Source organism: Parambassis ranga, chromosome 3 (genome assembly GCF_900634625.1).
Source record: "Parambassis ranga chromosome 3, fParRan2.1, whole genome shotgun sequence".
Taxonomy (NCBI): Eukaryota; Metazoa; Chordata; class Actinopteri; family Ambassidae; genus Parambassis; species Parambassis ranga.
The window spans coordinates 9,476,557-9,620,735 of record NC_041024.1 but is presented as its reverse complement, the minus strand read 5'-3'; the positions used below and the strand labels follow the sequence as shown (position 1 = coordinate 9,620,735).

At 38.7% G+C, this 144,179-nt stretch overlaps 1 protein-coding gene across 1 annotated transcript; it reads left to right on the top strand.

Moving 5' to 3' along the window:
- The first annotated feature begins 39,728 nt into the window (after positions 1–39,728).
- Positions 39,729–138,219, top strand: LOC114433560 (glypican-6-like). The gene is made up of 9 exons (XM_028402206.1): positions 39,729–40,181; positions 64,009–64,167; positions 92,910–93,301; positions 103,590–103,755; positions 116,512–116,642; positions 118,040–118,183; positions 132,382–132,512; positions 133,917–134,092; positions 135,830–138,219. Exons 1-9 carry the CDS (start codon positions 40,022–40,024, stop codon positions 136,048–136,050), a joined length of 1,680 nt encoding a protein of 559 aa, XP_028258007.1. The 5' UTR covers positions 39,729–40,021; the 3' UTR covers positions 136,051–138,219.
- Positions 138,220–144,179: the final 5,960 nt, after the last annotated feature.

Genomic DNA, 144,179 nt, shown 5'->3' with positions numbered 1-144,179 from the left:
CCCCTCCACACAGCCATAATGAGTGAGTATTCCTCTGAGCTCTCTCTTTTCTTTCTCTCACACTCTCTTTCTTCTGTTCTCATCACACCCACACACACATACACACAGATAGCGATGAACACTCGAGCAAAGCTTGGCTAAATGTGGCTCTCCATCACATCTGCCACCATGCGGGTCCCAGGTTTCGGTTGCTGGCACAGTGTCCACCCCTAGAGTCCACTAAGAGGTCCTCACAGAATCAACAGTGTCAACAGACAGCCATACTGAGCCCGCACACTTTCACAACAATTACTGCAGCAGAAGTTACATTATTCCTTCTTGAGAGAGAACTGGTGCATGAAGCTGTGTGTTGAATCTGAGGCAACTGGTCAAAGAAAGTGCACGCATTAATAATAAAGATAGAAGGAAAAAAGATAAATATGAATGCTGCCATTAACCCTCATTAACTCCATGTACCACGCCAGAAGATTACTTTTTCCCTCAACTTTTGTTTATTAGTCAGAGCTTGGTTAGTGTTAGGCATCAAAGCTGCCTGGTGAGGTTTGGAAAGCCCCTCTGATGACATGGTCAAAAAATAAATAAATCATGGCCACGCATTATGTATAACGTGCACATGAAATACTTGTTCCTTTTCACGAAATACTAGTTGGTTTTCACGAAATACTAATTTGTTCGCACGAATTTGTATTGTTATTGACAGGGCGCACAGGAGCGGGCTACACAGGGAGGGCGCGTCCTGACTTGGTACCCTGCTCCCCTGCTCTCTTGCAACTGCCCAGTGCTCCAGCACATTTCTCAGAGAGGGACGCTCATTGTACCTGCTGCACGGGAAGGGTGCTCCCTGGCTGGGCAGCCAACACCCATGTGCCCCGTCATAAATAATACTAATTTCGTGGGCACGATTTATTTATTTTATGAACATGTCATCAGAGATACATCCCTTTGACAATATATGACTTAACTCCTCCCATCTGCAACTAACTTCTCTAGCATTTTCTTGGCTACTGTACTGAGAGATCTCGCCCTAAAAAAAGCAATTTACACAATGCAGCAGGTTGCAAATCTGCAAAAACACTATTGCATCGATTGAAATTCACCCACCACTCTCACTCTCATTTTCTGAGTTAGGGCATATTACTTTATTTGTAACATCCTGTATTCACTCAATGAAAACTACTTACATAGTCACACATGATGCATTGCATTGCTGCAAATGTAATTAATTTTACAAAATGACTGACAATGCTAAATGATTTTCTGTTCTTAACACCACTTAAATATAAGCTCATTTTAGAAATTAAATGAAACCATCATTTTATGTCCATAAAATGTATGGTTTGTGTATGCTCAGGGCAGTTAGTAGAATAATAGGTGTAAAAATGACTTTTAATGATGAAGTCATTTAGGTTTATCTTTAAAAAAACCTGTAGCAGTGGAAAATAAGACTTGTGTTTATGCAATTATTCTTATTTTTTCTTTACCACATTCTTAATAACCTGGAGGCAGGCACGAGGTTTTCTCAGAGATGAGCTTGGTGAACTTGATATGAGCACAGCCTTCCATAATGTCAACTACTCAAATGAATGATACCTGAGGGGGGAAAAGCAGCAGAGGTACAATCACTCTGCAGAGGCCATGTACTTAATGAGCGAGGCATTTGTTTAGGCTCTCATCCAGTAATCAAGCAGGCCTTCAGAGACGAGCTATCAGAAATCAGCTGAGCAGATGACGGTGATTGATCGATCACATCCTGATTGGCAGCAGGGTATTTAATCACAACGCAGTTTTTCAAAGTCTCCTTTAAAATTAAATTTTTTCCAGGTGAGAAATATTGTACTCATGATTCAGTAGTCTTTAGTAGTAGTAGTTAAATGTATAAAGTACAGTCACATTTAGCTTCCAGGTAATAATGTCTCAAAGTCAGATAAACAATACTTTAGGTTAGGTGCACATTGAACCAACCTTGTACTCACAATACACACACCCTGACTTCTGCCACGGACATTTTTTTGGCACACCTTTCCCCTAGTGTGCAGTTTATACTCTGACCTGATCTTAATTTAGTTTGTATTTAGCCCTCTCTTATTGTTGTCTGCAGTGAAGGATGTTATTCCTCTCTACTTTCCTTGATGTTCACTTTCTTCATATTATGTTTTAAATTACCCCAACAACTATCTTAATGTGCCATTCTCTAGCCCATGCTATTTGTTGTCCCAGCCTTGTCTCGCTAATTCCATTCACACAGATCATGGAATTTGAATCCAGGTGGGAAATTTGGGGGAATTACTTCAGCAGTGCATTTTTTTTTACCGCTACCCAGGGATGCTGCAGAAGCATATGGCGGGTTTGCTGCTCATGTACACATGCCAGCATATATTATCAGCACTTATTCTGCTCCTCAGTCAGGGCCAGGATCATAGCTAAAAATGAGCAGTGTGTGTGTTCATGCGCATTGCTTCCAGACCGACTCATCATAACTTAAGACCAGCCCTGTAACACAGCCATGCACGTGATGTGGATTATTATACTTACATACTTTTGATCACGTTTCCACTGGTGGTGTGAAAATTTATTTGTGTGTGTGTATGGGTATGCGGGGATCATAAAAACACATGCGGTAGCTCTAAATGAGTATGGCTTAGGCTCAAACAGGCATGATGTTTAGTGGATTTTTTTTTTCCACCACAAATTCCAGAAATAAACAAACAATGAAAGCAGAAAAGTAGATATAGAGCAGCTTTTAACCAAAGAGGTTGTGAACAAGGTGATCAACAAACTGGCAGCTAGCAGCTTGTAGCTTATCACTGAGCTGCAGAACTAGGTGATGATTCTCAGTAGTTGTCATACTGGCCTTGTAATTTCCACTTGGCTGTTCAAGGAGTATTAGCAACACAAAAATTTTAAACAACACTAAACTTATAAAAATGATGTATAAATTACTTGCACTTTAACTAACTACAGCTACAAAATGCTTCTTACCTGTTAATCCACACACATATTATGATTGAGATCCAGAAATGGACAGCAAAGGGTGCAATGCATCCCACAATAATAATAATAATCAAAACAAACAAACAAAAACAAATATGACACAAGGTTACATTTATCTAATGCAACATATGGATGTGCTTCCCCACATATACATTGTTATGTTTATGCTAACAGAGCATATACCAGACGTCATCAAAGGACTGATACAGCTGCAAAAGTCCTTATCAGGGGCAGGGTGGCAATGGTAGGGCTTTATGCAACATTTCTAAACTACAAAAATATCAGTAAATAGTTTGATTTTTATTTCATTAATGACAACAAATATCAGCTAAATGAAGCTTTAAAGCTTCCCATTTACACAATGGGTCATACAAAACTCATCAGAGCTCATATTATGCTATATGTGGCGTTGCAGTGTTGGCAGTCATTTAAAATCCATTACGCCGATAACTTTCTTTAACACATTTTAACAGTTCCATGAATAAATCTCCTGAAAACTAATTGGAAGTCACACTCCATGTCCCTGTTCGAAACCCCTTTGGCTAAATGACAAGCAAAGGTGTGTCGGTGGTGGAACACTCTGGCAGGCTACCCAGTCTGTGGTGGCAATGATGCATACACTCCATTATAGTACATCAACACTGTATAGATTGTGTTCATTGTGTAGAGATACAATTGGTCTTGTTTTACATGGTAGATGTGGAAGTGTACATGTTTGCATGACAGCAGGCAGAATGAGGTTAGGAATTAAAGATAAAATGAAGGCGCCTGTTTAATTTACGAGGGCTGATCAACATAAAACAACATTAACATCAACTGAGAGTGTCTTTTGTGTTTTTTTGTTTTTTTTTTGTAATGACCATGAAGATGAGAAAGCCATGTTCCAATGGATGCCACCTTCTGCGTTTTGTTCAGGGATAGTACAAGTTTGCTAATGTAATTAGTTTCTGTTCATCCACCTCAGCGTTTGGTAGAGCACCTTCCTTGAACTTACCGCAGTGTAAGATTATTTTCTGCTTCAATGGGGTCCATCAGCTAAGTCATTATTTCCTATTAGCATCACAAGTTTTGATTGATTTCTTGAGTTAATGTGAAAATGAAGCTTCATTACTTCAGCTTGTGTAGCGTGTTTTTTAACTGTGGTAATCAGTTTGATTACAATTCCTTAAGGCTTTAGAGAAATGATTTTGTCTGTGTTCCTTTCAAAAAAGAAAGAAAAAATAACATTTGGTAGGAGATTTGATTCCCTCTTTGAAGTCTGTAGGTTCTAAGCTGCATGTCTAATGTCACCTTCCACATCTCTTTCACTTCAACTGTTGTATGATGTTTGAGAATCGAGGAATAAGAGATAAAGCAGCTGTGTAGGCTAGCTGTTTTTTTCCGCCCTTAGCTAAAAACAATATTTTCATTAGTCTTATTAAAACCTCTGCTGCACCAGTAATGACAACTGTTTCAAAACCCTTTAGGGTAAATGGATTGTCTTCCACACACGAAAATATAATTCATAAAGTTAAACTTTTTTTTTCTCTTAATAAAGCCTTTCCGCTGTTGTCAGGGTGCAATTTATCTTTTTATGACTTATTTAAAACTCGCCCGTCTGCTTCTAATGGCAGGAAAACACTGTGATAAATTGCCCATCCATCACAGATCTGTTTTAGTCATGCACTGATGGAATTGAAGTGGATTTTTGGAGTAATCATTTACCTGAAAAGTCCTGCAAATAACATGGAGTCGGCCTGTGCCGGTCACATTTATATATGTCACCATAGACTGTATACAAAGCACAAAATGTTTTCTTCTTTTCCTGCAAATCTCAAGATAGACTCCACTCAAAGCTTAAAATGAGTGGAGATTGGCTCAGAAGATGCCTGGAAAAAAACTCTTTATAACAACCTGATGGGGATAATGTTTAGACCATTTCGCAGAAAAACTTGTTGGCTTTCCTCTAAAGCCGAGAGTCAAACCGCTTGGCCTACAGGAGCCTCTGATCGGGGCACACTCTCCTCTTTGCTCCATTAATACACACTACAAAGTGGTTTATTTTTTTGTCTGAGTGCTTCGGTTTGGACACACGAAGCAGTTGTTGGCAGGGTGTAAATGTATCTAAATACATAGAAACTGCCTTTAAAAAGTTGTGAACAGACTTGAAGATAGTTTCAAGGTCACTTACACAGGCAGGCGTCACCATGGTGACAGGGTGACACAGACCGTTCAGCTACTTTTTTGTCTATCAATACACATGATATCAGCCATATTCATCATTATAAAGCTGTTTGCTACATATCCACATTAAAATCATTCACAGTCATAGTCTCTCTAAGCCTCAGCTATTATTCCAAGCTCAGATAATTCATATTGTTTATTATCATCTGCTATTCAAAGCAATTATTCAGACTAATTCAGCTCGTGTTTTTATGAATTACATTGAGATTTAATATTCAACACTTCAAAGCCATCATTCAAAGCAGGGCTTCAGCAATCAAACTCACATTTTGTTCAGAAAATGCATTTCTAGTGTGGTCCCTGTGCTCACCAGAAGGAATTTCAGGTATGTACCACTCACCTGGTTTATTTTATCAGAGGAGTGCAAATCTCGGCAGGGCTCACTTTGTGTTTTTTCACCCCCTGCTTGTGTTGTCCTGCAGACTGTCATGGATGAAATGTTATACTACAGTATAATGTAAAGAAACAAAAGATACTGGGAAGCCCTTGATATATACAGTGTATATAAAACCAGAGGCAGTGTTGGAATTACATTGTATAATTAACAACATGACAACATATTCATATTTAACAGATCAACAGACGTTAATCAACACTAACAAATTTAGCGTTATGTTGAATGCAAAAAAAACTACTTCACCTCCCATATTATCACATGTCGTTAATCAGAGTAAAATGTTGCCAGTGAATGTGTTATCTGTGGGCAGGTTTCATTTTCTCAAAGTAAATATGTTGCATTTAAAGAGAATTTTTCGGAGAAAGATATGAACCTCTCACCGACACAAACAATCCTACAGTCCTTATCTGCTCTGTTTTTCTCCCTTTGACCTCTATTTGTGAGTTTTTCAAGGGTGTAGAACAGAGATAATAAACAATTTTACTTATTTTCAAGCAATTTTTAAAAAAATTGTATGCACACAGTGCAACATTATTTTGTGTGTTCTCTCCATCCACAATGGGAAGAGGAGTCGCATCTGTCAAAACAGAGTTTGCTCATTAGTAGGTAGACCAGCAGATAAAAGGTTTTCATTTAAATGTAAATCAGAAGGGTAACAAATCCATTATAGTCATTTGGACAGGGGCTGCTCTCTTTGCCTTCCATGCCATATCTTCGACTCTTATTCCCAGTCGGGGTGTTTTTTTTTTTTTTAAACCACTTCTCTTTCTGGCAAAGGCGATACCAGTGTCTAAAAGCTTCAGTGACAACAAATTACAGCTGGACGCCGGTGGACAGTGCTTTGAAGACATTCATTTAAAATTCATATTTTAATAAGCATCTCTCTGGAGGGTGGCAAGCCTGTTATTAATCAGTTGTGGCCCAACAGCTCTGTTCCTTTAAAATGTCAATCTATGTGAAATCCATTAGTTGGCTCCGCTGCACATCTCAATTTTCTTACACATGGCTTCGGCAAGCTTGCACTTTGGGGTGTTTGCAGTTTTTATAGAGGCATCGTCTCTCGCATCTGACCCATATGGATGCAGTGGCTTGTTATTTTAATTAAATATTCATTTTTTATAGTCGAATTGTTGTTGATGGTATTGCCTATAAAATGTGTATACAACTTTTCATTGCAGTGTGATGTTTAAATCACTTTCTTTGTCTTGTAGTTGAAATATGTAAAAACTATTGATTAATACTATGTCACTACTCACTTATCATGGGAGAAGAGACATTCTGTTTAAATGAAGAATTTTATTGAATGCAAAGTTAATATATTTTTATAGACATTTTCGGGCCAGACACAATAGCTGAATGATATGGATGCTGTGTAACCTAATTACACACCGTGTGGTTAGCATGTATAGTAATGTGTTGATTTGACTTTTTAAGAATTTTCAATGACTACAATGCAAAATGCACAGAGTGGCATATGACTCTAATACAATTAAGGAGCGACTTGGGTGCCTGAATGGGAGTACATATAGTGATACAAAGAATTGGAATGTGCTTTGGTGGTTTAGACCCTGACGCGATGACCACGTCAGGAGGAGAGGCCGCTAGAATCAGATGTCCACCTAGGTCTAGACCTGGTGGCGGTGGAGAAGACTGGAGAGCAGGAGACCTTGAACTGGCATGAAGCTGGTGGTGCCTGGGGTGGAGGAGGGTTGCCAGAATCTGAAAAGCAGCTGGAGGACAGACTGACAGAGGACAAAACACTTTTTTACATTTTTTTTCCTAAGCTGTGATTGGGTAGGTGAGGGACGGACCGGCAGCTGATTGGGGAGCGAGGTGCTCTCTATTAATCACCTGGCCAGAAAGGGAGGTTAAAGAGAGGGAGAGCAAGGGGACGAGAGAGAGAGTGGGAGAGAATGTGGAGAGTGAGATATCGGGGATGCAGATAGAGAGAAGATTTCTGAATGGCGTGGTGTAATCAATGATGAAGAGATCGGAGTCTTCCTGATTTAACTTGCGCTAAGAGCTTCATTACAATAATGAAGGAATTTGTTTGGAAATGTTCTAGGGACAGGCTCATACAGTGCTTCAGTTCCTCTGTCATGACAGCAACATACAAACATGTGTTTTTACTAGTTTTCCACACAAAGTCATACATGTTGACATACAAACACACAGTAAAGTGGGCACATTTGTCCATTTGAATTTCCCTGACTGGACCCCTTAAGAAGAGCCCCCTGAAGGTAGATGAAAAGCATGTTTCCTTTGCTTGTGTTAATGGGGTTATTGATCATTCTGGCAAGTGCAACATTTTTATAACCCAAATGAAAGTCTTGGTCAAAGTGTGCTTTGTCAGAGCAGAAATGCATTTAGATTACTTCATTTCACAGCATCTCCTCTGATGTAGCTATCTCCTGCATTCACATTCCCCTACACAGGATATCTGATACTAGAATGTTTGAGATCCAATGTTTTAAAGAAAAGCTGTATTAAATTGGAGTGCTGCTGCTTTTTGTCAGGATTGGCTCGGTCCCCTCAGACCTGCTCTGTATAGTATAGTGCTATTAAAAAATATACTCATAATAGTATAATTGTTCACTGAGGAGAGGCAGTGGGAAAGGATAATAGCACAAAAATATCTAGTGTAACGTGTTTATCGTAATAGTCACATTTAATAAGTGCAGGCATTAAAAAAATTCTGTGTTTTTATCTACTGCGTGTTTTTCAGGAACAATTTGACAACAGCACGTTGCATCTTCTGTCGTGCAGTAGAAGTAAAAAACAAGGGTTGTAAAAATGTTTTAACCTTTAACTGTTTCCCATTTCAGCAAACCAAACGCTAGAAAAATAATTTGCACATACAGAGGTGGATTTGTTTAGATGCTTCCATTTTTTATTTCTGCAATGTAATGTGGCTCATTAATTGCAAATGAAAACATGCATGCCATATAACCAGCCCTTTTATAAAATGTTGCTTTTGCCAGAATTCAATCAAAGATTGACAGAATTTATCACTCTTTCCCTGTACAAAATAAGGCGGTGGTGCTGAACTACAAATATGCAGCAGCCTCTAAACCTCCCACTGTGCATGACTTGTGCCTGTTGTCAAAGTTATTGTCCAAACACTGCTGTTGTCAAAACCAATTATACCACAGTCATATTTCTGATGTCACATTTTATGTGTCGTCTCAACCCATTTATATTCATTTTTATATTCAAACGTGTAATGGTGGCAAATTGGTTTGTTATGTACAGTAGGAACCTATAGTGTTAAATGTTGTTACACCATCTATTGTCTTGACTCACTTTTTTAAACCAGGTTTAAACCAGGAACCTCGAGACGTGTTTCTTTAAATGTACAGTAATATAATAGTGTCCACAAGATAAATCCATTTAGTCAGACTCTGCCTCAATCCATTTAACAGTCAGCAAAAGTCAATAACTAAAGTCAGTGTTGGCGGGGCATCCATTAAAACCTGTCCACCAGGCCGTCTCCAGTCACTTCAAAGACTAAAGCCACTGCTGCTGCGTCCCTCAGCTGCATGTGCTCTGATTCACTCTCTGTTCGTTAGAATCGACAGGTATCATGTCGACAAGAATCAACAGATTGTTCATGTTTAGCACAACCTGTCCCTCAAAAGTAGAAAGCAACCTGGGATGGGGACTGTGGACTTTTGGTTGTTTGGAAAAATGAATAATAATCCTTTTTGTGTTGTTTGAGAGGACATGTTGGTTTAACAGCTATAATTTGTCATTCTTGAAGCTGCAATGAAGTTAATTTACTGTGTCAGTAAATAAAGGCAATGCTCATTTTTATGGTATCAATACAGTATTCCTTAAACCACCCCAGCTAATTAGTTTAAGTTATGCACAGTATTGAGTTTGTTTGTGAAGCCTTTAGAGTTCTCAGACCCCAGCTGTTTTTCTCTCCTGCCTTTATAGACCTGACGACAAACGGAACCTAACATCAGTGTTTTTATCTTAGCTTTGTTTTGAAAAACATTTACTGACGTCTTTATGACACCTGTGCTCACAATAACACATTTTAGTTGATGTCCGCTGAAATTCAATGAAATAGATTGAAAAGGTGAAGTACACGGTGCACACACACTGTATTGACGCTCGTCTCTGCAGGGTGTGCTCTTTGTAGTCAGTGGCTTGGAGCGGGAGCAGCACAATTTATTCAAACTGCTCTCAAGTCTGCTGGTGAAAGTAATTTGTTGCTCCTTTGTGTTGTGCTGGTAGGAAAATGTGTGACATTTCTCTACACTCTCTGATTAGTGTGTCACCTCCAGCTGTAATGATGCATTCATTGCATTGGTGCATTAATTATTAACAGTGCATCTGCACATCCATTGATCTGCCAGAGGAAATAATTACAATTAAAAGCTCTTTAGTCATAACGAGTATAAACAGCCACAGTCTACACAGTCATGCTTTTATTTGTATGAATATGGCAAGTTTTTGCAGGTGTCATGTTTTAAAGTTTATTATTATTATAATTGAAAGCTGTCAAGTAGTGGTCAAGCTGTGTTGATCTTGTTTTCTAGTAAATCTTAGTTTCCTAGTTCTTAGTTTTCATAGTTTGTTTTCATTTCTGTTCTTGGGTTCCTCTTGTAGTTGTGTTTCTTGTTTCCTGTGTTTTGGTCGTGTTTCCTGTTTTTATTTTGAAAGTCTCGTTTTCCATGTGTTTTACTTCCTCCTGTGTTTCCCACCTTTTGTGATTACCTGCTCCACCCTCCTTGTGTTTATCTGTGTCCTCTTACCCTTATCTATTTAAGTCTTGTGCTCCTCTTTGTCTTTGTCAGTTCGTCTGTTTTTACCTCCGTGTCTTTCCTGCGTTTTCCAGTGTGTGTGCGTGTTCTTGTTTCCCGACCTCTTGTGGATTACCCTGCCTTAGTTTGCGTTGGTTCTGTTTTTTTTAACTTTTGGGTTTATTCTTGGCTTATTTAAGCTCACCTTGAGTGGAACATCCCACCTTTTGTGTCTGCGTTTAGTTAAAAGATTCATTGTTTTTTCACTGTAGTGTGAAACTTGCAGTTGATTATTTGCAAGAAGAAAATTGAGTACTGTATCTAGCACATATCATTTGACTGTCAAACGTGAACTTGCCACCTATGCATTGGTTTGCAAGTCCAGCAGGAAGCAGAGACCATGAATGAAATGTGATCCTCAGCTCTGAAGGTGTCATCTGGCTCTGCATGGTTCAGCGGCAGACACAAAGACTGCTCATGGCGTGAGGGTTGTACAGTAAAAGATGTCCGCCAGACACATTGGCAGCAGGAGAGACACAAATCGATTTCCTGCAAGAAAGCACAGAGCGCCTAAGTGGAGGACGGCCTCTTTAGCAAAGCTCTTATTAATTAATAGTGTCTCAGGAGGGGATTGCATGATCTGATTCCTGCTTCTTCATCACAGCACAGCAGCTAATGATATCTGAGGGAGCTCTCCTGTGCAACACTCCTCCATCCGACATCGTAGATGATCATTACCGTGTGGCGTGCAACACTAGTAGAGCTTCCTCTCTACCTTTCCATGAGTATCATATGATGAGCCCTCTGTTTCTATTCATACTGAGAACTGAGACATTGAATACAGCAGTGAGCCAGTTTTGGCTGTCCGTGTTGTATTGACAGTTTTCAGCACTGATGATCACAACTCTCTGCATCTCATGAGCATCTGCCAGAGGGAGGGGATGCCATAAACAGAGTGAGGAAAAGCAGAAGTGTTGAAGAGGCCAATGTTAGATCATAAACAAACTCTGGCCCATCTGTTCTCTTTCTTTCTCAGTTATTGACCTGTTCATCAAATTGACTGACAAGACGTTAAAATATAGACTGTTTTATAGGACAATGCTGGGTTTTCTCATGAGGGCAGACAACATATTACATCCACTCACTATCCCATCTTGTGGTGAAAGGTGGCATTACATAGTAGAGAAGTCCAAAGCTAAAGTATATAATAAATGTAATGTTATTTAGTTATAGCCATTGTAGAGCAGAGCAGGAGTCTCTTTCTCCTTTTGCTGCCATTTTTAATATGATATTTAATATCATATTTAAAGTCCAAGATGACAACAAAGCTGTAGAGGCGTCTGTGTGATGTCTTTCTTCTGACCTCTTTTACAAAGTAAATTTTGTAAACACATATAACAACATTAGCATTGAGCGTTTTTAAGGCTGACTGCGTGAGTCACCCTCAAAATATAAAAAAAGCAATGTAGCCATTGTTAACTTAATGATTTTCCTGCTTTATTATAATATCCTTCGTAAGAAACGGAGAAAAAAAAAATAAAAAAATATATTTAAACTGTTCAATATGGTCCAACAGACAATACATGCATACAGTAAGCACACAAAATAACTGCAAGTGTCCAATGAAAAGCCATGTATAGTTTTTATTGCACTGAAATCTCCTCTAACCCATTGTGTTAACCTTCTTTCTCTGAGGCTCTTGAATTCAACAAACTATACGCTGATGTAAATGTTCTTACAGTGTGGTCATAATGAGTAACACATTGTTATTTCCTCTTCGTGCTTCTCTACATATTTCACAGGCAGACTAAATGAGCTGTAGCCTGCACACAGCCGAACACATCAGCAATAATAAGCTATGAAAAGGTCAATTACACGTCATTCTATGAATTGTTGTGACCGTTTATAATCAGGCTTGTGTCAGATACAGTTAAATCCCCTCACCAAAAGAATCCTTACATCATTATCAGCTGAACAAAGTCCATTTCCTTCAGTCACCCTCCTCTTTATTCTGTCAACATCAGTGACTTTTGTTCGCGATGTACCTGACACTGATTATCACATAGAGAGATTGATTTAGCCCTGCCATAGAACATATGCACACATCCTGTGTTGTTCACACAGCCCTCTGAACCCTCAGTTGTTTCTGTTCGTGTCATATTTTACTCGCTGCCGGCTATTTTTATTACTTGGATCAGATCTACCCCTCGTTTCCCTCCAGCTTGACCCTCTTATCCAAAAATGGTCATCTCCACCTCCACAAAGAAAACAGACCACAGACCACAGTCTTCATCCAACCTGCTGTTTGGTGCTGGTCACTTTTTTCAGATTTTTCTTGTTTTTTTTGCAAACTGCTTGAATCTTGATCATTTCTTTATCTAACATAAAGTTAGTAGATCTCTGGGAGCATTTATAGTATAAATACAGATTTAACTAAGAATGACATTTAACATTTACAAACAATATTAATTTGTAATATATTACATTATTATATAAAATAATATATTATAATATAAAGTAATATTTAGTTTTTACTGTCAGAAATGTATTTGCAAATATCAAAAACACTTTGAAGCATCACAGTTTAATTTGATACGTGGAAAAGTGACAAAACATATCTCCTAAAATCAGTTTCATCTGTTGCTGGGTAATAAAACGTGCATCTCGGACTATTTATCCAAAATACAGTAATGGAGGAATCCTCTATGGTTGTAATCAGATCTGCCTCTTCTTGGAATCAGACCCCCTACCTGCCTCATCACAGAAACTCGTGACCGCAGGTAACCTCCTACCAAAGCTTAAAAAATGAGCATAAACACACTTCCCATGCACACACCATGCATGTAAGTCATACTAATTCTCTCAGGCAGACATGCCAGATCAGAGAAGACAGTGATCCTGGACCTCAGTCACATTTGCTGGGTTGACAAATACTGTTATCAGGGCAAATGAGGACAGCCATTTATAGCTGAAGAGGCCTTTCAAACAGACGTGATGCCCCAGAGAGCACTTCATTACATCAGTATTTAGTTCTGCTGGGCTCTGACAGAATGTTTGGCAACTTGAATACTTTTGCTTTCACTTACAGTGTCGCGCTCTGCCTGATCAGCTCTGCTTAATGTCTGCTCATCCTGTTTAACAGCAAGAATCATACACTGAATTTTAAACAGCAATGACTTTGTGATGCCTCATTTTCTGTTGTTTTTTTGTAGAAGTATTGAATTCAAAGCTGCTAAAATCTATTTTCTTAAGGATTAAAATAATGTGTGCACGTGTGAAAGGGGGCACTGGTAGTGTCCACAGATATGACACCTGCAGCAAACATGACTTGATATTTTAATATTGCTTCAGGTTGGCAATTGTTTGCCAACCTGTTTTGATAAAGTAAATCAATTTAAGACTATTCGATCTTTGCTCTTTAGTGGTTATTTAACCAAATTCAGCCATTGTTAATTTATTGTTTATTTTACTGACTACCTCTTCATCAACATTGTTGACAACAAGAGATTAGAATTATAGACTTTAATAGTTCTTCTTCCTCACTGTCCCATCTAGCAGTATAAGTGATAGTTGGTATGCTAAAGCCAGCAGATGCCTCTGCAACTCAACACACAACTATATCTTTTATTTATCTTTATAAATGTTCTAAAATAACAGTCTTACAGATTGTGACTTTCAGGTCTGATCTCTTTTGGTTAAACATTTGTAGGGTACCCACTTGATAAAGTTACTGACTAGAGATGCTTTATTATGTCTCAGCGTAAAAACCATTAAGATTACATATGTGAACTTCAAAGAAGCTGACTGACATTCATTGCCCTCTACGTCTTGATGAGGAACAAAATGTAAATAATCCACCCAAAGCACAGTCGTCATGTTTTATGTGCATAATACTTACAGGTTTCTGTACATAGTGTTTGTTCAAAAGGTGACTGAATTCAACAGAGTTCCAGTTTACCAATGAACACCTGTCAGTGTCTGTGATTGAGAGCAGCTATTATAAACAGCTCAATACATCTTGTATGGCTGTCCATTAGCATTTTTCAATGCAGATCATTCAGCTGACTGATCGTTTAATTCATCATTTGTCTTCAGGCAGGGCCGTGTGTTGTTAGAAGGGTCAATGAAGTATTTTCCTGGGTGCGATGCGATATACCTTCACAATATGATTTGCCCACTGATCAATCATGATTACAACATCTTCATCGGGGATCTGTAAAACCTTTGATCCACCAGCTCATCATCTTAAATGGAAACAGGTAATTATCCAATTGCACACAATCGAGTGCCTCATTCAGGAAATGTGAGTGTTACTGAAAATTAATCATCATTGATTAGGGACCTTGTGATTTGAATCTGTCCCTTCTCCAGATTAGTAGCCATTGATCTGTGACAGCAATTTCACGCTTGCGATCAACCAATCGACCCGGTCATAATGTGCGGCCTCTGCCGGGCTTTTTGGTGACCTCCTCGTTTATCAAAGTGCCACCTGCAGTGGCATTTACCCTCTCTGTGGATGTAGAGGATGAAGAAATTGAATGCATCTTCCTCTGTATTAGAACTGTTTTCTTTTAAAACATATCAAAAAATGTGGCTTTCAAGCTAAAATGTACCTGTATGGTGCCTGCCAGCCTATGTCAGTGTCGGTATTTCAAAGATCCATTTTTGTAAAAGAAATGTGTAGACCTTTTGTTTTATATCTGCTAAATATTAAACAGTCCAGCTGTGTTGGGCATCTTGTCAGAGATTTATTGGTCAGATGGACAATGATGTGAAAGATAGATCACTTTGCTACTGATTGGGTAGGCCAGATTATCTCCTCTGTATGCAAACATGCAGCTTATTTCAGTAGAAATACTTTTAGACCATCATGTCAAACAGAATGTATCTGATAGCGTTCCACCACGTACCAGGCTCTTATCTTCATAAATTTAAAGGCATTATAGTAATATCCTATGTTTCTCTTGAGGACTGTACAGAAAATATCAAAAGTTGCCACAGTCTTTAGTGTGTGTGTATATGTTCACAGTAGGAGGATGACATGTAGCGATACAACTTTAACAACATGCATGCTTGTTATGGAAGGCCTGATCTACAGGCATGGATTGGCCATATAGATAAGACATGGATCAAGGGAAAACTCATCTCACTCCAAAACCATGGCTTCCACATAAAAGCACTGATAATTTCTGAGAAGATTTGATACATAAATGTATAATGCTCAATTTGTGGCGCAAAGCCTTATACTAGTTTATAATAGACAGTGAAAATCTAACTTTCTATACAAAAGTCACAGAATTCATTCTTTTAGTTTTATTTTGAATTAAGGTCTCATTTTCTGCAGTCTCAATAGTCTTCACCCTTTTCTCCACCTGTAATAAAGCTTGTTTCTTGGTGGGCAACACATGCCCATTTAAAAAAAATAAATAAATAATTTGGTTGATAACACACCTGCCAGATATGGCTCATGACTATGTTCCTGCTGGTGCAAGCTGTAGTATATCTGAATGCAGACTTATAAGGTGGAGCACTTATGGCAGGTCATCATACTGGATGTGATAGCAGTGTTGGCTTTTCATGTGGTTGAAAAAGTTTTCAGGTTGCCTGTAAAGTGCTGTTTATTCTCATCACTGATGTTGTATAGAAAATCTCTCCATAATTTCCTCATCTTGTGCAGGTATCTGCCTCTCCACACTGCCACTTTATGTGTGTGTTTTGTTGTGCCTAAATGGATGATTGCTCAGATTACGGCTGACTGAAATGCAGACAGACATTGTTATAATCAGAGAGACTTTTTTGTGATTGTCATTGTTGGATGTGGTGTCTGAGAGGTTCCCTGAACTTTTCGTACTTGGCGTATAGTGTTTACTTAGTGAGGCTCTCAGTATCCTACTTCCTGTTTGTATCATGATCAAGTCACATATGTTGTCAAATTGTGATACAAAATAAAGGCATTGTTCTCCATTTATTTTCATGGACTCACATATTAACCTCTGATTGCATTATAGTCACGTGTGTGATATATATATATATATATATATATATATATATATATATATATATATATATTTTTTTTTTTTTTTTTTTTTTTCCTGTTTGCCATGAGCAGCAGCTTCCATTAAATAGACTGGCCTCCATGTGGTTATTTGTCAGTCTTTGTTTATATCATCTCTGGCTAATGCTCCATCAGCAGGCTGTTCATCAACCCAATGATGTAATTAATGTGTGGCACTGACAGGACAGCAGCAAGGTCCCTGATCTTTGTTCTGCCACGTTGGGGCTCTCTGCACAACAAAGCTACTGTTAACTACATATTCAGAAATAAGGTTTATACAATGCCTCTGCCGACATGAATAGAGTCCATGTCTGTGTTGTTCAAGAAAAATCCTAGAAATGAGCTTTGGCATCCTGCTTACTTTGCATTAAATTAAACATCACCAAACTCAGAAACTCATTTCATGCCACATTCCCACTTCTACTGGGTCAATATGGAAGATTTCTCTGTATTGCCGCTCTCAGTCCTCCAGCTTGCTCACCATTCATCATCCATACTTGACCTCACGCTTTGCTCAAGAAGACCAAAGCACATCTCACTGTGACCTTAATATGGAAACAGTATATCCATCCGTCTATCCATCTATCCATCTATCTATCTATGTGAAATTCTAGTGATTTTATCACTACTTGTTTTACCAAATCTGCTGAATCTACTGCAATATTATTATTTAGTGTCAGTTTTCACACTTTCACCTCTTCAGCAGGGGTGAAATTTACATTCACCAAGAAGCTCCTCATGAATATTAACTTGCACATTGGAATTACATGTCAGTTTTATTTTTCTCACGCCAATTTTTGGAATGTAATTCAGACTTAGAAGGTGGAAGGTATATCATTTTTGTCCAGTTGACAAAAGATCACACACACACATGCTGTATAGTTACAAATAGACACAGATTATATACATATGACATGATCTTGGATTCAGTGCAAATGAACACAAGTGGCACTTTACTCTGAATATTTTTCAAGTCTTGTAATCCTGTAAATACATACAATACAGCAGCTGCACACCCATTTGTGTGTTTTTGCTAATTTGTTCATTTAAATATTTAAATTAAAATGTTTGTTATAATTGTCACCAGCAGTGAGCAAAGATATTAGCAGTTATGTTGCTAAATGCATAAGAAATGTTAAAGTAAAGGGTTTAAAATGATGGATCAGAGGACCCATACTATAAATATAGAAGATGGTATGTTGCATTATTCTGCACTTATGTGGTGTTGAGATTTGACCTAGAACTATAAGTGAAGCTTCAGCTGTCATTACTGTGACATATATGCACTTTTAATGTTTATTAGGTGTTGCTCTCTCAGTAAGTGGTACCCACCTCTGCGTCTGGGCAGAGTCATTGGATAAAAGCAGCAGCTTTTAATAGATGCCTTTGTTTCTGTGCCTGATCCAGCCAACCAGAGATGTGAAGTATGCATATAATGATTTTTTTTTTACTATAGATTTATCTCTCGCGCGTAAAAAAAAACACTAAGTAATCTCTTTGGGGAAAAATAACACATTAAATTGATAAAGCTTATCACACTTCTGACAGCAATTCATGAGTTAAATTGATAGAGCTCAGTCTTGATTTTTGTTGTGAGATTACTTAGAGGATATTACAGAAAGGCTGTTTTCCATCCCAGAGAAGACGCAGACTCTCCTAAGCAGATGGAATTTTTAATTAACACAATGCCACAGACTGTGTTAAAACACTATGGGAGCAATCACAAAGTTGAGCTGCTGATACTCTGTTATACAACTTACAATATGAGCTAAAAAAAAAAAATACCAAAAATTTGTTTATAGTTTATAGTAAACAGGGATTTTTGTAACAAATTTCTTCTCCTACATTATAACCATTAATGCGTTTTATTCAAAGTCAGCAATGCTCACAGAACACATGAAAAGAGGGTAAGACGGACACACTGGCTTTTTAAAATAGGGCCTGTTGTGCAGTCTGGACATCAGCCGTAGAGACTGAAGACTTAGTGGAGGGACAGAATGTGCTGACCTGGGAAATTAATGCCATAAAATTGCTGCTAGCTGCTGTGTTGATGCCAGTTGATGGTGGGATGATGATCTATTCTCTATAAATCTGTGATGGTGCAGGTCATTAGAATTAGTAGGGCTTAACGAACAACGTGGACACAAAAATCAAAACATGTGGGTGTTAAACTCTAGTTACTATACAAAGCAGACTGAAGCCATATGACTGGGATTTGGTTGGGCAGAAATGAGAGGATGTTTAAATGATTTGCTGAGAGAGCCTGGCATTGTCAGATAATTAGACCCCGTACACATTTGGGAAATCAATCTGGCTAGAGCGGGATTCGGGCCGTATCCGAATATATCCGGATAGTTTTTTTCTAAATCTGAACAACGTGAATCCGGAAATATCTGGATAGATCTTTATCCACCTCTCGGAGGTGGATCTAGCCGGATTGGCTTACATCTGGCTCAGGTCTGAACGCAAATCAGGCTAGCGAATCCCACTAGCGGCATGATACTTCTGGTTCACAGGGACAGTGTCCGGTCGCGTACAAAAGCCGTATGTAAACAACCGTCGAACTACGACAGCTTTGCCCTGAGTTTAATTTCGACAGGGCTACAAAGGAAAAAACTCTTTTTTGAACCGAAAAAAACAAAAGAAAAAGAACGACCTTAGGCACGCGACTAATGCAAATAGAGTTCCAATGGGTGTTATCAAGTGCTTTTGGTCACACCTAGATAGATCCACAACCAATAAGAGCAACAAAACACGTGATTTAGGATTTGTGCACTAATAGTGTCCATAGTTTGAAGAAGACATATTCTGGTGTAAAGCATGAAAATTATTGGGGAAATGTGATAAGCTGTGTATTTATAGTAAAGATGTGTCATTTTGTGTCCACTCATGCACTTTGATTTAGCATGATTACAAGTAGCAGTTTTATCACTGAAGATAATAAGATGGGGTCATAGGTCATTATGGTGAGTAAGAAGAATGTGTGTCTCAATGCTCTGTACAGTTATTTCAATTCACATACCTCCTGTCCTGTCCTCTAATAGAGGCCATTATAAAAGTTTATGACATAAAATACTTTGTATATATTTTAACCAGCCATTAGTGAACCATTTTTTTCCAAAGAAGAACCCTTTGTAAAGCTTTTTCATGCAATTAGTGTCTCGGAGCTAAAAGGAAAAAAAGAATGAATGTAAGAGTTTACGCATCACGACTCTTCACATGTTCTGTGTTCTCTGACAGTTTGGCAGGATAATCACAATGTGCATGAGTTCATGTCAGCCTGATTTACCCCCTTTTTAACCGGGATGGAAGTGGGTTTACAACATATCTGCTTTTTTGTCCTCTGTTGCATTCACCAACTATAATCTACAGCATGCATAGATAAAATGCTTAATGTGATAATAGCTCTGATACAAACTGGTCTGTTGTTTCTACGGACAGTGCGTCACATCCTTTTTATGTAAAGACAGGCTTACTGATCTGAACGTAAACTGGCCGTGTGGCCCATGCTGCACTTATCTCAAGTGGGTAAATTCAATCACCAACAAAGTCCACACATTATCAGGTAATACACTTTGAGGATAAAAAACCAGCCAAACATGTAATGTTTTGTGTAGGTGTGTATGAGGGGTATTTAAAAAAGAGCATGCATGCTCAATAAACACTTAACAGGCAATAAAGCTTAAAAATCCTTTTCTATTTGTTTTTATGAGATAATACATGCAGTCTGAATGCAGGGTCTCCTCTCCTGTTCCAACAGAGCGTTTCCTGGATGTGAGCCTGAGCCTCTCATTCACAGATGCTCTGCACGGGAGAGAGCTCAACAGAGAGCTCCCAGCACAGAGGTAAACTGGGGGCAATTGCTCAGTGTGAACGCTGTAAAGTAACTCATCAGCAAAACAGCAGCCTACCACCCCAGGACAGCAGCCTGGTGTGCTCAGGTCATGCTTTTCAGGAAAATTACAATGGAGGAGGGTGCAATCTGTGAGGAATCTGTGGAGCGTAATTCTGTTCATCAAACTGAGCATCCCTGAGAACAAACTGGCTCTTCCTTTGGGAGTGCAATGGTGTCAACCAATAGCTAACTGCTGACAATGTATCAAACACATCTGCATAAACACTACAATAATTCATAGATTACTCGCAAAAAAACAGATAATTAGGAGGTAGGTTGCGATCCAGAGTTTCATTGTATTCTCTAAACATGAGTCAGATCACATGCAAGTGCTTCTTATTCTCAGAATACACTACCTCTCCTCTAGTCAACACTTGTTTTTTTCTTTTCATTGCAGCAAGTAAGAAAACTTGAGGGTAATGTCTAAGCTCTTGTACACTCACAGCAAGTGATTATGCCGCTCTTTGTGTTCTCTCTGCTGAGAAAACTGAGCGTGGTAGCAGGATGCAAACAACCTCCCAGCGGAGTAGCTTTAGATTCAGGAGGGACAGTCTTTTTTGCTTTGAGGCTTAAAGGCTTATAAAATAAAAGACACAGCCAGATTGACACAGTCTAACTAGAAAATATTTCTAGTTGACCCTTAAAGGTATAAAAAAACGTTTTCTAATATGAAAACAATTACTGTCTGATTTCAGTCTCTGCGGGCTTCATGGCCTTACAGCCTCCATTTTATTTGCATGTCAAACAAACTGGAAAACTTCTGAAACTGATGCGACTTGAACTCTGGAGCCTTTCAGTCACCAAAGCAGCTTGCCAGCTTTTTACCAAGGGAGCACAGCCTGGTGCTGTGAGACTCACACTGCTCACAGGGTCTGTACTTCTTGCAGAGGGAACACATTTCTCTTACCAGCTTGGCTGAAATTGGACCACCAGATGGCATCTCTGCATCTCTCCAGACACTTGATTAAGATCCTGATGCCTGTGGTCTATCCTCTTCAGAATCACAGCTCTCATGTGGAGTGGAATCAATATTTGATTTCCTCTTTTAAGTTGTGTTCTCTTAAATATTTTTTCTCTCCATAAAGATCTCTGAGGCAGATACAAGCTAAGAGTTACACAGACATCAGAAAAGGGAAGGAAAAGACTAGATCTACCTTAAAACAGGTGTGCCTGAAGTGCACTTTGAGACAGATGGGAAACTATTTGTGAAATTTACACCTCTGCTACGTTAGCTAGCTTGTTTTGCATTAAAAGTAGACATTTTTCCAATTTTCACATGGAAATAGGAAACACGTTTCACAGGATGATCAAAACCATTTAAAAAAGGTGTCTGTATCACATTATGCAGTACATTTTAAGAAATCTATTATAATATCTCATGCTGTTCTGGCATTTTTTTTTCTTGTACGCTGACCTTTAGTTATCAAATCCAACATTACAAGTGTCAAATAATTACAGCATGTTCACCTTTTCAGCAGCTAGCTTCACGGATGTGCAGGAGACTAAAACTAGTCGAGGCAGCCGATCAGAATGGCCACCCTGTGACCAAGATAAAGTTTTGTTTAGGCACAAATCACTTGACTAACAATAGGTGGATACTGGGGTATACATTTAGAATTCAGTCTGGTTTTTTTTTTTAATCTGTTTGTGTGATTTCACAGCAGCCCGTAAAGCTGAGATGTTTCACTTTATTTCTTTTAACATAATTAATACACAGTACTCTGCATTGCATCGAGATAATGCAGTGAAATAAACTCATCACTATTTTTATCCTTGACTATTTGGCTCCAGCCACAGTTTGCAGTATGCTGTGTGTCAACATTATACCTGGAATTGCATATAAATAGCACACCACTTCAAACACATTGCATGTCGTGTCAGTTCATTTTAAGTGTGTCATTTTTAAATGATATGCAAGAGCAAGGTTAGAGTAGGTGGTCTTTTATTTAAATGACAGTGTTAAGTGATGCATAAAAAAAATGTTATAACATGTAGCATGTGTTTATGTTTGTGACATCCGAGCAACATTTCCTGAAGTGTTGTTGTTGAGCTGCAGCATTGTTGTCATACTTCCCTGGAACTGGCATAGCTTTATAAGTAAGACTAGTGACGTGACCCTGAAACCTGTGTTTTTTTTATTTGTTGTTGGAAATCAATAATGTTTACCAATTTGACCAGGATAATGGGTGATGAGACATCTGTGCTTTCAACATAACATGTGGATAGTCATCAAGCAGGTGGACCGTGTTGCCATACTGCTCCTGCTAATCTGAGACTGACTGGAGGTCACAACATATCATTGGCCAATTTTAAGATGTAACAGTGAAAACAGGAAATAGGATCAAGGAAATGCACTCCCTTTGCTTTTAATTTCTGTTTACTGCAAGTCCAGCGGCGCTGCAGTAAATTGAAAATTGTGAAAACCACACTTTTTGTGTCATTTCTTGAAGGCCAAATATGTGTGATGGCTGCCGCTGTAGACAGAGGTCAATGCATTTTGTAGGTAGGTCAGTGGAGCTGATGTGCAGTCCACTCTCCTGTAGGGTTTATTAAGGTGGATACCCCAGGACAGGCCAGTTACTCATATGTCTGGACATTTTTGCACTTTGAGGTGTGAAGTTATTACTGTGACAAGTCATGCCAACTAATATAAAACACACCCTGTTGCACTGGCTTTTACTGATATTGCTCAGGTGTGTGTGTGGACAAGGGGCAATGTCAGAGTTTAGTATAAACTTGCACTGATTCAAACATCTCATGTAACCAGGAGTCTTTCATTTTATTCACAAGCACACACCAGATATGTTCAATCATCTAAAATCTTGGCCGCACTTGGTGTGATTTCTGCCCTCCATGCCCATTCAGCACTTAAAGTAGAGATGAAATTTATTTTTAGAATGAGCATCATAAGCATTTTTATGAAGCCTTGTTAATTCAGCAGCATCTACTTCTAATCTCCTGATTTTTCAGCTGCTCACTTTAACAGCTTTTCTTATCCCCCAAAAAAGGTGGATAGTTCAAGCCACATGTCACATCACTGAATATCCCTGAGTCTACCGTTCCAAAAGATTATCTCAACATGCATGGAGCAAATTTATAGTTTTCCAATCACTGCTGCTCAGTTTGGCCTGTGGGAATTAAACAGGAGCTCTCAAAAGAATCAAATCTACACGGCAGAATATGCAAATACTACACAGAGAAAACCAAGGCCAACATTTAAATACAGTACTTCCCTATTTTATATTACAATTCTAACCACTTGGTCTGCATGCCATCCCACTCAGTGTACACATCGGCATCACACAGCTGTTGTTATCTAAACATGATTTGTTTTAGTGTTTTCAGAGTACAATGTGAATTGTCATTAGCAGTTAGCTCTTCACAGGACTGTTGCTGAGTTGTTACTAAAGTTTTTTACTAAAGCCCTTTTTATAGAAACGAAAATGTACTCTGGACTTCAACTGCATGTGTCAATGTAAATGTCCGACTCAGCTGCACTGGTCTTTAACCTGCTGTCTCCCTAGTTCTAAATCTGATGTAATGTCTGACTAAGTCAATGTGTAAGATGGTGTGCTGATGGTAATGATAGTCAAATGTGTAGTATCACACTCTGGCATGTCTATAGCTTCCAGCGTGCATACCTAGCACAGACAGCAACTGTGACACACCTTACAGTTTCCAGACATGATTCTGTAGACTTTGATCAGAGTTTGTGTGCACAAAGTGCTAAACTTAAGTTCTTTTACATCAGCTATGGTACAGGTGTCAAATGGAGAGCAAAATGTTCATTTTAATAATTGTAATGTACATGAAATGACATAAGAAAATTGTGTCAGATCACTACTGTACAGATAAACACATCACTACAGTACATACATCAATAATCGGGTAAAAAAAAATGGGGGCATCTTTTCTCATGGCCAACATTAATTTTAAAAGCCTCTTTAGACCTGAGTTTTGTGTTGGGTATACATGGTGGTTTCTATCATTATCCCAGCCACCAAAATCCTGCCTAAAAGATGACATAAATACAATGGAAACAAAGAATGTGTTGCACTCATAACACTGATGAATTTCCATTAAGTCGTAACCAGTTAAAGCTTAAGATCACATTGGAATAATTGCAGGGCTGAATGAAAATTGTTAAAGTTGTTTGATGTCATGCAGTTGGTAAGATATTGGCTCTGATGTCGCCTCAGGGTTCTGAGTAGAATCCACAGTTTAGTATGTCTCTGGAAAAAGCTTGAGGAAAGGCTTATTTAGGCACCATGACACAGAGAGTGAAGTAGGAGGCAGAGGATAAAGAAGCTAATCTTGTCAGCCTAAAGCCTGCTCCTCTTTCTGAATAACATTGCAGTTTGGTATTCTTTGTCCTGGCATTTAAATGGAAATATTATGAGACTGGGGCCTGTTGAGGAACATTTCACAGCTGTCTCTGCCCTGAGAGAAAGCAGACAATTTAGCATTAAGCATTCTGCAAATACACTGCATGTGTTTATCTGTTCTAATGACCTTAAGAGTATGGGTATTACCAGCATACTAATCACCTGTGCGCGCTGCACTGCTGTTTAGCATTCAAAAAGCTCAGTCACAACATACATGGAGGCGATACCATTTGTTTTTATTTCTCCCCCCCTCTCACTTTCCACCTTTATCTGTCTGAATGAAATTTAATACAGCAAGTGTGCAAGGCCCTGGCACAATGGTCGAGGCAATAAAAAAATGTTCTGTGCTCAATCTCCTGTCATCACAAGAAAGAGGTTGCAATTAGGTTGATCAGTGCCAATGAAAGCGTCATATAAGCTTGCTTTTCAGTCAAATGTTGTGGGTGAGAAAATATGACTCACGGAGCGTATGGCATTCAGGAACCTACAGACTTGTTGGCTGTCACTTGCGTGTTTGTACTGAAGCTGAAGAACACTGGCTGTGGATAGACTTATTCACAATGGTTTAAGGGTATAAAACATTGATTAAAGGGACTTTTTGCTCAAAAGTAACTGTCATTTTCTGTACAAATGTAGTTCCACGTTCATAATTGAGTTGGGGTAACACATTTGCTAATCACTTTTATACAGTAAATAAAGAAAGAAATGAATAAATTACTTTCAGAAAGTTGTCAGTGATGCCTTGTGAATCTCACTATATCTGTTCACTTTGGTGCAAATGTAACTACTCCAACTTCCACTATACAGCCACTAACAAAAGGGGCCGACCGCAAAAAAAGGCAAACCACAGATCCGTAAAAATATCACTATAAAAGTAGCACCAGCAAAATATTAACCTCAAAGGTGTATACAGTAGCTAATGATACATGGGCTCATTCTAGACAGTGCAACATAACCTTTGCCGTGCATGTATTATTCATAACATTTTAGCAGCACAATAAGCAGTTTGTAGATTTCAGCCTGCCAATCATTGGCATTCTTTAAGTGGTCTGTCTGCTCATTGAGTGGGAGATACAAGAGGGTGGGGTGCTCCATCACTCTTCTCCTCTTCCACTAAAATGCTCTGACATATCTCCCTGGAGACCTACAGCCAGCTTGGTGCTCTCTGTACACAACTTAATGGCTGCTGTCACTGCACAACTCATCCATGATAGCACTCTCAGCAGCAACCCAATTACTAGTTTTTGGAGACAGTTTTGATATACATGTTACATTGTAGTCTTGTTACACAATGATTGTCACCTTGTTCTCAATCGTGTTCAAAGCGGGGAAACCAAAATAGAGCAGATGTATTACATGACGTGGACGTCTAGAAATTATGAGAATTACAGAACTCTAATGTCGGCCTGAGGAAGGTGGTATCATTGCCTCCAGACGTAAAGGAATACGATTAAATACGAGTAAATATGATGACATCATAGATTGTTCCAACATCTTTATAGAGATTGTGGTTGGGAGGTGTGAGCAAAAGCAAGATGGGAAAAAAATACCATTAAAATGGCCATGCAAATTTAATGTAATGTGATCACTACATTTAGCCTGAGAAGCGTAATTCTGTTTTTTATGGTAGGACAGTGAACAGACAGAAACAAAATGACCTTCAGTTTTAATAGGTCTAAAGTCTTTGGTTTGATGTAAGTGGCTGAAACTGTATATGTGTTTAGTGACAGATTGGCAAATTTGGCAAATGTGTTTCTCATCAGTAGAATGTTTATAAAATACATTTTAATTTCTTTAAAGCAAAGGTAGTCTTACAACTAAGCTAGGTTTTTCGTTTGTAATCTAAAACATGCAAAGAAAGGAAGGCCAGCCAGAAAACATACAAATGTCAATATACTCTGTCTATATATAAGGGCTTTGCGGATGCAGTCAAAATGTTTGTTTGCACCATTGATGCAAACATGTTGATGTTGAGTATGTTTTTTTTTAGCCTATGCCAAACCTTAAAAACATTAATCACAACTTGTAAGTGAACAGGAAACTTGGTGTTCCTCAAGTATTTATACAGTAACATAATATCAAGTTGACAGGGCTGACAGCATAATCGCAGTAGCTGTGTTGTTCGATGTCATTGTTGTGTTGTAGGTGGCTTTCTAACTAAACAGAAATCCCGGGCTCTGAGGCAAATGAAGACACACTAAGTCTCTGGTCTGAATTCAGACCAATGTGCTGTCGAACTATCTCTGCCCGTACCTTCGAATAGCTGTCTTGGGGACTGCTCTGCACTAAATCAATATCCAGTTAATTTCAGGCCACACTCTGATCCTTCAGCAGTGGCTCATACATGCGGGCCTGCTCTCTGGAGGAAAACTGTCAATGCGCAGAACACTTGCTGAAGCCGGGGGAACAGACCCGGACTCAGGACAAACCTGATGCTGGTTTATACATTAATGGGCAGGGTATAGTCTCTTTTCTTTCATTAACTTATTACTTTGATTTATTGATTATTTGACATTAAACATACTGGAATAATAACAGCTAGTTACCCAATGACTGTGTTATGTGTCTATTGTCTTGTAGAGGTTAATCCAGAGACGGGAGAACTAGATCTAGCACAGACGGAGGTCAGATTAAAGTTTAAAAAAAAGTGTCAAATGTTTCCTTCAGTAGACCCAAATGATGTAAGACTTGCAGTACATTGTAGAGACAACCTGTACCTACTGCATCTTTTATCATTTGATTCAATATGTGACTGTAATAATAATAAAGATCCAGACTTCTTTGAAAAGCCTTCTCTGGAATAAAGCACTTAGACTTAAATATCCTTCACCACAATTAATCACATTACTGTACTTCTGTCTTCACTGTGTGACACAAAGACACAAGACAATGCAATAAGTGCTCTCCATAAGCCTGAGGAATTTCAATATGCACTCCTAAAATGTACTTTCTTTTCTTAAAGAACAAGTCGACATAGCAAACTGAGTTAGGTGGTTGTTGCTGATGCTGAAACATGCAGTCTTTTTAAATAATACATTTCTTCAATCTTATGATGTCATTTTTCAGTACCTCTAAACGATTTTTTAAAGGATTACAACAAACAAGAGGTAGTATGTGTCATAAAACTCAAGTGGGTATCTGGAAAAATAATTATTATTTGTATTTAGAGACAACATTACATTAAATCCTCTGTAATTTAACCAAAATGTTGAATGATTCAAATCAAAATGCTGTCACCCCACAAAACCTGCAGATTACTTGTGTGATTAAAACTGCTCACATAGACCTCCCTGCAGTTTCAATAAAGTCTAACTTCAATGTAACTTGACAAAAGATTCCTTCCTCTTGGGCATGGATGACATTAGTGTGACACAAATCTGTGGAGTTTCCTCTCCAGTCCTCACAGATTATGTTATCTCCCTTGCTTATTGTTGGAGGGATTTCATACTTCTACTTTAAAATATCCTGGAGCTGGTCCAGTCGAGGGGACACGCTTGACCTGGTCATAGAGTTGTTTTCCTTCTTTAATAACTCTTCCTCTCTCCTGCCTGTCTTAAGGCTGGGAGCCATCTTTCCATTCAGTAATTGGGTACAAACTTGCCTTTCACATGTCTTTATCTATAAATGACATCTCCACCAACACCTTTTATAGTCATGTGGGCAAATATCTGCACACTTCCACCTCCATGTTTGACAGTCTGCAAACATGCTGCTTCCCATCAGATCCAAACACATTTATTTTCATTTCATCTCACTAAAAGGCTGTGCTGCTAGCTTTCTGAAGAATTCTTTAAAATATTCTTTCTGTGTTTAATTTTGCTGTTTGAAGCTCATGCAATGTCCTTTTAATTCCATGAGCACCTTGCCTAACCCTAACCCTAACCCTAACCCACAGTCACAGGTGATCCTTAAGAACATGTTAATTATTGTAAGATGATTGCAAAGGTATTTTCTTGTGCACCAAACCCAATACAAATATATGAAATATAAGAAAATAACAGTTGAATTGATAATGTTGTCTTCTGTTCCCTGAAAGAGAGATCAGTATAGATGTTTAAAATGTCACAATAACAGATGATGTTTGCAGTTTTCCATCATCATACTAGAAAAATATCGCAGCCTTCTATTGGAGAAAGATTTTTTGATTGATAATCCTTGAACTAAATGCATGGTGCGACAGAGGCTAATGGGGGGAAGCGGGAAAACAGCGGGATAGGGAGAAACAAGGAGCAATAGAAAAATGATGAATCTAGCCCAGCTGTTTGCCAAGGCGGGAGGTTTCTGGAACTATTGTTGATATGGAGTCAGCTTGGATGTCTTCCAGTGGAGCTGAGTGTTATTTATGACAACAGCGGGAATCACTCGCTCATCATCAGGTGGAGAAGAGTCTCTGAGAGGCAACAGCAGAATTAAATGAGGGAAAAGAAGTTGGGTGGATGCAGAAGCCAACTCCATTATGCATGCTTGTATTGTCAAAGACAGTGTGTCCACAATGGTGTGGCCGTGTCCCATTGTCTCGTGAATGCCTGTGTGCCCATGCAGTTTATAACAAATATTCATACTGTTAAACTTTTAATGCAATTCAAACACTGCATTTCTGCTAGCCTGGATGAGTAGACACAAAAAGACAAAATGAAAGAAACACCTTTGATAATTAGGGACTTTGCTGTAACATAACTGCTGGGCCTCACATATGAACTCTTGTAAAGTGTTAGCTTGCTCATGTGCAGCTACTGGTCCATGCAAAACTCTATAGGCATGCAAGCATTTATTTGATCATGAGTGAATATGAAAATATTTTTGTAATCATTTGTCAGTGTTAAGATTTCTTTCAATTAAAGGGCAAAACTGTCAGATATCCAGATTTACTAAAACAGAAACACATGAGCTCAGCGCGGGCACCTCAAACATGGCAAGAACACGTCTGCTATTCTGTAAAACAAAATGTTTTTAAAGTTACAAATCCGAAAAACCAAAAGGTGTTTGAATCATCGTGTGTTTTTTATGAATTCATGTTCTCTTCATCTTCATCTCTCTTCATCTTTATCCATAGCATACTAGTCCAGTGCAGAATATATTTATGTAAAGCCTTTATCTACAGAAAATATCTGCACAGCTTAGCATCAGTTATACAGGTTGTATAAGTCTTATGTACAGAACATGGTATTTAATTTTGCTGCTATAAATATCAGTGCACAGGTTGTGGTTCTGGCTCTCTGTCAGCAGGTCCACATACATAAACAACACATCAGGTGAACAGGTATATTACATGAGGCAGTATAAAGCCCAACAACAGAGAAGAAGCCTTCAACTGAAGGAAGCAATAGCTCTTTATATTATATTTTATATTATATTTCCCTTGAATTGTTAGGGATAGGGAAAGAGCACAATGGAATATTTTTTATGTTTTTATTTTTATTTTAGATACTTTAGTAATCCCAGAGGGAAATTTGTTGCGGCTGCTGCCAAGCAGTGTCATGACTAGCAAGGCGCGCCACAGGCTAGGGTGAAGTGTCTTGCTCAAGAGTCACACAACAGTGACTAGGGAGGAGTTGGGATCGAACCACCAACCTTCCGGTTATTGGACAGCCCTGCTTATTGTCAACCTGGTAAGCCAAATTTTCGTGAGAATCCAGTTGCCTTGCACGCTTCTTAGAGTCACATAATAAACAAAAGTATTTAAGGATTCGATTGATTAAGGAATAGACAGCAGTGCCGATGTGTAGTGTGCAGCAAGTCTATATGAGAGCCATGAGTAAAAGTCTTTTGCAAACACAATGCTGCAACCATCTGCAATCTTTATACAAGTAGTGCTTATGGTATTGGAACCCACACAGTGTTAGACTAACACCCTTGTGTTTGCAGCACTGTTTATGTTTCTTCACTCAAAGCCGGGTTGATGGTGTCCTGATGAGCACCAGAGAAACTGGATTAGCTGGCTCATGAGTGATGGTTCTATAGATTCATGGTCCTGATGACCACTGTGATGGTACTGTAAGACAATCCTGAGTTATTACACATATACTCTTAGGAGTATTTCCAGCAAGCTGTGTCTTATTTGGTGCCATTAGTTTCAGCTGGTGAAGGAAATAATTGTCTTGGCAGGGAGGAGATACATGTAATTCACGTCCCCAGTTTTCAATCATGTTCACACTTCTTCTTCAATCGCAGGGATGTTTTGCTGCAGGACTGACATAATTTCTGTATTTTCAGCAGCATGTTTATCATTCAGATGTACAAGGTTTTCAAAAATCTATTGTGAATGGTATTTAATAGATCAGCTTTTTAAATTTTAGGTTACTTATAATGCCACTATGGATCTTCTTTGCAGCGCTGCAAAGCTCTTATCTGTCCTTTTTTTTTTTTTAGGTTATTCTAATTGCTTGCAGCAGCATCCTTAGCATTAACAGCCATAGCATAATCTTGTCCTTAAGCTTACCATAGCTTCTTCAGCAGAAGTTGCCTTGTATTTCCCAACACAGATTCCCTGAAACTGCACTGTTGATCCATAATAATACAGCTTAGACCAAAATTCCCTGAGAGCAGGCAATTTATTATGCTCCTTGTTATACTTTCACTATTACACAACTAGCAGGCAATCACACCTTCTCTTACATCTTTCTTCATAGTGTGCTTCACTGTGAAAGGCTGGAGGGTTTCAAACGGCGTAGGACAGCATGCTGGGTAGCGCCTATAGCTGTTTTTGGATGTTTTCTTTATTAAGTTGCCACAGATTTGATATCACTGCCTCAGCGGGGTTTATTGTTTTTTTTCCCATATCTGGTAGTTTTGTTTTTCACTTTACAATAGACAAAGTTTTCATGTTTTTCTGCTGTTTAGCAACAAAGAACTGCGACTAATGTTTTGACGTCTGTACTGAAAACATCTTGTCTTTACAAAGGGTGGACATAACAACACTCTGTTACATGTAACTGAACCGATTCTGCTGACAAGTTATCGTTAACTGTCCAAGAGCTCAAAATAATGTGTTTGAAGTTCAAGGCAGGGTTCTTGTTTCCACCGTTGCGGCTGTAAAGGTCAGTGAAATGTTGGGCTTCCTGGAGTTCATGCAATGCATTTATTTATTTATTTATTTTTATTCTAAGCTTCACAGAGCAGGAAAGGCCAACCTTGTCTTTGGAAAGGATATGCATTAATAAACCCTTTCAGGTAGGACTAACTAAAGGCCCGGAAACAGGGCTGATACTTGATCACTATCCTGTACTTATCCCCATTGACACACTGTGGGTTTATGGTTGTTCTGTGATGTATTAATGAATGAGTTTTTGATGCATCATGAAAAATACCTTTATACTGACATTAGACCAAAAAAATCTTTACTTTCTATATTCAGTTTGTTTAAAACAAAAGTTGGTACCTGTTAAAAACAAACAAAAATGTAATTCTCATTGTTTGTATTTTCAGGTCAGGGCCAAAGAAGAGTGAGCCGAGCAGACAGCAGAGTATTAAAAGATAGATAGAAACACAAACCAGACAGTGATGATAAAGTAAAACTTCTTCGGTGGATGCCCTGAAGAGTTTTCTTTCTACTAGTTTGAAGGAGAGGGTGACAGTGTCTAAAAGAGAAGAAAAGTGAAGTCTGACTGAATGGATAAAAAAAAGAAAAGAAAAAAGCCCTGCTTGTCACATCTTGACAGCTGAAACATTTACACTGTCGTCATCAATATTCATATGCTGTAGAGAAATTCTCTTAAAAAGTAAAAAAAAAAAGTTATGACTTCAGCATGAAAAAAATAATCTCCAAACATCTAAGGCAGGAAATACAGCAGTGACATTTAGTCTAATGATGCATGTAAAATTAAAAAAAAATGGCCTAATAACCCAATGCAGAAATGTTAAACTGATTTCTTAGCAAAACATTTACCAAGATAGCCTATGCGGAGGAGGAACGTCTTATATGCACCCTTTAAATACTGCAGAATAATACGGTACACTGATGATGTAAAGCTGCTTTAGAACATGCATTTTTTTCATAATATTAAATAACAATAACTTGATTAAATATGTGTCATTTGATACTCATAAACTCATTTTGTATCCAGTTATATCAGGTGAAAATTAGAAAAAGCTCAAAAAGTCAAATGGAAGGCTGAATTACATGAAGGTTTTGGCTTTGCTTCAGTCTCACATCCCATGAGATTTGACCAGAGTGGAGTAAAAACTGTGACATTCTGTAAGAGTAATCAAATGCCAAACCATCAACTGAACCCACCACATTCTGCTGGTCTTACAGAGAACCTTGCAGACAGCGACTGCATCGATGTTGGGAGATGTTTTAAAAAGGGCATGATTAGGATAAGGTGTTACCGGAGGTTGCCTCAGACCTTCCCAAACTGTACACCTTCACACTAAAGCTCTGTTTGAAGATTATCGAACAGACTCTGCTTTTGCCAACACCGTTGCATGCTCTAAGACAAGCAGCCCCCTCGGGCACCTTCAGTCCTGATTATGCAAAGTGTCCCCCAAAAAGACACCTTTGCACCTGAGTCATCCATTTCAGGAGAGATATAGTTTGGAGGGAGATCACTTCATTCTGACTGTGTAACTTTGATCAGTGTCACCCCAGGCATGTTGTTAATAAGTGGAGACAGAGTCATCTTATTCATCACCTCATGTGTTGAAGTGATAAATAAGAACAGGAGGAGGCTGTGCATCCTCTGCTGCAAACCTAAGGTCAGAGCTTAACTCACTTTCAATAAAACCCAAAGTATACACACTGCAGCTTAAAGCTTTGGTACCAAGCACTATATTTCAGTCTGACATCTTTTTTCCTTTATCCATTATTAAAACACACAAATAAATGCACAGACAGAAAATCATTTTATGATGAATGGACTGTTGTAAAGCTCTCTCGTCAGGTACATTTATACTGCATAAGGAAACACCTACACTGAGTCCATAAAACCTGCCATTTTAGTGTGGATTAATCTGTCTTTATGACAAGTTAACAGGAACAAATGACCTTATTTTTGTGCATGTTGTGGTACATTCTGTTTTGAGTGTGCACGGGTAGTACCTGGCCAAAGTTGCTGCAAGGAAAATGTTTCTGGAAGAATGAAGTGACCTGACTTTTTTGGGTGTCATAAAAACAAAGGTTTTTGGACACTAAAAGTAAAGCCTTACTGTAGCTCTCTATAAGTGCAGTGCAACAGAAAGAAGCTAAATAAATGAATATTTGAATAGGCACTAATCTTTCCTTGTTTTTTGCAGACGTGAGGAGTAAAATCTTGATGTGTGAAATCTGTGGTGCGGCTGATCTTTCAGCTTTACCACATCGTAAAATGATGCACATTATAGACTGAAAAGTAAGATTTGATCAACAGGTCCTGTAAAGTAGCAGACACACAACACCACAGCTTATTTTTAAAGTAACTAATTTTGATGTGAGGATAGTTATTTTTCGTCCTCTGCAACTTTTCCTGTAAGTTTTAAGGTTATATTTACAATAAGTTTTAGATCCTTAATTACCAAGCCTCAGGACAGCATTAATGAACTCAAAACAATTTCCATCCCATGAAAACAACCACCTGAAACTATTCTGAATTATGCATGATACACAAAAAACGACTCATGCTGCAATAATTTGAATACATAAACAACAGGACATGTAGCGTTCTGTTAAAGGATGTTCCTTCAATTACATCTCCTCAACTATTTAATACACATTTTTACATTTTTTTTTTATAAATATTGACATTTTTTGTGGCTCCTTATGCACTGAAGTTGATGCGTCTTGCTCTCTCGACCTGATACAAAACAAAGAAATTTGTTGAAATAATAGGTCAAGGTCCGCCTGTTTAGTCTAATTAGTGCCTGTCAACAGTGCATTGATGCTGCTCTGACATGACCTTTTCCATGTTGTGTGAAAATGATTAAGGACCAGGCATACTGTGATTTAACATTTAAGCCAGCATGCAGTTTATTGATTGTGTCTTCACATCTGAAATCATTAGTTGGTGCATACGGCGTGGAACATACCTAGCTGATTCTATTATAAGATCATTTCAGATTCTGGAGTCCACATTGCTTTGTATGTGCCAGCGGTCATAGTTGGACATTTTTAGATTATTATAGCCATTTTTTTTCAGTGCAGATACTGCTGTGATCCTCTAACATGCACCCACAAACTAATGAGTTATAAATGTATACATTTTAGTTTGTTATTTACTTGCTGCCTTTCAAAACTTGCAGGAAGCATCAATCAATGTATCACGCCTACATTGTTTTTTTTTTTTCCTTTTAAAGCCATAGTGGGGGATTTCAGTGCAAACGAATATATGTTGTAATCTGTTGCAACACTTTTTTTGTGGCATGGAAACTGTCCATGAGCAACAAGGCGGCATTTGTGTCTACACCCAGTCACTTCTCTTCTTTCATCACTCTCCAAGAGGAAAGGCCACTCCAGTGGTAATTAGGTTAGCAAGCCAGCTAGCATCCTTCATCATTCCGAGAAAATGTGTTGTCTCTCAAAGTACTCAAAAACACGAACTCTGAGATATGAGCTGGTGCATGATCAAAGTAGACTGACATACTGTGCTCTCCTAGGTCCCAGCTGGGTTAGCCACAGACACTCCTGTTGTCACACCGTGTTTTCTGATCCATCAGAGGTCACCTCTACTTGTGTGTGATACACAATTACTCTCACTGTTGGAAAGGAAAGGAAAAAATTTTACTGTGTTACTGTTTTTGTATTATTACTAATGTTAAAAACTTTGTTTCTTTCCTTTTGAATAGGATCTTACAAACACAACACACACAAACAAACTTTAGGGTACATTGTTGTATTTTCTGTATGTTTTGTGTCTGTCCCATCATGTTATGTTTCACATTCTTCAATCATCATGTAAGTTACACACAATCTGGTTGCTTGCAGTGTACAATTAGACATGTTGCTATACTAAAATCCATGATATGTTCCATTCAGTGTGGCTTTACAGCTGTAGTAGTGGCTGAAAAGATAAAACAGTCCTATCATGCTTTGACTGGACTGAGTCTGAAGTGATGCTCCATCAGCTGAAAAAGAATTACGATGATTCTAAAGATCTGGATGTCTAAATGACTCCTCCAATTAGCGATTTTCTACCAAGGTCATGCAGAATGACCCGACTGTGTAAAGCCTGGGCTACTCTGTTTCGTTTTCTCCCCTAAAATCATGCTCTTGCACAAGTGATGGTGATGGACGGTTTCTTTTTTAATGATATCAAGATTTAAAATGGTGTTAGACACTGTTTTTTTCCCTAATGACAAAAAAACATGTTTGCTCCCTTTGTTTGTGTGGATATTTGTTTTGTGAGCATGAAAATATTTCAGTCTTCTTAATAAAAAAAAGGAGTTTTACCTGTTTAGAGTAATTGCACATATTTGTCTTTAACATCCATGAATTATAAATATGTGATTAATTATTCATCTGCTTTCTTGCTGTGCTAATGTGAACAAAGTGACCTTATTCTTCATCTGCTTACAGTGTACCTCATATACCAGCAGTGACATTGCATGCCACACTGTTCAAAGCAAGCGTTGACGTAAAACCTCTAAAGTTAAAATGAATTATAACAGCAGACACTGTCAGGCTCCTGATGCTTCTTTCCTTGAATACAGAGCCTTGTACTTTTATATGTCCATGTTTACATCACCATCTCTTGCCTTTAAGGATTATCTAAATGATCAAATGGGAGATCTGTGGAGATGAGTGAAATGTCCATCTATTCACCCACAATGGTTAAGTAATGGTGTCAGTCAGCTGGTCAGTAGATCCTCTATTTATTGATTCTGATTGATTGGCCATTCTATCTTTAGGTCCATCTATCTTTGTGACTGCCTTCCAAATTGAAAGGAAAACTTTTGTACATTCATATGTTGAGTGAAATTCTTCAACAGTATCTTATGTAAAGGTGAAATCAGATGTCTGACAGTTAACACTGTATTGTGAAGCAGCAGGCCTGCATGGTGAAAGCTCAGTTTTCCCTCTGGTGCACTGAGTATGAGTCATGATGAACCCTGCGCTGACTGCTCGTGGTGAGCTATCGATCCACTACCGGGATCACCTTCTGGCCGTCATCTCTAGGCCTCATTAGCAAGGGCTTATTAGCTGAGTACGGCTATTACTGTGCTGTGGAGATGAAACCAATGGTGAACGAAGGAGAACACATTTGATTGTAGATTTCCATGCCTGGCTGGCACTGCCTTCCTAAATAGAACAGATAATGGAATACAGCCCAAAGACAGAGATAATTCAGTATGGATCAATCTGTCCTGATCATCAGTTAAAAACTGACAGATTTGAAGCCTTAAATGCTCCAGATGTTTTCAATCTGTCCCACATAGTAGAGATGCCCTCCTGTGGCCATGTGAATATAGGATATACTAAATGTGTCTGGGAGATGTTTGTTAATTAAAATATGTTTAATGCTTTGAAAATGTCTGTTTACTAACAGGCTGTGATTAAAGATGGACAGACCTTCTATGGCCCTAACTCTCAGTTAGTCCTAAAAGGTGCAGATAGGTGAAGCTGGAACTTTTATATAACAGGCATCAAACATTTCCAATAAACCAATGAAAAGAGAAAAGCAAGCTCTTGAGCCTTTTCTAAATAATGACCACACATATCATTTTCTGTAACTGTTACTCCTCACAATCCCCCTAAGACAAAAACTGATAGCCCTCTTAATCTTATTAAACAGGCCTTGTATAGAAATAATAATATGGAGCAAAATTAATTTAATTTTCCATTTCATTTAGATCACACAAACGACCGACTCTGTCTTCCTCAGCAGTGCCAAGATAAAGTCCAGATCCGATAAAGAGGAGTAATATCTTCTCCCTGATTTAGGAGATGTTTTGTTCTTGGAAAAATATCTCACGTTGTAAAATGAAGGTATGAAGGATCTTTTTTTTTTTTTTTACATTTGATTTGTCATGAGATGAATTCAATACATGCTGATGAGGTCTAGCTCAGAATAAGCCCTTCATATGTCTTTGTGTGCAGCAAGTCCTCTTGAGAATCCTGCACATTATTAACTCAGAACAGACAAAGAGAACACTGGAGACATAAACATTTCATATTTTATGTGGAAGTATTGGCCACCATAAGTCCTTCTACACACTTGAAATTAAAGTTAGGCTTAACATCATCACTAAATGCCTTTAAAACTACAAACGTACTTAATTTAAGGTTAGGAAAAGGTGAAGGTCTGTTGCACCACCAACAGCACACAGTCTCAAAAATGCAAAGATCTGCATGATGTGAAGTTGCACAGGACTGCACTAAAGAGATGCTGTGTACGTTCTGTTACAGCAGAACACTTGTCTTTAAACAATCCTGTGAGTAAAATCAAACCACAGACTTAAAGAAAAGGAGAAGCTGTCTGTCCGCAGAGGTGTAGATGCACTGTGTGCCCAGGGCAGGCTGAGGCTATACAGTATCAACAGCTACCCGCCTGTGCATGCGGTGTCTGCAGTGGTCCGTTTGTACATACGCAAGGGAACATAATCTGCACCTAAAACCAGCTGGAAACTAAACTATTTATGAAAGCATACGGTTTGAATTCACATGAAAAGCTGCTGGTCTCCTATAGAAACATGCTCTGGTCTCTCAGCAGTTCACAGTTAGATTGTTACTAAAGTTTAAAAATGTCTTTCCTTACATCCCAGAGCAGTAATCTGTGCCTCTCTGTTTGTATAGTCCAATCTGAGACTGATTGTCTCTATATATTGTCGCCCCAGGAAAATGGCTAATGGCCCTTTTGCAGTGCATTTTAAACTTCATTTTAATAAGCCACCTTCCAAAAAACCACAAGAAGACACACAGTGGGATTGTTTATACAGAATATTATGAGATGCAGCCTACATATATTCTCTCCAGAAGAAATATTTTATGTGATAGTAGGATTCTTTTGTTTTTATTTTCTTTTATATTATAAAATGTGAAATCATGGGGCAGCAGCAGTTGCTGTGGTTAGCACTGCTGCCTCACAGCAAGAAGCCTGTTGATTTAAATCTGGTTGGGGCCTTTCTGTCTGGAATTTGCATTTTCTCTTCATGATGGGTTTTCTCTGGGTACCCCACCTTCCTCTCATGGACCATAGACATGCAAGTTGGGCTAGGTAGACTCTAAACTGGCTGTAGGAGTGTTGCCCTGAGTGGTTGTTCGTCTCTCTATGTTAGTCCTGCGATAGACTACGTAGATAGATTAGTAACCAGGTAGAAACCTGCCCCCAGTGGCGGTTTTAGGCAATGGGTGAACCGGGCAGTCGCCCGGCACACACTGTCCTCTGCCTCTGTGCATCTTTGGTCTCGCCCGGGGAGATATTCAATGTAGAACCGCCACTGCCTGCCCCCCATGACCTTGCAGAAGAGGACAAAGAGGGTTCATAAAATAGAATAACGTAAATTACTTTGTTACTTTAGTTACAATTGATCAACAATTTTCTTGCTGGTATTTTTGATCACTTTGTGTTTGTGGTAGTGGATAAGTTATTTTAACCACCATAGAGTTGACTTAAATTATTGAAATTATAGGTTCAAAAAGGACAGCCTATACTGTCATATACAGGGCGCGGGGCAGTCTGCGTTGATGTATGCTCCACTTTATGTGATGTTGGAACATGTTTTTAAGCAATACCAGTAACTTGGATAATGTAGTTTTGACGCAGTGATTGGGGTTTTAGGAACAGTTAGAGGATGCATCCTGTTTTCCATGTGTGAGCAAGTTTGTGGACTAACTACTGTGTGGTGACAGAATAGCCTGACATGTGTGACCAAAGTGTAACTCAACTCCGCCTACACTACTTTACCTCCGGCTTCCCGTGCCTCTAACACGCGTCTCTACGTTAATGTGCCATGGTGTGCATTTCCAAGGATGCACAGAGGCAGAGGACAGTGCGCGCCCCTGGATGCGAGCTGCTGAAGTCGCAGCCACTCCACTCCATGTTTTGCCCTGCCCTTGTGCGCTCTGCTCGCCGTGCAGCGTGCTTCTCCTGCATTCCGCCTTCCTCACACTGACATTAACACAGGGCAGCTGTGTGTGCGGGAGAAGTTGGCACACTGAGCACCAGGTAGCTTCTTCTTCACAAGGATTTCTTCAAGCTTGGGGCTACGCTGGAGTCGTTGGGCTCTTTTTTTCTCTTATCGAAGGGGAAGATGAAGTGGACGCACCAGTACCTAAAGTGAGGATTTTTTTTCTCTCAGTGAACACCTAACATCACGCTCACTGGAGAAACCTTTAAATCAGCTCCTTTTGGATTTCCTTTTTATTCTGACGGAGCTCGCATTTTTCCTGTGAAATATCACATAAGGATTTCACTGATGTGTGCGATGTGGAGACTGCAAGTCGCCTTATGTACTCTGTCGGTGCTGTCCCTGTCATCCGGTGGTGAAAGCAAAGCGCGGAGCTGTAGCGAGGTTAGACAAGCTTATAGCGCAAAAGGATTCAGCCTCGTCAATGTACCTCATCAGGAAATATCAGGTAGGTAACGCCGACTAATCAATGCTGCGTCCCCCCTCTTCTTCACCACGTGTCGTGTCTTTCCCTCCTCAGATTCAATCGATAATCAAGAGATCCTCCTCAGGGGGCATTAATTGATCCTCACATTCTGCTGTATCTCTATTTTATTTTAATATTTTAAGTAGAAGAGATAAAAGTATTTGAGCACATTACTTCAACATGTCCCGTTCAGTGCAGGCAGACTTTAGTAAAGGCATCTATATAAACAACATATGTAGGAGTCTGTATTCTATTAGCCTTACTGTAAAGTGTGATTTCAATGCATGCTACTGGGGGAGAGAAATCTATGAAAATTATTATTATTGCAAGTAATTCCCTCCATTTTCACAATGAGTCACAGCAGCTGAATTAAGATATATCAGTCAGAATGTAAAGTGCTTCACATGTGACAATTTATCATACTGCTCTTTATGAACAGAAAAAAATAAAAAGAGATTATATTAAGGTGTTTTTGCTGATACAAATTTTATTCTAACCAAAGCTGTTAAATTCCACTTTTTAATGTGGAATGTGTTGTTATGCTGTCTGCCCTTAAAGCAAAGAGAAGTGACAGTAAGAGGAGTCATGCTCACAGGAACTCATAGTCACGTCCCATTTTAAAAGGGAGCTTCTTGCAACAGTTGCATCAGAAGACACGTTTCAAAAACTGCCTGCACAGCCTACCTGTTGCTCACATTCAACAGAACATCATGAAGCTTGTTGTGTTTGATTTGGCTAAATAGTGCATAGTGTTTACCAGTAGGGGGCTGTATGCACCTAACATGAAATACTCCTGTTAGGTATATATTCCTCAAGGCTACAGCTTAGGTTTTTAATTCATGCTCTTTGGTATAGCAGAGATATGAGGTTTCATTATCTCTTGTGTTGGTAATCACATTTATGGTCAAAGCAAGAAAAGAGATTAAGTCAGTAAACATAGTCTGCTTCATGAGGGGGAAGAGGACAAGCAGAGCAGCCTCAACTTAATCCCTCTATTGCCTCTTACAGACAAAATGAAGATAGTGTATTGGTGTCAGGCAGTAATGATCATAGAGCCTCCTTATTTTGGTTTTAACATGCTTTTGGCATGATGGGGATGTGATAGTTTTGTCAGTCTGGGTAAGTGTGTGCCAGAGTGTGTCTCTGTCTGTCTTGCGTGCGTGGGATTCTGTGCATCATTTTCTACAAGTTATAACTCAATCTGAAGATGTGAAATTATAATATAACACGTTCAGGAGATAAAGAGAGGAGTTTACACTTGGAGCAAGAAGGAAATGATCAACTCCTGTTTAGTTTATAAAATCAACGTAGCCGACAACCTGAAACCAAACGTGCTAAATGATTTTTCTCACTTACGTGATACGCTTTTTATTCATTTCATTGTTGGATGATTACATTGTACAGGAAGCTGTGTTTTGTCACCGGGGCTGTGAAGTTATGAGTTGTGACTGATCTTGTACAAAGAATCCAAAGATGTAAAAAAAAAATAAAAATGTTTTGATTATTGGCTTGAATATTATTGCGCAAAGAAAACTAACGTCATTGTCCATCATATCAAAGCGGAACATATTTTGATTGGGTGGGACATGTTTGTAGTATTGATTCAAGCTAATTAGATTACTATAATGTATTCTGGATCAGAATGTTGTGCAGATGGTTTTATTTTGTTTGACAGATCTTGAAGGATTGAACCTCTGTCGTTTTCCCAGTATTTGACCACAGAGTTTTTGTTGGCCTCCGTCTCTGCTCTGGATGAATTCCATTTATCACAAGAGGAGTTCAGATTGTGTCAGATAGCATCTTACATATAAATGATCTGGAACATTTGGGCATGCATTTATTTGATTATATGGAGTTTTCAGTATTATTTTATGTCACGCCACATTCCTTATGAGCTGGGAGTTTCAGCATGTTTAACTCAAACACAGAGACCTGTTGGCTGCTTTACAGTTCAAGATGTTTTTGGGACGTTTTGATCAAATCCATGTACAGTGCATACACTGCGTGTAATTGGATTTTGTTTTTCCAAATAACCTTTGCATAAATACAACAGAGGTTAGGTATGCGCCTCAGGAGATGGGCCAGTAAAAAGCACTCAATTATGCGTAATTAGCTATGCTAATACAGACGTGTGGTAAGCTGCATGAGAAGTGTTAGCACTCATCCCTCCATCACTTGCTTTGTCATGGCTACCGCTATGCCTCTAGATACAAAACACACAGGTTTAATAATTGTGCAGAGGTGGCTGCCTCAGATTGTAAGCGCTCATTTGCATAAGCTAATTATTTTGACAGCGCCTCTCTCACTGACCATCTGATCTACATTATTTAACAGCTCACAAACAAATGTGTTTTGTGTTTGTTATAAATCTGAACATGTTGATTATTGTATGTACACTTAGGTGTAATTTAAAAATAAAGCTAGAACTGTTTAACTTAATCAAATTAGCAGAATAGTCTTGAAAAAGTTTGCTGATTTGTTTGTTTGAAGGTTTCTTCTGCCAGCTCATCCGTCTGAACTTGTCTGATCAGCTCCTGGGTCGTTAAACTTCCTCAGAATGTACAAAGCCTGGCTAAACTGTTACAGCACAAACCTGAAATGCATGTCTCAGCGATCACACCAGGCTTTTGTCATCATCTAAGCCTCCAAATTTGTTTGAAAATGGTTGTCATTCAATGTGTAACTACCCAATTTGTTTTTTTCTTTTTTTATTTCATTTGTGGACTGGTTCGGTCAATAATGATGATTTACACAAATTTTAAGCAGAAGCAGTTGGACGGATGGACGGTATCCCGCTGCCTCTGAGAGAGCCAGATTTATGTGTGTGGCTTTGCCCTGAAGAGATGTTCTACACGCTCAGCAGTATAACACTTCAGTCATACTCACTGCTGCGCCTGGCAATTTGCCATCGCACATAGTTTTATTCTGGGATTGAAATAACTGTTTGGCACTGATGCAGACATTAGGTAAATTGGCTTGAGTTAGCTGACTTGGATAGAGGTCAACCATACTATCCACTTCATTGATTGGAGAAGTGATACTTTCTCTTTTTTGCTTAAGGACTCTGAAGGGCTTCGGCTGCCTTACAGAGCAGGAGTGGTGGGAGGTAGAGGCCAGTAAAAAATCTTAGCAGCTTTAGTTTTCATACAATAAGGTCTCTTGGAAGGGAGCCAGGACTCTGTGCTTAGAGCAGGTGGATAGGATAGAGCAGTGGTGCTGAAATACACTGAATGTGAAAAATGTCTAAAACTGGCTGGTGGACAGCTTCATTAAACTCCACTAGACTGAGGCTGTAATTCCTCCGCTCTCGTGTCCATGCTGTTGAGGTACCATGCAGTCTGCATGTGAGGTTCACCCTTGCGCTCGTGTGTCAGATGTTGGTTATAGTGTCATGCACACAAAGCTGCCTGTTTGTCAGCTCTTTGTTCATAAAACCCAGCTGCTCCTGAATGCTTCAGTCAGGCACTGCCATAGTGCTCCTGCTCTGAGGCTTCGCTGTTAATATCAACATCTACTCACATAGAGCAGTCGGGATCCTCATGGGTGGACGCCGAGTCTTCGCTATACAGCTTTCAAACAAGATCACTTGATGTGCTGCGGTTCCTATTAGTGCACTGCCCGACTCTTACATTTTCCTTTCTCAAGAATAACAATTACCTCTGGGGTTCCTTCAGAACAACTTTTAAAGAATATCATTTTATTTCTTTTAACAGAGCAGTTATTAGCTGTTATGAAATACAGCATAATTTTTCCTCATGTGAATTCCTGGTGCTGCATCTCTCTGTGTTTATCGCTCTGATCTTCTCTTGGTTGGTTGCAGGTTGTGGATGAGTGCAGTTCCCCAATTCCCTTAAACACAACCACAATATCAGAGAGCTTTGTTTTGTGTACTTAAATGAATGCTGGGATCCTTGTGCTTCAGTATACAGCACAGTTACTATTGTTAACACTTGGGCTTTCTCAATATTGACATCTCTGCTCCATATTAACCACATTGCAACACATTTTATAAGTTTGTACATGTTAATAGGAAAAACAGCCTCATGTGAATCTTATATTTTACTGTGGAAGGTGGTTAATTAGTTTGTGGTCTACCGCAGATATATTTTTGCAGTTCTCGTCACATGAATGGTTCGGCTCTACTGATTATGCAGAGCATTTTCTGTTTCAAGTAACTGAAGTTTGTCATGACTGCCTATAGGTCCTCAAGTCAACAATAACAATGGCAGCCATCCAAGTGGTGTCCTCAATCTACTGCCTCCTCCCCAAGATGACAAAGAATGACTAGATTATAAGATATTGCTTTGTTGCGTAGCTACTAGAGAGCTGCATCGTCGGAAAGTGTTATTAATAAACAAGCCATGTTGAAACCCTATCACCAACAGGACAGTATGTATATGGCCAGCGCCCTCGCTTTGCACTGAAACGCAGAAACTGGTATGAATCTGTCACAAGACAAATTTTTTAGGCCACGAATCTACCCTCATATGGTACAACATATACTTTAATTCAGGTTCAAGACAACATACCAGGCCGTCAAATTTAATCTGTTGAAAATGCAAATGATTTAAGGAGATAGGACCATTCTTCTAAAATGAAGGTGTGAATGAAATATATCAGTATGGCATTGCAAGAATCAGCATTTTAGGTTTGAAGCTTTACACTGCACCAGCACACACTGTCTGTCTCATCACTTCTGTCAGGAATTTAAAATGACACACTATATAACACATAAATTGTGGTGACACTCTGTGGTTAATCTTCTGTCACACTTTTCAGGATGTTCTCACAAACCTATGTAATTAGCAGTATATGTGTTGCGCTGATGCACATTTAAGTGACTTTACTTGTAGATAAGCCGCATGATACATTTTGGGGTGAGTTTAGATGTTTTCATGCTTCTAATTACTAAATTATAGATTGGCATCAGACCTGTTGGGAAAGTGTGGGAATACCTCTGGAAAAGCGCTTGCCCAGCAAATATCCATATAAAAATTCTGCTGGGCATTTTTTTCCAAAGCCCATTAAGATGCTCTTGGCTCTGCCAAATTGGAAATAAGTCTCTCGCCAGCCTGTATACATCTTCAGAGAGAACAGTTAATGAGATGTGAGGGAGATTAGGTTGTGTGTGTGTGCATGTAAGTGTGTGTTGCACTTCAGCATCATTTTGTGAGTCTTTCTTTGGCTTTGCATCTCTATTGTGGTAGAAAATGACAAAAGTGTTTTGTCTTCCATTGAAGACAGATTGTGTGCACAACATCCAAATGAGTCTGATTGTGAATCCTGTTCTCTGGTAGTTGAGAATATCTGACAGTTGTTCTGACCTAAAGAATCCATCAACCCTCTCTAGGCATTCATGCCTGAAATGCACATAGTCTGCAAGCTTCCTGGAACCTTCCACAGCACCATGTATGGTATTTTCTGAGTAGTGTGAAAAGCCTCCGGCTAGCGTAGGAGACTGCTATAGCACTTTTTCCAGTTTTCAATCAACTGCTGGCCTAAATCAGTAATGGAAGGGGGGGATTAAGAATCTCTACTCTCACAAGCCTTGAGAGGAAGATGTGAAGTCAAAGGAAGAATGTGATTGTATGTTTAGGGATCAGAAGAGAGAGCAAAGAAAATAAGCAAGGGAATGAACAAACTTTCTTAGAAGTAGTGAGCATATAGGCATGGTACGGATCCTTGCCTAGCCATGTGTGACGACGTAGCCGTGTGAGGTGAGATGATACAGGGAGTCGGGTAGAATATAATCCATATGAACTCAAGGGATTAGCGATCTACCTTGGTATTTGTTGGTATTGCTACATGCTGTCTTTTATCCTGGACTCTAGATGAAAGAAAAAACTCATTGAATGATGCTGCTAATATTTCACTGTAAGAAAAGCAATCTCATGGCAGAAAACAGAAGGAAAAGTCACATGTGGCATTTCTACACCAGGGACAGTGTTTCCCTGGTGTATTTATCTGTCACTGGGTGCTGGAGGAATGCTGTTGAGGGACCTAAGGGGGGTCACACTGTCACGTAATTGTTGACATGGGGAAATAGTGGGTGGTTTTTCACAATTATAGGTCTTCCCTCCTGTCAATGTCTGTATGCGGGCAAGGCCCTTTGGGTTTGACCTGAAGCTGTAACAAACATTGTTCATTGCAAAGACAACTACATCACTAATCACTGCTATTTTCACCCTCTGGCAAAGCTGGTGTTTGTGGCTTTCCTATTTATTATGTATGTTAGAAAGCCAATACATTCTGTTGTGTTTACTGCTATGCTCTTTGCCCACAGAGCCTTATTGCCTCTGGAGAGTACTCTCTGAATAGAAGTCCCAAGCTTGACACCAGTGATAGGGTTCGGTGAGAGATGAGAGCTGCGCAGTGCTCTGGGGAAACCCACATGGGTACATCATATAAGTGTCAAGGATGCAAATACACCTCACACCAGGGACATTTTATTTTGTTTTTCAGACACAGATAAGTACACATGGCTGAGGTGATTTGCTAAATACGTCTTCCCCACGGAGATATGGGAGTAAACAACCATTAAGTACAAACAAACATGTGCCAAAAATTGTCATGGAAACATCAGATTCTATCAACACCGATGGTGTCATTGGTGTCACAGTCATAACAATGACACTATTGTTGTGCTTCTACCCCTGGAAGGGCTTCACTGGAGCTTTCACTGCAGTGAAACCACGGGTGGGTTTTGATGTATCAAACTCAATAGTGCAGATGCTTCAACATCCAGACATTTTTGTTTGTACAAGGTAAAACTACAGTGGAACATCAATGGCTCACTTTTAGTTTTGTGAACAACATCTAGGACTCTAAATATAGCAGACTCTTTTATCACAGCAGGAAAATGAATATTTGTATACTGTAACTTGTTTTATTTATCAATTAAATAAAAATAAGGAAAGGTAATTTGAAAATTTTGTGTCAGGTCTACTGGACAAGTAGGAATATCTTTAAATAAGTCATAAGCCAGAAGTTTGTTGAATATTACTGTCAACACAGGTTACATTCAGAAACTTTACACAAAGATGTGTAAATAGTGTGTAAAGTTTTGATGTCAGATTTAGTTCCCATGATCTCCTCCTTTTTTGTTTCCTCACGGGCTGATTGTTGCTAGGATACAAATCCTGCCTTCTAGTATCTTTGCATTCTATCGCCATGAATGTCAGATCTCTGTAATTTACTTTAGAAAGGTTAGTTAAAATGATGGAAAAGTTGCCACTGGCAGCTCAAGATGAGTGCATGCACAAGATAAAGCATGCAATAAATACTTATTGTCATCTAATGTCATTGCTATTGATGAGAGTGTTGATATCATAAAACCCACATATTCCAGAAGTAAAGCTGCTTTTGACTGGATGCGTTATAGGGGGGGAGAAATAGCTGAAAGCTGAGGACATTTTTGTGCTGAGGACATGCTGTCAACACCAAACTTCACATGATTTGTACAGAAAACAGATGCTGTCTTTACACATGCAGCTGCCTGTGGACATAGACAATGACTTCTCAAGAACCAAAATGACTCAATTAAACAACTCCCACATTCGTAGAAAAGACACAACATTTTGAGTGCAAAAGGGGTTTTCAGAATGTTTTCCCCCTCTAAGAATGAATCATTTGTACATGTGGAGGATAAGAATTTCTGGCTACACAGACAACACCTGTTACTGGTCAGGGAGCTGTCATAGTGTCTTTAGTATTTTGTTATGTATGTTAGATAGACATGATATGAATTCTTTTAAAGAAAATAATTGCGTTCCGAATTTGATTCCAGTCCCAGATTCTGGTCTGGCTATCATTTTTTTTAGTCTTCCAAACCAAAAAAAAAATGAATCTATTATCAGACAGTTTCAATCACTCCTGCAGCATCTGGCTCTTCTGTTAAGACGTACTGACTCTGATGGGACACTTTGGTGCATATTTTCCAGCCTAAAGAGACAATTGCAAGGAGAATACAGACTGCATGTGACAGTTTGGGTTCTAAAGATTAGTGGGTGTCTTTCAGAGGTTCAGCTTAGGACAAGACCATTTCAGGAAAGCATGTTGTTCCAGTTATAAATTAGGAAATTTATACCGATTACACAAGTTCATGACCCAGTTTAGTGTGATTTCTTTTGCGGCTTTGAGGTGGAGAGACTAATTGGAGATCATTATTATTTTTATGTTAATGTGAAAAAGTTGAGAGGGCTGATCTTAACCCTGGGTCACATTTGTGGGCTTTAATTATAACATTAAATAATAGGCTTTGCAGTGAAATGCCTTAGGGGATATAATGACACTGTTGTGTGTGAGAGAGATCTGCTCTGTGTTCCTTCACTCTGTGTGTGTGCCTTATTTTCCTTTTTACTACACTGCATACCTTCCATTTAATAAACCGAGAGCCAAAATTGCATTGATGTTAATGGGTTTTATTAGAAATTAATGCAAAATAAAAAATTAATATCACAAATAAAAGATACAGAAGAAAAAGTAGATTATGTAGATTACTGTATTTAGATTATACACAATGTCTGTGTATAACTGGATGTATCTTATAAGTATGATGGTGCTGCATATTGTATTTTTTTTTTATAAAATTGGCCTGTAATGAGGCATGCTGGATGTACAACTTGCGAAGTGCTAAAGTATGACATCGGAATTCATCTGGAACTAAAGAAGTACAGCAGGGGTGAACCAACAGATCATTTGAATCACCTATCCTTGTAGCTGATGAGAATGTAGAGCAGTCTTGCAGGAAAAGATATCCGGGCTCACTATGCTCACACCACTGACTTGAATGGGAGCCACATAGTGCTCTTCTCTCCAGGGAGCCTTGCCATCATGACAAATGTGACAAGCTCATATAACCTTAATGTCAGGAGAGGACTAGTTTGAAGTCTTTTCGTTCAAAGAATAGCAATGATAGTTTCGGTTTTATTAATTCAAGGCCAGCTGGAAAGGAGCTGCAGGCATTTTGGAAAGTGTTATTTAGATTGATAGGTCAGTGCCTAATGTATAGTGTTTACATCTTTTGGGGCCTTGGATTTCTTCATGTGTAAAATGAAACATGTGCTATTGTGATGCTTCTTGGCAAAGCCTGATACTCTGGCTGCTGCAGGGTGCTTCGAATCTGAAAAGAAGCCAGCGTCATTTCTTGCTCCCGGAACCCTGCTGCTTCCCGTCCCCTGTGTAAGCTGCTGGTAAATGAGTGGGCTGGTCATCTCGCACCCTGGGGCTCTACCTCAGGCTCTTCAGACCACCAGCTGCTGTGTTTAGGACTGAGTCATGCACCAGTTAGCATGATGAATCCAGAGCAAGAGGGCAGGGCTTTAACCTCACCGTATGTCCCTTCCTCTTCGGTCCTTACAGATCAAATTAAGCAAGCGCATTGAACTGCGCAGAAATATTTACACAACATGCCAAATGTCTTATTGTCAAGTAGTCGTCAAAAATCAATGACAAAAATATTTGCCACCAAATTAAATAATTCTTTCTTAATTGATAACATGCACATATTTTCCAGGTCTGAAGCTGTATACTAAATGCGTGGAGCTGAACTAAACACTGGTTTTCCAGATAGTGACAAATATAACACAGGTGAGGGTACATTTCGTGTTTGATGAGCAAATATGTTCTGTTCCTGCTGCTTCTGCTCTGTGAGTTTGACACCCAGTGTTACTTTCTCCTCCTGTGAGACACCTCTGCTTTGCCTCCGAGGAGCAGAAGGACTGCTGCAGAGAGAGAGAGGAGGCTGAAAAGGAGTTATTAATGTTCATTAACAGTTTTTCCTGATTTAAATCTGAGGTGTAGCATCTGAACGCTTTTATCACAGTGCCAGAGACACTACAGGAAAAGTGACGCTGATGTTCTTACCTAGTGTCATATCATGCTGTGTCCCTTATTGGGGTAACAAAGCAGAGATCATTACTGTAAATGTAAAGAAAAAGGTTGCAAGTAAAAAGACTTAGGACTTGATGAAAGAAGCTTTCTGTATGTACCTAGTTAGCTGAGTTTTTCACATTAAAGAGTGACAGCGGATCTAACAGTAACCTGCAGGAGTGAGCAGCAGCAGTATTTACATGTTAGAAATATATAGACATTTTACTTTTGTTTACAGATATGAAAAACTAAATTAACTTCTGCTAAATTAAACTAACATAAGAAATTAAACAATTCTTAAAGTCTACAAAGTGTTTTTTTTAAACTTTTGTAATTATATTAGACTTAAGTGCAGCAAAGTTTGAGTTGAATAAATAACAACTTATGATTGAATTCTTCTTTATTGTCAACATTATCTAACAAAATATGTTAATAGCCAAATAAGACCCATAAAATAATTGAGTGGTTTATAATTGATTGTTTCAGTAATCAGTATATCAAAATATTTGTCTAGAAGTATACTTTTTGAACCGATCACGTTATGAACGGCTGGAATTAATCATCTTTAAGAACCATGTGTTTCATAAGCAATCCTGCCCTCACACTCTTTCACTGATTTGGATTGACTGGGGGTCAGGCTCTGCTAAGATGGTTATGCCTGGAGACTCCACAATGAGTTTCCTTTCCGTGTGGCTGACATCCTGGTTTGGTATTATTGTTTAAGGTTGTGCATGCTTCCATATTGCTGGCATTTGTTAAGGTGACTGCTTCTGTCAATATTGGATTCTGATTGTTAGGCGGTGCATGTTTCCTGGAAGCAGTAATGTAGCTCCAACACACGCCTATTGAATGTCATCAAACAAACATATGTATTTTTTTCGTTAGATTTTGACATTATTTGTAACACTGCAGGTACACCACACAATTAAAGCTGATGTTAACCTATTAGTAAGACACTTTCTGTGACAAATCCTCTTTTCCATTGCAGCCTGTCAAATAATTAGTTTTACACATTTTTATTAAACTGAACTTAACATCTGTTTTGACCTTACATCTTTATGTAGTGTATTTTCTTCAATTATTATTATGATACAGTTTTTAGTAGCTAGAATGAATTGAAGAAGGGGAAAAAAAGAGATTGAGTTAGTTTTATGAGTTTATTCATAGATACTAATACCTTATTTATGCCTTGTCATGTTAAATGAATCTTTAATTCAGGAAATGTGTGTTAAGTCAATCATTAAATACCTCAGGAGTCAGTAATAATTCCCACTTCTGTGAAATAATTATGAATCAAGTTGGTCAGATATATTTTTCTTGCTACATTTGTATGTAACTGTGATACACACATCTTTATGAACTTTTTAAACTAAGGGCAGAAATAAGCTCTCACCATCAAGGGGCTGGTATAATTCAGGAACACCTTATGAGGCTGTGTGCAGCACCTCCTCCCATGGGTGTAATTTTTAAATTCATATGCTATTATGATCTTATTACCTCATGCAGCGTTCGCTCCACACTCGGCTGTAAATTTTGTTTGGAAAATTGGTCACAGACATTACACATGACAGAGGCGTGTAGCTGTACGGTATATTGTAGGTATGCTGTAATGGAGTGAATGCATGAGTGAAGCTAGTGGCCATACGCTCCACTCAAGTGTTTGGCTTATACTGTGCTTTACCTTTGACATTTACCACAGCAGTCTCCCAATCCATATTGGTCCCAGTTACACTACAGGAGGTGTATGACCAGGGAACTGGAGAAATGTTCAGGCAATAGGTGTTAATGCATAAGAAAGATAGCTCTGCACCTTGACTTATTTTAAGGTGTGAATGATGATAAAATTCTCAACGTGTGTACTCATCCTTTTAAATTATTTTTGTTGTTGTTTTTATAGAATTTAATTTAATTTAATATATATATTAACAAAAAGTAGCAGTTTATGTTAATTTAACAAAAGTAAGTATAAGTGTGCTGTTAATTTCCTCTGTGACGTATACAGCTGTACAACTGTCAACCTGAATATGAAACAAATAATAGGTTGTTTAATTATTTCTTTCATCTGGTTAATGTGATTACTGCTCCTGAACTTCACTGCACAGCATATTGTATCTATATCAGGGCTGTAAGACACGCAGGGCTCCAAATGCATACTTTTTCATGTTCATATACGTGTCGGAATATCAGTCCATGTATCGAATACAAGTTTGTCGGTGTCGCACACAGGATGCGACTGCAATGCATATTTTGGCCAAATAAACATTTTATTCAAATAAACAAGTTTCATTCTAATGTCACAAGAGTCCCTCAATCTCCAAAAAAATAGTATTACAATGAAAAAAATACATGAATAAAATAAAATACATTTAAATTAAATTTAAATAATAAATATAATTATTTATTCACATTATTTTGAGCTTGCACTCTCTTAGCCAAGGGAGCCGCAGCAGAGGCTCAGGAGCCGCAGGTGGCCGACCTCTGGGTTAAAAGAATGGATGGATGAATGTGGAATAAAAAGTCACAACATTTGATTTACATCATGTTGATATGCTGCACTTTAATGCTTTTAGTGACCTGGTAATATCATGGTAAAATGGTAAAAAAGAGTAGAAGTTGAGTAGAAGTTTGTTGGATATTAGTGGAGTCTGCAGTCTAAACAACACTACCACACTACACACAACTAAATGACACACTGTACATAATCACCCAAAAATGACACATGGTTACCTAGGTGTTAGTCTGTGGCAGTGTGACTGATGCACTTTCACATAGAAGGTTGGATGTGTGGATGTCATGTGATTAACTCTTCTGTTTGCCTATTTAAGTTGCTATCAGGAGAAGTGTTCAGAGAAAACTGTCGACTGTCTTTTTATATGAAAGGTGGTGTATGTATTAACACCTACACTGCTGTTACATGTCAAGCACATAACTGTTTTATCTGGCTAAAAGGGGAACAGAGTTGTCATTGCAGTGATGTTGGTGCCATAAAATGACAAAGCTGAAGAAGCATCATGGCGTGCTGCTTCACACCACACTGTGAACCTTCATTTATAGATTACTGTCACACTGTTTTCCCAACTTTCCCAGGAAAGTTATTGGAAAGTTAGAAATTCTTGCAGCAGTCTCTTAGTATAGTAACATATGGTTGGAGCAATTGTGGGAATTATCTGTGTCATCTTGTTTGGACATATTCAATTTGGGTCTCAAGCCCCAGTGGAAATAGTTGAAAGTGGGTGATTTGGGTGATGGAGAGGAGATCCAGATGGCAGAGCAGCAGTAAGATCAATCGAGCTTGATGCGTTTTTCCCACTTCAACATGCAGACAGATGTGATTTAACACAGTAATTGGGTTTACTTCCAGTTCGCAGATTTCTGTTGACAAGTAATAACACCTCAGAAAGGATGTGCATCTTGCTTGTAAAACTCTTAAGCATACATTATTTTACAGTTTATCTCACTAGATTTGGTAGTAAAAAGAACCAGCTTATGATTCTGAGTTAATGTTATTAACAAAGATGTATCGACCGGGGCTCTACTTTAAACTAAGAAGAAAATCTCTGCACGAAACATGACCATGAGGTAGTAATTTAATAAACGTTAAGGAGCATTGGCACATTCCAGCTGGTGCATGTGCATGCTTTTGTGTAGTTTTAGATTTAGAATGCACCTAATGTTCTCAATAATTCTTCTTTTATTTCTATCAACATGAAATTGGTGAATACCCTGATTCAATATGTCTTTGACTGCTTTTTTTGTTCATTTTAATTTTGCAAACTAGACCTCTTACACACAAGCATGGGCAGCTGAGGACCTTCAAGGATCCACAGTTGTTGATATTAGAGTAAAATATACTACTTAAGTCCACTTGAAGGAGGCATCCCATGCATGCACAGAAGATCTGAATTCAAATTCTTTTTCTGCACATTACCTTTAATAGATACAGGCAGGCCGGTAGCTCTTAATACATCCTGTCTAAAGTCAGCTGCTTTGGTTCTACCACATATGAAGTTCATGCCTTTGTAGCTCCTGGTTGCACAACAGATTGATGGCTACGTGGGTGTGTAGCCCCCTTGCCCAGATGACAAACTTTATGTGTCATGGACCGCCAGAGAACCCTGCATGTTCACAGATGTGGAAAATATAATTCCAATCCTGGTGACATGTAACAGTGGCATGTGCTGATGTTCAGTGCATCATGTCTACAAGCAGCTCCAACCTATAGAGGCTAAAATTTTATATCACATTGATAGACCTTTTCTTATCCAGATAATATCATGTGGATTGTTAACTTATTTTACTCTAAGCTGTTTTTTTATCCTTTCATATACATTAGTTTTTGAAAAGAGTATTCTCAGAGAAGCCTTCCATCATTCAGCAACCTTTAATTCCTTTTGCGAGTGTGATTGAGCTCCGTTTTGCCCTCTAATCTAGGTCGAGTCAGCCGAATAAAGGGCCCTTTAAATGTGCCGCAGCCCAAATAAAGAAAGGACAGTCATGGCCCAGATGTGAGAGGAGGCCTAAGCTGTACCTGAGTCAATAGATCTCAAAGATAGAGGTGTCAACCTTTCACAGGGAGCCGAGGCTCAGACAGCCTTTTAGCTATTACTGCCCACTGTGCTGAACTTGACTTGAGCCATTTAGTCTAAAGAGGATGGTGAGTGGGGGATAAAAGAAGAAAGACAATGACCAGCACTGTCATTTAGAGAAAAGACTCTGCCAGTGCAGTTTGTCTGGGAGAATGAACTGAACGTTTCAAGAAATGCCTACAATTAGGATTTTTCTATTGTATTCTATTCATTTTCAAATTTACTGTTGTACTGGTGTGCATTTTATATATATATAGATAATATTTATATACAGTGTTTTGTATTTATACACCTAGAAGACAGAAACGGTCACATTTTGTCACATTTTTTTTTAAATAACAGAGTTATTTGTTGGATTTGAGTATTTTCACACATGAACAACATTTTAAAGCTCAGGCGGTATGACAGAAATGAGACAGCACGCCAGGAGGTGAACAACTATTGTAATGAATTTTAAACATTCACAGATCAAGCATACAGAGCAGCCTCAGTGTTATTGTTGTGCTGAAAGAAACCGGTGGCTTTCTGGGTTTTATTTATCCTGTGTATGGACAGGACAGCAAAACTGCACAGTAAAGACAATGATGTATTTTGAATGGAATCAGTGCTAAAAATCCTGAGACTAAGCTCAAAATAAATTGAATTATGGCTACTATAGGAGACCTGGCTCAAGTCATACTCAGCTGGTGAATTTAAATGTCAATGACATGGACTGTTTCTGTGGGCCTGTGCCCTTATTTGAAGGCAATGAGTCTGTGCGGTGCACATTGGTGCTTTGTGGCAGCCGGCAATAAGAGCAGTGAAGAGGCAATATTCCAGAGGTAGTTCTGTATGAGATGGGAGCGGGAATGTGGTGGTAGCTGAATGATAATAAATGTGATTCATTCAAGATGGTGCTTCCCGGTTAATAAGCGTGGATCTGCTGTGGTGTGGAAAGCCCATATACAAGCAGCAGGAAGATATTCTGGAAGCAGATAAAAACAAATCCTGGTTTCAGTCTAATGTAGACTACTTGCATAATACTTACCTTAGGGAGTACACTTAGACTCCTTCTAGTAAATTGTTTTAAGGAGAATAAATCCCACCCGCTCAGAGTACAGTATAGTAGATGTTGCGGTAATTAATTGCATTAACTGCACCACTACTTCTTTTTATGAATTTTCAGCATGGATAAATAACATTTTTTTCTCTCTCTTGACTTCATGATCTGTTACTGTGTTTGGCATAGAGTTCTGGCAAGAATGTCCTCACTTTATAAATGCTGGCAAGTGTGGTCAAGAGATGTACCAGATGGCACAGCCCATATGCAGTTTGCCCTTTGGCCAGGTAGACTAATGAATCCTTTTGGGAGTTAGTCTGGCATTGGACCCTCCATGGGTATAGATCCCACTCTTTTCCCACAGCTGCCCTGAAATATTCTGGGGCTTTCACATTTTCCTGTAACATATGTTTATTCTTACGGGGATGAAAATGGAAAAAGGTCTCTTTAGCGTTTTTAAATCACTCAAGCAGAAGGGTATGAGTAGCCTTGCCAGAGTGTATCTTCTGGTTGTGGATCCTTCCGGATATGTTCTTGACCTGAGCTGTGGTGATATTATTGAACTGCAGATTTACCTGAGGCAACTTTTAACCATACTGCTACAGGGAATTCTATTTCCCCATGTTTTCCAGCAGCTGATAAATGTGCTGTGCTCTCATGCACCATCTCTATTATTGTGGCAGCACAGTTGAACTGAACACATTTATACTGTGGAACACAGGCTTGTATGGCTTTGGTCGGACCTCCACAGACTGGATGTAAAACTGAAGTGTGACAAAGTAGATACAGCCCACCAGGAATAACTTTGACAGGTCTGTGACACTGCATGTTGTAATTAGCAATTGAATACCTTTAAAGTTCTGCCAGGGAAAATAGTACCAAAGTAGACTATTATTTACTCTCACCATGAAAATATTTTCTGTACATGTTTGTAACATTTACTGGCTTTAGAAGATCATTGGGCAGATTTCTTTTATAAACTACCTACAACGTGTTTTGCATCAGATTTTCCTTTGAAGGCTTATCACAGGTTGGCAAAATGACTGAAACAAATCAGACTTCAGCATGGTGCTCTATGACTATTGTGTCCCACACCTTGTAGCACAAGAAAACAGAGTAAACAGACCCACCCACTTGTAGCCATTTAGCAGAGGACCCAGTAGATCGATTTTTAAGTAAACTACAGTTGGTGTTGCATCTCCAAAACTGTCTCTGCGCCATTGTATTAGTATTTGCTCTTGCACTGAGCCATTTGAAACACATTTTCTTTCATTTTCTCCTATTGTTTTTTTTTCTTGCTGTTTGTCACCACTGTTTACACTCTTTCTATAATAAAAGTAGAAAACATTTCAGCCATGCGGTTCCAAGTTTGGTAAACATGCCAGCGTGGCTTCCAACCCCTGCTGCAATACAATACATACAAATGCATGAGATTTTTCCAGTGAAAAAATAACACTTTTTTTTCTCAGTAAAGCAAAAATATTTTATAGAAGTCATCTTCAAGTTCTTTTCTCCATTATGGAACTGCTGTGTGAAAAGAGAAGACTCATGGTGAACCTCCTCATCTTTCTGTAGCAAATAAAGCTGAAACCTTCAGTGTATTCTTCACATCATCAAATTAAATGTCATTGATATAGACCTTGATATTACCACAGGGGTTACATTCACACACCTCCAAATCTATTCAAGAGTTGTGTGTGTTTTATTAAAGGAGAGAATGGGGTTTTATTAAAGGAGAGAATGGGGTTTTGGAATGCAGTTTAAATGCACCATGCAATTAGAGCCACCACTATGCTTGATTTGATAGGCCTATTCCTAAGCCTAAAAAACCTGTGGCATCACTAATGCAAACTCAGGACCACAGAGCCTTCTATTAATAACCACATCAAAGACTGGGACAGTGCATCAATACAGTATGCACTGATGAATTAAGCCTCACTTACAGCAATCAGTTGAAATGTGTTTTTATTTTGGAATAAGGTCTTGGATAGACGTGATGATGCCGTACTTACGTCAGTGCTGGATTACATAAAAACTGTTATTGATGGATCCTTACAATGTTTGGACTTACCGTGAAACACTGAGATCTGTTTTTAAGCCCCTACTCACTATTTTTATTTATAAGGCTTGTTTGGCTAGGTTAATTAGACCTACACATCTAAATCCTTCATAAATAAATGAACCACAGTGGAGTGGATGTTGGGCTTATTTCCTGCACCATTTGTCCTCATAGTGCGCACTCACTTGTGCGCTGAATTGAGGAAAACATGTTTTTTTATGCTCCTTTTGCTTGAATTCAGTGGTCGTTGCAGTGCTTGCTAATTGAGTTCAATTATATTGATGGTGACAATTTCTGGAATGTTTTATAACTCATTCCTTTTTTGAATCTCTGATTGTGATTTTACTATTTTGTACTTTTGTAAGTTTTCTAATTGTGTTTCTATTCTGGTAAAAGAGCCGCTGTGCTCGTCAAAATATGAAGGAGTCCATACTGATGTCAGGATTCTGTTCTCTCTAATGAAGAAAAATGTTGTGGGTAGTGTAGTGTTAAGATTAATCTTTGTATTTGTTATGTGAGGAATGGTCATCTTGCACATTCAGATTAGAAAGCCTCACTGGCAGTCCTCCCCTTTTAGTGCATCAGAGGCCGGGGAACGTGCTTCAGTTTTAACATCACGTGGTTGCCTAACACACTGTAGACTTTGCTGCCAATTTTAATGAAGCACTGTTAAAGATAATAAGGATACGAAATGTGCCATCCTTTTTGTGCCTGGCCATTAGACATGATTGCAGCATCTGCCTGCATGGATCCTCGAACAGTTTGGAGTACATGCTTCTTTAACATCAAGAGATGTGAAGCCAAAGGGAACTTAGGCCAAATGCAAGGCAACTGAGGAATAAAGCAAAACCACATGATGTTAGTTCTTTAATCTCTGCATGATCATACCTCCAGGAACCAGCCGCTTCTTCTCAATGACCTATATAGTCCTGACTTTATTCGCAGACGAGAATATGTGGCTGGTTAAACACACTTATCACATGTAATAATCTGAAAGAAGCATTATAATGGGTTCAGGGTACTTTGAATTATGTGCCTGTGTGGCTGATTGTATGTGTCAAATGGATATCTCTCAACATCTCGGCCATTCATCAGCACTAAGCCAGCCTATTCTTTGAAACCAGTCGGCAATCTCACCTAATTACAAAGCCATGCTTCAGTCATGTTTTTGAGCTCATGGAGATAGTGATCCAGAGGAGCCAAACACATCTGTGCATCAAAGACTCTGAACAAAACAACTAATGTGTGATTGCATTTGCAAGCCAAACAATATTTCTTTTGCCTCACTTGCTTTTGATTAAAAAACATGGGCGCTAATGCCAGAACATTTCACTGTAAAATCCCCCAAGAAGATTAGCATTTGTCCTTAATTATCTTGCCTTCTGTAATTACATACATTTAAATCTCTGATCAGCTCGCTTCGTAAGATGTGCTGCAGCGTCTTCTGACATCTGCGCTCGAGGCAGCTGCAGGGACAGAGCGGAACATTAGCGAGCTGGACAAGGTTAAACAAAATGACTGACAGCCTTTAGCAGGGCCTTGTTTGGCAGCGATTACATTAGTATTTGTTCATAAGTCATACATAAAACCTGTGAGTAAATAATGTATTATTTATGTGTGTATGTTGGTGTGTGCTGAACCATGAATTCATGACGTTAGGCGTGTAATGAATCATGAATGTGGGCGTTTGTGCAAGACCTGAAGCTCATGATTGAAGCTGTGTTTTACATCTAGAAGGAAGCAGGCCTCTATCAATATGAAAATTCCGACTTAACATGCATGTCCTTTTATTATATATATATTATATTAGCACTTCTGTCAGTGTTGTCACCCCAGGCTTACATACAGTATGTGCTTCTCTGCTGCTCACTCACTGAAGTCAAACTGTACACTTTTCATCTTTTTCCTGTCAGATGAAACACATTACCAAATGAAGTGCAGACCCACTTTTAGTTTTTAATAAATGTTCAGAAGTTTCAGCTGCAGTCAGTGATTTGGTTGCAGTATTCAGTTGGCAGGTCTTGTGAACAGATGTCATGGATATGCGCTGGGATTGTTCCCAACTTCCCACTCTGTCCCTTTTAACATTACTCTGATGGCTGCAGGTAAATGACAAAAATAGTTTTTCCCCCCCTTACAGTGATCCTCTCTGGTATATAACAAAACGATCCAATAACTTAATGCTATTTAAGTAAACTGGACTGACACATCTAGACATCTGATCTGTAAAAATAAAGATGAAGTGATGTAATGTCTAAAGCTTTGTATAGGGTCTGAGATAACTCCTACATATCACGTCATATCACATCAGGGTCACCCTTAATAATGCATAACTTAATAAATTATATTTAATAATTTAAAAATGTGAATCATGTAAAATTCACTATGTGCAGTTGTCATAACAGTTTAATGTATAGAGATCAGATTTTTTTAGCATGTTTGCTCTTATGTTTATTATCTATGCTGTTAAGTTGCATATGGATGGACAAATGTAGCTACAATTGTGGCTGACATAAGGTGAATCAGTAGTCAGTGGTATGGATGGGATTTGGTCAATAACCCCAAAGAATCCTACTTTAACAAATATGGTTTATATTTATTGTTTTGCAACACATTTCCAATCTAATATTCTGTAAGAATTTCAGTTTTGTATACAGTCATCTTTGAGCTAATAGCTGCTAAATAGGCACATTGATTTATTTTTATTTCATACTTTATTTAAATAGCTTTACTGTTAAGACATTGATTTCCTGAAAATGTGCTTATTGATTTTAAAATGCATATTCATAACAACAACCTTTGTGCTTTAAGCAGCTGTTGTTGGTTGTTGTGTCTAGACTCATATGTCTCCTGCTTAGTTCTGTTTGCATTGTTTCTCACAAGTTTATCTCAGCCTGGCGGAGTCTGTGCACAAATGATCCCACAAGTGTCCAGAATATTGACAGCATGGCTTCAAATACCACCTTTAGTGGAAAGCAACCAACTAGAACAGGACCTCTATGCTCTAGTAATCCCATCTGGATTTGGGGATGATTAGTTCCTAAGTTTATGAAGGCAGGCCTTTGTTTTGTTCTTTTGAAACCAAGCTCACATTTTTCAAGACCATAGTAGAAAATGTTTGGCAAGTTTTTTGTTTTTGTTTTTGTTTTATTGTTCTTTCTGTCATATTATTTTGGTATTACTTCTATTTTTATGATGCTGTTTATTTTAGCGTCTGTATTATGGAAAACAGTCAGAAAAGCATGGAAGGATAACAAACTCAAAGTCACAACACCTTAGACATGCAGGTCACACTCGCTGCTCTCAGTCTTATTCATGTCAGTTTATGCAACAGCAGCATCACCGTTTTTCCAAATGAGAAACTTTCTGCATATTTAAAATGATGTGTTCCTATAAAAACAGAGCAGATGAATTGAGTAGTGCACAACCTATAAAATCTAAAATGATCCTAGATTATTCCTTTCAGCTGTCATTCACACCCAAGACAGCACCGCCTTTTAATTGATTGTTTTTTTTTCTTTCATTGCCAACCATTAGTGGTCAGAATTCCACCTACAGCTATGATCACTTCAGTCAATTTATTACATAAACAGAAACTTCAAAGTCAAAATGGCTTACTTTATAGTTGCAAGGCCTCTAAATGCAGAAAAGTCCACGTCTTTGACTTGAACATTGTTATGGCTGTAAATCTTAAAACTTGTTCCAAGCTCTTTACTTGGCTACGGCTTCACATCATGTGGATTTACATGCAGGAAAATGCAGTCCAAAGCTGACATGAGGTGTTTTCTTTGGCGTTTGCCAGCCAGCTGATATGTGCCAGTTGAACTCAGTGTAAACACGTTTGTCTAAAAACAAACCGTGCTGTACAGCACTGATACTTTAATGAACTTTGTGTTTTCTGTGATGTACAAAACAATGGACATAGACTGTGGATAAACATGTTTAGAGTAAAAATAAAGAAATAATAAGCTAAAAATGTTGAAATCGTACCAGAATGCATGATTTAAAATGATTGGGAGAGGGATTTTCACACTTTGATGCTCCTCTTTAATGAAAATAATTTGTGTCTTGTGTATAATTGATATAATAACTTAAAAAAAATGCCTAAAAAAGGCAACACATAGAAATCAACTGGTGCACAACAGGCCTATTTTGTGTTGTAGAGTGTGGTATGTGTGGCCAGGAGGCCAGTGCTTTACTCTGGAGAAATAGGTTTGTGTTGAACTGTTGATGGTGCACCTCATTACTGTAGCTTGGTGCCTCTCTAAGGACTGATTAAGGATTAAGCCCATTTGAGAGTGCCAGCACGTCTGTACTGTATCTTCCTTGTTTCATTATCCAGGCACAGCTCCTTCATCTATAGCTTACTGCATGTGCATGCAGAGCACCAGCATGCCTGCAATGTAGTAGGATCCCTCAGTAAAAAAGTCCCACAGCCTAAGACTGTTCTGCACCGATTCCCCACTGGTGCAGCGACACCCGTTTTATCTTTCTCTTTCTCAAATGTAAATAGGTAGAACTGGGAAAAAGAAAAATCTTTCATGCCACTGCTGGCCGGACTGATTTTAACATCTTTGATAATGATGCCTGATGCTGTCAGTGGCAGAGCAGATATAATATGCAGAAAATGTGTCACACATAAAGTTGCTATATTTGTGTAGTGTGTGTGATAAGTCAAAGATTTACCATTATTTCTGTCAAGAGTTTGCACAGGTGCTGCCTACTATAGCAGCGGCTTTGGCTGCGTGGAAGACAGGTGAAAATACACATCCTGTGTACTTTCAGTGTGTGACAGCCACCACAACACTGAGCTTTTGTGTTTGTCTTTGTGAGTTTTTTTGTCTTCTGATGATGAAATCCAACCAAGTACTTCTTGTGAGCTCCCTCTGCTCAGTGCTCTGCCTTTGATTTATTGCAGAAGGTTGCTCACTTTCATGTTCTATTAATGGTCATGTGATGGTGCACATTTGAAACTTGGTTAACTGTTGATTATTTTATGGCTGTATTAGTAAATTCAGGCTAACAGAGATAGTCAAGGGTCGTTCTTGTGCACTAGCGACAATGTAAGGGTTTAATGGGAGGTAAAGTTCAGTATGAGATGTGTAAGCAGGATTACCTGTTTTACACCGAAATCTGTGTACATATTTTTTAATATTTTACATTTACAAACAAAAGCTCCTTTCCTAACTGCATTTATTCATATATTTAGACACATCAGTTGTCATTCTGTCATGTAAACAGAAGAAACCGCATGGGGAAAAAAACCTGCTGTGACTAGTTGAGCGTAAGAATGCTCAGAGCAAGTCATTGCAGTTGAATTTTGGCCTTTACATTACCGGGGACATTCACTGACTTTTAACCCTTTTAGCCCATTTGTTTAAATTTATGTAGTCTTCAGCTGTGAGTCGTACTCTTTGATGTCTTGTGACTGCCAGGCCCTGCTCTTAGCTATGTGACGCTGCCGTCACAATGCTCAGAAAGAGAAATTGCATCATCTGCAGTGGCAAGTAAAACCAGGTATCTGACAGTCTGTGCTATGCAGTGTGATTGTCACACAGAAAATGTTGAATGCGATACTTCTTTTTAACAGAAGCAACACTGCACTGAACCACATACACCATGGTATCAAACATTATTCAGAAATATTAAATTCTTGCTTAGTATTGCAGTAATATGTTTGTATTGAACTTTTAATTTGAGAGCAGAACAGCATTTTCCCCGTATGAGGCAACTCTGAACAACACTGTTGTGACCGTTTCTGCAATGCTTCAACCTCAGCAGGGTTTTTTTAATTTTATGTTTTGTTTTGTTTTTGCTATACAGAAATTGACTTAAATCAGGCACTAATATTTAACTGCCTGATGCCGTCACTGGGGCTTCATTAAATTGGTAAAACTTGCTTTCTACAAACTGATATAATAGTTTCTGAATTGTCTACTTTCCAATTGATGGTTTAAAAATAAGCACATCTTTCATGATTGTGCTGTGCTGCACTGTGATATAAGGAAACTCCTCCATGAGACACAGGCACTGCTGTATCAAAGTTAAGTCTGTCTCTAGCAGGTGACCGACAGATATTATCCCTTCCCATTTGTGACAGTCTGTCCTCTTTGATAGCCTCAGTGATGAGAATCCCAAAATCACAGGAGATTTCTGATCAAAGACTCAGCTCAGCCATTTTTTTTAAAAAAAAAATCTCAATCCGGTGGCAGTGATGTGTGTAAAAACAATGCTCTGTGTCTCTGTCTTCTTCAGGTGAGCACCTGCGTGTCTGTCCTCAGGGATACACCTGCTGCACGTCTGAGATGGAGGACAAACTTAACCAGCAGAGCAAACTTGAGTTTGAGAAATTGGTGGAGGAGAGCAGTCACAATATGAGGACAACATTTGTCTCCAGGCATAAAAAGTTTGACGGTAAGTTCCAGTGGATTCGCTTCGTTCACTCTATAAATGTGATAGCTAGAATGGCTCTCACTCTTACAGTTGACCGTGCTCTGATGAGTGCTGTCAAATTTGTAAATGCAGACTACTAATGTCATGTTTAATAATTAGTATGGCTTTCATTAATAAGACATGGGCAGATTTGTGGATGACTTCCCCACAGAGCTTTTTTTTAGATCTTCTGTATCCACACGGCTGTCGAGGTAGCTGTCATTTTTGTCTTGTACACGGCATATGACTTTCTGATTGACTGACAAATCAGTTTGCTTTGTACTGCTGGTAGCTGTTGTGAACTTTCCCCCATTACAACTGTACAGGATGGCACTGATGTAGCTTTAAAACATATTGTTGTCAATCTTTACTGTTAGGAGTGCACAGCAAAATCTGAAAATGGTGTTTGACAGCACATACTGTCAAACAGTGTTTCTAGTATTTGTCTCTCTTCCCATTTTGAATCAGGTCTGTTAGGTTTGTATCGCCAAATGCCTGGTTTTGATCAGGGTAGATGTTGGCATTTACAGTAAATAGTAAGTTTGTTGTACAAGCTGTTTAGAAAAGGTTTAGTGAATTACAGCATTGACCCTTTGTAACTGACAAATCTATGAACCAGATGTCTGCAGTTCTGTGATATGTGTGTGCAGGTGGTAGAGGGAACACAGGTCCTTCAATGCTAAAAATGTGACGCACAAACGAAAATCTGCACTAAGTGCTGAAATGAATGCAGCTGGACTTGCTTGAATTTTCTTGAAAAGGTTTCACTTTAAAAGACCCTTTTCAGTTGTAATTGACAGCTGGTATTCCAGGCATTTAACCTTCTTAACTTAAAGAGGGAGAAGTGGAACTCTTCCAGTCCAGTTTCCTGACAGAGAATCTCCACAGATGACAAGAGGACACTTATGTAGTAACCAGATTCCTTTTCCTTGCCTCATCTCACTCAAACTGTGGTCCAGGATAAGATGATATAAGGAAGCTCCGTGTTTCTTTAGGCTTAAAAAATAGGACTAGCCATTATCTTAGGTGTACATTGGTCAAAGTAAGGAAGTGAGTGCAATGCATAAGTGTTTCACTCAGGAGTCTGAGGTTAGAGCCCCCCTGACACCACAAGCTGTTTTTTTTCACCTGCTGTTAGGTTTTGTTTCATTCATAACATAAAACAAATGTTGAGCGGCCTCAAGAAGCTGCTATTGATTCTATGAAATAAAAGCTAACGAATAAAAAAATATTATCTTTAGATGTGCAGGAAATTTAGAAGCTATAAAGCTTTCTGAGGAATGGATGTAATACAAAAGAAGGCAGAAGAACCAATAATTACAACATAAAAAAAAGATTCAGCTCTTCTTCTGCTAAAACTTAATTGGTAGCCATACATTTCACAAGCTTTGCTAGACTGTTTAAGATGTGCAGTCAAATACTGTGAGGCTGGAGCGTATTTCTACGTTAATAGCACCATTTTAGGACCTCCAGAATAATGTTCATATTGTATATCTGCACATTTATATAGTGCCACTGGTGACAGAATCAATTCCATCTACACATGCCCATATGGCCAGGCCACTCAACATCACATCCCTTCCCATTGCGTTAAGCTCCATCCACCTCGTGGGGTTTGAATCATCCCTCATCAATTTTACATGCCCTCATTTCTGTCCCCAGTTATTTATAGGGCCCTATTATGAAAACCTTAACTTACTTTTTGATTACTGACTGCTTCCCCTGGAGGCCTGTGGGTTTTGATGCATTATTGAGCAATCCTGAAGCCATAAATGACTGTTGCACACTAGAATTAAGGTTCGGGTGTTCTGAATGTCCAATCATCTGGCCAAGGACTCCTTTTACCCTAACTTTAAGTATGTCTTGTGTTCTCCCAGAGAGACCTGGGAGATTGTGGTCATATTCTAGTCTGACAGATCCACAGCATAGAGGAAGAAACACACAGCTGACTTTACAGGGCTGCACTGCTGCATCTTTTCAGTTTATACACACTCTTGCATAGATGTTTTTGTTGCTGCCTTGGTGCTCTAAGGTAAACTGAATTGAGATTATATTTGCTGCATTTATACGTGTGCATTTTAGGGACACACATAGAGATACCCGATGTTTGAAACAGGAAGGAGGTTGGTTGCATCACATCTGTTAAACATTAATTGCAGTGGATGAACCATGATAAAAGGGGTCTCATGCTCAGTCATTTGATTTGAGACTGAAACCGCTGTGCAGGGTGGCCACGGACGTCTTTGATATTTGGCCTCATGTCATACAGTATATTTAAAATGTCACAACACGACATGATTTACTCAGTCAACCAGTCTATGATGTTGTAAGTTATTTTACCAGTAAGGTATAAGAATTGTTGCAAAAAAAATAAAAAATCATGACAGAAGAATATGAAGCAGCTATAGCATTATACATTATACAGTTACAATCCTCCTGTGCACAAAAACACAAGGCTCCACAAAAACATTATCTGCAGGCGAGTCAAGGAGTCATTAGAACATATAAAAATTGCCCTAAATGTAAATAAATAAATGTTTTAGCATGCATCATTACTCTTTTTTTGCTCATCCTCACACTGAGAACATAAAAAGAGGTCGATATTTCAGGGCCTATAGTATGACCGACATATGAGTGTGACAGAGAGAGAGAGAGAGAGAGAGAGAGAGAGAGAGATGTAACCTTGTAAAGTGTGTTTAATATTACAAAAGTAGGTTTTTTTTGCCTAAAACTAACCACAAGGGAAAGGTGTACCATAGGAGACCGAGCCCCAGCTTCCAGTGAGAGCCTGTAGTAATGTTAAACCCAGCATCCACTCCTCTGCCTCTCTCTGAGCAACAGAAATTCCCCATTTAAAAAAAATCTCACTCCCTCAACAAATTGATATGTATGATGTGATCAAGTCTGACTTAATGTTCTAAAGAGATGTCGAGCCCATTTAATCTCTCTATCACTTTGCTTGAAGCTGCAAAATTTCAACCTTTATTGTAAAGTATGCTTTTGTTTTATAGATGTAACATTACCTTGTCAGCATTTTGACGTTTGTTGGTACTTCTTTGGAAGTGGTTAAAAAAGAAGTTTGACTCGTGTATCTCTTGTTTTACCTTTCTGTTTGACATTTTCTCTGATTGTACGGTAGATGCTCATTAGATTCAGTTTGGCTGATGCCTTTCTCTTTTCTCAAAAGACCTCGACGAGCGATTACTGTGTGTGTGTGTGTGTGGTTGGTTGACTAAAGTCTGCGTTGAGCAGCAGCCTTGGTTGACTGAGTTCTTTGATCCTGCCTCAGTAGAGCTTCGCTGCTCCACGTTGAGAGCTGCAGTATCCCTCATTCACTTCAACAATCCCTCTTTCACACCCAGCCTAAACCAAGACTGACTCAAACACAACACCCCATTCTCTCTAATCTGTCCTCTCTTCAGATTCACAAGCTCCAACTAAGCTGGCAAACACAGAAAAAGCTGCACTGTGGTTATTGTATTGCACAGATTTATTCTTTTATCAGTAACATTTTATTTCCAGGTGAAGAGGCTCTTATATCTAACATTTTTTTGACAGTTGGCAGCCTTTTTCTGGGCTTGGTATTAATTGATATGCTTTTACATTAATCCTTCTGTTTTTACACCACAGAAGTCTAATGATTTAGAGAACAAATGTCAGCTAAAATCATTGACTCTTCATCACGTTGTGCATGATACTGTGGCCTCTTTTGTGCAATGGGAAAAGACAACGCTTTGATGGGAAACCAGAGAGAATGATGAGTCACAGTCAACAGTGCACTTCACAATCGACCTCATTAAAAAAACAACAGAAACGTGTTGTAGCTTATTAAATCAGCTCTCTTATCATGTGAATCTATGGACAATAGACACCCTTCAACTTAAACACATTTTCCCCTCATTAAGCTAAAACTAGAATAATTGCAAGCAAGAATTAGCAACTTGTCAGCTGTTTGATCCTCATTATCCAATCAAGTGCTCTTTGCAGCTCTACTGTAGGTGCCCACCCCCACCACCACCACCTTTTTAATCCTTTTGACACCCATGATTAAAATATATATTAAGATGTCAACTATTAACTGCAAATTAGTCATATAGCAAATAATTCGTCAATGGTTTTCAAATGTTTTCAAAGTGCTCGAATTGAAAATTAATCCATGCTGTGCAAAATCCACAGTCTATTTTGATATAGTTTTAGTTGCCTCCATAGTGAGGGGGGGCTGGTTTAAATGATTGACACAGTGATGAACCATTACTTGTATCATAGAGGGAGACTATTGGTGGCGTCACTGCAGTGTTATTTTTTTGTATATTTGATTGTTTGTTTAAGAAACACAGCGTTTATAATCTGTTTTCATTTAATGCACTATGTTGGCAGTTCTGCATTTTCCCACAATGTTTATTAAACTCAAACATAATATCTCACCTGCTGACAGGAAATAAACACAACATTGTAAATATTCCAAATTCAGATTTATTGAATTAAATAGTGCATCCAAGACCACTTATATTCTGGTACTATATGTAGATATATAAAACCTCTGGTAATCTACAAACTTTCCCAGACATCACACACTCAGATGCTTTACATTTATAATTCATGTTTGACAGTCATTGAAGTACTTACCAACTGAAATTTTGAAAATGCCCACAATTCATAGCTGACATCAAATGGTTACATCAAAACTTGATCTCAAAGGTCCTCATTATGCTACACTCAGCCCACTTCAGCTCTGGAGTAAAGAACCAGAATTATAATCACTAGTTTTGTCATTGCAAGCATCACGATCCTTTAAAAAAGTCAATGATGAGTTCCCTGCTATAGTTCATCCTTAATACTCCTCAGTTTGACACATTATTGGCTACGTCTTTTTTTTTCTTTTTTTTCCAAACTTGAATGATGGTTTGAACACATTTAATTACTTCACACTCACTGTTCTGGACTGAGTACTTGAGTTTGTGGGCTGGTTTGTAATTCCTATTATCCTTTGTGCATAATATAATAGCCAGCATTATTAATTTATACCATGAATAAATTGAATAAGAGGACTGCACTTGATTCACAGTGCAAGATTCTGACAAAATTTGGCCCCATTTGGATGTTAAACCTCTGAAAGCTTGGCTGCTATGGTCAGCTGGAGGCAAACTGTGAGAATTCATTGAGCTAAACCAAAATGTACAAAATCTCCTGGTAAATAACAGAACTTTTAATATGTGTACAAGTGTAAAGCTTGTTCTGATCCCCACAGGGTCATCATTGTTTGTCTTATCCAGTAGCTAAAAATAAAATATATAAAGCAGTAACTATATAAAAAAAGTCTAGTATTGAGGGTTGTTGCAGTTTCCTTCATCTTAAAGGCAAAGATTGTAAGATTGTTATGCATTGTGTCTCCTTCCAAAAGGACCAACTAATCAGGCACACAAAGAAAAACGACTTTTCCAATGTGAGAGGTTAAAACTTTCAGGCAGTTGAATGTCATTTTAAAGTGTAAATATTAGCATATATATACTAAAATGTTGGAAAACTACAAAACAAATTGCAGAGCTTTGTTGTCTTTATTAAAATATAAAATGGCACAAATATGCCTCTAGGGCTTTACTTGCACCATATGATACCCTAGATCTACAAAAACTGCCCTAAAAAACTTAATGGGTAAAAAATAGAAGAAACCATGACACTGACACCATGACTCTAAACCCTACTCCTCCCATTACACAGGACATAAAACAAATGTTAGGACACAAAGGACACCACAGGACTTGGTTACCATTGGATGGCACAAGACCTTTATTACACAGGAGATGACACTAAATTACACACTGGGCAGGACACTGGTGAGGACAGGGCATGCATTGATTTAACCCCAACAGTTGAAACCTCTGTGACAGTTGCATGTCCATTTCTAATGAAATCTAAAACCATGTGGACAAGCCAGTTCCTGGAAGTGTTCATAAATAAATAACCTCTGTTTTGGTGTCCCTGCGTTATAAGTGAATGTCAGGAAGACTGTAAATCTCAGAGGACTGAGGGAATGGGGTCTGTCCGGCAGTGCTTTAGCCGAGAGTTGGTGGCAGCCTCCATCATCTGGCACGGGCTGCAGCCCGGTGTCACTTTTGTACTTCAGGATGGATGGCTCTGTGTGGCCCGGACACTGTTAACTCCGTCCCACTGGTGAGCTTCAAGGAGAGGCTACGAGAGGTGTGCCTGTTCACAAGCTGCTGCAAAAGGAGGAAATCCACAACGCTGCTGCAGTCTTCTTTTCAATATATTTATTACATTTAAACTTTGTGTCAGATATTGAAACACATACACTGTGAAAACTCACTTATAAAAAAAATCCTATCCTCTGGATATTGAGTTTGCTCAGGCTACAGCTGGGATCATGGCGTCTACTGGGACAGATGAAAAATGTTACCCTCCTGCTGTAAAGGTGCTGATGTGCTTCCCTGTGTAAGATCCCCACTGTTTCAGCTCCTCTTGATTTCCATGCATCATTTAAGATTGACTGAATGTGGTGACCGAGAGGTTGGCATAATTCTAGTTTAGTATTCACTTGAGATTTGACAGTGAATAATTGGCATGTCTTATTTCACCTATAAATTGCAGCAGGGCCGATTTGACATCACGGGTGCTAAAAAGGGAACGTAGTGATTGTTTTTACGTTGCTTATCAGACATGTTTATAAATCTTCTGCTGCAGTGTTATCTATTCTGTTGGTCTGTCATGATTTTTACAGTACAGTGGTGACTTTACAAAAGCTGACATTACAAAGGATGCAAAAGATGCTTCTTTAGGTACAGTTGAACACTGTTTTTCTTAAAATCAATTATTTATATAGCTGCTACAGCCTCTTCACTAAATAAACATCTTCAGAAAATTATGCTATTTGTTGCCTTGATTTCAAACTCTTGGGTATAACATGACTTGGATGAATGAGAGTGCTGACATCCATCTACTGCTGGGCAGTAATAAGTTGTAGGCACCTGTTTGTTGGTATCAACAAACAGATATATTAGTGCAATATAGTGAAATTCAATGTCATTTTTATTAGGTACTGGAGTTCTATGAAGCAAACTAGGAATAATATATAAATAATATGTGCATATCCACGCACATTTAACTTGACTTGTCCTGTTTTTGAGCAGGCAGCAGATATGGTTGCGTTTCAGTTGTAGACATTTTCAGAAAGGTTACCTGTGTGTGTGTGTGTGTGTGTGTGTGTGTGTGTGTGTGTGTGTGAAACAAAACAGTAATATCTCTTACTTCCACCTAATGGAAGAAAACAGTACAGTAATTCAGTATGTTAGGCCATTTTTCATTGTTAAACAGTAATTTTCAAAATCGAGAATACAATATCTCTATATACCCATATGTGCGTGCATGCAAAGCCCATGTGTATTTTGTGGCTTCATCATAATGCCTATTCAAAACAAAAAGACATTCAACTTAAGTAATATTGTAATATAATATTTTCAAAAAAACCAAGGTCAGTTTGAATGGATATTTAGCACTGCAGCATCCCATGCCATAAAAAATAAAAATAATAAAAAAACTGACCAGTGGTTGACATTTTCAAAGCATCTTTTCAAGATCTAAACAGGAATCCCATGTGTAAACTTGATGTTGTTTTTCTCCTTCCTCTGAAACATTTGTACATTTGTTCGGATGTTGCCTCATTCCCACATCACAGAGAAACCTCACTCATGCACCCTATTGGCCCAGAGGCCTTGGCAGATTTGCTCTCAATCATATGATAGATACAAATGTAAGGTAGACTGAATATTGCAAGTCCAATATTCTCATTCAACATCCACCTAACATCCCTGAGTGTATGAACGAGTGAACACATCTGTGTAGTATTTGTGCCATCTGACCAATAGTGTAGTGCTGCTCGTGCCTTTGACAAAATGTTAACCTTCACTTAGGAATAACAAGGACAGAGAATCAACAATACGCTGTTTTTTTCCCTCCTTGTCTGAACCTCGGTATCTTCAGTCAGGCACAGGTAACACTCTGCAGGATGGATTAGCCTGACAAAGCTCTGCATGGAAGCTTTCATAGGGAGAGGCACTCCACCAGTCAGGTTGAGACAAAGCTGCTTATCCACAGGGTCACAGTAATGTAATGGTGTGTGCAGCCAATTTGCTCCTTGCTATTCAACGGGTGTGAATATCATCCATGGGAGAAAATCACTTTGATTTTCTGAGCCCTGTTAATTGACTTCTCCACTGCTTCTCCACACTGAAGTGTGTCAGATCTTGGAAGACACAGAGATGCCCTCAGCAAAGGTGGCTTTTGTCAATATAATTAACCGAACAGACAAGAAGAACAGTGGCTTTGCCCTCGAGTTTTGGTACTGAGCCAAGTCTGACAGTGGTTAAGTTGGTAACTTTGTATATTACTACTCAGAATTAATTATGTCTCGGCTATGTGTTAGAATAATGGTTCATACTGTGCCATTAGACAGGAAGGCCCATACATTTTTCCCTTGGCAACACATACTATTGAGGTAATATTGCAATATTCATTGTATTCATTTAGGGAAAAGTGTGGCAAGAATACTGTTAGTATTTCAAAGATTCCGTGCTTAAATTTTATGATGGAGGTCCTACATAAATACATTTTTGATAATCAGGCTTTGAAGCTCACATAAGAGAGTCTTACAGTGTTATCAGGCAAAGTAGAAAGAAATTTAAATTACTACACGGCAGCAGGATGAAAGATAGAAAACATTGGTGCTTACATCAATACACTGCAACCCCACTGCTGCCAGTTCAGACTGTGGTTTGTGTGTGGGATACTAGGAGCAGCCTTTGGAGCCTCAAAATGTTAGCATAGATCAGTGCTGAGGAGCGGCTACATAAGTAGCATCATTTCTTTCTGTCAGCACACCTACTAGTTTTTTTGTTTTTTGATAATTTATAATTTTTTTTTCTTCAAATCCGAAATCTTAAATATCTTAAGATATTTAGTCTTGCCCAGCTCTGTCCAGAGCCACATTGTTTTAGCATAATGTAAGCTTTTAAATTGGATATATTCTGTGCTTACCTATGAAGACCAGTTAAATAAGTTTCATTTGAAGCATTCATTCAGATTTTTGAAAAGCCTTGAAACCTCAATATGCTTAGTATGGTCTATTATATAGGGCCATCAAATACACAGTTCAAGTGACTCGTTAGAAACCACTTGTGCATGCACAACATTGGACACTGAGCTTATACTGTTTGACAGCACTCAACAGTGATTTTTATCTTGTGCTAACACAGAGCTCTGAGCAGTGTGAGCACAGAACAGTAATTGCCATGCAGGTATCATCCTTGAAATGGGACTCCTTTTTTTGCACAGACTGATTATTTTATGATGTTACTCACACACAGTTTTGTTCTGTGGCCCACAGACCTCATTGTGTTGCAGTTAGGTAAAAGTTAAGCTATACATTTATATTTACACCTTGATCCCACTTTGTTTTTGATCATACATGACAGGTTCTAACTTTGAAAGCTTGAGGGTGTGCCCTAGTTCTATCCTTCAAATTGACAGATTACATGGGAGTGTTTAATATGTATTACACCAGTGTTTAGCACGTTTTAATATTACATTTGCAAAAAATCACAAACACCAGTGTAATCAAGGCGTGTTGGATAATAATCAGTTTTCTATTTTGTGAGGCATTTTCTGCTGGATGAAGCCAGTGGGTGATGATGGGATTACAATTATGCAATTGATTATAACGCTAACTCAAACTGAAGCACAGTCCCGTAAGATTACTCTTCAAACACTGTTAGTCGGTGTGCACTAGACACTGGGTGGAGGACACTGGCAATGTTTGCACGCTGCAGTTCTTCCAACACCCTCAATATTTAGGCGGCTCTTGTGGGAGTTTGCATTGTTGTGTTTTTGTTTGTCTCATAATGTAGGTGTGGTAAGATTATATCATAAACAAATCAGCCTGCACGAAACTTAGTATGCTACGAGTTCATTGCAATGAAGTAACAGTAATTACATTCCAGTCTCTTCCTTGCAAAATAACAAACAGCTGTATTTCATCTCATGGTGCTGACAGCCTGCTCTCAGCTCCGGGACGTTGCCTAGAAGAGAAATTCAACTAAGTATTCAGCAGAGAAACAAAGCAAGGTCTTAAACCCATAACTCTGCAGGTGTGTCAGTCTGCTTCAGAACATTTATCTTTTGGTTTCTCTGCAAGCCTGGCTCTCTCATTTGGCTTCCAGAAATGCACACACACACACACACACACACACACACACACGATGTGAAAGCTTCTGTTACAGGCTTTAACAAAACTTCTCTTGATCCTGTCTTTTGTACCTTTCAGATTCCAGGGTTAGTCATACAGTGAGCTGGAGTTGTCTTTGATCCATGCAGGATTTTTTTTTTACCTTGTTTTGTTACTTTTGTCACAAATCCGACATTTGGAATAAAAGCATGCAATGTTATTCAAGCAACCACAGTGCTACAAGGCAAGTCAGTACACAGGAAAATCAGTAAACACAGGACCGTTAATCAAGCTAGTACAAAAAAGCGACAAGCAAATGTTTGAGTGCTGTGAGTCTCAGTTCTTGGAAGAGACTCGGTGGAGGTCAGCAGCAAAGACAACGCTAAAAGGGATGCTGTTTTTTTTTTAATGCTGACTAACAGGAAGAGTCTGTCAGTTGACAGACTGGAGTGATGGGCTGAAAAATGGTCTAAAGGAAGTAGCGTGCTGTGATGGGTTACTGGGGTCAGTGTTATACTCCCTTTTGGACACGGACAGCTGCAGATACCACAGACACATAGTTGTTCCTGTTATACTACTTCCTTGTCTGCTTCGAGGAGGTGTTTAAAACATGTAGAGTAGATCATCTCCTGCATGCTGTCACATAGTTTCTTTCCAAAGTTTGAGTAATTTGCCTGCATATGGGTTTAAATTCAAATTGTACATATAGTTGTGTGTATGTGTAGTTGGTGTCCTCAGTAGTGAAAAGAACAAGCCTTGGCTGCACGTTCTGATGAAAAAATTCATAAGAAGGGGCCTAGCATGCCCTCAAGTACTACTTCCAGACACAAAACGCCCACCTAAGAGACGGTTTGTCCACTGTGAACAAGATAATATTTCACTCTACTGGTCAGTGTTGCTCTTAGCCTGGACTCACTAGGAGGATACAAAAAGTCTCTTATGTGTAGGGTTGAGTTGCATTAAATTATTATAGGGATGTTATTGTATCCACTCTCTCGGAGTGCTGGCGTACATTGTGTGTGTACACCACAGCAAGTACTGCATGCTGCAAAAATCCCCTCCTCAGTGGACTGTGCATACAGAGGACTGAAAACAGTAAATTCTGTTGGTTTTACAAAGCCAGAGAACTCATTTAAAAAAATAGAAAGTGGGATATGTTTATCATACTGTTTGATTTTCCTTCCTTGATTTTTTTTTCATACAGTTTTCTGCATCTTCTTTCCATTTAGCCCACAGAGGGTCGGGGAGTATCTCAACATTGAACTGGATGTGGGGAACACCCTTTATTAATATTAAATGTAGATCTTAAATTTCTCTTGGCTTCAAGTTTCTGCCTTACAGCATCTATTCCAATACCCAAATATGCATGCTGTGTCTCATTAAATCTGAAGTACGACCTTGTGTGGAAGGAGAACAATGTCCGTTCCTCACTGTGAAAGTGAGGTGTGAGAATGCGCTCTACTTTTCTCATTTCTAAAACTCTTCAAGCCTCATTAACTATGAAAACAAGCCAACTAGCTGCTGTGAATGTTTTGTAGCATTTGCTTGAGCCAAGAACGAGCTCTGTCCCGCACAGAGGGAAACGGTCTCTGGCGGAGCGGGCGATCGCTGAGGCAGACGAAAAATGGAAAAAAAGTTTTAGGGTTTTTTTGTGGTATCTCGTGCTGAGTGGAAAGGTTTATAGTTCACTGCAGTGTGGGCAGTCAAAGTATATGATGTGTGCGCTGTTAGATCTGAGCCAAAGATTTTTAAATACAAAGATTAAAAAAAAAAAAAAAAGTATTTTAGCTCATTTTAATCTTTAACCTACAAAAATAGCACTTCATTCAGTTGCAGGTCTGTGGGGGTTTACTTAAGCACAGTGTGGCTTTGGACTAAGTTCCAGATTCAGGAAGTCATGCTAATAATGGCATTCATGTTTTTTTCTCAGTTGTAATGTCAAATAAGGTTATTATCTTCATTTTAGCCAGCTAGCACATTGTATGCGTGTATTGCTAAGGATTATGGGAGTATGAGTAATGACTGATTTTCATGTTGGTACATTCAACAGTTAAGACTTTTTACAAAGAGGCAGATATTTCACATCTAAAAATGAAATCACACCTGCAGTTATTTGACACGGTTTCACCCCTTCCCACTTCCGACAAAAAAGCCAGTGGTCGGTGGCTTTTTTGTCCTGTGTGAAAGGGGCTCATTATTCATCTTTCTGGAACCAGGGAGGTCAGTGGAAAAATTCATGAAAATCCACCCGGTTGTTGTTAACCTATGTCAGTGCGGACTGTCAGAATGACCCTGCCGACTTAACGGCAAAGATGAAACTGCTCTCACAAACACTTTGCAACATTCTATTGCATTTGTTTAGTTTATTTCTTGCTACTTGTCTGTTAAGAGTGATGATAAATAACTGTTGGCCACCTTGATTACATATATACATCATGTTCAGAAAACCTTTCTCCAGATAGAAAAGCACCAACTCTGAAAAACAAAGCATTCATAAACAGTCTACAACATTCCCAGCAGACAATCTCAGTGATGAGAGCAGGCTAACAACTTGTGATCTGAGCCAAGTGTTTATCCTGCATTTCTTCGACAGAGTTAGCAGGCTTACAACATTTTTACAGCCCGTAGCTGTGTATAAACAAAAGAAAATTATTCTCGGCTTCGTTCTTTCGTTGTGTTCGTATGCAGTGCACACTCAGGCTTTTTTTTGTTTTTTTTTTTAAATTCCCTTACCTGAACTTCTTAAATGTGGATCCCCTATTCCAGTTTTCTTTTCTTTGCAGTTGAAGTGATACTGATACTTTTTTTTGCAGTTATCCAGGGGATTCAGTGGTGAGATGTCATAAAAAAATAGTGTTTTGTGTTGAAGGGAATGAGAAATGGGTCTGCGTGGATGAGATGTAATGCACAAGAAAAATGAAACTCACCAAAGGTTAAACAGGCCAAAGAAATGTCATCAAAATGCCACTTAAACATGATTTGGCCTTTTGGATTCTTTCATCGCATCAAACTTTGTGCCAGCCGTGTGGCTTGAATATGAGTGAAAATCCAGCGTGGTCTTCTGAAAAGGTCGATCCAGATCTTTTTTAAATAAACCCTGGCTTTAAGATAAAACAGAGGAATGTAATTTATGCATCAGAGAGCATGATGATAAAAACACGAACAGGTATTTGATGATTTAATCTGTCATCTGGAATTACACTTTTGCATTTAAATTAAAGGACTGAACTCAGAGGCAGGCAAGCGAAATAAATAACTCCACACTTTTTCTCCCTATAGCACAAGTAAAGTACAAATAAACTCTTTCTTCATGAAATCTCTAAGAGGTTATGTTTTATGTGTTATTGTGAACCTATTAATTAATGGCTAATGCACACAGGAGAAGTGTGATTTAATGGAAGCTGTGCTGTTGCAGCTACGCAGTTGACTGACAGGCTTTAAAATGACTGCTTAATTAAATGTTCATACATAGGATTATGCTGCCCACTCTCAGGCACCAGCTGGGTTTCTGCTTCATTTTCTGCATTTAATTTCATGACCTGCTCAGGGCAATGATGCACTAAACACAGGGGCTGCTGTATTTAGGTACATCTGTATGTGTGTTTATCTGGTAAATATGTTGTGATAAAATCGGTTGTTGTCCTTAAGATTGCTACTATAGCAACACACATTTAGATTATGGGTGTTATGTAACATGTACATTTCTGGATTATTAATGCAATAACCCCACTTAGAATCATGTTTACGTTCTTTAATAGAGCTTACACTTGATAATTTATTTCCATCTTTTACTGTGGAATGCATTGAGCTTTACTGCTGCCAGTGTTAAAAGACTTTACAGCCGTAGTTTAAAACGTTGTAATGTGGAGAATGAGAGGTTAGTCGGGTATAAAGGAGAAAGGAATCTAGAAAATTCAGCATCTTTGATAGAAACAGTGCTGCTGTTGCTCTTGGATGTTCCACATTCACGAAAACAATGTTTTCATTGGAGCTAGTTCCTATTGAAGAAACAGTCCCAATGAAAACAGATGCCATGAATGTGTTTGGAAACATCCTCGCTCATACCTAAAAACAATGCAGAGTGAGGCCACCATTGCTGTCAACATCGTTGATGAATGTCTCTCACCTGGATTTGGTAGATATGAAGCAAGACCTGTGTTTAGACAGCTGTTTCTGCCAAACACCACTGGTTATAAAAGCTTTAACCCTGCTTCACCAGAAACCGACTGCAGTGGTTAAAATTCTGTGGTGGGTAAACACACTGTTTTGCAACATTCCACTGCCATGAAAGGAAAAAATAAATAAAATTAATGTTGTAAAAGAATCTGTTTAACTAAAACAGGGAATGTTTGCTAATCCTTACCATTTAGTTTTGTTGCCTGATTCTTACACTGACTGAAATCACATGTCTCTGTGCTGCCTTTCCTAAACAATCAGTACTATTAATTCTGACCTTTATGTATGATTTGAAGTTGAAAAGCACACAGCCGGCTAGTTTTAGGTGTTACCAACTTCTAATTAGTTTATGCCTGGCAGTAGTTCCCACCCCGCGGGAGCCCGGTCTATATCTCACCTTTATTTCCCCTCAGATACCGGACACAATAGCCACTGAAAGTGAGGGATTTCAGCCCTCCTTTCGTGAGCCTCGGGCTGATGGACCCTATTCACAAAAATAAGAGGATCAAACTGCAGTGGGTGCAGTGCAGTCACTCAATACATTAGGAGGGAACAAGGAGAGTGTTTACAAGCATGGTTTCTCCCAAGTTGGGTAAAATATATTGCAGCAATTCAGTTAGGCTTGATGTTTTAGAGTGTGGTTAAAAATGGCAACATATTGAATTATCCCGGTGTTCTTGGCTGTGGTGGACGTGTGTGATTATACTTTATTGTAACAAGAACAATAATAGAAGTTAGTGCAGTTATGCAGTGGTTTAAGAAAAAGCTTATCAGCCAATAAACATCCTATTCTAATTTCTGCATCAAACTGTCATTAACTTCTCAGGCTGTTTTGTGCTGACTGAATCTGAAAGTTCAACAGAAGCTTTAGGATACAATAATGGGAGGATTTTTAATTGCATTGACACTTACATCTGATAACAGTTTGATTTGTCCCATCCTTCATAATCTTATCTTAATCTTTGAAGAGTAATGCAATTAGCTGTCACTGATTATTCTCCTCACATTACTAATTGACAGCGTGGTTTAAACTGCTACATGTTTTGGAATAATAGGTGAGTTTTTTTTTTTAAATACGCATTTATACTTAACTAAAAATATAGCAGAGACAGTGCAGAGGTATTATTTATTTAATTCATTCAATTCAATTTAGACAAAGGAAAAAGCCAGAACAAAGGATCTGTTAAATCTCATGTGCATAGATACGGTGTGTTCTCCACAGCTTGGTGTAACCCACCGATTCAGCTGACTTTATTAGCCTGAAAAATGAGGGACAGTGGAAGCGATGACAGTACTTCAGCTTTCATTAACTAAATCACTTTCCACACAGAGTGCAACAGTGCACAAAGGTAATTAATTTCCTCAAGGGCAATTATTTTAGTACTTTGAGATAATGACAAGAACTCCTCAAAGTTCAATCTCAGTAGATACTGTAGGTGGGTTTGAAGGAAAATTGTCCCCAAAGGCCCGAGCTGGAGTCAGTACTGCACCATCCATGGCGACAAAGTCAATTCACCATGCAGTGTATGTTTATTTGGGACCATTCGGTATAATGACAGTATAAAGTGACACTTCCTTTTATGTAGCCTGAAGGTTAAACCTAGTTTTTAAAGACATGTCCAACAGTCTTTGAAAGCCCATTAATGTGAAGTATAAATGTTTCTAAGTATGTTATCTTCAACAGGACAGGACCAGGTAATTACGGTTGTTGTTTTACGACAAAGGCATGCAGTTTACCTGAGTGCAGGAACGAGTGGGTTGGGATTGGAAAGAATACTTTATTAGCAGGTGTGTTCAGGTCTAACATCAATCATTGTCTTTCAGATCGCTTCCTTTCCTTCTTCGCCTACATGGTGTGCTGTTAGCTTTGCAATTGAAACTAGAGTTAAGACAGGATTCCCCCAAGAGGAAACATGTCCTTGTCTGGGATTTTTCAAGGTGCAAATATGCGGCATGTGATAGTTGCAACCAAGGGCAGGCAATGTCCAGATTTAATTTGAACCATGTTTTCTATAAGATCCTCACAGCGTCATTGGTCCTGTGAAATAATGTGTTTGTATTCATAAGATGGTCAAAGTGTCTTCTTCTTATCATTAATAAATGACAGTTCATCATCTTAGTTATCATGTTAGATACTGATAATTATGCTATTACAAGTTAAGACATTAAAAATGTTGTAGTGCAAGAATTTTCAGTGTTTGGCTTTAACAATGTAAAGGAAGACGTCAAGGGAGGAATCTAATGCTGCCAGTTGGCCTTAATGTTCTGTGGTCCATAGATGGGCAGGTCTCCTGTGATTCACACTGAAAGGCCCATGTAGCATCCACTCTTTTGCTTCCAGCCCTGTCACCCAGGCTGCTGATGGGTGGCAGGAGTGATGAATGTGGGAACAGATTGCCCCTCTCTTTAAAAGAACTTGCATGCTAGACTTGTTGGTTTTGACACAGATCAGGGAGCGATTCAGACTAACGGACTATGCAGGCTAGCCTGTTCACAGCCATCTAAACCACTTTCATCTTTCCTCCTGTGTCATATCCTCTCTCCATGCTTGTTAATAATGCCCATTTTCTGGCTACTGTTTTTACCACTATGTGGGTTTATTGGTCTCCTCTCTTTGATGAGGTTGTCAGAAAATGTGGATGCTCTGGTGCCTGGATAGGATTAGACAGTTTGTTAGCGTACCTTCATGAGGCTACGTTTGCACAGACCAGAGAAAGAAACACAATGACTGCAGATGAAATTACAAAGATTGTATGTACTGTATCTGCCATGAGCTCATTCTTTAAAACATTTAACAACAGGCTCACTGAGTGTTAATATGTGTTTTACCACACAAATAATATTGGTCATATTTACTGTAGATCCACAGTAGTGGTAAATACTGGAAGAGAAGGATGCCTGTTTGAATCAGTGTTTAATGAACGATCAATCAGAAAGACTTCCTCCTTCTTCCTGCTCTTCTTCTTCTTTCATTTTTATGCCTGAGCCAGCCCTTTTAGATCCAGTTATTTCAAATAATTTACCGGTGTCTTTTATTTAAAAGGCCTGCCTTCTGGTTCACGCAATCATTCAGCAAGTCTTAAACTATCATTGCCTTGTCTTATCCACACTGAAGGCAATCATGAATCACTCTTCTTTTTGAATTATTTAGTCTTTTTTTCTGAGCTGCCTTCTGCTTCTCATGCTAAAGCCAGAACCAACACCGTTTGTTGTACAAAACCTGTAACAAACATGTTTTTTGTTTGTTTTTGGATTATCAGTTCTAATGTTTGGACAGTGGTTGAGTTACAGGATTTATTTAATGAAGAAAATATGACACTCCAGCATCCATTAAAGTAATAGTGTGTGTGTGTGGGTGGGTTGGTAAGATTTGAGAAGTAATCCATTGTTTTTTTTTTGTAGTGCAGCAAAGAAAATAATGTGAATTAATAATTGTGTAAACACCTTTTATAACTTTCTGCCAGTTTTACCCCATGTGTAAATATGCTTAATACTGTAAATACTTAATGCTGAAAGCATGCACTGTTATTTTTGAGAAAATGGTGCATTGGAAACGTGTATTTCTGCTGTAAAGTTGGATATTTCAGTGCTTTAGGAGTCAAGTCGCCATTGAAGGCTTCCTTATTCTGACCAGAGGTTACTGTTAACATAAATAAATAAATAACTTTAATAAATAAATGAAATCCTCTTTGTAAGACTCCCCAAATGTAGTAAAATGTATCTGCTGAGTTGTCATCCCTATAACCTGTTATTGTCAACAGTGCTTTATGTGCAGCTAGTCCTGGAATGTTGACATGTATAGTAAATCACCACTCCTATTGAACTAACCCAGAGCTACAAACAGAATGTAATGCATTCAAACTCCTGTGCTGATGTTTGCCGTGTCACTGGAATTACCAATCATCACCTGCCTTCGGGGAGCCTGTTTAACATACAGCACTGGTTATTTCCATCATGTAGCTTCTCGGCATCTCTCAAAACACAACACAATACAGCAAAGCAAACAGGATCTTATTAATGCACTTCAGTGATTTGTCCTGTCACTGAGACATGCAGGATTTCTCCCTCCGCTGTGCAGTCGCAGAGCAGAGGATACATTTTGCAGTCAAGGCTTTAATGACAGCCGTTGCTCATGTGAGCGATGTGTGGCTCTTCAATGATTATACCAGAGTGTGAATCTTTACACCTTTTAGTGTGTGTTCAAATAGCTTTTTTAAAAGTGAAATAATAAATTGTGGACTAACCTCATTTATTATTATGCTTTGAATCCTGTAGGCTGTATAGAGCTCATATAGTCTATGTTGGCAGTAATGCAGTAAATTGTAGCAATCATGTGCAGTACACTCTGAGCCTGAATAGTGTGTGTTTAACTTTACATAATGCTTTACATTTTTTTTACTTTTTTGGGGAGTACATTTGCAAACATATCTATCACTGGATAGAAAATTATATTTCAACCAACTTACAAATCTGCAGAAGAAACTGGCACAGATATCCACTCATCCTTTATTTACAGAGCCAGATGGTACATTTGGATACCATCAAGCATCTTTTAATATAACAGATGCTGAATAGTGAAATATCTCTGTTTTGGCTAGCTGGCTGCATGCCATTATGTCTAAAAGCCCCATTATCCAAGGCAAATATGTGACCCCCTCCTTCTCTCTGCTGCTATCAGAGAGCATCAAGTTATAGAACTGAAAACAGGCTCCTTCTCAATTCAGTGTGTCAGCTCTCTGCATAAAAGAATCCTGTGCTCTACCTTTCTCTCAGAGATTTCAGCAGAGATTCACTTAGCTGTCAGAAAACAATTGCTCTTTGTAGAAAGCAGTGGCTGCTGCAAGTTTAATTTTAAAGATGTTTTAAATGAGCTGCCACAGTGTGATTGATGGGCTGCGAGAAACCTGCCTCCTGTTCCTCTATATCCTCCGACAGAGGGCTTTAATTACGAGGCCCTGGTATTGATGCTGTCAGCTTCGCTGTGATATGCATCATGTATGTGGGCAGAATGGATTTTACCACCTGGTCGCCAGCTCTGTATAGTCTCATTGTACACAGTGTCATCAGCTGAAAATGCACTGTCATCAATGTGGAGTGATATTGCCAAGGGATAGAGGCCTTTGGTATTCATTTATTCAGTCATCTGTTTACTCTCATTCATAGTTTAAAGTGAATTTGATTATGATTGATGAACAATCATGCAAGCACTGACCCTACCGTTTAATCAATATCTGCTCTGTGCGTGTCTGTTTTTCAAGCAAACAATAATTCAAAAGTCTCTCGGCATCCTAAAATATTTAGGTGCTCAGGAAGCAAATTTGGAAAGGCTTCAAATTTCAGAGTATCTGTTCACGTTGACAGTTTTATTATACCAGTAAAGGCATTGCCTGAGTTCAGTAAAAGCTGTTTTTAGAGTGGCAACCTAAGCTTTAAATCAGACCCTTTTCCTATGAGACTATCTCAGCTGTCAACTCTAATGTCATCTGTTGAATTAACAAGATATACATAGACAGTAGGAGTGCAAAGGTCCGAGACGTGGTTGAAAATATGGAATTGATAGAAATTTCTGCTCTTTTTCTTGGTCCACTATCAACGTTTCGGGTCATAGACCATGTTAACTCAAAAGATTTGATTTGATCTGCCAGTCAGTGGTATGTGTCCAGCAGAATAAGTTGTAATGGCATCAGAAATAAGCACTGATGTCATACTGTTAAGCAAATAAGCTGGCTTTCTCATTATCAATTCAGGGCTGGAATGAAGGTCTCTCGTGGAACAATGCACAGCACTTTACAAAAACTGGACCATCAGACCAAAACAGCACACCACTAAAAGATCAATACGTCAAGTTTGCTCACTATGGCAGAGAAATCCATCCATGCCAGAAAGGGAAGAATTCCGTAAACAAAAAAAAGACTCCAGTCAGCAAAACGTCCTGTCAAAAGGTGGTGGTCTACTAATTGTCTTAGAGCATCTCTAAATCACTTTTCATGAGAGAAGGCTGACCACCTGTGGTCAGTGCGTAAAGATTAGGATAAAGTAACAGATTAAAGTCAGATTTTATGATTCATTTGGTAAATGTATTAATCATATATGATCACACTGATGCAAAATAGATCCAATGTTGCCATTTCTTTACAAATACAAACCAAATTTACTGAAACCATATCTGCAGTGATGTTTATATATTTCATTTCTAAAATATTTCTTTCTCATGTTGATCTCATAAATAAAAAATAAAGTTTAACTTTGATACATAATTTAAAATATAGTTTTACACTTCTGCGAGTATTTCTGTTGCCATATTTAATGCAAGTTGCCCCTACTGTGAACATTTTTCACACCATTACATGCGTTAGAAACAGTTGCTCCACAAGAAAGACGGCATCATGTCGGCTCTGCACAGTAAGAAGTGAACATGATTGAAATGACTACAAAGACTGATAAATGATTGGTCAGTAGTTAATTCTAGGTGTGCTCTGTAATTGCCAATGAAACTTTAAAAAACGGTTGTCCAAACAGTTTAAGCTCAGAGGGGGAGACTCACTTTTCTTTTCTCTCAGCCCACAGTCTGACCTGGGGTTTTTTTTCCCTGGAGTCCGTTGGTTGGTGAACAGTTTCAGCGCTCGGTGTGATTTCACTGTTCCCACCTGGAACTCTGCCAGCCCTGGAAAAAAATGCTCAGTATCAGTTTGGGGGAACACACCAGTCTCTTCCCCTGTGGCCTTTAACTTTCCACTGCTCTGCTGTTTTATTGAAAAATCAAGATAACTTTTTGCTTGGTTCTCTGAAGTGATATAATGCAAGTTCACCACCTCTGTGGTCCCCTGATGTCAGTTGCTCCTTTGTGAGGCAGTAATTTCTCCACTGCTTGCTGAATAAAGACACCTATTATCGCCTTTAAATCTACATGGCTGAAGCTCCTGCTATTAATTTCATCAATGCTGTGATGGTGGTTTTGATTATAAATATGGGTGTTCTCCACTGACTAATATGTTGTTCCTCATCTAGTGTCATTAGGATATGTTAATTCATGATAATTAAGGTCCTGTTGTCATCTCTTCCTTTTTAATGAATGATTGGGATTCATCAACATCAACAAGGACATGATTGAAAACAGATGCTTGCGAATGTTTAATGAATCAGGCAAGAGTATTTAGTCAGGATGTTCTCATGTGCGGAGAATTGTAAGCATTTTATAGATCAGACCAGACTGATTACATCCACTGTATCCTGTGGTCTTGGCAGACGATAAGGGATTTTACAATATCAGTGATTTTTACATTATGAAGAACCGTTTCAAATTCCAAAAGCAGGTTTGTTTTTCCAAAAAAAATGATAAATACCACCTCTTTTACAGACCTAGTCTTTCAACCTCAAAAACATATTTTTCAATAGTTCACCCTGGTTGGCTTAATATTAAAAATATTGTTCTTTGGCTGCAACTGAAATATATGTCCAAGGGGAAAGAAAAGTCTGTCAGTCAGTGAGATGAAACGTTTTTTTCCCCATTCATACTCTTTTTGTTATACTGGCCCAAACCAAATGAGGAACAGATTGTTGGAGGCAAAAGCCCACTGCTGTATATATTTTATTAGCAGCATATATTTATATAGAGAGCATTTCTCAACCATTGTTGAGAAAATGAAATTGTACAAATTAAATCAGTACAGTACAGTATTGATGTTTTTAATTATTTTATTTGCCCTAAGTAGAAGTAAACAAAAACAAGATTATAAATTGTTTGTCCACTCATGGTAACAATCAGGGCAGAAACAATATTATCTTAATTGGCTGAAAATGTATTCAAACACACATACGCACATAGACATACACACAGAGTCTACAGTACATATATTCAGCTGTATAGACTTTCATGACAAAATGGAAATAGGAGAAAAACACTGATGCCAGCAGAGAAGGTACAGATAAGGACATCATAATTTGGTCGTGTGTGGGTTAGGTAATGTTTGCTGAAAATGTTTGTTCCACTGAACATACTGTGTGCTGTTAGCAGTCTCCAAGGTAATCATCAGCTGATTTGTCACTACAGTCAATGAGGAAGTGTTTTTGTAGACTGCTAATGTCTCTGCCAGCACATAACATGTTGTTTTGCTGCACATCAGAGCTCCACCTGCACATAAAAGTTGTGATGTACAGTAACACGTTGAACATAACAGTGGATGAAATGTGACACCTTTTCTTTAAAGTGGACACTAACCATGTCTTTGAAAGGATCTGCATCATAGGAGCTGACAGGGTCAGAGATGTGGTTAGATGCTAGTCCAGCACAGTTTCCTGGTCAGCACTGAAAGTGACCTTTTTTGTCTTTTTTTTTTTTTAAATATAGAGAGAGTGAAGATTCACATGTTATTTTAAATTATTGATTCAGAATCATTTGATAAAACAACGTTAAATCTTCCAGCTTCTTCCTGAATGGTTTCACACCTTTATGAATCCAGACAGATCTCTGCAACCATTTCAGCAATTTTCCACAGCTGATAATCCAACATTCACACCCACTTTACACAGCAATTACACAGCAGAACCTTCCAGTGTCCAGCTGAGTGCAACCATAAATGCCCTTTCGGGAGAGACTGTTTAAAAAATCTGTGCTATATTTAAACAATAATGCATCTCACCCAGCCAGCTTTTACTGCAACCTCCAGTCAAAACAAGGAATAAGATTTGTCATTTTCAATGTTGCCTGACAACACATCATAGTTGTGTTCCTGACACAAAAATCAGACAACCACTGTGTTACATTTCTCAGGCATAATGTTGTTTTAAACTATGCTAGCACACTCCCAGCAACAAAGCTATGATGATATTTAGCATGTATGGTACTTAGCAGTCACCTTTTTTGCTGCATAAGTGTAATAAGCAATGCCCTTTCACACAGCCAGAGATTGTTTGTGCCAGACACATTCTCACTGTTTTTATTAAACCAAGGGATGATGCCTGGAGAGAGCATGCACAAGGACTCACCGGTAATGAATTTTGCATTGATACCAGTACTACATATCCCCCATATCAACAAAACAGTGGACAGCAATATACCGACGAGCGGAAAAATCGTAGGAAGCACCTAGATTTGATACAATGCATGTTACACACATAGGCTGACATACAGCAGCAAATGAGCAAACAGGGGAGTTTGGAGTGAAAGGGTAGTACGACAGTACATTAGAGTTTAACACAGAAAGCTGCTATTTGTTTACTGCTTCAAACCGATCATCACAACAACACATTTCCTGTCACATTTCGTCCCTTGGTTATATTATATGCATCACTAAACATGCTCTGTCTGTGTGTCACTGAAATGAAAAAACTCCCTCAAGAAACAGCACCATTTACTGCAATTTGAAACCATCGCTGTCCCACAGTCCCCAAGTACTTCAGTGGTGAGAAGTCGTTTTAGACGGATGCTTAACTGTGTTAAGTTGCACTTGAAGTGCCTCACTTGAGCAAATCTGCTACAAAAACCTGCCCCATTTCCCTTTTGATATAAAATGTATTTGAAAAAAATCAATGTCTGTGTCAGACTGAAAAGTCCTGATCAATTTGAACCTGAACTTAAGAGACCTTCAGATTCAAAGGTCTTCAAATTAGATATATATTATTTAAAAAAAGAGCTTTATTTTGTTAAATGTTTAACATAATGTTATTATACAGGCAGCACAATTTCACTTTGTTTCTCTGTCATGATAGAAGTACATGATTATCGAGCTAAATTCTATGAATGCAATAATATTTGTACAGAGCTTGTTTTGGACCATTAATTGAAATTTGGTCTTAATTATCTATCAAAGAAAGAGACATTCCTTTGTTGGAGGCAGTTAAAAAAATTAGCAAATGAGCCTGTTTTCTTCTGTGGTTAAAATGTTATTATCAGAGCAACAGAAAGGTCACCTTTATTAATCATAACCATTATTTACAGCAATTAGGCCAGATATCAAAGGACTTTGCACTGCACTCAGAGAAAATTGATTCTTCACACTCAGAATTACTTCAAGGGTAGTAACACCATGTATATTTTGCATGCAGTATGAAAATTACAAAATCCATCTTAAGGTAATGTGGAGCTTCACTTCAGTGGTTTGTTTTTTTTATTTTGCTTTTCTCTTAGGGGAACAAAATGCAGACAATGTGATTAATAATAATATACCCATATGTCAAGTTTACTGGATATATATCAGCTTTATGTAACAAACCTTATTAGCACACGGTACAGATTGCAAAGAAACAGTTATATAACTAAGATATTACATAAAAATGAATCAACTTGAAGTTTATAAGAAATATGGTCATAAAATATGGGCATCACTCAGTTGTGTTACTGATTATTATTATTATTATTAGTAGTAGTAGTAATAATTGTAGTATGGAGCAGTATTATTGTTAGCTGTGGTTTGTTTCTTCCTGGACTCCTTAGTGCTTTTATTTTTGTTCTTTTTAAAATAATTCAACCTTTTGATCTACATGTACTTGACGAATAGCTCTGGTATATGTAGGTTTCCATACATTTTCACGGTTCAAGGGTCTCGGTGGCAGCAAGCTAAGCAGGGTGTTCTGCCATTTTTTTTTCCTCCTGGGGAAACCCAAGGTGATCCCACCTTGGATGATATATATAATCCCCCACTGCAAGACCAGGGGTCTCCTCCCACCAGGTAAAACACCAATGGGAGATGCACAACATCTCTACTGTGAGAACATCTTCTCCAAAAGTTCAAACCTTTACAGTACAATAAACTTCTTCACCTTTTTATTGAGTGTTCTTATGGTTGTTGAGTGTAGTTATTGTTGTAGTAAACTCTGTTGAGGTAAACTCGCTTAAAAGTTTGACCACTTCTGCTTTTGTTGGGAAGAACAGGCTGAACTTTCTGGTACAGGTGCTTCTTTAATATTAAAGCTGTATCCCCAGTTTGTTGGCTTATATTCTTTATATTTTTCTTGCTACATTCATATAACCAGTCCCAACTTATTTTGATTCATACAGCCTTGATTATTTGACAGATCTGGATTTGGGATGATCCCAAAATGGATTGTGTCAGTAAGTATACGCCCATGTATCGACATATTTCCAAGTATTAGGACCCCAAAGCCTGGGTAGCTGAATGTTATCCAAGGTCAATAACTCTCAATGATAAGTCCCTGGCCAAATGTGTACTTTGGCCAGCAAAGAGTAATTCACTCTTCATGAGTTGGCAAGCTGTAGCCACTATTTCAAACTCTCAGTACAGCGTGCTATCCAGGTAACAGGTCTTGACATCATACAAATTCCCAACAGTTGTGCATAGAGGAGGGTGGTTATTTTTCCAGTGTTGCTCATTAGTTCAAGAACTCTTGGGCCCAGTTTACATAACTTTAAACTTTTGTAATTTACTTAACTGATTCATACTGTTAATCTGAAAAGCATCCTGAGATTGGGGTTGAAACTTGGGGGCAAAGAAAGATTTCTCAGCAATAATTCAAACAGGCTCCAACTTGATAAACACAGTGAATGATGTTAGAACCCCGTGTCTTAAAAGTCCTTCAAGCTGCTTCTAGACAGGGAGCTGAACCTCACACCCAACGAGATCAATCACAAAACACTGCCATCATTAGACCTCAGCACCCTTGTTACTGGGGCTGAAAAAAAAAGACAAAGGGGAAACTTCAATCTCCAGTCTGCTCGCAGTGATCTGTCTTTGCTGAGTGGATTCAGAATCCTGGTGGTTACATCTGTCTGCCTTTTAGACCAGAATAGCAAGCAGTCATTTAACATCAGTTTGATTGTGAAATCAATAACCACATTCGAACAGCACTGCTGGAGCTAGTTGTAAATATGATTATACCATAGCAAATTATGAGAGCTGTTAATGTAGTGGAGATACACAGGTTAATTTACCAGGTTGCAATTACGATCCTTTTGCTACTTAACTTTATACTGTTTCTTACTTCTCATGCCATTACCTGGAACTTCATTAGCCCTGATTAAATAATTAGTCTTAGTAGCTAATTTGATTTATGGGAGTAAGCTCGAAACATGTCCCTTGTTTTTTATTCATTCCTTGTGACATCTCCTTTTTTTACTCATTATTACATCAATTAAGATGGATTTGTGGATGGAGTGTTAATGCTTCCATGCCGAGTAAGTTTGCCAAAAAATTTTCTATTTTCGCAGTATGATTATGTAATCTGAGTATTTTTTTTAAATAATAAGGTGGTGTCGCTTTTAACTCGCACAGATACATTATAGCATGCGCAAATCACAGGGGTTTACATGTCCTTGATTCAGGTCTAATTGGAAAAATGGAATGAAAAAGACCCTGCAGGCTCTTAATATTTAAACAAATGTTGGTGTAATGGCAGGTCATTCAGCTGCAGAGAAACTAGAATGAGTGACTAGGGATTGGTCTCCAACGTGTGTGAGGTGTGGACATATTGTGCCATTTCAATAGAAAGAAAAGAGGTTTGCATACACAGTACAGTGTGGATAAAATCACACATAACAACTATTATAATGTCTCTTTAATCTTGATTAAAATTGCCAGGATGAAAACCTACAGTCATATAAAATGTAGAGCAAGAGAAATTATCTGCACTTATACCTGCATTAAATATGCATTAGCTGTACATGTGCTTGGGTCTTTTAGAAGACTCCACATAAATAAAAAAACATAAAACTGTTTTTAATATTTTATATTTCTCAAATATTTGCCACATATATTTTATTTGATTTCAGCGACTTGTGAACTGATATTAAGCCATATGCTAGTCATATTATCAGAGAAGAGAAATCTATTATTAGAGCAAGACATGACCTCAATGTACGAGTGTAACTGCTATCATTAACAATGCAAAGAAATGTCAGCCAGCCAGAATACCAAACCAGGAGAAAAGCCCCTCCAATGGTTTATTAGCAAGCGTGACACGTGAAGTGTCTGCAGCATGTTTGTTTACAAAGAAGGGAGGAGGAATATTTGACATTTGTGCTCGGAGAGATGTGTTATGATCTTCCCAGCATTTACGCCTGTGCACTCAGGAACATGGGATCCTATTAGCCAGGCTTCAGTGAGACTCCCAGGCTAATTTCACTTTCTTTTTTTCCCTCTCTCTTTCTATTTTTCTCTTTGTTGGCTGAGTTAATGCTCAAGAGATCAGGTGGAAGAAAGCCACTTGGGCAAATGACAGAAACAATAATATAATTCTTGTGAATGTTAAATCTGGATTGTGTTGTTGGATGTGTGCGTTTTAGATGCTGTGTGTAATTTACAATATAAAACAACATGAGTCAGCACATCTTGACCAACTAAAGCTGTAAACGGTGTACTTTAAGAATTTATATCTTTTGACTGATTTATTTGGTCTTTTTTGTGAGGCAAAATACCATTTACACTTGTTTTTAATTGTTAGACCACCTGCATTCAACAGAGAACCTTAGTTTTTTGGGATTTTGTGATGAACCAACTGAAAATGTTTTTGTAATTTTTAAAACTTATTTTCTTTCACACTGCCAATTTATTAGCTTGTGGGGCAGCTTAGTCTCACAAAAATGTGGAGTGTTATGTATAATTGTGGGTGTTGTCGGGGAAGGATTTGTGAATTTTGAAAATTGAGTCTTTTGAGGTTAACTTTTTGAAAAGGTGTATTTCAACCCCCCTTATTAAGATCTTTTTCTAAGCTCTGAAAAGAAACTTTCAAATTTTGTGCCTTAAACTACGTTTTCAAGGCTATATTTGTGAAAAACCACAATTCACAATTTAAGCCACATGCACTGAATCTATTGCAAACACAATAAAAGAAATAAAAGAAATAAAATAGGTGTGTTTGAGTCATACTGTTCAGACAATGCAAAGCTAATGAAGCCTCTGTAACACAATAGTCACTTATAGGCTCATAGGCCGGCTGCCTCAGTGGACAAATAAATTGTCTCAGTGAGAATTTAATGCGTCTGGGAATAATGGTGGGTGCCCAGGATGATAATGTATACTAGTGTCTGTGTCTAAAACTTATGAATATTTTGTTACAGTATGCAATCAGAACCTTTACATTAATCATTCATAGTCCTTGTGGCCCATTATTTCTGCTTTTAAATTATTAATGCTTCAGACTGGCTTTCTTCACATAATCAAGTTGGTTGCTTCTATACATTGCTCCTGTGTATGCAGATGAGTAAAGAACATAAACCATTGAATGAAGGCATGCTATCTTTGTGTGTCCTAATGTTACGTCTTTGAGGTCTGTTGTTTGTAGATGTAGTCAAATGTCTGTTTAATGACCCAGCTGTATGTCCTCTCTACCCCTCCCCTCCTTTCCTCATCCATCTATCTAGAGTTCTTCTTGGAGCTGCTGGAAAATTCGGAGAAGTCTCTCAACAGTATGTTCACAAAGACGTACGGGAAGCTGTATATGCAAAACTCTGAGGTATTCCAGGACCTGTTCACGGAGCTAAAACGCTACTATACGGGAGGCAACGTCAATTTGGAGGAAATGCTGAATGACTTCTGGGCCAGGCTGCTGGAGCGCATGTTCCAGCTGCTGAACTCCCAATACCACTTTACAGATGACTACCTGGAGTGTGTCAGTAAATACACAGATCAGCTAAAGCCCTTTGGAGACGTGCCCAGGAAACTGAAGGCCCAGGTCACCAGGGCCTTCATCGCTGCACGGACGTTTGTCCAGGGGCTAATGGTTGGGCGGGAGGTCGCCAACAGAGTCGCTAAGGTGAGTTTCATTTTTCTACCCGTGGTTATTACGGCTGTGGATATTGTTGTACAGCTGTTTTGTGATTCTGTGTTATTGAGCTTTTGCAATAAGCATTACAAATGTCCTGTATGATTTTAACTGCTGGCAATGGGCTGGAATGTTATAATAAGATTTTATTCCACATTACATTTCTTCAGTACACTACACCATTTATACACACAGCTCCAGTGATCAGTCTACCTATATGTTCTTTGAACCCTCTTTTCTGGGCTTTGCATCATACTCCTATCTTTTATTAAAAAAAACATGGGTGCAGACATGAACCTGCTTGTTCACTGTAATATGTTTGCTGCACATTTCATGCTAATCATGCAAATAGAGCAAAACTTTAGGGAAGCCAAATGTCTGATTTTCTTTTTTTGTTTGTTGTGTTTAGCAGTGGTCATCGTTCAGTTTCTTTTTGGACAATAAGGAGAAGTGGTGACATTTTCAGTGCTGAATTAAGTAGATAACAGGATAATAATGATAATGATAATGATAATGATTATCAAACACTGAAAATTACAAATTTGTTTTTAATGGCTTAGTGGACACTTTTTGTAATTCTTCATTTATGACAGTTATTCATGCAACTGTTTTTTTTCTCCATGGACTGAAAGTCATACATCCACAGCTGTTTGCTGTTAATTCCTCAGAATATCTCTCTGTTGTATTCTTAATTATTAAATATCAGTAGTTATATCTTATTAAACAAAAAAAAGTGGACACATGGATGTGAGGTGACAGGTTTAGTTCACAGTTTTTGTGATTTAAAGCCTGCTGGGATATTTATGAATATAGAATTAAAACGTTATTGGTTGTAGTTCAGTAGCCTGGAAAGAAGAGCTAAAATGAGGCATTTTGCAGTTTTATGTTCATCTAATGATTCATTCAGTTGCTGATAAGCAATGATGACAGTTTCCGTCTGGCAAGTTGCTGGCCTTTCCAAAATCAATATTCTTCCTGCTATTACACTCAAATTACATAAAACTGTAGTTTTTCACAAGGTTCAAACATCAGGTTTAAAAAAAAAAAAAGACTTCAGACTTCAGTGATAAGATTGATTTTCTTTTTTTGGGGGGAGGCTGCTTTTTAGCTTGAAGCTCGCTGTCCCTTTCTTTTCCAAAGGGAGACAAATTGTCAGAAGAGCAAAGTAGGAATGAGAGGGCAAAAAAATTAATGAGATGTGCTCAGTTTCAGAAAGAACTTGAATCACTTTTATGTTGGAGGCTTAACTCTGTGGTAAATAGATCATAGAGCAGGGGTGACTGCAAATAGGGCTGTATGTGTTAAATTAAAAAATAAAAATAAGCCATGCAGTTGCTGCTAAAGTTTACATTTATCTCCATTCATTCCACATTAATTCCAGCATTTAGTGTAAATGTTGTTTTTTCCATTTATAAAATAACAAGCACACATTTTATTTTTTAACTTTAAATCAAATTTTACACATATTTAATACTATCCATACAGTATGCACGTTAATGTAAAACTCTTCAAACAGAATAATTATTAAACCTCATATCATCAAACACACAATTGTATCTGACTGTGAACTATATCACCATTCTCCTCCTGTACCCCGCCTTCTCACCTTATTATGCAGCATTGAGAATTGTGCATCATTATAGTATGCACATATTAAAGTGCCATAACCTTCTTCCTGCCATATGTGGCATCAGTCATCTTTAATGTCCATGATGTCTTTTAGCTCACCATTGAACCAGCGTCCCACCACTCCTCGGTGGTACAGCCGTTTCAGATGAAGTGAGCATCTCCATACATATGTCCTGGGCCTAAAAGCCACTGCCACTCTGGATCAAATCCCATTTTCCCTGCTTCCTCATCAATTATGAAGAGCAGCCAGGAAACAGTGTGGCACTGCTGAAGGGCTGTCAGGCTGGTGAACAACCATACAAGTCGAGGTGATAAGTTGCTTGACATGACAAATCACCTTGACCTAAGAATCACCCTCGGCACTCGCTGCTTTCAGCGACCAAAAACAGCCACTCCTATCTCCTGACTGCACATTGTTAGAATACATGCTGAAGTTTCTAGATGTAAAGACGGCGTTAAATGTAGGAAGGAAGTTACAGCTGTCTCTAGCAAACCACTGCTAAGGTTTAAACTCAAATAACTTAATGGTTAATAATGATTAAACTCTCAAACGATGAAAAGATGCCTTTCCAATGAAACTGCTGTTTTTACCCATCTGTCTGGGAAATTTTCCACATCACTTTAACGCAGGATATTGCACTGCCAGAGATGAGCCATACATAATTACTGCTAACAGACAGTTCTGTACACAGCTGAAGTCAGAACAGGAGAGATATCACGCCATAAAATGGGATTGCTCTCAACTTCTACTGAGCAGTTTTCTGGGCCTCGATCCTGGATTAAGAACAGAATCTCTCTGGATTACAGTTTATGATGACCATTAAGAGTTTTATCCTGGAAGTACTTAAAACACAGTCCAACCACATTAAGACCTGCTCAGAGAAGATTGCAGGGATTTGGACCTTTTGAATGGTTTAAAGTTCACGCATTTAGAGCACTTATCACTCACTCTGCATACGCATGGGAAGCTGGCCTAGTCCACGGTGCATATTTAGTCATGATGATGGAGGGAAGTATGCTGTTTTGTACTGAGGGATTTGTTTTCCCTGATGGCTTATACTGCCATGTTGATCTCATTATACACTCATTCCCAACCACGAACTGTCAGATAATTTCACATAAAGCTCCAAGCCAGTCTCTAATCTTTACACAACATTTACCTTGGAAAAATGCTCTGCTAGATTATTTTGTTGACCCCGGAAATATCATCATCAGGCCCACACGGTTTTCCTTGACTGTCTTATTTTCAACTCACTTCTATATGTGCCAGTTTAGCCTCTTCAGTGTCAAGGAAAAATAGTACAGTACACTTGATACTCAATAGTGTAAGCTCAGGAAATAGTATCCCTCTATCTTTCTTTTTACTGTTGCTTTATTTACAAAAACCAAAACATAACTCTGTTTTGACATTGCACTGCATTTTATTTTTTGCAAATATATATTTTTTGTTTTCCTTAGATGTTCCACCACTACCCGCAATTTGTTTTAATTTTAGTGGAGCTGTGAGCAGCTCCTTTTATTTTCTTTGTGAAATCTGTCCTTCCAAACCACTTTCAGAATCCATCTCTTCAGCCATCTCTTGTACAAATACTGACATTTTGACTACATAAGAAAAGTAGCAGGTGTGCTTTGATACACCCACAGTGTCACTGCATGTTTGTGTAACTGCTACACTGCTGCAAACCACATACATTGGGGAAGAAAAAATCAATATTAATATTCCAAATACTAATTCCAGGTCATGTTCAAAATACACATAATTTATTCATTTTATACACATGAAATAATTAAATAAATAAAGATAAATACAAAGATGTCAACATCGTGTTTTATATACACAAAGATGAATGACCTATTGGTCTTCAAACCATTATCAGGAAAAATTCATGACTGACACAAAACTAATAATCAAAATGAAATTGAAAGAGACTATTGCAAAACTTTGTTGACACAGCAGGACAATGCCAATAGAGCTGGGTGCTCTATTGTACATATATGAATTATATTAAATAGGCAATCCTGCTAGTTAATTTAATCAAGGAGGTGACTCTATCATAGTGTTCTTTGTGCTATTTTATATAGCTCAGTGTTGTATTTGATGAATATGTTGCACAACCAGACTGGAACAATTTGACAGCAGATTCTGCTCAGGGCAGGTTAAATGACCTCCTCCATAAGAGAGTGTGGTCCAGCCATGTTTCTCAGCTGAAGCCCACTCATACAGATGCACCAGACACACTCTCTCTGTCTCTCTCCCTCTCTCTCTGTCCGTCCGTCTCCTTTTCTCTCGCTGGCTCACAGCTCACACAGCTTGCTGGGGATAAGGCCTCAGCCACAGTGCTGTGACGGCAGATGGCAACTGGCTCAAAAAGGTTGGCACGTCATCGGGAAATGTGCTGCACCAAAGATGTCCTTTTTAATTAAAAGATTTTGATCTGTGGTGAACTGCAGAAGGTTGGAAAAAAAATGAAAGGCAGCATGTGGTCTGAAATACAAGAACATGATATGAACGGATAATAAAGAAATATACTGTATACTCCTCCCTACAGTATAGACCGCCTTCGATTTCCTGCTGAAGAATCCAGATACTGAGTGGGAGGACATTTAGAAGGAAATACAAAATGGAGAAATTGAGGAAAATTTCCATCAAGTTTATCGTGTCCCAGAAAAATACTCCTTATCCATCTGTCTTATCAACTCTGACTGCAGAGACCAACACAACTTTTATGACTTGTTTTTTGCACCTTGATTTAAAGTGTATGGCAGCACATATTTATTTAACAAGCACTTAGAGGCGGTTGTCAGCACCAGTGTTGTGACATTTGTCCAGAGATTTCTTGGCAGCCACATGAGACGCGTTCGCCCCTGACATTCAGGCTGGACTGTGGACCTTTAGAGTCAGACGGACACTGAGGGTGAGTGGTGTGCTTTAATCCAGAAGGCACCACAAGCAGATGGATAACAATGTTATGTATGAAGGTCTCGTAACCCACCAGAGATGGTGAATGGCTCACAGTGCACTTGTGCTCTTGTGTTACAGTCATGCAGCAGCGTAGGCTTGGCTTTTATCGTGTTTGCACTTGTCGTGGCAAATTAAAGAAACAGTCCCAACTGCTGCTCCAGACATGCCACATAACATGGTACATGTCAGTGTAGATCAGCGGGCAGGCCCACGCCTCACCCAAGACAGACACATGAGCGGGCTCGTGTGGGTCGCAGGGGCCCCCGCCAAGCACTACTTTCATTGAGGCACAGCTGCTCACATGTGGATTATTCTGTCAGTCTCAGACATTCATTGATTTGACAGCCACTGATTTTAGTGCTGCCTCTCTGGAATTGCACTGGCTCCATCTTACATTTAACATGCTGAGTGGGGGGGGAGACTGAAGTTCATAGGGAAGCACAGAAAGGAACTGTGATTAGGGAGCAAGAGCTACAGACCGTGTTTTATTTTCAGTGACAACTTTGCTGCATGTATGGTGAGCACATGCAGTGATGGATCAATATTCATCTTAAGTTTACCCCTTTGTTAATTTTATAATGTGTTTCTAAACTGGAATGAGTGTGGTGTTCTGCAGCAAGAGATACATAGTGGCATGACATTTTTAAGCTAAGTTGACACAATAACACTGTATACATGCATATTTGAAGTCATGTGAATCTACGGTTCGTAAACAACAATGTGGGTCATCTGTCAGCACCTTCCACAAGGAGCCATATGAGCATTTTCTGCTCTGGCTCACTTCTGATTAAGATGTGGCTATGTTTAGATGACTACATCTACTTGGTTAAGGTCAGATCACCTTCATGGTTAAAGAAAAGCGATGTTTTTTTTTAGAGAGGACAATTTGGTGAGCCATTACAAAAGGGCTCATTCATCACCAAAATTGTTCCCAGGAAGCCCCCTTTTGCCTTTTTGACCACCTTTTTTTCTGCGAGAACTCAGTGTGCCTAAGCATAATACATGTTTTATTTATGTGTTAGGTCAGCACAACTTTGAGATGTAGTATGAGCAGCAACAAATATTACTGTCTCATGTCATTAAACAGTTAACCTTACTTATATAATGTGTCCATTAATTATATTATAGTCACGAAATATATAATTATTCTTTAGAAATTAGAAGAGCCACACTTTTTTTTACTTCATTCTATGTTGCAGCACCACTTAATTCAGCCCTTTGATTAGGTAGAGCAGAGTTTTACACAAAGATTTGTGCAACCAGGTTTATGTTTCTCTTGCTAGCAGATGGTAGTCTGATTCGCGCAGTGACAGATCACTCATATTGCCATTGACACTAATGGCTGTAGAATTGAGTGGGGACACTGGGGCAACAATGCAGTCTTACATCCATGTCCAATCAGTGCAAAGCAACGCAACCTGCCACAATAATTATGACAGAACTATTGAGACAATTTTTTGGCGACAGTCTCACCGTCCCACTAGTGTTCCCCTTGATTGGCCTTGGTAGCTTGCAAAGTCATTGTCATTTCTCACAACTTCATTACTTGGTGGCACAAAGCAATTTCCGTCGTCTGTGCTCTTCCCACTTGGTTACCCCTAAAGGGAGTTCACACCATATGCGCATGACAACACCTTGTTGGAAAGACAAGGTGATGCCTGCTTACACTGTCTTTCGGAGTTAAGTCATTTTAATACTAAGCCTTGTCTCTTCATTCTAAAGATTCAGTCATCATCAATATGTCTTATTGCTGAATTTTGGTGAGTGTGTAATGGCTCCTGACTCTGGCCTTATGGGATGCAGCTTAAAAAGCCTGAACCTTGTTTTATTATTACCCAGGCTCGCTGCATTTATAATCCTACATTTAATCCTCTATAAAGTTTATGCTCACATCAGGAGGTGACTACATCTTCCAGCTGCTCTTTTGAAGCACTGTTTATACCACACCCATCTCTCATTTCTCATGGTACATTCACTCAGGCGCTGTCCGTAAAACTACTTATGCAACTGTGTGAAGTTTGACATTTAAAATTGCATTTGCAAAATGAAGTTGTGTGTCCAATATGGAAGGTACCTAAATATTAAAGCATTTGTAATTATGCATTTTTACAGCACTTTGAATAAATACACACACCACACTAAAACACATGTTCTGCACACAGTGTTATCATAGCACTTAAACATCAATTGAGTAGATTTGTGTTTTAATCTCACTCTGGATCTGAGGCATCTCGCTTCCCAGTACCACTCTCATCCCGCTGTGAAATATTCTATCTACTCAACTGTAAATAAGTGCTAACAAGATTATCAGATTACCCTTCATCCAGGGCACTTGGCGACTGCTGGGCACAGTAACTGCAATGATGTAAAAAATCCCTGTAAGATAATTGTGTTAGAAGGCACCATTTTAATGCAAATTTTTCTAAAGGCTCACAAAGCTCAAGGGCAGCTTAAAATGCTTTTTTCCCCATCTGCAGTGTGAAATATATTTCTTCAGTTGCCACTAAAAAGCCACACTGAATATAAAAAGTGTAGTTGGAAGAGGGGGTAGAGTTAAGAAAATGTTCCCACTGTATTCTCTTTCTCTTTAAAAAGCTGTCTGGAAACTGGGCCAAGTGTAATTGAATTGACAGAAACAGACTAATATGATTTTTCAATATGTTATTTAATATTGTCATGAATAAATGTTGTACTTTATTGCACATGTTCGAAGAAAATGTACAGTTGTGTCAAAATGCAGCTATGAGTTGAGCTGATGCTGAGTATAGGTGATACTATACAACAGTGAATTTTCATTAGGCTCCTCTGTAGCACTGCCTCCACTGACAGTGGAACAGTGAATTTATTAAACAAATATATCCCAAAGTCATCCTGTCAACTTGGGTTTGTTTTATGATTGCAGTTTAAACTGGATTTAATGTCCTTGCACAGGTACGCCGACTGGGCCAACAGAGAAAAACAAAAGCAAAGAGCTCTGCCTCTCTCCTACCTCTGTCACTATGGAAAATATATTTATATGCAAATTAGCCTGTGAAATAAAATGATTCAAATAGCGTGATGGGGGAATGTTATATTTAATCTCTGGGATTTGAGTCATTGACGGAGGGGAGAGAGAGAGAGAGAGAGTGGTGGAGATGCATGAAGATGCGGATGGAAGTGAAAGTGCAATCTAAAAACTGTCTCTACCCTGTCTCACTAACAGTGCAGTAGTGAATTGCATGTAGCAGTCATACTTTGTGGGATTTATATATATGTAATAACTATAAGCACTGAAAGTAAAAAAAATAGATCTAAAGATTGGTGGACTGAAATATTGCATGTTATGAAAATTTGCAAAAAAAAAGATGATTTGGAAGTGGAGACTCTTCGGGAAGGCTGTTCTTGCCAAAGCAGACACAGTGATTGGCATGTAGTTGGTCCTCTTTCTTTGTCCAAATGTGGCGACGGCACCTGCCTGGTCCTTCTGTTTGTCTGCTTGTGTCTTGTCCGGTTTTCTCTCCGTCTGTTTCATCTGTATCTGTCTCTCTGTTTTCCTCTCTGTTTGTTGCCCTGCATCTTTGGCAGTGTCTTTGGCTCTCTCCACAGCCTGTTCTTTCTCAGTTTGCGCTTGTTCTTGTATTTTTTTTTCACTCTTTTCTGCACTGAATGTGATTCAGGAAATGTAATTATACTTAATGTACCAAATCAAGCCTTTCTTCAGAATCCACATGACAGCAGCAGACACCACTATCAGTCAGACAATTTGATTATGATTTGTGATAAATGAATGTACACATTGGCAACATTTTACTCTCTTAGCTTAAGAAACATGTAGACATTTGTGAAATGGCTTATATCACATGCTGATGTTTATTGCAGATTTGAAGGTAGGGTAGGAGATTTCATTCTGATGCACTGTTTGTGCCTTGTCTGTTAAGTAACAGACCGCTGCTCATCTTCAGGTAATGTGCATCCATGTGATTGGGAGGCGTGGCTTCGGGGTGAGCTCCGAGAGAAAGGGACATGTTTACTTTCGAAATCTGGCTGACTCTCACTGAGTTTTCAAAATCTCCTACCCTACCTTTAAGCATTAATGCATTTGTCAAGAAATGTTGGGTGGCCAGGAGAACTGGATGTTTCACTTCAAGACTAAAGAAACACAACTTAATGTAGGAACACAATGCAAAATGCAAAGAACACAAATTACAACAGAAATGTTTCCAGAGGGCCACAAAATATCTATTTTTTTATCATGAACTCATGAGCTTTAATAAAAATGGTTTCGTTTCCTACACACACCCAAACTTTGAATTAAAAGTATTAAAAGCCTTGCGTCATTGTGACATCACTGTATCCTTTATCATACCATGGAAGTCCGTTTTCATGCATGTCAGCTGTGAAATGTGTTCAATCAAATGAAGCTTGTGTGTAAAATATTCTCATATGCTAACTACACTCCCAGAGTGATATAAACAATTTACAGGAACACATACCAGCGGCTGGTATGCAGCACTGGAATTGACAGCTAGGAACCTTGTTTAATGGCCTTCTTACAAGACGTCGCGTGATGTCAGAGACAGATTGCAAAATGTCAAAGATGGTTCATTTGATCCTTGTTGCTCGGTGCCAAGCGGCTTTGGAAGCAAATACATTAGCAGCATGCATCTCTGCCTCCCTCCCCTACCTCTCAGTTCCTGCCTTATTTCGTGTCATCGCTCTCATCTTGTTTCTCTCTCTTGTCTCACACACACATATGCACGCACAGGTGGTCTGGTCATCCTTTCGGGAAAATCAAAGACAAACTGCAGTGTTAAAAACAGACTGAGTAGAAGGCTGAAGCTGGATGTAGTGTCAGAGTACAGCCTCAGATGTTGCCATGGAGCTACAAAAGTGCACTTACATGGTTTTCTTTTAGCTGTTCCCTCTCACTTTTATCTTTCTATTCTTTTTCTTTTATCCTCGTCGTATTTATACCAGCAGGCTTTGTGCTGTCTGTCGTTACATGTCTCTTTGCTCTGACAGTTTCAATATTAACAGTTCAACAAACAATAACAATTAGAAGACAACACACAAATACAACTAACTCAGCCGACTTTGATGAATCAACATTACTGTTAGCTTGTCATCTCATAAAGTATTTTTTGCTGTGATGGGTAAATTGATTTCTCTGCTACAGCTACAGCTAACCCTTTCATGTATGTGAGGTGGTCTCCAGTTGTATGTGGCTTCACTGGCCAATCTAGCATCTCCACACACACACACACACACACACCAGCAGTCTCAAGAGTATGTGCTGGACAGAATCTAAAGTCAAGCATGAATACAGAGGGTGACAGGCCAATTATCAGATGTACTCTGCGTTCTGCATCCCCACCTCTGAAGGGAAGCAGATGTGAGAATCCTGTCACTTTCACTCATGCCAGTACAATGACATGGGCCAACAACAAAAGGCAGAGCCTTCACAAGGAATAGAGATGGACAGAGCTGTAAACCTTATCGTGTCATACAGTTTTTATCTGGTGTGTTTTCATTTCAGGCTTCAGGAGATGTGCTGAAGTGTGTGGATGTTTGTCAAAAGTTAAAACATGTCTGTCTTGCCAGTGAAAACCTTTAAATGTTTAGTGAAAATCACTTTATAAGCTCTATCCACTGAACAAATTATGAGGCAGCTTAATTACTTGACATAACTGAACTCTCTTTCCTTTGTAGGTGAACGTGGCACCTGCATGTGTCAGAGCTTTGACCAGGATGCTATACTGTCCCTACTGTCGCGGCATGCCTGGACTGAAACCCTGTCACAACTATTGTCACAACGTTATGAGAGGCTGTCTAGCAAACCAGGCAGACCTGGATACTGAATGGAACCTCTTCATCGGTAAGATTCTAATGGAACGCCCTTGCACCTGTTTTCTTTATTTTCTCTTTATGTCTGTCTATCTGTGCACAAACTTGAGCTCGAGGTCTGCGTGTTTCTCTTCTGAGGCAGTGTCTTTGAATAGTCTCGTTGGGAATTCAGTAGGATGTGTTAGACTCAGCTTTAAAGGATTTACAAAGACAAAACTGAAATCTTATTTGTGCAACCATTTTTTTCTTTTCTTTTTTTTGTCTGTAATGATGTTTTCTGTTGCTGGAACCCTGGCATAGTGCTTAAAGCTCTGGTCCCTGCTGTTCGAGATTGATAAAGGAGAGCAGATCCTAGGCAAACACATTTTCTATAGTGTTTCCAGCTGAGCTTGGTGAGTAATATAGCACTTCAGTTCGGCTGTAAGAAGCTGGCTGCTGTAAGCCCTCCTGTTAAATGGATACCAAGGAGGCACATAGAGTGTTCCCTCTGGATCTTTTGTAGGCCAATGCTTTATTTGTTATGTACCCCATCCCATCCTCCCACCCACAGTAACAGTTTTTTTTTTTTAAATGGGGCAACTTTTTTTTTTCTTTAAGAGACATCCCTGAAGACTGTGTGTCAAGTGAACTGCACTTCTAAGCTTTTGGCTGTTTTGTGACAGGCCTGTCATTTGAGAAACCTTCAGATGACGTACCGTTTCTTCTCTCCAATGGCATGCCTGAAGTCTCAGATCAACACAGGCCCCTGTGCACTGAATGAGATGTCTCACAGCTTTATGACATGTGTTAAAAAGTTAGTGTCTTGTTCGCTTGTGAAGAGGCAAATCTACTGCCGCAAAGGGATGACGTGCTTGACAGTAATGGGAAAGGCTGTTGTTGCAACAGAATGATAAATCCAGTTAGACCAAAACACCCTTGAGGTGTAGAAAAAGTAGATTTTTAATAATTATTTTGTTTTTAAATTTATTTATTTATTTTGGTACAGATGTGTTTTTTTGTTTTATATTTTTGCATTAGAGTGAGTAAGTGTTGTTGAGGTTATTGTAATGAAAATTATAGAACCCAGAGGATGTTTATTTTCCCCACGAAAGACTCAATTTTGATGGCTACTGACATTTCGTATTCATTATCTCTTGCTAAAGAACTTCGATTTGCTTACTATGCAGCTCACAAGAAATATTGATTTGCCTTTCAGAGACAACTTCTAAATGTATCACAGGTCACTTCTCACCACTGAAGCACATCTTTGCATTATAGAAATTTATAGATTGAGCCCATACAGAGTCTGTCATTGTCATCCATACAAATAATCACTTACTAGAGGAAGGTTAGATTAGAGGCACAGTGTTCAATTTTTAAGAACCCTCCATGACATTTACCTGTGGACTTTGCCCGTGCTTAAATGTCACTGTTGATACCATTGATCGGTAGGACCACAGGAGAAAGGAGTCTCAAGGGGTTTTATTTGGGACTGAAATTCTATCACATGAAATGGGAGGGCTGTCAAAATCTACGTAACGGAATCGGAAGCATATCTATTTTCCCACTTTTACCTGAAATCAATCACATTAAATCAAATAAACAAAGAAAACATCTTTACTTAATGAGGGAAAAAACAACTTATTACTTATTCAAGTTCATTACAATACAGTTAAATCTAACAACTTTATTTATAACCAAGTTTACAAAAATGTTTAGCAACAGTTAAGACTAAACCATAAGTAAAGAGTCAAGCAAGAACAGCCTGAGACAAATGTAACACACACACAGAATGAAGTTAAAAGGAAAATTAATGGTGAAGGAAATCAGATGTGGCTGCTCTGTGAAATGAAATAAAATTAATGGTTACATAAATTGTAAGCCTGCTGTTTATTTGGAAATGTGAGCTGTTATTACAGCGAGGAAGGCAGAAAATAGCTGATTATTTTTCCTAAAATTAAAAAAATGTACCAAGATGGCACCACCAAGATCCACTGTGAGCTGAATTGCTAGATGATTGACAGGGACACAACGGGTCAAAATGAGCCAAGTCTCTCTCCTTCAGGGCAACAGTAAAAGAACATATTGAGTACTTGACTCACACACCAGAGGACCGCCTTTAAATATTATATCATTTGGTGATGATTCTTATTTATTTTTGCAGAAAACTTTCTTTATAGATAGGAGTCTTACCAAAAAATGTCTAAAACTGAAGTATGAGCTCTGTGCTGTTTTTCGGTCTTCTCCTGAGCATTTATATAAACAGTATATTCATGTCCCCTCCTTCTCTAAACACTGAACAAATGATGGCATCAAGTTTTTCTCTCTCTGTCTCCCAACACATGAAAGTCACATCACATGGCTGAGTCTCTGTTTTGTTCAGGAATTATCTGTCATCCTTTTTGCCAGAGAGAGAGAAAAAAAACAATATCCTATGATGAAATAAAGCGGACGACAGATTGTGTCTCTTGCTTCTGCTGAGAATGTGGGAACAGGGAACTCTTTTTTTTTTTAATCTGGCAGCAAGTCTTCTAATTGTTTATGTGGTCTTAAATAACAGACAGTGATAACAACTTTTGTTTTTCTAAAAAAAAAAGGAATAATAATAATAGTTGTAAAGACAGATCTTGCCAGCTTCCTTTTTTGTGTGTTGCTAGAAAAAGAACCTAAATTTAGGACTGTACATTTGGGAAGGTTTGTAATTCTTAAATTGAACCATGCAAATGAAATAAAAATGACTAATGGTGCATTATTGATGTGATCTACGGTTTACAGAGCTATTATAGCATCACTTAACATTTACAACCTCGCATAAGCATAAGACTTAATGTGAAACATCACCACCACAAAACAAATCAAGAAGGCTCACAGGCTTGTTATTAAAAGTAAATTCTTATTGCATTAAGATGTCGGTCGGTATCATAAGAGTTTCTGAGGGGGGAAAAAGAGCAGATGTCTGCCTGTGTTCACTGCGCTTATCCCAGAAATCTGTGTAACACTGAAACAATAATGACCTTGGTGAGTGCTTTGATGTAGCCTACATATTGCTATGCAGAAATAGAAGAGTGATTACAGCCTCCATGCCATATATTTAAAGTTACAGTCACAGTACAGTAGTTTACACTTTGTAAAGGTTACCGTAACGACTTTATGCCTTCCAGGCTGTTGGGGAAAAAAAAAAAAAACTGTCAGTGAACAATGAGTTTAAACCTGAGGAAGGCTATGATTTACCTGCTCATACCTGTGCTGAGTGATTTTCAGGCATTGTGACTCTCCATGTGTGTGTGTGTGCGTGTGTGTTCAAATATTCAGGGAAAGAATTCATGGCTTGGCCATTGGATGATCCCAGACCATCAGTCACCTGCCATGATGACAAATTTACCCAGCTCTGCATCATGACAGACGCATCATTATCATTTTTCTTGTCAGCACCTTGTTAAAATACCCTCAGAGAGACAGAGAGAGAGAGAGAAGGGGAAGGGGGACTCGTGCTGTTATTCAAACTCTACTGTAGTTTTTCAAGCTGACACCGTGATCAACGGTGTTTCTGACAGGCGAGTGACATCAGTGTAACGTGATAATTCCATCTGCACGTGGCCAAAATTAATGGCAAATAATAATTGACTGAGTGATTAAGTCGCTTTCGCAGCGATCTAGTATTGTAACTGTAATGATGCACAGCGGGTTTGTCAGGGTTTGGGCTGCATTACATGTTACAGCAGTAGTGGTGAGACGGTGAGGGGAAATACATGTGAAGAGTTTAAAGGGTGTCGCTAGCATGCTAAGGAAGCATTAGCATGTCATATCTACAATATTAGTTTGTATGATTTAAAGAGGGTGTAAAACTACATTTACACCCTAAATGAATAATAACGCTGGACGGTCTCAGAGTTTAGCTCTTTATTGGAGTCCTATTTGTCTACACACTAGCAACCCTAATGTCCCCTAAAGTCAACTCTAAAACTTTGGATGGTGCTGTTGATGCATAGGCATTAACAGCACCATCCAAAGTTTTAGATTGTTTATATGCAATGTTGTTACTGATGTTTACTTTTAGTAACAGAATCTGGTGTTTTTTGTGTAAGAATAATTTGTTACATTTCTGGCCTGGAAATCTATATCATAATATCTTTTTGGTTAAACAGTTCCCAGTCAGAATCACCATATTTCATCATTCAGGGATCAATAATCTTTTTTTTCTGAAATTGTTTTTTTTAAAAACATATGCTGCAGCAGTTTGTTTGTAGGTTAAATAAAAAGTAATCAGCCCCACATTCCCTGCCTGCATGCTGCACCACCAGGCTGCATCTGTGAATCTCCTAATTAAGATATAGGCCTGTGTTGTCCTCTGTTGAGTCCTTTGACACCCCAGTGTAAGCGATCCTCATTGATTTTATTTGCTCATTTCTTTTTAATTGCATGGATTGTGTCCCCGTGTAACAGGACCTCCCCACAACCTTTCAGTTCATCATAATTCAAGCCAATTTTTTTTTCTGTCCTCCAAGAAGGACTTTCTGTGATATCTGTAAAATTGCGAAAAATAAACTCGGAGCTTTGCTTAAGTTTGTTTTGCTGCAGAAGTTCCCATTCAGCTTTACCTCACAGTGTAGCCTTTGAGGTGCTATGCTGTGCTTGGTTATGGGAAGAAAATCTTGTAAAAACACACTCATAGTGCGTTAACTGAGCTGAGTTTCAGAGGGTTTTTTTTTTTAAAACAAATCCGAGACATTTAACAGACACACACTCATAGCCACACAGGCACTCAAACTGTCTAAGTATCAAGCGTGTTGGTCTTAGCAACAGACAGGAACAAACAAGCTAGCTAGTGGGTTTCTGTCTGTCAGACAGCTGAAGGCCGGATGACTCACTTAGCCAAGTGGAAGTAATCTCCATACCCTCAGCATCATCAAGAACCATTGTCTTTTCTTCTTCTAATTGCCACTGGCTGTGCAGAATCTGCAAATTGCTGCTTTTCTAAGTCTGCGGCAGGAATGCTTACACTGCTCCTGTACCCTTTATATTTACTAGTATTACATTTTCATATTTTAACTTATCACCACTGAGAGCCATTGTTAGTTTATTTTATCAACAGCATTCAGTGTGTCTGAATTTTTACACATCTGGAAGGCACACACTGCTGAGAAACTTGCTTTTTAGTTGTCTTGCCAACAGATGAGAGGATTGAAACTCCTAAAATAAACACTGGTGCTGTCGTAAGTTGTGTTTTTCATTAGAGGAGTTTTGCACCTTTTCAAGGTTTGTGTACTGCTTAGAACAGTCAGTTAAATGTAGTTAAATAAAGTGTATATTTGTTGATGAAGACGCTCAGTAATTCAGGTCATTTTCAATAAGAATGTTGAAGCAAGGCAAGGAAAACTTTACTGTTGTATATCAAGTTAACATATATCTTATTTATGTTATCCATGCAAAATGTTGACAATAGAGGAAGAGTTTTATGAGTTTTTTAGCTGTTTTGTTTTGCATTTCTTTACTTCATGCTAAGCTAAGCTAATTACCTGCTGACTACATCTTAATAGTAAATGGACGTATCAGTGTAAACCCTTTTATCTATCTTTTACCAAAAAGTATAAGGGTATGTTCCTATATTGTCAAACTATTTAGAAAAATCATTCATTTTATATTTAATATGCTGATCCATATTCATCCTTCTGGGCAACCACAGGTTTTTTTCATTACTGTGAGACATTGAGTTTGCCTAGCTGACTGTAACATGCACAGACCTTGCCTGAGTTCAGCTCGTTATACATCACAGTGAACATCACATGTACTTTCTGCTTTTACCGAACACAGAAAATGAAGTGATAGCCAACAGAATCTGTTTTGTCTTGCAGCTGAAGCAGCAGAGACAAGTGTTAATGCAAAAAGACGTTAGAGCTCACATGGAACAACAAACATCTTATTGAAAACTTTGGATGAGCTAAAGTAATCCAAACATAACTGAAAGCCAATAACACACAAGTGTCCTCACAAGAATGATTTTTCAGTGCTGTTATTGAGCTACAGTCCAGCTGCAAGTGCATGACGGAATGCCTGTGGAGACTCCCCAAACACAGACAAGATATGTTGGCAAAGTAGCGAGTCTTTTGCAATTGATTCACCTTATGCAGCTGCACAAAGGGGAAAAATGTTACTGGATGGAGAAGTTGATGTCTTTTAGCACAATAGTTTTGGCAGTTTTTGTATGTGAACAGAGGAGTGTTTAAATAAATGATTGAGGAAGACGTTTCCAGTGAGAAAAGTAGAGTTTGAGGATTAACTGATTTGGAGTTTGTGTTGGCCTATTCTTTAGTGTTGCATGTGCACAGAGGCTAATAAAAGTCTAAATTTTGGAGGTGACAGGCTATTAGTTTTGGCACTTATATTGTTAAATTACACGTTGTTCTGTGTGATACTGTAGAAAAGCATTGCACAGACATCATGTGTTTGTAATCTCTTATTGCATGTGTGTTTTCATCCACCGAGCCCTTCAAAGAAAGGTCAACAAGCTCTGTTGGGACCAAAATTAATCCGTAGCTTTACCCCACATAGTCTCTGTAGAGCCCTCATCAGGCATGGGATGTTTTAAATCATCTGTATGCATCCCGGTTGCTTGTCTAATTGTTGTAAATAAATACCATCACTTCATTTTTACATGCACTCCCACATCTGTTAATTCTTAGTAGGTGTTGACCAGCAACTATATGCTGTGATAGACAATAAGGAATGAGAAAAGACAGCAGCAGCAGACAACACATCAAAGAGCCATATTGTTAGGTGACATATTCCCTCACTGAACAAAGCCAGTGTAGTTTTCCTCTCAGCTTGTCAAAATAGCAAAGGATGTAAACAAGGAACTGTGTCCCCGAGCATATGCAGTGACGCAGTGATGCCTCCCTGACACGGAGCTACTCCTCAGACCGAGCACACTGTGGCAGAGCTTTGTTACTTCAGAATAAGCTACTGTTCTCAGGCCGTGTTTACTATGTCAGCCAGAGCCATGGTGTGCACGCAAAACGCCTCCAACAAAACAAATTTAACACAAGGGAAACAGTTGATAAAGTAAAATTAAACACCAGAAGTGTTATCCTCCTTTCAGCTCTGTATAATGGGATTAAAAGCAAAGGATAAAGTTCTGAAGAATATCTCTGTGTGTTCGGTTTATCAGAGCTTAGTGAAGGAGATCTAACTTATGCACTGTTTTTATAGCACCTTTTTAACATTTGTCATGATGTGTTCCAGCGTCTGGTGATACACCGCCATTGGCAAAGGAGTAATCAGCTGTCTCTGGCAATTTATGAAGGGTGTCATAGACTTCTATTGTTGGGTACATAGTATTTGTATGCAGACATTTTTTCTGCAGTTTGCACTGGCAGATGGTGAAAGTTATTCTTTCCATTTTCTTTCTATCGCTGCAAACTCTGAATCATTGGGCAGACTATTTATGGGCACTGGGTAGCAATTTTCTTTGCATGATGTTCATCATTTCTAGCACAGCAGAATTATCCCTCAATCAGTCTGTATCAACACCGGAAGGGCAATTACAACCTGATAACAAAAGATCGTTGGAAATCTATAACTGAGGCAGGCTCTCAGATTGACTAATGTATTTGAAAAGTGAAAGAAGTTGAGTATTCTTTAAAACTCAGATAGGTTGTTTCATTATTTATTTGCACATTTGACTTGATAATCTCAAACTTCCATTGATTTCAGAGCAGCAGTGCGCATGTTTGTTTCATTTCATTTGGTTCAGACTGGCTCATATACTGTGAAACAGACATCCATGGTCATTAGGGGCAGCCAAGTCACTATTTTAGGTAAATCTAAATGGAGATCTCACCCAGTCTATCCTTTAAAAATGATCTTTTATTGAAGTGTCAAGAAACTCAGTGATGTTTCTACATCAGTATGTCAGTAAAATTAGAAATTGAAGTGGGAGGGAGGGTCACCCACTGGTGCACTTTTTTGTTATTGTTATTCTTGTCAATATTTTATTGTCTCTGCAATGACAAGAAACCAGAGGGCTCACATATTATTACTGATTTCATAGACATCTACTCTGGATAAATCTAGTAGTGTGTGACAGAAACTGATCCTATTGTGTTTGTATGTATTGATCTTTTCTTCACCACTCACCACATCCAAATTATATTGACTGTGCAATGACCAAAAGTAAAAGAGGCAGGAAAAAAATACAAAAAATAAATAAAAAAAACTCTGCTGATAATTAGGAGCATGTTGCTGATTTGTCACAGATTCACATACGAATGGCCACTTTGAGCCCCAGGGGACTCTGCAGGTAGTTTGCTGGAGTCTCTCCAAATCCCTCAGGGTGTGAAAAAATGGAGAGTTTTCCATTAGAAAATAGCCAAGCATGCAGCCTAAAAGAGCAGAAAGAGAAGGAAGAAAAAAAGAAAAAGTTGGCTCCATGCAGCAAGCAGTAAACAACCATTGCCAATACAGCCCACTGTGTCAGTCGATGGATAGATGGATGAATGTTTGCATGAATCAATTGTTCAATTGTTAATACCAGAAATATGTATATTTTTGCAATCAGTGCCAAATCACTAAAGCTCAATACCAGATACAATTCAGGAATACAAGAAACAATATATTTATTTAAAAAAAAATGCTTAATTTAGTCATAGCTGAAGAAGACATGATATGAGATTTGAACCGTTTCTGTATTTGTATAGTAGCACTGTGAGGCTTTGTGCTTTTGCTGTACACTGTGAGTGTAGAATCAGTGGAAAGTCCCAGATACATGAGGTAACAGAAGTGTGTCCCTGCCCAGTAACAGTAACAGTGTCCAGGATATGTATCTATTAAACTATTTGGAATTTGTGACTGAGATTGCAAAGAATTTTGCAAATCACTAACAGAGCTGCACTGGCAGAAATGACTGCGCTGACACACATGTATATACTTCTGCAGAATCCTTTGACTCACAAGTGTATGCCAGCTAAAGGCAGAAGCCAAACGTTAATGGGTCTTTAAAGAGTGTGAAACAGGCTTAATAAGAGGACCTTGTGACTATGTGATTGCTTAGTAATAGTAGGCTGGAGGTTTAGCTAAACATTGGACTGAAAGAGCATAGCCTGTGAACTCTAACATGTGTTGGGCCTCATAATGATTTATGGTTGGAACAGATTTAACTTTGAGATGCTTTTTCATCACCAGTCCATCTCTTTTTTTAAGTGTTCCCATATGTGTCATTATTCCAAGAGTTATTTAAGCATGTAGCAGTAACCCTTCCACACAACAAATCATATGGCTGACTCACTCAAAATCCATCAAATATTCATTTAGCTATATGAAAAATAGGTTGTCAGAACTCCACTGAGGATATCATTTAGGTCTTGAGGTCTTTTATGGAATGAGTAACAGAATTGCTGCCAATTTCCCCTCTACTCTGTCTGAAATCTACTGAGGCTTTTTTTTTTTTTTGCTTTTTTTGCGAAAGCATTAGAGCAGTGCTCTGCTAAACATAGGCGAGCTGCAGACTTCACAGGACTCATGCTGGCCCCCTGCAATGACCTCCAGCCAGTTCCTGATGGAAATCTAACCAAGCATCACGCCCAATTTGAGACTCCAGAGTAAACAAACAGAAGCGCTCTTCAAAGGTACAGCCGCTAACAGACCAAAGAGGAGTCTGTCTGTGGCTCTGTTCGCTCGGTTCGCTTTGAAAGCACAGGCCTGATTTACAATAAGGGCCTATAGAGAAGATTGAAGCAAGGCGTCTGGACTACAAGTCCAGACGCCTTGCTTCAATCTTCTCTACGTATGATGACCTGGATGACTGAGAATCTTCATCAACAATAAGGGCCTGCTTATTCTAGAGAGACAACTATATGTACATATCACCTAATGAACCATTTTCAAATGACATCATCAGTTCTAGTAATTTTTTCAAGTCCTCCAAGTAACGTGTAAATAAGCTTCCTCTTAGTCTTTTCTGTCCTCAGGCGCATCTACAATGTCAACAGTAAAATGGGCAATAACAGCAAACAGCAGCGTATTAAGAACAGCGTAATGATGCATTGGAAAATTCTTGCAGCAAAACAGATACAACTACAACATTATGTAAATGAAAATAATCTTACAAAAAGCAGAGCAGATCTGTATAAAGTCCTTTATGTTTGTTTATTTTAACATCCAAACCATTCTAGGTTGAGCATAGGAAATTATTATATTTATGGACCATAAGTTTTGTCCTTTTGTGACTCGTGACTGAGAAAATAGCATGATAACGCTGCGTTCACATGCCTAAAATAAAAAAAAATAAACAAAAACTACTTTGTCTAAATTACAATGATTGTTTGATTTGTTTTTATTGATTTGTATTCATATGAGATTGATTAATTACAAAGATATCGTTTACTGATTAGAGGCTGACTGTTTCAAACAATACATATGTCCTTTTTTCTTTATTTGTATTTTTGTTATTAATTGTTTTTTTTTGTGTGCAAAAAGCAGCTTATACTTGCAGTTTATAACCCTGCAAGACAATCTGGATGTTATTTAACTGTAGATAATGAGTCTGTGATTCAGTCTCTGTGTTTCTATCTAACCTTTCTTCACTCCTTTCCTGCATGCACTCTGTCTTGTGTGCTCACTTGTCCTCTAAACCACTCCTCTTTGTCAAGCGGGTGAGCGTAATATCCTTCCCTGTCAATTGCCACCGAGAGGAGGGAGACTTTATGTTTCTTAGGTCTCATGACAGGCACTTTGAAATGCCAGCCTGAAGGCAGGAGCTAAACACATTCTGCATCGGCTGGTCAGGGCGGTTTTGAATGGTTTCCTCAGCGCCGGTGCGCTACACTGTAATTGTGAGAGCTGTACCTGACTTACTCCAATGATCTTATTTGTCACTTTTACAAGGCTCCTAAGCTTACTGAACCTGTTAAAGTTTTCACCTAAGGCTACAATACACTGAGTTAAAATGGAGTTTACTGAGTTTAGATACAGTAAAAGTTCTACAAATGGTGCAACTTTGACACTTAAGATAATGATTCGTGTTCATTCTTTGACCAATAGTAAGTCGTAGCACTGTATTGAATATTTGTGAACTGCACTAATAACAATGAAACATTAACAGAGAAACTACCTGCTGATACATGACCATATTGTTACTGTTAACACGTTACACAAGAAGAGTGTTGTGTTTTTTTGCCTCCTATTAAAATTATGGTTATTTACCACTGAGCCAGACCAAACTACATGTTTTTGTTTGATATTGATATGTGTTATTTGTTTAAAAAAAAATCAATTAATCTTTTGTGGCAGATTAACCCGTTAAATCAAATATACACACAATAAACTAAACTTAAAAAAGAGAATTTGACAAATCAATTTATCAAATAGGATTATAGGATTAAGTGTGAGGTCATTTTAGGGTTTTATTTTCCAGCAGCTCAAACTTAAGCTGGCATGAATCGTTCGGCTTCATGGTCAAGTGTCACCTCTTGGTGTGAAAGCATTGTGGTTGTTTGTCCTATATATGATCACTGCTGATTTAATGATTTACACATTTCATTGAGCCATTATTAGAAAAGACACGCTGTTTCTGCTGGCCTTTGCGCTACATAGGCTTTTCCTGATTGGCCCACATTCCTGCAAATGTCACTGCACAAAGATGGAAGTCTTCTTGATATCATTGCCCCTGCATTTAACCAGTTCTAACCCCTCAGACATGACTCCATGGACTTTTTTTTATTTGTACAGACAAGGCAGAGCCTAATGAAAATATCAAACACATTATTCTCAGCAGAGACGTCTTCCTGTCTGACAGGATCAATAGTACTATCCCTCTGTATGAATGTATTAATATCACACTCTTTTAATGAAATGAAATGTGTCAGTTTGGTAGGTAATCTGTTTTATGTATTGATTCACACCACGGCTCATCCAAGGTCATAGTCCATATTCACTTGCATATGTGTATTTTTTTATTTTTTTATTTTCTTATTGTAACCACAGAAAACAGGTAGTTTTTAGACTACATGATTAGATGTGATGTGAGAAGTTTGGCTTTTAGCAAATAAGCTGTTTCCTTATTTGAAACCTTCATCTGAAATCAGGATTTTTTTATGTTAATTATATTTTTATAATTTGAGATATAATCAAACTAATATAAAAAAAACCTCTGTTTTTATTAACTTACTATGTTAGGCTAATAAATTGAAACACATGATTATGCTTTTCAGAACAGACAGAAGACACAAACATAAATAATGCCATAACAGTTCGATGTCTGACTGACAAAGTCAGCTGCATCATAAAAAGATGCAGAACTTCCTGCACATATTACTGCCAAAGTCTTGGAGGAAAAAAAAAACATATTTAATATTATATGTTCTTGATTTTCTTACTATCACCGTATTAGAGTTTTTTAGTTCAACTTTAGTGCAAAAACAAAGCCAAGCACTAAGTGTGTGTGAGTAATTAAAAAGTAATCATTGTAATGCATAACCATGAATTCATACATTTATTAATGTATTCACAATTTAGACGTACCAATGCCAATAGATGAATAAATCATCATTAGGATGAATGCAGACCAAGGATTTGTTTTATGTTCAGGCCTTTTGTTGTAGGCTTAATACATTGAAATTTAATTACTATTTGATTTTTTTGAAGTCAGTATGAAAAAAATTATGAAGGTAGATTTGCTTTTGTGTGCAACTTAACAGTCAACACATTTGTCATTCTGCTCTGTGAACGTGCTGACGTGTACATAAAGACAAGCAGTAAAAATTTCCTTGAGTGTTTGATTTCTTTGAGCTGACATGTGCTCTCTGTGTTATGACAGATGCCATGTTACTGGTGGCAGACAGACTGGAGGGACCCTTCAACATTGAATCAGTTATACAGCCAATTGACATCAAGATCTCTGAGGCTATCATGGCCATGCAGGACAACAGCATGCAAGTGTCAGCCAAGGTACTGTATCCTGAAGTTTTTGTGTTATTAATTAGTGCAAAATGACAGATGGAGTGTTGAAGTCACTCAGTTTAATATCAAGAAAACGAACATATTTCACCGCCCATCCTCTTTCAAGCTTCTGATTAGATCTGTTTATGTTCACTAGTAGATGGTTTGTCGGTGCTCATTTTTTTAATTTTAACTTTTTAATAATTTGGCGTACTTCAGTTCCAAAAGGTCAGTGTGAATAAAATGTCAGCCTCTTTTCCTTACCAAGAGGGCTGCAATGTACAACTTAAAACCATTGTCTATGCTCTTGATGCCTCTTCTCTCCAAGGTGGCTCTCGGCTGACAGATTGGTCTGAGATTACAATCTTTCTTCACAGTCGCATTTTAACCATATGTCGTGCTTCCCAAAGCTTTGTGCAATATATCTGCTCACATTGTATTACTGCTGCACCGACCTGTTGAAAATTACTTTGCCTGCTTGATGTAGAAGATATCGGAGCTGTAATCATGGTGAAGAATTGATAAATATTAGAGAAAAGACATCCTCTTGTCACTACAGCCGTGTGGCACATTAGAGTGCTCCATCACACACACACCGAGCTAGCGGCCAGAAGACAGGCCAGAGAGGAATGCTAATGAGCCGAGCTGTTTGGAGGTGTGTTGCTTAGACCCTAAAAAAGCCCGTAGAGACCAAGTCATCTGAAAACAATCTGTTGTCACAGTGAACCTCTGTGAGCTTCACATTGATTAATGTAAGGTTCAGGTAATAATAGATCTTCACTTCTCCCCCCTGTATACAATAAAACTTTACTTTGTGTTTCAGGAAAGTTTAATAACTTTCTCTCTGCAGAGAGGCTGTTTGGAACAATAAATTCTCCTTAACTTAGATCATCACAAGCCTTCTATGTGATTTACAGGGAAATGCTGATCAATGGTTTAATCAATTCACTTAATGAATGTGCAGCAGTGGCTTTTTATTGCTGTTAACATTATTGAGGGTTAATTCCTTTTTTTTCCTTTAGCAAAATGACATTTCCTAAAAAGCCCTGATAGACACCACCATTTCCTCTGAAGTTTTTTGTCTCAAATCACACAGTACCATCGGTGCTGTGAGCAAATTGACAGAGGCTTTTTGCAGGGGAAAATGTCAGTGGTGTACGCAAACTACGACTTTCACAGGATCAAAATGGATGTGTATTCTACAAAGAAATAGACTTAGCCCTGGCTCAGTGCAGAGTTCATGCAGGTTCTGGCTGCCAGCAACCTAACTATACAGCAGCACAGTTGTAGAAAGTCTCATATATATACATAAGGATTTTTAGGCAAGGAAGTTTTATTTTTTTTTCCACCTATGCCTTCCCCAATGCTTAGTGGTAACTGTATCTCCCCCCTCTGTTCTGTTTTAGGTTTTTCAGGGGTGTGGTCAGCCGAAGCCTTCAGGAATGGGAAGAGCTGCACGGGGCATCTCAGATGTGTTCAGCGCTCGCTTCAGGCCTTATACCCCTGAAGAGAGGCCGACCACTGCAGCTGGAACAAGCCTGGATAGACTGGTATGTACAGAAACACAAGCCTGGTTAGACGAATATTTTAAGCTGGGAGTGGAAAATGCAGCTCTAAAACCTTCTTAAATAAATATGACAAAGGTGATAAAATGCAAACAAAAGAGCTCTCTCTGTATACTGATGTATACTGATGTATTTTATCAGTGCAGCTGTACAGAAGTTTGTTTTTTTGCAGTGTTATTGGCAGAGGCAGACTTGGTGGAGGCATGCTGAGCTTAAGGTCAACTTACTGGGGTTGAAGTCCAAAGGCTAGAAAAAAAATAGAGGCATGTTCACATACTCAGCATAGCCCCTTAGGTGCTGTGTGACTTCCACCACTGCTTTATGGAGGGTTGAAACATTGACTTTCTTTCACTCACTGCCAGTGTTCGTAGAGAACTTTTGCACGATAATAGCAAAAACATTTATGTCACAACAAAATGGCCTACGCCTTATCCCAGAAATCTGAAATATGTGGGGTCTTGAAGAGTCTGCAGCAGATTCGGCATCCACCCACAAAACTTCAAGCTTATAAAATAAATCTTTTAAAACATTAATTGAGGCTGTGGAAAAAGTCTATTGCAGCCCCCATTGCTACTGAAACACACTGTGTGGGAGGCAGTGTGTCAAGCTTGAGTAAGGAAGCCCTCAAGTTGACATGATGTTGAACCAGACCTCACAGCCCACGACTACATCTTTCCCCCGTTCGGCACAAATGTGCTGTCTGCACTTACCCATGAGAGAGTCTACTCAAAATAATATAATATACCTTTCCTTTATAGTGACGTTATGTTAGGTATTAACAGTAAGATGTGGAGAGGGGACTTACAATCCCACGTATGAAAGGATAGAAAATTGCAGCTGTAAAGGGGGTGTTTAAGCCCAGACGAAGAACCAAACATAACATAACATACAAATACAAACAAAACAAAACAAAAAATATCTCCATTACAATGATGTTTCAGTTCTCTAAACTGCACTAGGCCAAAATTATAGAGCCTTACATAAGAAAGTAATACGATTCCTAAGTGGGGTGCTTCTTGATGTAATCCTCTGTCCGACTAACAGATTCTTTTATTAAATTCATTGTTGTCCATAAAAGGTGTTGTCGATAATCTTCTGTTGAATACGATGTTTAACAGGACTATGCAGGAGCACTCTGTATTTTAGCTGCATGTGGTTGTGTTAAACACAGTCTCAGCCTTTAAAACGTTATCCTGAAATTCACCATATTTTGGTTAGAAAAGTCAAACCAAATCCTCCTCCGTGCTTTAAGACATTCGCATCAAAAAGGTTGTGAAAGTGGGAAAAAATTACTAAAAGGCAAAAGCACATTTGGAGGAAATCCTCGGGTTTCTTCAATAATTTATGTTTACATGCACTCAGGCTTCGTCTTGTAAAAGATTTGAAAATATTCTTCCCAGAAACATGTACAGTGTTGCCCAGGATAAAACTTCTAACTGTGCCTTTGCCTTTCTTCTTCTTTGTAAAGTTCTATTCCAGTTTCTTTACAGAAACATAAAGTTTGTGTGCTAGACACTTCGGTAATAAATAAATGTATATGTCTGTATAAGCTGGTTTGACTGCAGTGAATGAAATAACTTGTGACTCGACCACAATTTTCCACATTGGCTGCTGTTTGCATGCACATCTGGATCTATGCATTGATCAGATTTGATAACAGCCAATCTTGAATTGATTTTACAGCAGGTAAAACTCACTGTGAATAAAAATGTTTGAGGTAAATCTCATAGGCTGGTGAATAGAATATTTCAGCTGCACCATTTATCATTTAACTTTTTGCTTCACTAACTAAAAGACATTCTTTTGCTGCTATTCTCTCTCAGTCTCTCTCTATTTCTCCGATGTCCAATTAAATCTCTTTCTTCTTCATTTCTCTGCTGCTCCCAGAGGGTTGTCTGGAGGACAATGCAACACAGTGTAAGCCTTCCATTCCTCCTCATACTTTCACCAGGTCATCAGTCTTGTGTTTTAATCAACCTGCTCGTGGCGCCTCTCGTCTTTACATTATTCAAAGTTGATATTGATCATTTGTTTGTCATGTGGCTGTTCATTTACTTTGTTTGACTTATTTGGGTTTCTTTATAAGTTTTTGTTCTCTGTAACACAACTAGAGTTGCTGAAGAAGATTTTTTTTAAATTCTGGCCTGTGTGCTGTTTTGTCTAAAATGGCTCAGAGTGGTGGAAAAGTGACTCCGTGGGTAGAACATGCCCTACAGCAACAAGGTTGTGATTTGGAATCTGCACCATTGTTCCTTCTGTTTGAATGTTTTATTTTCTGGTCAGGTTTTCTTCAAGTTTTTACACCATTCAAAGGCAGCTCAGCTTGATAACTTAACTACGTTGCCAGTACAGTGAAAGTAATTACCATCTATTAGTGTGTTTAACCCTGTGATGACCTAGCACAGAACCATGTCCCTGCTGCTTGCTGGCAGGAGCCTGTGCACTAGCTGTGGACTTGTAGAGTAGTTCCTTTTGTTTTGACTTGCATTTTATGTTTTGGATTCCAAGTAGATGGACTTTCTTTGAACTGAAGAATTTCAGTTGTAATCATATCCCTTATAGCATAGACATAGTTCAGCAGTCAGTTAACCCTAAACCTGACATCTATTGCAAAACATTGATTGTGTCTTGTCAGATTAAATAACAAGATCCTTGTTAGTGGCTGTAGTATAGTTCAAGGTCAACACATTTAGAAATTAAATATGTATGTGTATTCTGGGTATTCTCTATGACTGCATTTCACATATGTGGATATAAAAGTCAAGATGCAGTACTGCACGCTAATGGGAAATATCCAAACAGCTTTAAACTGATTAGTTAACTGCATAACCCATCACTGGGCTTAACTTAAATGCACATTCTGTAAGTGAATAAATGAGGTAGTAGGTGATATTATATTTAAAATGTAAGAAAACAGCCATCAACATGTTGCTTACAAGCTTAAAAATTACAACACACACTTCTAAAAGTCTACAAGTCTAAAAAAATGACTACTCAGGAAATGAGACTATCCGAGCAGCAAGACAATGCACTACTAGTGTTGCATTATAAAGCTTTATCATTCATTTAAAAACTCTGATTTGGAGCATTTCCTCACAATTTATGATGCTCTGTCTGCCAAGCAAAATGTTATATAGATAGGAAGCAGCATAACTCTTTTTCAGCATTCATCCGTTTCTATTTAATGTTGAGATCAATCAATGTGTTGGGCACATATCCTTGAATAGAAACTTGCACCTTGGATGAACACCATTTATATGCTTTATTTATTTTTCCAATAATAAGCAGATGTCTAATGGGTGAATTCTGACAGATATTGCTTTGTTCTCCATCTGCTTAAACTAACACTGCTGACAGGACATTACTGTCAGTTTCTCCATTACACATGAGAAAAAAAATGTGATGGATGTCCTGAGGGAATTCCATTATTGATTTATTTGACCAATTTCTAAATATTTTTGAGCCTCCCTAATGGGTTGTTTGTTGTTGAGCACAGTTGAAAAGGCGATGCAGTTGGAAAGAAAGTAAATCACTCATTAGCAGCGGCCAGGCCTTTCTCCACGCTCCATTTCCCATATTTTAGCTTTGTGCCAAGGCCACGAAACGATCTGGCAAAGACCATTTTTCTCAGAAAGGAAATAGTGTTAAATAAATGATCAGTGTTTTATTTCTGCGATCAATCACCCTGATCCAGTGTTGATAGGCACCTATGTGTACTTATGCTGTACATTTGTTATTGTAGACACGCTATACTGAGAAAACTGAAGGGTTTAAGGCAGATTCAGGCAAACACACTGTGAATTTGAATGCATGAAAAGAAACCCAGAGCTGAACATCCCTCAGTCTCTGAATGGCAGCTGACATCACAGTTCCCTCATGAAAGTTTCTTCTCGCCAGACTAATCAGTCATAGAGGAAACACTCCGCCCAGTGCAATAGCAGACACAACTGCCAATTATGACCAGTGGTAATACAGCCAAATCGGTTAAATCGATGAGTCATGCCATAAAATGGATCCAGTTACAGCTCTAATGAAATTCTGGCATGTAGTGCAGATCGGTTCTCTGCAGTTTTCTCTCTAGTTTTCTCTCTTTAATACTGTGTGCAGATAAGCAGGCAAAAAAAGGACAAATGTTAAAACTAGTTAATCACACTGCCATGCTAAGTATACTGGGCATGCTGAGCTAATGTTTAAGCCGCAGTAACAATGTGGTGCGAGGTCTTTTGAGATTTCTTAAATTATTTTATATTGTGCAGATGAAGGTCTGGGGAAAAGAATGCTAAACCATATTGTACGAGACTTAAGAACATGTTTTCTGCTTCATAGAACAGATGAAGATGTTCACAGTATAGAAACATGGATCTGGGCTGGGAGAAGTGAGAGCCAGGGATTAATGGTGTGGCCTAATTCAGCTCCATTGTTATAGTATTGTAAGAATGAGGAGTGAAGCCATGCAACCACACTGTCACAAACTGGACTGAAAAATGTTTTGTGTCTTAGGCAGTTTTATAGTCTTGTTGTAAAAGGAGTATAGGGACACAGTGGAACTGTAACTGTTCACACTAACCTTGACAAAAAAAATGACAGCAGAGGTTTATATTTTCTCCAGGATGACTGAAAGAGCTAGTGTATACATAGAGTTTTCTTGAAGATGTTCCGCTGCTTATCCAAGCAGCTTCATCAGTTCTAACTGTTTGGTGGGGAAACATGGTTTATATGTGGTGGAGGACCTCAGTGGGTGGGTCTAGGTGAAACTCACAAACAATAGCACTAAATGTTTCCATACTTACCTGTGTTGGTCTGGCTGACTGTGACGGGTGTGTCTAACGACTGGCTAACAACTATGAGACTACCAGAGGGGACTGGTGACAGGCCCATCCACTGAGGTCCTCCACCACATATAAACTATGTTTCCCCTCCAAACAGTTAGAACAGATGAAGCTGCGTGGATGAACAGCGACACGTCTTCAAGAAAACTCTACAAGTCCAGACGCCTTGCTTCAAACTTCTCTACGAATTATGACCTGGATGACTGAGAATCCTCATCAACATAGTGTATACATAACTTTATGCCATCCTGTGATTGCGTAGGTGTGTGTAAAATGTGCCTCATCGCAGGTCTGACTGGGACAGAAGCTTGGGTGAGAGAGATTTGCCCTTAACCCAAACCATGATCAGTTTAGGGTGACTACTTAAGAAAAAACACTGGATGTAAACCCCAGCCCCAAGGGAAAAGTCTGCTGTTGGGTTACCCATATTACATGCTGCTCAGGGAGTCCTTATCGACCTACCCTGTCAGCAATGTCTGGGAAGGTGTTGGACTGCTCTGTGTAAATTAAGGGTTAAGGTAGTTTACATGGAACCATTCTAACAGGTTTCCAGGCTGTATTAAATCTTCATTTCATACCTACAGTATTAATAATGCTTTTAAAAACAATGGGATGATGCAAACTGGGCTGTGGCAGGATTAACCTCCGTGTCCAAAATAGAGGGCAACGACTCCCACTGTCCAGAGGTAATTCTGCCTGTCATAAAAGATGGAAATCTGACAGTGACTGATGTGTAATCAGCCCTGCTCACTCAGCTGAAACCTGTCTCTGAGAAATGAATTAGGATTAATGTACGTGGACAGACACAGCAGATCAATGTGGCCACCTTCTAACTCTTTAGTGTTTAGAGGCAGCCTCATTACTTTATTTATCATTACAGCCATGTCTTCCCCACCTGCTTTAATTCCTCACAGTTCATTTGAGATAGTTTACAGTTTTATATGCTGGGTAGTTAGACTTTTATGTCCAGCCTCTTTAGCTTTGGAGCCTACTCTTTCCTTTGCTGAGGCCATTTGACCCATTTGATACATCATGGCTGCACTCTTCACATTAAACAGTCTTTTCTCCAGTGCTTCAATGCTTTGCAGTGCACACATTAAATGATGCATCACACACACGATGTATTCGACTGTAAAATATTCTTTATGGAGGTGGTAATCTGGGTTTAATGCTCCAATACCTCACAAAACCAAACAATTAAGTAAATATGTAGCTTTCAGTTCTCTGTACCAGTGTGCCTGCTCTGCTAAAGAAGAAAAAAAATGGGGGGGGGGGGGGGGTAGACGCGTATTGTGGTGGACAGCTGCTTGGGAAATGTGCACAGTATGGTGCGTGCTGCGGGGAGATATGCCTGTAAATTACAACACCATGGTGATGTTTTTCTGCTTAGCGGTTTCTAGCTCCTCTGTCTGGTTACTTTTCAGGCTTTTTTTAGGCTTTTGATACTTCCTGTTCTGAATAGTCTTTACAATAAATACCCTGTGGTGCAACTACGCTGCATGATTTTAAACTGGCAAATTCAACAGTGTTGATTGAGATGGTGCAAAGACCTCCAGCTAATATAATCAGCACCAGGGCATCTAATATATAAGGGACACACATCTCCCCCTGTTAAAGGCACTTTAGAAAATCTCACTACATAGACATAATGAAAACAGGTTCATTCTGTGAATTGTCAGCAGGATGCTGCAGCTACCACTTTCAATTAAAGGTAGGAATTTTCACATCAAAATGTCACGAAGAATTGTTTCTCGATAAAAAGCTCCATATTTGTGAGATTTATTTTCTTCCCCACGTTCTTTTCTAAATAACCTGCATGCCAGCAGGTTCAAAGGCTGACAAAAGTCTACATGAAGGTTGAAGGGAATGTTGCATTCAGCAATAGATAAAGAATTCCACCCAATATTTTTTATATCCTTATACAGTTAATTTTATAACCCTTTTGTATCACTGTTTTCTGGTCAATGCCGGGTTAGGATAATGCAATGAAAAATCTGCTAGGTTAATGAATCTTATGACTACTAGAGAATCAAACACTTGGGTGACATTCCATCTTAAGGCTTTATGTAAAAGTCTTATGATTGGCAGTGAGGTTTTATGTAGCTGTTGCATGTTATTGACTTCTTAAACTAACATTTTATTCGCTTTTATTTTGTGTAGTAAATGATTATCTCCTATCTCATAATAAATTTGGTTGCAAAACTGGCCTGCTAAACCTGGCTGCTTCACCCTCTGAGCAGCTTGTCAGTAGATGATGCCAGAAAGCCCCAGCATGTATTGGAATCTGCCTCGGCTCCAGCCTTCCCCACTCATCACCATGCTGTTTAGCCCACTACTGTTTCCCTTGACATTGTGTGGTTATCACATCTGCTGGAAGGTAGAAGGTGTTTACCTTGATTTAACACTGGAGAGCCTTGTGAGCTTAACTCATCTGCATAGGTAGGCAGGCAAGCTGAAATAAACTGCACTGTGTCCAAGGAAATCCTGTTTAGCGTATTATTCAAAGCACTGAATCAAAAAGCGCAGGGCCATTGTGTGTGAAGTAAGCTAACCCAATTGCTGTGAGCATAACAACGAAGTGACCATTTGTGTTGCCTCTCTTTGGAGATTTTCTTAGCTACCCCTTATGTAATTTAAATCCCCCAGTGTAGAGGGACTAGTTCAATCCACATTAACATTAGCTGGATCCTGGTGGTGTCCATGTGACCTAGAAACTACAGCACTTGAAGTGATCCTGCAGCCTGTTTTTGCATATTTATCGAAGTTACGTAACAGATTTTTGGTGAAGATTCTGCAAGAAGTAAATCTAAAGCAACACACAACTCTTAGTCTTTTGTTACCAACGTGAGTCAATAGAAATAGAAGGCGTGCTGATGAAGGGACTTTTTGCATAGCGTTTCATTGCATAACAAATAACTTGCATTTTCAATATTTAAAATAGAATGATTCAAGAGTTCAATGAAAAAGAGTAGACCCATATTCAGGAAATTTAAACGCATTCATTCTGTGAAGTTGCTTCAGTAACTTTACCTCACAGAGGAGCATCTGTTTATCAAGGCTTTTTTTTCCCCAAATGATATGTTTACCCTTGGGATGGGACACAAAACCAGCTGTGTATGAAACTTCCATCTGTGCTTACATTAGTCAGGTCACGGATTGTTTAGCTTGAATGTGCTGTACTGAAACAGCTCTGTATCATTTGGGGTCCATTTTATTTCTTCCCTTATAATAAAATTAAGCTCTGTCCAACAAGGAAATACTCTTCTGGACAAGAAGAAAGCTTTGTTAGGTAGCATCGTCTGTTGTGTTATTAAATGTGTGTCACTCTGATGTGTTAATGAGTTTAACAGTGCAGTGTACACATATACAATATATATAGATGTGGAGAATCTTCACTTGCTCTAAAATAGTATTTACAGTTTGTTGACAATGACCTTATTGGGTTCATTGCATGCCTGAAGGGCGACAGCACGCACGTCCCATAGCTAATATAGAGCAATATGAAGATTTCTACTGCAAATATAATTATAGAGATAACAAGTGCAAGCATGCAGTACTATATAAATCATTAGGTAACAACAGCTTTTGCTATCATGAGGATAAGCTGTGAGTGGCACGATAACTATACCTGCTACCTGTTGCTAGAATTAACAGATGTGTGGGATGTTGCAACTTCACTAATTGTGTTGAATGAGACCGCATGTGGGCTGCTAACAACCTTATCCTGCAAGAAACATTTCTAAAAACTCAAACTGACCAAAGATTGTATTTCTCATGTCTTTCACACAAGTTGGCATCTGACATGTGGTTTTATATGAAATGAAGAGGGACATTACTGAGGCTTTTGGACCCCATTGGTCTTGCCACAGTATTTGCAGGGCATGACTCTGCTTCTACCTCCTTCACCTCTGAATATCTAACTGCAAAACATATTTAATTTTCCCAGTAGAATGGCCAGAGAGCTGTAGACTCCTGAGTCCTTGGATGTTTCTCTGTGCAGTTATTACCTTGACTCTTTGTGCATGTCCTAGCATGAACTGGACTCTGCCTTAGAGTGCCCATTCAAGACCGATGCTTCTATCTATCAGTGACTCCTTATATAATTAGATAAAACCTCATTCCTTCTCTTATAGCCTACAGTAAATATTAGCTCCTCTCTTACACCGTAAAGAGGTTAATGATCCTTGTTGAAACAACATGACAGTGTTTCCTCTCGCAGATAAGTTTTAACCTTTCTAAATACGAAGCAGTCATGTAGTTCAGCTCTTGTAGACCTGCTCTGTATTTCTAGTCACACGCTGAGTAGGTTACTGATCTTGCACACAGCGGTTGTCAGCCTGCGGTGCCTTCACTGATAAAGACAAATCTATTAATTTACTATTTTTAAGAGTAATTTTCACCTCTGTCCACAAAGCCTAGAAAATGCTGCGAGCAAATGTGTTTTCACACCCACATTTTGCCTGACCATTAGTGATGTCGGAGTTCATATCCTAACGCTCCTGCCTCTCCTACCCTTGCTAGTTTCAGTGATAAGAGCCAGCAAACCACAGCTGCTGCCTGTTTTTATATATATATTTAAATGAATTAGGTAACTAAAGTAGCCCTAAAGTAGAGCAGGGCCGGCTGGTCTGCCACATTTACGTGTTAACAAGCTAATTCAGATCAATATGAATATCTTACTAACTTTTTGGGGGGGGTCCTGTATTTAGTTGCTAAAACATGTTTTGCTCCTGAACCTAACCACAGCAGTTCATTGCTTGGCTTGTGTTAGATGCCACCTACTGAAGGCAACACACTGGCTATGGATCAGTAATTCATGTAATCCTACTTCAAAGAAATGTAACCATCCTTTCAACTGGTTGACAAATTGTGTTTTGCAGGGATTTCAAGATATTGTTTCTTTCATTCCAGACTTAGCAAAGCTGCTATTGCTACTGTTTATTTAATTTGAGGCAGAAATTTCTAGATTGCAGCTGTAGAAAGAAAAAAGCTACAGCCAGAGGTCTCACTGCATCAGAATGAGGAAACACATTTTAGCCTCCTGACACTTTCTTCCTCTGGAAATCTGTATTGATTTTAATTCTATTGATAGTATTTAAACCACGTCCCAGGCTTTTAAATCAGCATGAGCCTGAACAGACCTTTCATTCTATAATTCTGCTGAACTCACAGTTCTTCCCTGCATTTTATATTAAATAGTCTAGTAAATATTTCTTTACATTCACTTCTCTAAATATGCCATTGCTGTGTGATACCAACTATTGTTGCTATCAGAGATGTATATGAACATGAGCCAATCACAGAGTTTCATTCATGCTTCATAGCTCCATTCCCTCTTGGTATACAGCTCGTCATGGTAACATGAGAATGAATGACAGAATGTATGTCCAGTCATCATGTATCATTCAGGGGTAAATGCTCCTGAAATGCTGATAGAACAATCGTAAAAAGCGTTTAATAAGGTTAGATTACAGCTATTTAGAGTTCACTGCATGGCTGTAATTTGGAGCTAAAGCAGGTGGATGTGACCTGTAAAAGTCCTAATTAAAATTACTAGCCCTGCATTAACATGCATTGCTGGAGTTTGCCCTACTTGCTACATGCTCTGAATGCTCAACAACCACTTAAGACTCAGCAAACCTAGGAGCCATTTAAAATAAACCTTTTTTGAATTAAATCTTTAATTCACGCAGTACAAACAAAACTGAAACTATTATTACCTTCATGGGTTGTTGCAACATATTTAATTGTATTACACTGCAGCTGTTTTAGTACCTAATAAACTGAAAACTGATTATATAATCACAATAGAAAATAAACAGGTATTATATGGCCAGCTGAGAAAAAAAAACAGCATCACTGCTGTGGATGTCTTTTACCAATGAAGCTGTTGTTATCAGTTATTTAGAGGCTTCTGCACAGCAGCACAGCAGCGATCTCTGGTCTACCAGCGAAACAGAGAGAGAGAGACACTGAAGGTTGAGCTGCAGCAGCACAGATGTGGTAACTATTGTAGCCTCAGTCAGACTCACTGCCCTGGGCGCTCATGTAAAGACTCGTGGTTGGAGTTTTCGCCTACCAATGCACTCTCTGTGTGTGCACGTAAGCGTACGTGTGTTTGTGTGTGTTTATATTTATTTATGGCCAACCATTTGTTTGCTGCTGTATCTGTGTAATAGGAAAGGCTGTGCAGATACTGAACTCTTGACACTGTTTATGTGGACCGTACATTGTTATACAGACTACATTATAGATTCACGGGCCTCAGTTCCAATATGAATCATGCATGGAATTATTTACCTATATGGTTATACTGTGTATCAATTAGCCTTTCTTCCTGCCCCTGGTTCACCTGAAAATCTTCTGCTTGCAGAATCGACCACATCGATATCACCTCACTGTGGTTAATTGTTAAAACCCCTGTAAAATAGCAGGCACATTCTGATCTGATACATTTTTTGTTATTTGCTGCCAGCTTGCTGTGGGCCATTGTGAATCTTAGCCACACCAGCATGTGTTAAACCTAACCAGCTTTGGTGTCTCCATGACAGGATTACCACATCAAATGTGAGGGCAGTCTCCTGCAGTGGCATCCTGTTGGTACAGGCCCTTTCATGTCCCGTTAAGACCCGAGGCTTCACTGTACGCACTCTTCCAAGTCCTCAGTGTAGCTATGACATGATGAGGGTTACTGTATGTGTGTATACATGAGTGTGTGTGTGTGTCCTTAGTATTTCGTCATCATTGCCTATTACTAGGTTACTACATAAACTTAAAATGAATGAGAGGGTTCCGACTTTGTATAAATGGCAGTTCTTCCGAATGGTATTCTTACATGATGTTGGAAAGCCAAGATTTATATTTCACAAATTAATTTTGAGAATGTTACAGCCACAGATGTAATGAAACAGCCATGCTTAGATAAACGCAATGCACAGTAAGCAGCAGGAGTACAGAAATGACATCTGACGTTATAGCATCTGCTTCATTGCCAATATATTTGCCAATTAATTTTCAATCAAATTTCTCTGTAAATGTTACCTAAGATAACCTCTTGTATGTACCACCACAGCCTGACTGTGATAGCCTCCACAATCATCCTCTAAGTTATTTTAGTCGTGGCATTTTCTCATGTTCATTCACTATTGCAGTCCTCAGTGTTTAAACTTGTTTTTAAAGCCACTTGAATTTGTCTCTTATTGACTTTATTTAACAGTGGTTTCATGGATTAGTGATCCAAAAAAGGTGATGTGGTGCACCCTTTAAAGCCATTTTCCTCTGGATAAGAAAATAGGAATGTGTATTAAGTGGCAGGGATAAGAAGTGGAGGAGAATGTGTATGAGCTGTAGGTGGGGAAGTGGTAATTGCAAAACATGAACAGAAAGTTGTAAGAGTTTTTAGAAATACAAAGCAAATGCAGCAATGGGATTATAATTGTACAACAGGATTATCATGGATCCAACACTAATGTAGCATATCCACTACAAGAAGGCCAAGAAATTAGTAAGAATGGAAGATGAATCCAATAAAATATGTAAATCCAATTTAAAATTTCTAAATAGTTTGGCACATGGTGATATATAACCTTTAATATACGTATTTATTTATACTATTTATATATACTGTGTGTGTGCGCGCAGGATAACGTTTACAGCAACAGATACAATGATCAAACAATGCTACATTTTTGTCTGTGATTTGGAAATCTGAACTGTATCGCGGAAGGCATTTAGTCTTTTCAGCTATGGCTTTATTGAATGAAGTACTATACAGGCCAATGTGGCCCGCAGCCAAAGTGGAGATAAAGAAATGTTGCTGCTCACTGAGTTATTACCTCAGGCTTGGTCGAGATAACCTGATAGCTGCTGCACTCTCTCTCAACTCTCTTTGCTGCAGCCTCAAACAGCAAAGCAGTCTGTCCCCCACAGCCGGTGGTTTGTCTGCCATTCTGCTGGCCCCACCATACACAGAGCGTCTGTGATTGACATCCACAGCGAGCAGCGGACGCTTGGCGAGCGATATACTGATGGCAGTATAGTTTTATTTCAATAACACGTATATAGCATTAATATAACATTTATATGGTGCAGTGTTCACTGTTCCAACTGTAATAGCTTTAACTTTTTTTAGCCTTTAGACTGAATTTATCAGAATGTTATCCACACTGCCGATGAATCCTTTCAACCAACTGAAAAAAGCAAATTAGGCACAAGTTGTCCAGTCAGTCTTTAAATAAGAGAATAGAAGTAAAAAGGAGGGAGAATTGTGTAATTCCTTGTGAGTGTTATCAGACCTTAGTGTTAGCAGACCTAAATAAAAAAAAAAAAACAACACCTAAATAAATTTTCTGAAGCTTCGCTGGCTTTGGCCAGTGCAGACAACATGTCCTTATCCCCAGCACTGATTGTTAATATCACAGACTTTCATCTCTAAAGTTGAACATTTATATGTTTCTTTCCACAACTTAGCTGATATACAGCAAAGATTAAGAAGAGACTTTGGGTATTGCATATAATCTGATTTTTCTTTCTTGAAATATATGGTTGCAAATTGTATGAGACAGATATTTTAAAGTCTCTGTTTTTCAGAGCAGCAAGAATGCAGCAGATGAAATTGGTTCCAGTCCGAAACAATTTACTAAAGAAATTTTAACACTGTTGAAAGCAATAGATGGTTGTGACCTACCGGCAATGTTATTTTCTTGCCAAAATACAAACACACACACAAATAAATATCTGAATACTTTATTATGAATCGCAGGAAACGGTTTTAAAATAATTTGTAAATTAAATGGAAATTGTACCCCATACATTAATAAATATACCCCCCATCTCCAGATCAATGGGGCTTTGCTATTAATAATAATTCCAGTACCATCTCTACCAAAATGACAAAAGCAACACCATGTGCTTCTGGTCATGACAAGTCCTCACATTTTTTTTTTCCTGTTTGCTGATTATCCGCTCAAACTTCTTGCTGAGTCCAGATGGAATCAGTCGGGGGCAACCGCTCCTGCCAAATATCAAATTTTGAAACCTCAAGTCTGTCTTGTATGAATCAGAGATGAACACAATATGTTTAGAAGTGGACAAGAAGAAAAAGGAAAAAAAGAACTGTGGGTAGTTCAACAGTCCTTCTCCCCCGATGGAATAAATGAACAGAAGGGCTTGTGCAACAAATGTTTTCAACCACAATGACTCTGTGTTTATTTGTTTTACCATTTATTCATCGTAAAGTCTCTTTTTTGAAGTCGTTTTAAAATTTTAAAATGTTCTGAGGACTAACTTCTAGTGCCTTTTGTCTCCTACAGCTGATTCTAAGTCTTTTGTCTGTAATATTTGTGTCCATGGCAGGTGATTGACATCAAAGAGAAGCTTAAGGAGTCCAAGAGGTTCTGGTCCAACTTGCCAGATGAAATCTGTTCCAAGGGCAAACTCACAGAGTCGGACGAGGAGCAATGCTGGAACAGCCACACGAAGGCCAGGTGATGACAACGTTACATTTATTTTACCCCCCATAGGAAAAATGTGTTGCTCATCTGTTGTTCAATCTCGTCTCATGAGATCAGTTTGAGCTTATCATATTCGTATCTGAATTATTGCTCCTAAGGGTCCCTTAGAAGCAAGAGATAAGCTAAGATGAGAAAAGACATCACTGAGACAAAGGAGGTTAAGTTGAGATAACTATTTGAGCATTGCTTGAGAAGTGGGATAAACAGATGAGATCTCATAATTGTATCCCCCTGATCTCACTTATGTCTTGTTATTTTGTTGGGGAATTAAAATGTGATGTAAACGAGATCTCATCTTCAATTTTTCTTTGCTATGGGCTGGCAGGGATTAAAATAGCCACACTTTGTTTCCGGATTAACACACTCTCTGTATGCACAATGGTGAGTACTCCCAGTATAAGGAGAATGTCTGCAGTATTAGACGCTCTGAGGCTCTGTGGAGTTTCCAACACCTCCTGTCAGTGGAGTAACGCTGAACCCGAGATGCTGGCAGAGAACATACTGTATATCACCCCGTCACTTTGGTCCTCTCCAAGTAACAAAATCACCAGATGGTTCAGTAAAAGTTACTCGTTTGTGCCAGAGCAATGCTAGCCTTTGGAAGCATTGCTCTAAATCTGGTTAAAAACATCAGTCACACACACTGTTACAAAAGCAGATATCCTCTTTCAGAAACAGAAACCTTTCACCTTTTACTGTACATAACTAACTACATAATCATGACTTCAATATCTGCAAATGTATGTCAGCATCTTTCTTGTGTAGATCTCACACTGCAAAGAAGTTAAATTACATGTATTTAAATTTTAAAAGACAAAACATGGGCATGCATGTGCTTCCAGTATTTTAAAGGCTTTTAAGCGACCACTGTCACATTAAATCGACTTTAAAGGCTCAATACGCCGCTGATTTAAACCTCCATTAAGGTCTAGAATGATCAACAAATAAGGACACATTTCACATTTTTTAGAGATAAGTCCTTTAAGTTCTTTTTAATCTCAATATGCCTACTTTGACAAAAATAAAAGACAAAAAATAAAAAACATAAAGACATCAATATTTGGTAGAAACACAAATATCTCCAGCACAACTCAAATTCTAACATCTCAGCGGGAAATTTGTCAGCCATACATTATTCATTCAACGTCGAGTAAAGTAACATATATAAAAGTTACCAAAGTAAGTGAATGGTGTTAATGTTGCCTTGTTTAGACTGGTTAGGCTGCAAGTTCATGACATTGGATGTCAGGACATGTGTATACAGTATGCTGGTTTCAGTCATCGTGATTAAGACATTGTAATCACCACTAAGCTGCTTTCTTCTGTTTACTGTGAGAGAAAGGAGTCAATTATCTTCTGTTGTATCTCTGTGTGCAGATATTTCCCTGAAGTTGTGAAGGAGGGTCTAACCAACCAGCTGAACAACCCAGAGGTGGATGTGGATATCACCAGACCTGACACCTTGATTCGACAACAGATCATGGCTCTACGTGTCATGACCAACAAGCTAAAGAATGCCTACAATGGAAATGACATCTACTTCCAGGACTCAAGTAAGTTCTCCAGCCTGTCAGGTGTCTGGCTGTGCAGGTGAATATAAGTAAAATAGACAAATGTTTTTTCTTTTGATTTCCTTCACTGCAGGTTAGTTATAATGTGGATCACACTGCAGATAGATAAACTGTTTCATCCGAAATAAGATCTGTTGTCATTCATGTAGAAACTCATCATACACCTCTGCAGGATGTTCAGTGTTGCACTGAGACAAGAGTGACAATATTAGGAGAATAAATAGCTCTAGGTGTGGCGACGCTGACAATGACAGACAGTCAAGTCTATGTTTAGGAAGCTGTACATCTCAAATGCTGCCAACAGGAACCATTCAGTCTGATTCTGCTGCTTCGCTTGAGCTAACAAGATGGGAGAAATTGTCTATTGGCATGTTTCTAAAATGTGTACCTCAGTTCAGTTTTTTCATGTTCAGCTAGAAATGACATCACAGACTCAGGGATACAGCAACTAAAAGGCTATCAGGCTAAATGATAAAACTGTAAACAGTACGCTGTGTGGTGTCGTTTGTTAGTGAAACCTCAACCATCCGCACGTACTGCTATTTATAACCACAATTATTTTGGCCATTTCCAATCATGCAAAAGACCAGCAGCTAAAATCATTTAATTGCCCTGATAAGCAGCTCTAAGTGGCTAAGTAAGTCTCCTTTACATCAAGGTTTGTGGTTAATTGTGATACATATTTGCACCATTAAACAACAGTCTGGACAGCAGTTTTGACAGATTGTACAGTCCAAAACAGAGGAGGGTATTGTGGCTCATTAGCAAGCTCAGCTAACCCTTACAACTACTGACAATACATCTAGGTCCTAAACATAAGCATAACAAAGACTTGGCCTTTTTAAAGTGAGTATAGGCATGTATAGAGGCTAGTAAGGTAGCTGTTACTATGAGAGTAGTACATAAGATTGTAGCCCCTACCAGCAACATCCACCAGCAGCCGGTTTGCTCCCACAGATGGGCCTTTCTGCCTTTGTTGCACTAATTCATGTCTCACATATCATAGATTACAGCTGCTGAGATGGACTGCATGCCAGATCCAGCTTCTCCTCCATTTTCCTGGTTTTCAGGTGTTCTGGTTACAGGAGAAGGAGCAGCAGCTCCAGTGCTTTAATGAAAAACTCACAAATGTTCAAATTAGAGGAACAGAGTAACACTCTGCATAGGCATATGTTCTCTCCTCTTTGGAATATAATTGACCACAGTCTTTGGTGACTAAAGTAAGAAGCATATTGATTGGTTGAAGTTAGCCTGTGATTGACAGATGGTCTCCTCTCATCCTCATATCCCACAGACCACTTCTGTGATTATTCTATATAACAAACCATCTGTTACAAAGAATGTAGTGTGAGTTTTAAAAGCTTAATAAAAGATTACAAAAGCAGCAGAAACAACTGCCATGATGTCTGTACTAAACTGAATTTACCCAGCAGACTAAACCTACCACTGAACTGAAGGCAATCAGAATCTGTGTCTTCCTGACAGTGGTACAGCAGTGATACAATAACATACAGAATGATACAGTGATAGGAAATTGTGAGTCGTTTGGCAAACTGAGCTTCCACAGCCTAATTTACTGAATGTCAGTAGGATGTGTGGATGCCACGTCTGGGAGCAGGGGTCCATTCTCTTTTCACTGTGTCTTGGACCAAATTATTAGCTGCTTCTGATAACATTATTTTCGTGTGAATGCTAATTTGTGTGATTCTGTTGCTGCAGGTGACGAAGGCAGCAGCTCCGGCAGTGGCAGCGGCTGCTCTGATGGCTGCACAACAGAGTTCATTTTTGTTGGAACAGAGGCTCCAGTGATTGGAGCTGACAGAAGCGATGAACGCGCAGCAGCAGCCGCAGGCAAGTCACTTTCTCGCGGACCCTCCACACTGCTGGTGGCCACAGCTCTCATGCTCCCACTTTGGGCATCGCAGACTCAATGGAGATAATACAGTGTGGCCCAGTCACTTGACTTTTGTTACTGTTGCATAACAGTATGTTTAACAGCAAGTTATACTGCTGTTCCCTCACTGGACATGTAGAACCTCCTGGAAACCTGTCGAGAATGGCCGACTGTGTGGTATAGTAGGAAGTGAGTGCTGTGCTGCATCCTGCTTGTCCCCCCAAAGAATGCTCGGTGCCATCAGTGAAGCAGCTTTCACATCTCTGAAAAAAAAAGAAAAATTGTGGTGTTTTCTCATTATTCTGAAGTGAGTTTTGAAAAAAACATGCTTTTAGAAAATCAACCTATCTGAAGATGGGTATGTCAGTGATTTTTCAGATAAAAGGGGAATCTATTTTTCTTTATACGGTAAAGTACAAAACAAGACAACACCTATTTTATCCTATTAGTCATCCCCCCCACAGACAAAAGGAGAACATTTTACTGTGTGCATGCATGGATATGATGTTACCTGACTTTTGTTTAATTATGTTGAAATGCAGGCTACACAGTTTGGATTAGTTGGTTGGTACAGGTTTGTACAGTGCTCGCGGTTTACCTGGTTTCCCGTTTGGTCATATTAGTGTGGCTTCAGGAGGCAGCGGATCTTGCAGCCACTTTATTGTTGCACATTTGAGTATCTCTAAGAAAGTGCTAATGTACTGCACTAAGAGAACTACTTTGCACAGATTTTTTTTTTTGCTTCATAAGTTTATAAAGCTACAAGAAACATCCACCCCCATAGAGAAGAAGGTCTATATTTTCAGATCATTTAACTGATTGTATTGTACTTATAAGCAGTTACAGTATGTATTTCACTGGAAGATACTGTAAAGTAATCTTACTGATTTAGCTAATGGCTACATTTTTTTTATAAATGTATTGTTTTAGAAAGGATTTAATCATCTGTAAAGTTAAAAAAACAACAACATTTCAAGAACAGCTCTAAGCCATTATATTTCAAATGCCTGCTAACATCGTACCTTACTTACTTTTCTTTGGGCAGTTAAAATTGGTTATTCTCAGATGACAGAAAGAGGAATAGTATTGGAAAATTTTGAAATTTTAATTTAAGTAATTTTCTTGACTCCCACGCTTTAATAATCTAGGATTATTAATCATTTTGTATGTTTTCTACTCATATTACTCATATAAGGTTACAAATTGTAACACTAGTTCTCTGAGTTCATGGGCAGGCAGCAACTCTGCAGGTGACCCCTCAGCACCATGCTATAATTTGCATGTTTTTGGCTGGTGAAGGAGAACCACCCCTACAGGTTCCAGGTTGTATTAGGGGGTTATTTACAGAACAGCCTGTGTACAAAGCAAGAAGCAGGGTGCCAAGGTTACAGGGCTCCACTCCTAGTCTTAGATTCATAATCTCTGCTCCGTCTCCTACAGGCTTTGACCTTTAACAGGCTTTAAAAGGCTTACAGAGTAAAGCAAATGACTGCACCGACCCAACACAGCGGCTGTGACCTCTGGTCATAGAGCAAAGGTAGCTTCCGATATGTTGCAGACATTGTAGGTGCAATTATTCACAGATGTTCCATGAAAGCGAGACTTTGAGGCAGCCATCCTCTGCACCTGGAGGAAACTCATCAACTCATAAACACCTGAAGTGTTTTCATAGTGCACACGTCTGTTGTCTCGACAGGGAATTTTTCACTAAACACATTTTGCTGTAGCAAATTAAAAGCTGCTATGAGCATCTCAGAGTTAACACACATGGCATAGTGAAGGCAAACATGAAACACAAGAGTTTCCTCTCTATGTCATCAGCTAAAGGGAGAGCGAAAAAACAAGCATACGCATCTTCACAGAGGGCACCATGAGGGAAATCTGTCCACAGCGTGCTCATACGGTATGACTTGTGACAGAGACTGTGAACACCACAGGCTCCCCCCCTCCGCACAACAATTGACCTCCATCACCTCACTCCTTGCAGAAATTGCTTTAGGAGAAGGTGACTGAGCAGCCGCCTCCCACAAAAACCAGCAGGACACAATGAAATCACTGATGCGTGAACCTTAATTGCGTAACGCAGCAGACCCTTATCCAACTAAAGCCAGAAGAAACACAACAGTGAAGTGAATAATAGGGATGTCCCGATCAGGTTTTTTTGCCCTCGAGTCCGAGTCTGAGTCATTTGATTTTGAGTATCTGCCGATACCGAGTCCCGATCCGATACTTTCTATAAAGGCACTCATTGCGGCAAAACCTGTGTGTGTGTGTGTGTGTGTGTGTAGGCCTGTCACGATAACGATTGGCGATTAATTGCCAAGAGAAATTATTGCGATAAGCGATAATATTGTCAACTAACATAATGATAACGACATATAATGCAAGTACACCCTTTAAAGATCAATAAACTTCAATTTCTAAAGAACTTTTAACATTGGAAAGGCCCCCAATTATCAACACTATTATTATTATTATTGTTATTATTAATGATATTAATATTATTATTATGAGTAGTGGTAGGCCTATTACCATGGCTTATCTGAGCATAGTCAATGGAGTTAAGTCAATCCAACTAGCACGTCATGAGCAACAGAGCCAAACAACACGCACTCTACCTGCTGCTGGGAGTGGGCTCACCTGTCTGTGTGCACATGTGTCTGCATGTGTGTTTGTGTGCGCACGCGTTTGCGTGTGTGTATGCGCATCAACGAATTTTAAAAACGCCACCATGTAGACAGAAACACATAAAATAGCAGAGATGGCACAAGAGGACTGGGCAAGAGGACTAGACTGGGTGGCGCTGCAGCGAGTGTCGCCAGTGAGAAGGCAGAGAACTTCACTCGTACAACGCGGACTCTCTGTGATGGCACGTTGTATTCATAAGCATGTTTAGTCTAGTGGTGAATTGGGTCCAAGTGTCGAACCAGTGTTGTGCAGCTTCAGAGCTCTCTGTGTTGCTGTAACGTCCAAGCCCTGCAGCACTGTGACGCACCGTGGCGACGCAGACAGCGAGCTGACCGTGGTCTGCTCAGAACATCACGTAAACGTCACACAATGAGTTCAAAAAATAAGCACTACCTGTTGGTTTGACACATTTTAAGACAGAAGCCGCGGGCCATATTAAATCTGACGGCCGGACTTTGCACACTTTATACGCTACGACGCACCGGAGTGACGCCTTTTGTCATCCAGCCTCTTTGGCAGCGAGAGGGAGAGAGAGAGAAAGAGAGGAAAACAAACGTGCAAATGTAATTTAACGCGGCCGAAAAACTTATCGAGCCCATTTAAAGTTATGGTGCAATTAATTGATTTATTGTTTATCGCGACAGGCCTGTGTGTGTGTGTGCCGTGGCGGCGTTAACTTTGACAGCCCTAATAAGTATATATCCGAGTCCTGATCGGGAGGTAATGTCCGATTCCGATCGAGTCTGAAATCACGTAATCGGGCCCGATTTCCGATCATGTGATCGGATCGGGACATCCCTAGTGAATAACGTGGGGTCTTCCCCAACACCACACTGTCCAGGATTGAATCAGTGCAGGGACAGAATGTACAGTGAATGTAAAATCTCTAAAAAGTAGTTACTGAAGTGAAACGTCAACAAGAACAAAATCTGTTAAACTGAAATAGATCACGTTGTAAAAGAAGCTGAGTTACATCAACTGATGAATGGCTGAGGGGACTGTAAGCTCCACCTATAAATACCATCAATGGGTTTTTACAGAGAAGGCTGACTGGCTGTTATCTCATTGTGTCCTCTGCAATTGTTTACTAACAGCTAAAGCTTTAGAGCTGTATGTGACTGCATGGCTCCTATGACACTGTAGTGGATAGCCCAAATTGCATTTTTGTTCAATTAGATCATCAGAAATTTACCAAAAAAATTTGCAGTGCATATGGATACAAATGTAACTAGAGATAACATGATGGTAGATTAGACAAAAAAAATCACTAAAATCCTAATTTACTGACAGTGTTTTAGCCCTGTTGGTTGTTTATCTCGATGTAAAACTGAAATATTCACATGACAGTAGAGAAAGTGAAAAGTGGGTGATAATTTGCATCTCTGCATTTTTTTTGAGGAATTTGCTTGCTCAAAAATTATAACTAGAGAAGATGTTATTTGCTAAAATGTACAAAAATATGTCCAAAATCCCTTTCACTACTGCTGCCATTTTCTTGTTCAGTTTCAAGTGTGTTGCTCCCCAAAAATTGGTAATGCCAACAATCCTGCAATGCTGTGTGCTAAATTTTACAGATGCCAGCTTGACCATTATGCAATTCAACAGCTGACAGTGATGACCCAAAATGATGATGATTAGTTTCTGAAATCATAATATGCTCTATTGCATGGAGAGATGTAAGCGAACAAAAGGGAGAATTTTTAACACAGCTACTTACTCGTAACACCTGGCAGCAGCAGCAGCAGCACAGAGCGATGAAGACGTCATCTTCATGCAGTGAGCATTTTTACGCTCCGGGTCAGTGAATCCATATTGATTGGCTGAAAGAGTAGAAGCAAATGTTAACACATAATGCAGGGGTGACTGAACAAGCCTGTTGAGCCTTGTCAAGGTCAAAGTCTGTATGAGATGGATAGACTGCAGGGGAAACTCAAACATAGTTCATCCACCTCCCAAAATCTGAAATAGTGTTTATAAGAAGTGATACCGGGCATGTGTCCTCTAGCAAATCATTAGCACAGGTGAAAACAAACTAAGCATTAACTGTTGCAAGTGCAATGGGTCAGACATATGGAATACGTGGGAGGAACTATTTCTAACATGCTGAATGTTCAAGAAAATTATATTAGGATAACTGGCTGCCCATCCTAATGTGTAGATTTCCCGATTTGTTTCCCACCTAGGAGTACAATCTAGCAGATTATTACAGTGAAGGAAGTTTCATGTAAAAATCATGATCTGTTACATGGAGCTTTGGGCTGATGAAGCGCATATCGATAATTCTCTTTCAGCTCTGGACGTTTACATTTCTCCCAGAATCTATCTACACTCCATACAGAATGTCCTGGATTTTCAAAGTAAAGGCAAACGATCGTGTTTTTATTTGATGCTGAGCATACTGTTCCCTTAAACTATGTTCAGTTGGGCTGCATTTAGACGACCTCTGTGCTTTGGTCATGTTTATAATTGGCAAATAAACACAATATATTCAAGGGATAACAGGAGATGGAGGGTTACGTATCACTGCACCCAAACACAGCCTCAAGAATTCAGTTTTGTGGAGTAGATATTTCTGAGTCTGGTACCGTGAGCGAGGCAGAACAATCAGTACAGTGTGTGCTTGATAATAAGGCAGGAGGTTAGCTGTTTGTTTAAGATCTGGCAATGCTTCCCCTTCACTGAGGCTTAATGGCTACATTTTTTAAGCATCTGCAGCCATACAAAGGTTGAATGCACCCATTAGAGCTTCTACAAGATCTGTAGTTACAGCAACAAGAGTTTTGGATGAGTGGGAATGAGGCAGGGTTTTATTGTTGTTCTGAACATGCTGTAAAAAAAAAAAAAAAAAAAGTCAAAAGTGAATTCAGAAAGGAAGTTAGCCAACTTTTCCAAAGAGCTTGTATCATACAAACGTCTGATAATGAGAGGAATGTTTGCCGTTCTCCACCCGCCTTGTGTATTTCTCTTCGGACAAGCTTTGTTACCCTGGACAAACATACAGACATATCACTGTTTGAGATAACTCAGTGCTTAACTTTAGTTGCCTGTGAGCCATATTTGTTGCTATTATTATTATTATTAGTATTGTCTAATTCACTCTTTGGCATTTGAAAACAAAAAAAATGAAAAAAGGAGTAAAATCATGGTTGGCTGGATGGAGTGTCTTTTTTAACAGGATGATTAGGATAAAACATGTTATGCAAGGTATTCTCCATTTGATGTTGGTCGTTTGCTGCACTTTTGCTAAAAAACATGCTGTGAGTGTGGTACTGTTGTGATTTGCAAAATCAGATAACTAAGGAGCACATTAAGATTTCTGGAGCTGTTTGTGCACGCTGTGTTTTGGGGGAACTGAAGTTGATGGTTATACAAGCAGACATGCCTTACCATTTTTTAAAAGACTAAAATGGATTGCTTATTTGGCTTTTGTTACACATTCTTGTATACAGAAAATAATACAATGGTAATAATAAACATTTTATTAAAAAATCTTTTATTTTCTGTTGTTTTCTCTAATGTATATCTGTATCTTGTCCATGAGCTTTCTAAGAAAAAGCCGTCTCCAATGTGTGGTCAGTTGAAGCCACTCGTGCACACATGCCTTGCTTTGTCGGCATTTGTGTGAAAATGTTTACATGTAAGATTGTTTGGGGCAAGGCATTCTTTCCACTTAAACATCACATTACAGTGGAAGTCCTCTTTTGGTTTTTAATGCATTTTTGCATTTTTGCAAATGTGCTAAGAAGCAGAGGTTCAATAGTTCTAGACTAAATTACAGACCTCTAATCTATGTCTGCAAAAACAATGTAAAAATAATAATGAGCAAAAATACCTGCTGTTAAAAACAAGATCCCTTTTGTCTTTGTGCCAGTTTCCATTTTCTGAGTACTAATTTACTTTTCTCACATTTTTCTCTTTTTTCACCTTTTTTTAAATGACAAAAAACTATTTTAGATATATAGTAAAACCTAAAAACACACAACTCTGTAGTCAACATTTTGGTATGATAACCCCATTGAAGTCACAACTAAATAATTATCAGCTGTTAAAATTACCCTTCCCCAATGAAAGTAAATTGAATTTTTGACACTGGTGCAAATAGAATAGAATAGAATGGAATAGAATAGAATAGAAAATACTTTGTTCATCCCAAGCTGGGAAAATACAGGCACTCAAGCATACTAAAAAAGCATAAATAAATAAATAAAATAAATAAAAATATCTTCGTATTGGCCTTTGTTAAAGACATATTTCAATTGATTATATTATGTTTGGTATCACTGTAAAGTGGACATTGAGCTTTCATATAAGCTCTTTTGTATATAATTTTTACTAACCCTAACCCAATGGTCTCAGTAAGATGAATGCATTAAACACTTAAGCACAACTCTGTGACCTCCCTAACCCTAGTTCTAACCCTAACCCTAACTTTAACCCTAAACCAATAGCCCATAATACATAAGTAAACTATGTTCAACTACCTGAAATAGATTCAAAATGCTCAAAACAGGACATTTGTATTGTTTAGATGTTAATGAGTCTGTTGTGACAGGGAAGGTCCACCCTGCTTTAGTGCAAACGTGGTATTGCAAGAATTTTGCCAGTGCAATTAATTGACTTAATGTAGACTACCCAATGCAGTAATATACCTGATTTATAAAAACAATTTGTTATTCAAGTTTTATAGTTGTAATCTCACTGTGAGATAAATAATTATTCCATATTGCCATTGATTAGAACACATGCATAAAATGAGTGTGAATGAAAGCTTAGTGTGTCACCTTTAAAATGATGCTAAACATAATACTATAAATTATTGAAATATGTCCTTAACAAGGGCCAATACCAAGATATGCACCAGTGTCAAAAATGCATTTTTTTTTTTAAATCGGGGGAGGGTAACATTTGCCACCCCGAGTGGTACCGACATCTTGTCTGACCCATTGACTAAACCCTACTGGTTGCCCTCATGTCCTCATGCACACCCTAAGATGATAAGCCTATGCCCCTGAGATAAAGAATGACTGTGTGAACGCTGGCGTTGCGTATTTTTCTTTCTAATATACATTAGAAAAGTTAATCACTGAAAGAATCCAACAGCTTGTGCAAATAACAAGCTTTATAACTCCTACTTTAAGCAACAAATGTATAAATATAGCCTTTTGCAAATACACTTCCAACATCTCTACCCTCTGTTTGTCCATCAGTAAGTCTTCCTGCCTCCATGCATATTAGCTATATTTCCAGCACATTACAGCCCCTGGGTTCCAGGTATTTAATGACATGTAAATGCTCCATCTGCCAAGATACGCCTCACCACAAAAAGATTAAGTGAAAGAGAAGGAAAACAGGCAAAGACACAGGCAGTGTTGAGTTCTGTCAAGCAGTTGAGATTAATGTATTAACTCCTACCTGTAATCCATCAGTCGTCAAACCGAGCTCTTTGCAGCATTTTGTCAGGGGAGGCAGCAGAATGTCTACCAGACA

Excerpts from the sequence above, each read along its gene's own strand:
- LOC114433560 (XM_028402206.1), top strand. The coding sequence starts at position 40,022 with ATGTGTGCGATGTGGAGACTGCAAGTCGCCTTATGTACTCTGTCGGTG. Across the intron at positions 40,182-64,008 it reads ACCTCATCAGGAAATATCAG|GTGAGCACCTGCGTGTCTGT; the intron begins GTAGGTAACGCC and ends TGTCTTCTTCAG. Across the intron at positions 64,168-92,909 it reads CAGGCATAAAAAGTTTGACG|AGTTCTTCTTGGAGCTGCTG; the intron begins GTAAGTTCCAGT and ends CCATCTATCTAG.